This window comes from Ornithodoros turicata, unplaced genomic scaffold (assembly GCF_037126465.1).
Source record: "Ornithodoros turicata isolate Travis unplaced genomic scaffold, ASM3712646v1 Chromosome52, whole genome shotgun sequence".
In the NCBI taxonomy this organism is placed as follows: domain Eukaryota; kingdom Metazoa; phylum Arthropoda; class Arachnida; order Ixodida; family Argasidae; genus Ornithodoros; species Ornithodoros turicata.
The window spans coordinates 413,044-557,222 of NW_026999380.1; the positions used below are offsets into that span (position 1 = coordinate 413,044).

General features: G+C 44.8%; 5 protein-coding genes across 5 annotated transcripts; 2 read left to right on the forward strand and 3 right to left on the reverse strand.

Moving 5' to 3' along the window:
- Window positions 1-3,516: 3,516 nt before the first annotated feature.
- LOC135374273 (ceramide synthase 6-like) lies at window positions 3,517-31,589 on the reverse strand. The gene is made up of 10 exons (XM_064607263.1): window positions 31,367-31,589; window positions 24,477-24,597; window positions 23,507-23,619; window positions 20,470-20,527; window positions 17,987-18,037; window positions 17,681-17,773; window positions 16,667-16,795; window positions 12,784-12,890; window positions 11,326-11,482; window positions 3,517-4,073 (listed from the first exon to the last, which is right to left on the reverse strand). Exons 1-10 carry the CDS (start codon window positions 31,549-31,551, stop codon window positions 3,963-3,965), a joined length of 1,125 nt encoding a protein of 374 aa, XP_064463333.1. The 5' UTR covers window positions 31,552-31,589; the 3' UTR covers window positions 3,517-3,962.
- Window positions 31,574-37,255, forward strand: LOC135374275 (large ribosomal subunit protein eL27-like). Its single transcript, XM_064607264.1, has 4 exons — window positions 31,574-31,655; window positions 31,998-32,081; window positions 32,188-32,357; window positions 37,061-37,255. Exons 2-4 carry the CDS (start codon window positions 32,001-32,003, stop codon window positions 37,218-37,220), a joined length of 411 nt encoding a protein of 136 aa, XP_064463334.1. The 5' UTR covers window positions 31,574-31,655; window positions 31,998-32,000; the 3' UTR covers window positions 37,221-37,255.
- Window positions 37,256-41,705: 4,450 nt separating this feature from the next.
- LOC135374285 (dynactin subunit 2-like) lies at window positions 41,706-91,178 on the reverse strand. Its single transcript, XM_064607270.1, has 13 exons — window positions 90,950-91,178; window positions 90,796-90,870; window positions 83,153-83,243; window positions 77,890-77,957; window positions 76,420-76,512; window positions 70,894-71,057; window positions 67,781-67,943; window positions 65,442-65,507; window positions 62,675-62,713; window positions 62,048-62,197; window positions 52,256-52,358; window positions 46,290-46,381; window positions 41,706-41,873 (listed from the first exon to the last, which is right to left on the reverse strand). Exons 1-13 carry the CDS (start codon window positions 90,983-90,985, stop codon window positions 41,787-41,789), a joined length of 1,227 nt encoding a protein of 408 aa, XP_064463340.1. The 5' UTR covers window positions 90,986-91,178; the 3' UTR covers window positions 41,706-41,786.
- Window positions 91,179-116,369: 25,191 nt separating this feature from the next.
- LOC135374267 (uncharacterized) lies at window positions 116,370-124,379 on the reverse strand. The gene is made up of 20 exons (XM_064607260.1): window positions 124,262-124,379; window positions 123,884-123,954; window positions 123,658-123,764; window positions 123,080-123,187; window positions 122,748-122,833; window positions 122,622-122,673; window positions 119,657-119,728; window positions 119,510-119,581; window positions 119,363-119,434; window positions 119,218-119,289; window positions 119,071-119,142; window positions 118,924-118,995; window positions 118,777-118,848; window positions 118,630-118,701; window positions 118,483-118,554; window positions 118,336-118,407; window positions 118,189-118,260; window positions 118,042-118,113; window positions 116,572-117,966; window positions 116,370-116,496 (listed from the first exon to the last, which is right to left on the reverse strand). The coding sequence occupies exons 1-20, from the start codon at window positions 124,377-124,379 to the stop codon at window positions 116,370-116,372; spliced, it is 2,928 nt and encodes a 975-aa protein (XP_064463330.1).
- Window positions 124,380-125,632: 1,253 nt separating this feature from the next.
- LOC135374263 (uncharacterized) lies at window positions 125,633-134,348 on the forward strand. The gene is made up of 9 exons (XM_064607256.1): window positions 125,633-125,749; window positions 126,274-126,332; window positions 128,749-128,942; window positions 129,358-129,528; window positions 129,616-129,690; window positions 130,200-130,316; window positions 130,443-130,559; window positions 133,202-133,291; window positions 134,270-134,348. Exons 2-9 carry the CDS (start codon window positions 126,277-126,279, stop codon window positions 134,305-134,307), a joined length of 858 nt encoding a protein of 285 aa, XP_064463326.1. The 5' UTR covers window positions 125,633-125,749; window positions 126,274-126,276; the 3' UTR covers window positions 134,308-134,348.
- Window positions 134,349-144,179: the final 9,831 nt, after the last annotated feature.

Sequence of the window (144,179 nt, forward strand, 5' to 3'; positions counted from 1 at the left end):
TCGAATCGAATATCGAATCGAATGGGGGAAAAAGTTCCGAATACCGAATCGAATATCGAATATTCGTGCAAAATTTACAATGTGTGACTTTCGCAATAAAAGTTTCCACTTTGTGGCCCATGGCTTTAGTGTAATTTTTCTGGCATTAACTGTCACAAGAAAGACATGCAATTCTTCTGTTAAAAGCAGGGTGTCGAACCGCAAAAAATACGGGTTCGGTTCGGGTTCACGTTGTTTTGATTTCGTTCCGGTTCGGTTCCGGAAGAATCGAACCGGTTCGCAGCCCCGAACCGGTTCGCGAACCGGTTCAACGCTTCCGTTTTATATGTTCCATAAAACAGCTTTTATCAGGAAATGCGTGGCTAATAGCTTACTGCTGTTGTCTGCATTGACGTCTCTAGCGGTGAGGTAGCCCTTTAGCGAGAGAAATGAGGAATGGATGAACACTTATTGCAAATAGAGTCCACGCTGTTGAAGCGGTGTAGTCCTGCTACTTTCTGTTCCCAAAATCTCTTTTTTTCACACGCACAGTGCCAGCAAGATACACTTAAAGGAAGCCTAATAAGATGGACAGCGTAACATAGACGACAGTACTAGCCGGCACACTGCCTTCGCAACGTGAATCGATCTGAAACCGTACTGAAGCATTTCGAAAATAAGCCTGCCAGCATTACTCTGTCCGAGCTCACAGCAGTGTACTAGTTAATCCACAACACAAAAGCAATGTGTCACGACACAACTGCACTACCAATAAGCAGAACCACATTTACTTTTCAAGCCACGACCAATCAAACAGGCACCGTTCTGCGTACGCTCCTTCTCCACTTCTCATGTTTCTGACTTGTTTAATTTGTACTGCTCACGTGTAACGGGAAATCTTGGGCGCTTATTTGATCGCATATTCGGCTTGTAGAGCTACATAACTGGCCTACTCCATTCCTGTTTCATTCGTCCGCGTGGCACCTCGTCTCTGAAGAGTAGATGCCGCACCGCGTGCGTGGGGCGCTAGCAGCGGCGCTCACAAGGACAACTGCGCTTCAACATGTTAAAAAGACGCTGAAAGTATACTTACTATACGTCGTCGTCTCACTGCTAGGTGAAAATTTCTGAAATCCATGATATAGGCGCGTGATGATGATACCAATGTGTCTTCGTTCGGGGATAGAGAGGAACTCTTATGCTGACTTCTTTTATGTCCGAACCGTTTTGTTGCGAACCGGTTACCGCTATTATTTTTTACGGTTCTGCTCCGGTTCGGGTTCAACCGTGTCATGAAAATTTCGGTTCGGGTTCGGTTCCGGCAAAAATAACGGTTCGGGTACGGTTTTCGGTTCGGGTTCGGTTCGACACCCTGGTTTAAAGCCCCCTACTCTTTAATTTTACGTCAGAGTGCTTCCTGCTGTTCAGGTGAGCCTACACTTACTGGAGTACTGGAGTGGTTACCTTCATTTCAAAATTTTATGTCAGGCAGTAGCACATTATATGGATGAGGCTGTAATTGTTTCGGACAACCACAGGCCATTTGTGAAACAAACGAATTGGCATCCTGCCTCAGCTTTGCCATGAACACCCTTTAGTTTCTTTGCTCTCACCCTAGGAAATTGCACTGCTGAAATTTTAGACATAAAGGACATCTTTAAAATGCCCTTCTTGTTTGTGGGCTGTAGTCATTACTCAAGAGTGTTAACTTTTTAAAGGCAACCTCACAAACATCAAATTAAAGTCCCTCGTTGGCACCACTAAACTGTATGTGGGAGGGGCGCCACCCCTTCCACGGACGATGTCTACAAAACTAAGTTTGGATAACGTTATCTTAACGTTATACACCGTCCGGCCTGTGTTGATCCTGCAGCAAGGGCAGTTTTGTAAAGCAGGCTTCACCTCATGCACGGAAGCGTCAGGTGAAGCCCACTTTCGGGTTGTCGTTCATATTCGTGGAATAGTCGAATATCCGAAAAATCGAATATTGGATATTCGATTCGCGAATCGAATAGTTCGAGCGTTTGATATTCGATTCGAATTCGAGAACTCGAATATTTGCACACCCCTACATAATACTGAATGTAATTCTAGAAGTAATCACAGGTCTGGATCTGGAACAAACCTAGATTTCATTCTTTCACATTATTTTCTGTTAGGGCGTGAAGAGGCAGCTATTCCCTGTGCTTGCTGAAACCTCTACCACAGTGTTTCAGGGTGCAACAAACAAACAAATTTACCTGCATTCAACTGATAGTTGAGCTTTGGAACTAAGATGGTTTCTTTATTCCAAAAGAGGTAGACAAAAGTATGGGGGGCAGCTACTGCTCTGAAAGCAGAGCATTTACAAAATAATCAGAGGTCTCAACCTAACCAATTGCCTCTGGAATGCTTGGACATCAAAAGCAACGTTTTCCCCCTCAAGAGTCAAGGCAGTTTTCCCCCACCTCTGCCTGCAACAGCTGTCCGTACAGGCCACCCCTCACACAAGTTTTTCTTCCGTTGGCACGCAGAAAAAAAAAAAAAAAAAGGTACACTGCCCCTTTAACGTTACATTCTCTCCTCGTCGCCTACCAGCGAATTCCACTCCGACATTACTGGTCTGCGAAGAGCACTAAAGAGGCCTGGAACCCTTACAATCCAAAACATGTAAGAGATGCAACTGCGCATGAAACATCTCGTGTCCCGGACAGAAAGAGTAGAACCACGTTCCGTAACCCACCCACCCCCACATGAGAAGACAGCAATGTGCAATCCAGACACTCCAGTCTTGTGCTCTGTGTACTGGAGGGTTCTTGTTTGTGCTTACGTAAGACTCTTTGGTTGGCAGCTCGTAATGCTTTAGTAGAGCTAGAAATTATGCACATCAAAACTCACTCACTCACTCTCTCTTGCTAAACTCCCGCATCACAACGGTTTGCTCCTCCAATGTCAAGTACCTCCCGTGACATAAGAGCAGTGCCAATAAAATGTGAAGAAAATGACGCTTTGGTCCACAGATATATCAGCACAATGAATGAATGAAAAAAAAGAAAAATTGTTGATGCTAGCTGCAGGGAGTGCACAGCCAATAAGTAGGCTAACACGCAATAAACGGTGCTTGGTGGACAGACTGCCCCCCTGAGTACACCTTTAAAAAAAAATCTTGCATTCAACAAAAATGTGCTACATCACGTCTCTGTTGCTTTCACAGCACACGCTCTCGCAGTTTCACGAAGTATTCCACACGTTCGCTTTCGCATCACACGGCAATATTTGCGGACTGCGCAGCAGGTTCTTTACAAACAGTTTCAATGACAAGCCCTTGGGCATCAATTGCGAACAGTTTGAAAATGCGGCCGTAGGTACTGTGCAGAACGCAATGTGCTCTCCAAGACGTGTCGCAACCACACATGCCTCACCACCCTGCCTTGACCCTATTATGAACCTTAGGTACTTCTCAGTTTTCATTTAATCTCTCCCACCCGCAGTAAAAAAACACGACCGCTGCAAATACCCACGAGACCAACATAGCCTAGAAAGTTCACAGAAGCAACATACATCAAACTCAAATCATGCAGTACAAAAATAAATTATACAACACCTGCACAGACTCCATATGCACAGAAAAAAAAAAAAAAAAGAAAAGAAAAGAAAAATTGTGCACAGTTTGCAGCTAAGAGTCCAAACAAACACCAAATGACGCGGTGACCAGTAAATTTCTCAGAATTCGCACCAAAAATTGATTTCCTGTGCGGAACCTCAAGTGACACCCAACTCGAGAAAAACGTACTTGGTACATGCATATAAGAGACGCCGTTGCCAGATGAACCTCAGAAATACACGCGATATACACTGTCACAGTTACGTCATTCCTGGACATATCTGCAGAGTTGCTCGTCCTCCTTTTTAAGTGTCCCAGTTGTCCGTATTAGAAAAAGAAAGCTGCAAAAACCATCCTGTTCCACCAGAGTGTTGCTGAACGATTGCGGGGGGAGCGACTTTTAGTCTGCTTTACGGCTTTTGCTTTTCCTGAAATCTCCCGATGCTTGGTTGTTGGCGGACGACACTTCCACTTCGCTACTAGAGTCATCATCACTACGAAGGTCTTTCACCTGCAACAATCAGGAATGCTCAGACTAAGTAAACATCTAATGCCGGCTGAGAAAAAAGAACACTCAAGATAAAGGAGGTGAGCCAAGTGAAGTCGCTGCACCTGCTTTACAGGAATAGAATGATACCGGCATTTGTAACGATATAACAAATGTTTTTCCTGTATATTTCTGCTTTAAAAATGCCGGTACCTCGTGAAATACATAGATATTATTACTTGGCTGTTGGATATTGCACCACATATGCATTCATATACAGGGTGTTTCACCTAAAGGGGCAATAAATTCTGATTGGTGACATACTCCCGGGAGGATTGTGGGACTTTCGGCAATTACCTTCTCGAAACTTTTGCCACCATTGAGGAAGGCTTCGGGCAATTTTTAATTGTGAGAAATTAATTTTTGTCAATTGAACTTTGAAAATTGACAAGCGAACCTCACTTTTGTTTTACAGGAATATGAAGTCCTTCACGGATAACCGCAGACCCAACAAAAACTATGCACAGCATCGCAACAGATAATGTCGAAAAAAAATTTGCAAAAATTACACTTTAGCCCTGCCTGCCTGATTTTCGCAAAGAAGCGCGCGCGAAATACGAGTCTAGAGGAGGAAGTGTCCCAGTCTTCATTTGTTTTGCCTTCTTTGTGATAAGACGGTTGTTTTGTTTCCTTTGTGACAAGACTGTTGTCACCAGCACCAAAATTAAAGGGACTATGAAACGATTTTTTTTCTTCGTTTCGTTCGAAAGAAGACATTTTTCTGAGTCTAGAACCGAAATTTTACTTTCGTCACGCGAGCGGATTTCTCGGGAGCGAATTTAAACGGAGCGGCGAAGGGAGGACAGCTGGCGCCGCGCCGTGACGAGCTGCCGAGCGGAGACACAACGGGTAACTTGACGCGACCACGGCCGGCTCAGCAACACGTCATCGTGACGTGTTGCCGAGCCGAGGAATCCCGCCAGGAGCATGCGCCGTAGGATCCCGCGTATGCGTTCATCGGAAGTGGAAATCTCCATGACAGCAGCTTTCGCGCGATCGGCAGATTTCGGCAGTGGCGGCAGCCACAGTGCGAGCTCGCGGCATTACTTGCCATTGTGCAACACCGGTGACGTAACGGGGAACCGAAGAGCGGTCCGTACAGTTACACCATCGGCAGGGAAATATGCGCGGGAGAGGAGGAACGCGGAAGAGACATTTCCAGCGCGCGCTCCTCACAGAGTGGAGCGATTTCGTCCGGAAAAATTTGTGGCATATTAGTTTCTCTAAGGGAAGAACAGTTTCCATCGAAAAAAAGTATGGGGGTTCGGGAAATTTCATAGTCCCTTTAAAGTGGGGGGAAAGAAAGGTGAAACAAGAGGCAGCAAAGTTTTCCTCAATTAAAAACTGTCCAAAGCCTCCCTAAATGGGGGCAAAAGTTTCCAGAAGGTAATTGCCGAAAGTTCCACAATCCCCCCGGCTAGTACGTCGGCAGTTATAATTTTTTATAACTCTAGGTGAAACACCCCGTATACAGGGTGTTCCACCTAAAGTGATACAATATTATAAAAATTTATCCTTCGGAGATTTTTCATAAAAATACAGAGCCACAGCGATGTCGTTTTTGCAGTTGAGCTATACGGTCGGGCGGACATCCTCTCGAAACGAGTATGCAACTACAAGATGGCTAATTACCTAAAATTCATGAAGTAACTCTTTACAGTCGAGCCCACTTATGAAGGTCACACCTACAACGAATGCTCGCTTATTACGAACTACCATGACGCGACCGTCAAAATATGCATTAAGCCTATGGTATTTTTTCTCAGATACGGCGAACAATCGCGCGCCCGCAGCTCGCTTACAGCGAACTGACACGTGCAATAAACTTTTATGAAAAGCCGCGGAAAGTGCTCCCTGTTGCCCTTTCCCCCTCTTCTCTGCGCCCTTTCCTCCTCCAGAACGCACTTCTCCACCTCTTCCTGAGGCGCGCCTCCAATCCTGCGCGTCAGGCGCCGCACGGGCTTTTGGTCACGTGCTGGCCTCTTTCGCCCTTCAGGCCGCCGGGCCAAGGGGATGAAACTCGCGAGTTCACTTGCGGACTAAAGTGAGGCGCTGAGAGCTTTTCACGTCATGAAACGTCAGAATTTTTACGTCAAAGCGCGAATTCTCAACCGTCACGAGCCCATTGGCTCCTGGGAGAGGGAAGCCCTGGATGAGGGAAAGGGGAAAGGCACCACCGCCGTGTCTCCAAGTTTCAGTTTCTTTCAGTTCAGTTCAGTGTCCTTCCTCCGGAGCTTCCTCAGTCCCACAACTGTGCAGCACGACGGTGAAAGAGTAGGAGGTTGGAGACACACCATGGCGTCAACATGCGGTGCCAAACACAAAGCCGTGGACATTGCAACAAAGGTTGCAATCGTTACTGACCTGGCGAGGGGCGAGAAGAACTCGGATTTGGCTAGGAAGTATGGCTTGTCCAGGTCCACGATCTCGACAATCGCAAAGGACAAAGAGAAGTTTTTGCACGCCACCATCAACGCCGACCCGACGACACGGAAGCGGATTCGCAAGGCGACCTACGCAGACGTCGAAGATGCCCTCTTGAAATGGTTCGTGGACGCCCGGTCTCGGAACATACCGATCAGTGGGCCGTTGATGCTATCAAAGGCAAAAGACTTGGCATTCCTTTTGGACTTTCCTGATTTTAGCCCAGGGAATGGATGGCTCCATCGGTTTAAGGTTCGCCACGGGATAGTCTTCAAGGGTGTCGCCGGAGAAGCCGCTTCTGTCAATATGGAGGATGTCAAGACGTGGCTCGACGAAAACATTGCTACGATCGTAAGCTACAGTGCGCAGGATGTGTACAATGCCGACGAAACTGCATTATTTTATCAAATGCTTCCTGCAAAAACGCATGCACTGAAGGAGGACAAGTGTAGTGGTGGCAAGAACAGCACGCTTCGCATAACTGTGCGCTTGTGTACGAACATGGACGGCAGCGACCGGCGCCTGCCGTTCGTAATCGGGAAGTACCAGAAGCCGCGATGCTTCGGCCACTACGTGCCAGTGCGCTGTCGCCTCAACAAAAAAGCTTGGATGACCCGCGACTTGTTTGCAGAGTGGCTTGCAGAGTTCGACCGCAACATGGCACGTCCAAAGAGGAAGGTCCTGCTTGTGCTGGACAACTGTGCTGCGCACCACGTGAAGCCTTCTCTGGCGGCGGTCACAGTGTTGTTTTTGCCGCCGAACGCCACGTCGAAGATTCAGCCGCTGGACTTAGGCATCATCCGTGCGTTTAAAGTGTGCTATAGGCGGCGTTTGGTGCAGCGGCTCCTGATTGCCATCGATCGTCCAACTGTTGACATCCCGCTCCGCATCTCCTTGTTTGCTGCCGTGGAAATGATCGAGGCGTCTTGGATGGAAATCAGCAGATAGGGCATTCTCCATTGCTTTCGCAAGGCGGGATTCGTGGATGCTGTCAACGAAGACGATGCGGTTGTGGGTGCTTGTCAACAAGATGGGCTCCACGAAGAGTTGTGGAAGCGCGTCGTAGATGCGGATCTGGCTGATCCCAGCATTGGTTGGGACGACTTTGTTGGCGCAGACGACGGCGCTGACGTCGCAGAGCCGTTCACCGATGAAGGCATCGTGAGTGAGGTCAGGGCAGAATGTGACCCACAGGATTCTGACAAGAATGACGAAAACGCAGAGCCTCCCCCGGCGACAGTAAGTTCGTCGGCAGCGATTGAGTACATTGCTTCCCTGAAGCAGCTTGTGTGCAGCAAAGCTCTGGGCAATGATCATTTGGCCGCACTGAATAAGCTCGAGAGCGCCGTGATAAGCTCAGCTTTCGGCGCGCAGGCCTGTATCACTGACTTTTTCTCAAAATAAACTCGCATAGTTGTGAATTCTGACGTTTCCTTGCTTCACTATGGATGGTTCACTTAGTACCAGGGTGTCGAACCGCAAAAAATACGGGTTCGGTTCGGGTTCGCGTTTTGATTTCGTTCCGGTTCAGTTCCGGTTCAGCCAGGCCAGAAGTCGAACCGGTTCGCAGCCCCGAACCTGTTCGCGAACCGGTTCAATGCTTCCGTTATATATGTTCCATAAAACTGCTTTTATCAGGAAATGCGTGGCTAATAGCTTACTGCTGTTGTCTGCATTGACGTCTCTAGCGGTGAGGTAGCCCTTTAGTGAGAGAAATGAGAAATGGATGAACACTTATTGCAACTAGAGTTCACGCTGTTGAAGCCGTGTAGTCCTGCTACTTTCTGTTCCCAAAATATCCTTTTTCACACGCACAGTGCCAGCAAGATACACTTAAAGGAAGCCTAATAAGATGGACAGCGTAACATAGACGACAGTACTTGCCGGCACACTGCCTTCGCAGCGTGAATCGATCTGAAACCGTGCTGAAGCATGTCGAAAATAAGCCTGCAAGCCTTACTCTGTCCGAGCTCACAGCAGTGTACTTGTTAATCCACAACACAACGGCAATGTGTCACGACGACACAACTGCGCTACCAATAAGCAGAACCACATTTACTTTTCAAAGCACGACCAATCAAACAGGCACCGTTCTGCGTACGTTCCTTCTCCGCTTCTCATGTTTCTGACTTGTTTAATTTGTACTGCTCACGTGTAACGGGAAATCTTGGGCGCTTATTTGATCACATATTCGTCCTGTAGAGCTATATAACTGGCCTACTCCATTCGTGTTTCATTCGTCCGCGTGGCACCTGGTCTCTGAAGAGTAGACGCCGCACCGCGTGCGTGGGGCGCTAGCCGCGGCGCTCACAAGGACAACTGCGCTTCAACATGTTAAAAAGACGCTGAAAGTATACTTACTATACGTCGTCGTCTGACTGCTAGGTGAACATTTCTGAAATTTATGATATAGGCGCGTGATGATGATACCAATGTGTCTTCGTTCGGGGATGGAGAGGAACTCTTATGCTGACTTCTTTTTATGTCCGAACCGTTTTGTTGCGAACCGGTATCGCTATTATTTTTTACGATTCTGCTCCGGTTCGGGTTCAACAGTGTCATGAAAATTTCGGTTCGGGTTCGGTTCCGGCAAAAATAACGGTTCGGATACGGTTTTCGGTTCGGGTTCGGTTTGACACCCTGCTTAGTACGAATGCTCGGATATAACGAATAAACACCGCGCGACAGTGAAGCTCGTTATAAGTGGGCTCGACTGTAATTAGGAGTTTTCGGGGAAAAATGAGCCAGCAGAATGGGAGACAGTCCTCGCTGAAAGCCATTCCATTTCTAAAGAATCCTCAAATGTACAACGTGGCGCCGAATTCTGCTATGCAAATGAGCTGAAACCAAAACTGCGGTGAATGGGAATGCAGGGAGCACTAGAGCACTGCACGGGCCTAATTTTCAGGCCCGGGTCCAGCCCATACCCAACTGTTTCCATGCTCAGGCCCGGTCCCAGCCCGCCTATGCTCTACGTGTTCTCGAGGCCCGGAGGCGTGTTTAGATTTACTAAAGAGCACAGCGCAGCGAGGGAAAGGACGAAGGTAATTGGTGGAGAGTGAGGAAGTACACTCGAACGGAGCGGCTGTGTTTCTTTGCCGGCAAGCCGCTGTGTTCTTGGTGCTTGCTTGCTTGTGAAGGCAGCGAACAGAGGCGCGTGGGCCATATGTGTGTACCTTGCGGTTCAAGAGAGACTCATGTCTAGTCTATCGCGCATTCACCGGTGTTAGTTCTCCTTTCTCAAACTCTTACGCGAACTAAATATGTCCGAACACCTAACCTAACTGACCCTCATGCCGGACTCTCAGCGCTGCAATCTCTCACACCAATCGCTCCCAGATGTGTGTGAGTGCACGTGTGAAATCCAGACCCATTGGAGCAATGGGTCCAGGGTGGAGCTTCGGAGTGGGTGCTGACCTGCTGATCCAGGTCCACCGCTTCGCGACCCAGATATGCCTTTGCCAAAATTCAGCATTGAATATTTCGGACTTTTTAAAGGCGTTAAATAATGAATTCTTGGTAATTAGACACCTTGTAGTTACATACTCTCTTCGAGGGGATGTATGCCTTGCCGTTGTAACTGCGAAAACAACAACTTTGCTGCTCCCATAGTTTTTTTTATAAAAAGATCCATGAAGGATGGGTAAAGGTGAAGTTTTCGGGAAATCTTTTTTTCTAAATTTGGAGGGTAAAAATCGGGTAAATTAACACGTAGTCTTAACTCATGCGAATTCGGGTGGGAAAAACTTACAGTATGCTGTATTCTGGGAGGAGTCGGGCTCAGTTACTCAAACTGAAAGTACCGATTTGGTACAAGTGGTGATGTAACTGCATTTTCTGCCAAACAAGTTAGTGTGCATTCCTACAGACGTCCCAGTGAGGGCAATTTGCCGGGTAAAAATCGGGTTTCACCCTAAAGAGGCAACCAACTTCAATTCGGGGTGCAAATTCGGGGGAGAATCCGGTTAAACCCTAAAACTTCGGGCTCTAAGGATGGGCAATAATGGCACAAGTTGTACTGGGATTGCATTGAACTTATACCACTATCGCCTGTAAGTCTTCGATTCAAGACTGGCTTACTTAAGACCCATTGAACTTCTTCAAGACCGTATAATTCGTACAATATTGAATGCACATCCTAGGCAATCATGTCTACCTTTGTATGAGATTCATTCTGCCATTAACACATTGTGTTTTGAAAGGACTGTACTGATAAGAAAATGTATTATTACTGAAGGGCTAGTTCTAGGTCTTCATTTTTCCTCGGTAACTTGCACCAGCCGCTCCGTGTTAGGGCATCATCTCTTGGTACAACATCAATCGAATGAGCGTGGGACGCGCACTTTACAATACCAAGGCGTAATTAAGTGGAATTCCTTACCACTATCTGTAATTTCATCTAGGAACTTTAAATTGGCATTACATAGGCACTTACTTCAGAGTACTGGTCATGAATCAACATAGATAACGTTGTTTAGGCTTTTTGTGACTTGCATATTTTTAGTGTAGTAGTTTTGTGGTTCAGTGTATACTGATGCCATATATTTGTTTGACATGTTTCTACGGATCGCACTAGCTTCGGCTATGATCCGGATGACCTTTCAGCCTTAATGTATCACTTTTATGTTGTTACTGAAAAAAAAAAAAAAAAAAAAAGCCGTCATATGCTCATGCTGTATCCCAGCGGTGCTCGTGTCAGCACATCATCTAAACACTGTCGCTATCTCTATTCCTCGACCCCATCCCTAAGTGGGCCAAGTTATCAGAGGTTACACAGATCAAGCATACTCACCCCATTGGTGGATATTGCTTGCAGTGCTATCCGCGCTATCATCCACGTCCAGACAATGTGCAGCACTTGCAGTGCAGTTAGGAGAGAGTTGAAGATGTAGTAGGCTGCAAACATTTCTATCACCTTCACCGCTTCAAACAATGTGCTGTAGATGACCCTACGAGAAGCAGTTCGCCCATCAGCCATCACAGTAAACCGCCTCTCAGAATGCAGAAAAAAAAAAAAAAAGAAAGAAAGGAAAAAAAAAAAGACAAAACCAAATCACAGTGATACATGAAGCAATACCACCAAAAATATAACAGCCAAATGCAAGAAAACCTAGGTATAAGCTACCTGGAACAAACACCGATGATGATTCAATATTTTATGGCCCATGGGTGATCGAATATCGGACACTAAAGATTGAATCAGCGAAGGTTTGTGTTTTGAATTGGCGAAACCAATTAAACCAACGGATAAATTCAAATTTACAGCATTCTTATCTACATTTTAAAGGAACTGCAAGAAGATCTTCTGAAACCACTTTATGAGCTTGAAGTTTTAGGGTTAAACCCGTTTCTTCCCCAAATTTGCACCCCGAATTGTAGGTGGCCTCTTTAAGGTGAAATCCAATTTTTACCCAGCAAATCGCCCTCACCGAAACATCTGTAGGAATGCGCACGAGATTGTTTGGCAGCAAACGCAATTACAACGCTGGTTGGTATGGTATGGTTGGTATGGTATGGTTGGTATATATGGTTTGGTACAACGCTGGTTGTACCAAACCTGTACAGTTCGTTTGAGTAATAGAGCCAGATTTCTCCACGATTTTAGCATACTGGAAGTTTTCCCACCAGAATTTGCATTAATTTAGAATACATGTTGATTTTTACCCCCCCCCCCCCCCCCCCGAAACGTGAAAGAAAATTTCCCGAAAACTTCAGGCTCTAGTTACGAGACAGGAGGCCTTTGTCTCCGAAATATGCTTATGAAGGCCCAATGCAAAGACAATGACACTGCGAGAGATTTCTGCGACTGTACTATCTCCTAACAGAAATATTATGCAGGGAAAGGTAACAGAAACAAACAGATGTATCACACTCAGAACGCTCGAAACAGAAACGGAATCGAAAATGAACTAATAATTTGGGTACTGCAGGACCCAACATATTATAATTCTTTATAGTATCATTTAGATAAATTAATGAAATAAACCCGAACGAAGCAAACTAAACTTAGCTGAGGAACAAGCAGCATATAAGTAAATGACATCGACACTGCCTGAGACAAAATCTGAAAGTCTGAAAACATCAGACAATGACACAGACATTCGGGTGCAGGGTTCAACGCAATAAACATTTCTGTCTACTTGACTCCGCGGACTACTGGCATACTTGCGGGAGAGGCATTTCGGATGGGAACGCCATTCAACTGGAACTAAGTTGCAGGAAAAAGGAGTGATTCTGAACTCTCATTTACCTATAGGGGTAAAGCCCCAGCCTAGAGATGATCCAGCATATGGTGAAAATTGCAAAAGTAACATCGGCCAAGCGCTGTCTCTTCACATACTTTGCCATCTTGGCTGCCTGGAATACAGAACAGAAATCATTACCCGACACTCCGTAGCGTGGATCTTTCAGGGCTTGCCCTAAAAGTCCCACTTGCAATATTGCGTTTAAAAAGGAAACTTGCACAAAAATTCCTTCCTTCCTCGCACAAATTATGAATGCACTAAAATCAACAAATGAACGCAATATCCTTGCAGCTAGTTTCAGGAACTAAGCTACGAGGATACCCTTGCGTATCCTTGCTTTTGGAATGTGCTGCGCATTCCTCTAGGCAGACACGTCAGCCTTTATTCACTGCTACGACAGACTAATGTCTGGAACAGCCTCCTCATAGCCAGAACGATTAATCAGTGCGGAACAGAGGAACAGCGGGTAAACATAATCAGCGAGCTTCAAAGCAGTCAGAAAGACTGCACAGAACAAATTTGTGCAGTCACAAAGAAACAACTCAACAAAAAGTTTATGACGTCTCACCTTGTATTCTGGAGTGCTTAATGAATGACAACCTTGTTTAACAGTATTTTTCCTTTAAATAGAGCTACTTAGCAGAAATTTTAGCGAACTAAAAATAACAACAACAAAAAGGATTCCTAATAGATGCCTCTGAGAAGAGTAATTATACCTTAATTAGACCTTTATTTTTTCTCGTGTTCACCAACAGCATAGGACACAGCAGGTCTATTGTGTGGCAGTGACACTCAGCGGACAAGAATGTGAGCCCGAAAAGATAGTGGACTCTCATTAATTCGAACTCGAGGTGGCTGGGGTATTTGTTCGAATAACCTGGAGTTCGCACTAACAGGAGACGCTCTACTGGAAGGGGGCTTGGGCGCAGGGAGCGCATGCAGATGCGTCGCGACGCAGTTAGAGTCGTGTTTTACGTTCGCGGTACCGGTGTCACTTCAAGACGCATTTATATTGGCATAATTCGAAACGTTACTGCTGCCGAAATCCGCCGCTACCGTTGTTACATTCCCGATGCCTATGCTACAGCGCAGAAAACTCCCAGAGCGTCGCGGCCGTTACGACTTTGAAGGAAATACAGGACTTATATGTTCACAAGAATTCAGTTACAGAAACTATGAAGAAAGTTAGGGTTGAAAGCAGTCGGTATTTTGCTCTTGCAACTAAATTCCTTTAGCGGGACTGTTACCAGCATCGCTTTTGATCCGGACACAAGTTCAAGCGTGGCATCCGCATTTTTCTCGGAAGAAAAATGGCGCACTGTCATATCCAGCGCCGATGCTACATCAGATGCACTTGGCAAAGGCACTGGTTCGCGAGACAGGTTCGCAGCTTGGGTCGTCTGAATCTTTGTCGCTACACTCCGCAACGGTCCTCTGGTCTAGTTTGGCTGGCGCACGCGGCGTTGACGATGTCCGCGTCAGTTAAGAGCCCAGTCTCCACGCTGTCGTCTCTGCTGACATGTTGCAAGTTATACCCCTGTCACACGGGCATTTTCGAACCTGCTTGAACCCAATGCAGATCGGATGGTGCTACACAGCCGCTTCCAAGCAGGATCGAACTTTGATGCTGCTTGACTCAAGACAGTTCCCATAACAGGATTGAGAATTTCAAGACGGCTCGACGGCCGCCATTTGCATCCTCGACCCCGGTGAACTGTCATAACTTAAGACGGACATGCGCGCGAAGCTACAAATGATGCTTACATCGGTATACGATAAATTACCACTAATATCGCTGTTATATAGGAAACGCGAAATTAATGAGTTCAGTTTATTCATTTGCACAGGTCAACCATTCAATGCGCATTGAAAGTGGCCGTGTAGCAGCGTCAAAACTCGAGCGTGCTCGGGAAGTTCAATGCAGATCGGATTCGAGAAGGATCGAAATGCCCGTGTGACAGGGGTATTAGGGAAATAAACGATGGCAGTGAACGGGTTGTAGAACGATATGGAGAGTCGCGAAGTCATAAAAATGAGTGACGGTGCGCGAACATACCTCCTCCACCCTTGACGGCCTCAAGAGGAAGAGAGAGAAAGAGGAGAGGGACAAAAGGAGAAGAGGAGAGAGCGTCCTTGAACAGCGCAAAATGCAGAAAGAAGGCGGGAAGCGTACGGAAGGTCAATAATCAGGGAGATGTGGGGCGCTGTGACCCGTACCTGTCTGACGCGCGAGCGCTGTTGGTTCGAATTATGCGGTGTATACGCTCGCCTGTTTGAATTACCGGGAGTGTCTCCCCATTGAAATACATGTGGTTTGGATGGGACCCGGACGAGAGTTCGAACTATCCGGACGTTCGGTACTAAGCGATTTCGAATTAACGAGATTCTACTGTACCAGAAATATTTTTTGGATCTCCATAGATAACTGTACTTGCTCATGAATTTCTCCTGAATTATATACGAGGGTGGTTTCGTAAGTTTCTGGCCCGACCAACTTTTAATAGTCATAGAGACGAAACAAGTGTATCACTTTTCGACATAGTCACCCTTAACTTCGATGCACTTTTGACACCTTTCAACCAGCATTCTTATACCCTTGAAAAAATAGTCTGATGTTTTGTCCGCAAAATGCTGGAAAACTGCCTCTTGCACCTCACTATCGTTTTTAAATCTCCGTCCTCCGAGATCCCTCTTCAAGTTTGAGAACAGGAAGTAGTCACTCCGTGCCAAGTCTGGACTGTAGGGTGGGTGGTGGATTTCTTCGAAGCCGCACTCCTTCAGTGCAGCCTTGGCAACAGAAGCCGTGTGGACAGGGGCATTGTCCTGGAGCAACCGCCGCGCCTCTTTTCCTTGATGACGTCTCTCAGTCTGTGCAGGAGTGAAGCATAATAAGTCGCATTCACTGTGCTGTTCCTCTCTTTGAAGTCAATGAGGAGGATCCCGTGGCAATCCCAAAATATTGTTGCCATGATCTTCTTTGTGGATTGCGTGACCTTGGCTTTTCTTGGGGGTGCTTCTCCTGGTTTGCGCCATTCCATCGACCCCTTTTTCGAAAGGGGATCATAGTAGAGCACCATAGTCTCATCCCCTGTGGCAACTGATTATTTCTTCTTCTTTCTCTTGAGAGAGCTCCAAAAACTCTTTGGCACAGACGACGCGCTGTTGCTTCTGAACTGACGAGAGAAGTCGTGGAACCCATCTCGCACTGACCTTTTTCATGTGAAGGCCCTCGCCGATGATGCGAAAAATGGTTGTTTTGGAAAGCCCCAGCCTTTCTGAGATTTCCTTCACCTTCAGACGCCTGTCGCTCAGCACTTCCTCCTCGACAAGAGACATTTTCTTGTGTCACCACTTCCACTGGGGGATCATCGCGTGGATCATCTTCAATGGACTCTCGCCCCAGTCGAAACTGCTTAGCCCAGTCTTTTACCGTTGTGTAGAACGGAGAGGATTCCCTGTACACGTTGTCCAGTCGTGCTTTGATTTCTTTAGGCAAAAGTTCCTCTTTTGTCAAGAATTTTATCACAGCACAGTACTTGATTTTTTCCATTTTAACTGAAGAGTGCACCCTGGCTGTTTGAAATGCCGCTCTCCAACCGACAAAAGCGCGGAGAGGGTTGAGGGTGCTCCGGCCCTCCAACAGATGGCGCCATGCGTCCTTAATCGCACTTTCAAATTCGCGCGCATTTTCTACCTCGGGCCGGAAACTTATGGAACTACCCTCGTATATTTTGTGCTTGACGTGTGCTAAGTTAACCACAATTTCAAAAAAGGCTGCCCTTAAAAAATGGCCACTCCCAGATTCTGGACCATTTTTGTTTTCGTTCAAAGACTGGTCATTCGTAGCAAACACATGTGAGTTATAAGATCAGTGTTTACTGTACTTACCTCCAGGGGTACGTCTGCAAAGTCATGAACGATGAGTACTAAGGAGCCAATACGATGCAAGTTGCACGCCCAAGAGAAGGAAAGGAGTAAAATTGTCAAAATGTGGTGTACAAACATTTGCCAGAAGTCCTGCAAGAGACAAACCATTTACTCACTGCTCACAACGGCACAGCTTTACGCATCAAGCCCCAGCTATCCGTAGAATTGCTATCCACGCTATCCGCGGCCATGTCTCTTGTGGAACGTGCATCGCGTGGAAGAGCATGACTGGCGCGTTACGGGGGAATGACATCCGTCGCCTCGTTCGTATAATCCAGTAACACTGCATACGTGGAAAGAATAGGCATTCCGGCTGGGACCGTAACAGAATTTGTACGACCGCGAATTTCGTATCATCCACGATCGTTCCATAGAAATTCTACTGCATCACAGAATTATATAAGGATTTCAATCAATCTGCAACTTTTTCGTGGGTTAAACCCAATCAGTCGCGACTGCAATGCACGACGGGACTAATACTGTTGGCACTCGCACGGCTGAATGTCCGGCGACAAAAGAAAGTTTATTTAAATTACAAATTTCGGTGATTTATTGTGTACATGTTATATTATCTTTTTTCACATGTATATTTATTTGCGGGACTGTGTTGCGCGCTTCCCCCTTAAAAAACAAAACAAAAAACTTATCATGAATTAAATCTATCTTGAATGTTACCTTGAATCTTATTGCCAGGAACACCCAGAGAGAAATTGTCAGGCGGCTCTAATTTTTTTTGCGCACTGAAAAGTTACGAAAGGCCGGGAAAGGGCGCGGGATGACTCTGCGAGCGATCTTGGGAGAATGCCTCAGTTTTTTTTTTCTTTTTCGCTCGTTTTGTTTTAACCACAGAATTCCACCGATTTGTAAATCCCACTTTGCGGAGACGTTAAAATCTTTCACCGCAGAGAGCTGAGGCTTTACACACACAATAGGTGCCTTTAAAAAAAGAAAAAGAAAAAAAAAACTTGCACTCACCTTTCGTTTTGTGTCCAGAAACTGTGAGAAGGTCAGCGACCAGTAAAAGCCAAGCTCAATCATGTAATACCACCAAATGTCGTTAGTAACGCTCTGGAACAAGGAGATTCAAAAGTCAAAACGATACTGTACAGGCATGTGCAAGCAACATTACACACAAGTCAGAAGAATCTGGCAAATAATACGGTGCTGTTATCTGCAACCTGCAAACAAGCCAATTGGCTTAAGCAGGCATTACTGCCTCGTAAACTTGTGTTGGAAAAAAATTATTATTAAAAATACATTATTATTATTATACACACTTACATGGTGGGGGTAGTCGTACCAGCAGTGCATGGTATCCCACAACCAGGGTTTCTGAAAGAAGATGTTTCAAACCGATGCTGCATAAACGGGTGGCACAAGCTATACCCAACACAGCAGTCCACACTGCCACAGTTGATACCAGTTTTATAAAGCCATGAGAGCCACGATTAAAATTACCTCGCACATCTACATGTTTCCAACGAGTCACGCGGAACAATAACTCGGCGGAAACAACTTCAACAACTTAGGCATCAAGGCTTCAGGTCTTGCACCTAAAGGGGTGTCAAGACTGGATGGAAACCTTCAATTTGAACATGTGGTGATAACCATTTATAGTATTGCTCCTAAATGTGCACCATTAAAGTGGAAGTGTCTCCGTTAAAGGAACTGTAAAGTGAATGGCAAACCTGTAGAAACTGAAGGATAGAGAGGTAGCAAGCAAGCTGGTGGTACAGATAAACAACTTAACCCCCCCGAGACTGGGGGACAAAAAACGACAACACAGACAAGGTCCTTGTCCGTGTTGTCGTTTTTTGTCTCCCAGTCTCAGGGTTCTTAAGTTATGGATCTGTAGAAACTGTACGCTTTTCTGAAGGCTTGTAACTTGGACGCTTCAGATATGTAGGGCCTGACTTTTTGGGGTTATACCAGAGATATTTACCTCCCCGACTGAAATCAGAAAAAAAAAGAATTTAACGAGATATTTCCCAGAAAACTGCTGGACCAGGGGAATCCAAACTCATGACACCTTGCTCAGAACTTTGGAAACTGTGCTTTAAATGCATGAATATGCTCATACAAACTGCCAAAACAGAGACCCTGCTGCATCTTAGATGCATGGACTAAATATTGATGCTCTGTGTCTACTCGTGTTCCATGTAGTATGCAGAGAACACCAAAGAAGATCAAATCCGATTCAACCAGAATTTGGGTGAATCGGTCTCAGTTCAACCCGATTAAACCCTGAATTATTGAAGCAAAATAAAACCCAATATTTACCCCCCCCCTCCCCCCCGGAAAATATAACCCCAAAAAGTCAGGGCCTACAGATATGCAATAGCTCTACCGTATATTGAGCATTGTTTTCAGCAATCGAATTTCGAAGATTGCTGCGCAAAGCAAAGCAACAGAAACCAAAGCAAGGCATGCACACTCCAGAAGGGTGCCAACCGTGATGTGAGATTGTGAGTTTCTCACAAGAGGCAGTACACATTTCGTTGTCGAAGGTGCAAGGTTTGTGTATCCCGCAACAAAACAACGCCAGCCACACATTCGCGCAAGTCGCCTGGATGCGAGGGTTTGCAAGCAACAGCGATACAGCAAGCAGAAGACACAGAAGCCCGGAGAGAGAGAAAGCACAACAGATGGCTCAGATCGTAGAGATATTTCTCCACGGGCACGGAACACACACGTTTCAACCGTTAACAGTATATATCGAACTTTTGAAGAGTTTTTGTTTTAAAGCAAAATTGTAATTAGCAATGTCCCTTGTTTCATTAGTGATTAGTAAGCTGTCACAAGTAAGCTACGTTGTTTTTCAATATCATGCGATGTCTGTCTGCCAATCCGACAGCCAAGTTCTACATGGTGGTCCCCTGAAACATTGCGGTTTTACATATTTCACTTTACAGTTCCTTTAAGCCTAGCGCGACACTAATTTAATTTCTAAAACCAGCAATTACATGAAGCAGCGAAATTTGGTAAGGGATATGCAACGAATGGATAGCTTTGACTAAACTCCCCTTCATCTACGAGTCAGACCAATTCAGAAGAACTGATGTACACCACATTAAATATTCACCCAGAAGAAAGAAATACGAAACAGGAACAGCAATCTCCACAGGTATTGTTTTGTTGTAAAAGGCATATTGGTTAAATATCCTGAGAGAGTGACCCAAGCACCCCTGCTCAAATCTGTGGAAATAGGCTAAATTGCTCCAGTGCCGTAGTTATATATTGGGCATCCTGGTCTAATCTCAATTCGCTATCAAGAATTAGAATCTTAATACAGAAGTACCGAACAACAATGCAAATTTTTCTTGAAACACACAAACTTGTAAAAATTGGATTATACTCTAAGCGCAAAAGTATGCCTGGTTGACATTTTCATGACCCAAAAACCTTGCTTTCAAAATGCCAACTGAACATACTTTTGCATTGAGAATATAATTGATTTTTTTAACCAGTTTTTTAACCAAATTTTTACGAGTTTGTGCGTTTCAAGAGAATTTTCGTCGTTGATCTGTACTTCCGTATTAAGATTTGTGACGTCTGAAGCAAAACTGGCCCCAGGAGTCCCGCAGCAGCAGAATTCTGAGAACACGAAATGAACACTGTGGCCTTGTGACCCCGATACATTAGCATGGCTCATCAAAATGGCGTCTTAGCAGCTCGATTTGACAACAAATCAACGTTTCAGATGATTGTCTTAAGCACGGTGACAAATACAAAGTATGGGAATCAAAGCAGCAAGAAAGACCTACATCCGAGAGGGCGTACAAGCCATAGCAGAAGACACAGAAGTAGAAAGTGAACCTCCACCTGAAAATACAGAGGGCCAGGTTAGACACAGGATCAAATAACCAGAGAAGAAGAATTGAACTTGCAGAAACTTGCAGTTAGTAAAAATTAGTAGTCTGTCACACAAAGACAATTTTTGTTTAGGCAGCAGTTTGCATTAGCCAGAGGAAAAGCACTTGTGACTCCACACTGGGTGACATTTTGGAATCGGGCCATTAGGAAGAACCTAAAAAAGAGGCTCGACCTGTCAATCAAACTCTAGCACATCTCATTGGTTGCCGTTTCTCCATGAAGGCTGCCATGACAAAAAATTCTCCAAAATGGGAGGATGATGCTTGTAAAAGCGAAACGAAGGCTTTGTGACAAAAAAAAGTAATAAGAAATTCACAGACTACTTTAATATCATACTAGGAGTATATATCATCATATATGCATCTGCAAAATCAGCTTTAACCTTTGCTCTACCATCATTATTTACGCAAAAATGAGATGTTTCGTCGCTAACGTTAGGCCTAGTTAAGATCGTGATACCAAGAATATAGCAAGAAACATGCCCTGATACGCAAGATTTTGCAACATATCATCGAATTTCATTTATATATACATCTTCGCTGATTTTTTATTCCATCTACTTGCGTTACGCGATTTAAAATCTCATACAGGTAGCAGACTGCTACGAGGAAGCGGTTGTACCGCTCTCCTGGCCAATCACTTCTGCCAGCAACCATTTCTGCAATTCTGAGCCTTCCCAACATGCCTCTCTCCAAGCAAACAGTGTTGATAAAAGTGGGTGCGAAATCCATCGTTTTGGTCTGTCACCAGTGATATCCGTTCCAATCCAAATCCGCCCAGTTTCTCCAAAATTGTGGCACCGAGTAAATAAGGGTGAAGTGTAAGTACTGGGCGGATGTAATAATAGAGAACTGTATTTCGACCAGTGATTGGCCAGAGAGCTCCACAAGTGGGTGGAGCTCCAGGTATAGGCACGTCCCATTAATGGCCAGACTAACTTTTAACACACGGCACTGGCTTCGACTGACAGTCAGCTCCTCACCAGTGGATTGCAAATAAATATCCAGGTTCAAAGAGCAGTGGCACACTGCTGAACATAATGAGGGGTTTCGAATCGTTATGTAATTTGCCACTCTTAATTTCGTGTCACCTATACCCTAACTGTACCGTGCATCAACTCTTGCAAAGAGTTACAGTACCACTTCGGGGTCAAAATGCGCAGCATCACGCAATAACATATTTTTGTAGAAAATGCCCTTGTACTGGAACGAAGAGCTTAAAATGCGACAGCAAATACGAACCAACTAAAGGGGATGGCTCAAAACAAACACTGTAAAAACATTTTTATTCGCGATATAATCCTTTTCTAAAACGTATCGAAAAAATGTTCATCGCGAACACAGCCTCACATTTATCCTGCGAAAGGAAACAGCCCTGGGATCATGAAATTGAATGCTCGCGAATAATTTCTGAAATGACTGAGTGAGAGATTCGAAAAAATTAATACACTGCAAATAACAATATGTTTACAGTATATGCTTTATGTCTATACACAGAAGGAAAAAAAAAAAAAGTAATAATAATAATACAAGTTACGGTTAGGCAATTCTAAATTCATCTTTTTAGCTTCAGCTGTGTGTGTGTCGTCAATGCCTAATGGTTCTTGTAATATAATGGTCTAAATTATTCATCATCAACATCCGATGTTTAAGGGGCAATGCGGTCAGTGTTGCCACATCAGCGATTTTGTAGCAAAATTTAGCGACTCGTTCCAGCGGATCGTGAGATTTTTAGTGACAGCGAAAATGTGAAGACATCGGTAAAAAATTGGTTCGCAGTATATAGAAGGCTCCATGGCATCAGTCTGAGAGAATGTGGAAACAAGCAACGACTGAAATTGAAGGCTTCTGCTTGGTATGCTGCTTGAAGCCGCTAAAGCCAGCAAAATTGCTGCACTCCTCCTCCAAGAAGCAAGGTACCCGTGAGGTCTACCAATGAGTACACTATACAACGAGTAACGGCGTGTCTGCCATTGATAGACAGGACAGTGCCATCAGCGCACCCTCTGCCTGTCGGCACACATGGTGGCGACTGTAGAGGCGTGACATAACAACTAATAGTCAGCCAAATAGGATCAGGAGTACGGAACAAATCGCCGTTGAAGCAAATCTTGCGGCTTCAAGGGCATCGCGACTTCCTGTTGACTACGTAGCCAAGAAAGAGGCGGCAACCTGATATTACCTCTATGGTTAGCACTACGGCGGCAAATTCAAAAAAGCCACTTTGGATTGGTAATTTGAATCCCAGGCAAGACAGCTCTAAAAAGTTCAAAACCGTGCCACCAGGTGACGCCACAATGGCGGTGAAAGCGAGCGGGCACCGAACACTCAAGAGTTTGGACGCTACTCGAGTTTCCGTTTGGGCGCGCTGTCACTGTTCACCAGCCTCGACGCTTTGTCCCTATCGTCAAATGTGTACGACAAACATGTGACACTTGCAGCATCACATGTGACAGGGCACAATTACGGACTTCTTTAGTACAGTTGAGGAAAAATAAAGCGCGATTTAGTGATAGTCGGACTTCCCGGACTGCCGCATTATTTGAACTTTTTCCCCGTCGCCACAGACTCCAGGAAAGCTGAAGCCGGCAGAAACCCACTTATGTCACTTTTTTTCGAAGCGAGTTTCTCGCCATTTTCCTCTCAGTTAGTCGAGGGGAGTCCACTGTCTGACAAAAGATGCCCAACCAACCGGATAAAAAGCTCTTTGCGACCACAGGGGTCCATCTCAAAGCTTTCACCAAAACTTATTGTCGCTTTAAAACGTCGTACCCATCCCCTTGTCATTCTGTCAGTCGATTGCAGTGTTGAAGAAACAAACAAAAGGCCCGCATGCCAATAACAACTTGTTTGGAAAACAATGCTTTAGAAGAGGGTCCATACAGGAATACAATGAAACAAAGACACTGAAGCAACCAAGGTTACCTACGTGCTTTCTGTAAATTTTGTCAGCGTCGAAGGCCGTTCCTGCAGTACCCGCTGCCGGATCCAGCGCTGCACCTTCCGTTCCGTCCACTCCAACTGTTTAGCCAAGCCCTGAACCTAAAGGAGGGACGCAAAGACACGGAAGAGTTAAGAGCACCCCTTTCAGTGTTCCCAAAAACTCGGTCATGGTCAAGGAGGTCACTTTTGACAGAGGCAACAGGATTAAATAGGTCAGAATTATAACAATAAGCGTCCTCAGTATGTATAGTCCACTTTCCCTACTTTCCCACTTTTTTCCCCTTTTTGGGTACACTAGCCCCGGTGGTTTTTTACACTTGTGGATTAAATATGTTCCAGCCTGGCTGGAGAGAAATAATCTCTTGGTTGGGAGGTGCAAATATTTTTCATGGGGAGCTGTCTCTGTTGAAATTACCCACCAACCAAGCTTTGCAATCCACCTGCTGTCACCATTCAGCTGGATTTCCCCTACCAATCCAAGGAACCGTCCTCACTGCGAGGACAACAACTTTATTGCGAGATGATAAATTGGGAGTTTCGTCGCCAGGGGGCGATACTCTACCCGATTGCAGGTGGTGATGTGAGTAATGAAATAATGATCTCCTTCACAATAAGGATCCAAGTCCTATGGTATCCAGAAAGGACCTTCCACGTATCCTTTGAGGAGACTCGTTATTCCGTCACCGCAGCAATCATCATCATCAAATAACATTGTTGCTGTCCCATTCTAATTAACAGGAACTGAGAAGGAACAATTATTTTCATACTAATGCAGACTAAGAGTGATATTAAACGGTAGGAGCAACTTATTTACGCATGGTAACGAGACTGCACTTCTTCAGGTTACCTGAAAAAGTGGGGGGGGGGATAACCGGGCAGAATAGGGTTTAACCCGAAAAAGTCCCTCCCTATGTATAATCAATGGATATTACTACGGGCGAGCTTGGTCGTCGTACCTGTTTGTATCCCATCTTTCCATTGGACAGGAAGGCTTTCTCGAGCACATGGTTGTCGGGGGCCCTCTTTGCGCCACGGACCCTTAAGCCAAGGTATGCACCCAGGGGGCAGAACAACAACCTGAAAGACAAGAACAATCTATAAAGCAGGTGTGGATAGCGCTGTATATTAAGTAGAGATGGGATGAATACAGGATTTCTCGAATCCAAGTAAGGTTCTGAGATTCCACGAATCTTTCTAATCCACTATTCGAAAAGAGTTTAAAATGGCAGGGAAAAAAACTTCTACTGAAAAGTGTTTTGGAGAAGAATTTGATATATTTGTTTAATAAAAAAAACAAATTTTGGGAGAAGACATACCCATCATATTCTTCTTCCTAAGTGTAACTTATGTAATATGTTGTTCATGGCTACAGAAGATACATAGACTCAGGAGTCTAAATTCCCTCCATAAAACTTAGAAAGAATCAAAGCAAAACAGTGTTACTTTTAAACTTCTATTATGGGAGTTTTATGTTCTGGTTTCGGCGTGCCCCGGCCAAGCAGGCCTGGAGGCGCAGATTTTAAAAAGAGACGAACAAACGTGGCTGGTAGATCTGATTCACTCTTTTGGGCAATGGGATTCGGATTCGCTAATCCCTGCCCAGGATTAGAGGACTCGCGGATTTGGTTGGCACATCCCTAACATAAAGCAAAGAATAAATGTGAGGTACGTTAGCCTGCATTTTATAATACACCATCAGGCACATACTACCAGATGTGGACAAAGAGACAGTGTGTTGTCAAACAGGTAGACAATTCATTATAACCGGAATGGTCTGTGTAACACTTATACAGAACGACACGATGGGTCGCTTCCGGTTGCTATTCCACAAATGCCGCGTCTCTATTGAAATCTTTTTTTGAAATGTCGACACGGTATTCAGGGACCACCCTTTTCCCAACGCTGCAAGATAATGGAGTTCTTCATACCAACACCCTAACAGAGCTTTGAGCAATAAAATGCCAACTGAAAATTATGCAGTAATGCATTGGCATCCATTAGAAGCGGAACACCAAAGAGGTGGTCTGAATGAGTAACAGGTGGATGAAAAAGATGATACACCCGCAAAAGCTCCGCCCACGAACGGTCTCCTGAGTAACTGCAAGCTACCACAAGTACAGAAGAAAAGAAAAATGAATTAAAACGTTTGAAAACTTGCGAAGCAAAACAAAAGGGCCACAAACCAGACTTGAAAAGCAAGCAGATCTCAAACACACACATACAAAAAAGAAGAGAGATACTTCAATTAAGCGGGAATATTTGAAAGCTTGTTAAGGAAACAAGGGCTAGTAATTTGGAATTGAAAAGCAAAGAAGCGACAAACTATTTGAAGATCCAAATATGTACACACACGTTACGCAATATAAGTAGGGATGTGCCAACCAAACCCGCGTACCCTCGAATCCGAGGCAGGGATTCGAGATCCTGGAATCCGAATCCCAGTTTCCAAAATGGCGAATCGAGTCTTTCGAATCCACCAACCACGTTTGTTTGTTTCTTCTTAAAACTGGCGCCTCCAGAGCTTGCTGAAAGCCTCATTGGTTGACGTGTATTTTCTTGTTTGATTGTTGTTTACATTGTTCTCATATGAGGAGGCTCCCCATTCATCATCATCAACTTATCCGTTGTTGTTCTGCACAGGAAGAGTTCAGACAGGAACTCTTTCGTTAAAATTTTTAAAAGTAACATGGTTTTGCCCTTTTGATTTGTGAAAACAATTATCGCTCGAGGATTATGTACTTCCAGTAGTTGGTGAACAACATGTTAAATAAATTACACTTAACAAGAAGTATACGGTATATTTTGTCCTAAAAATGAACTATTATTGAATATGATTTTTATTAATCAAATACAGCATATTTTGCTCTTTTTAAAGAAGGATTTGAAAGATTCGTGGATTTGCAGAACCTTCCTTAGATTCGGAAAATTATGGATTCGTCCCATCTCCAAATACAAGCAAACAGCAAAGATACCACGTGGCGTAGATAGCACGGACATAGCACAGCGTGGCAGAAAACGAAAATCCACGTCCATCTTCAGATAGTCATTGCTTGAAGCACAATGCAAACACGCGCGGTCACTTTTTCCTCGTAACCACTGTTAGATCTAATCTGCATTGGCAAACTGATGAGGAGAGCACTACTTGAAAAAACAATGAAAAAGAAAAAGTAACAAGACAAGAGAGAGTCCATTTAGGTGCTCTCTGCTTCAGTGAGCATCTTTACTCGCTTCGAGTGAGCACTCACGAAAGGCCACATGTGCCTGGGAAGAGATTGGGGGCATTCCAGACTCACACTTTTCTGTTGCAGCTGGGATTTTTAATGCGTTAGCATTAGGAGTGTCAACATGGAAAAAGGTGTTGTTTTTTTTTAAATGCCGTGTTAGCGCTGCGAAGCCGACTGTGGCTATGAGCAGAGTACAGATGTTGACAGATGGAGAGAGGACAGCAGGAAGGAGTGGGGGACAGGGGTGTTAGTATGCGTCCTGGGTCGACTTCAGGGGGAACTGTGCAGACATTCGTCGGGAAACTCTTCGGAAAACCCAGGGGAAACCTCAGACAGCACAGCCGGTGACAGGATTCAGACCAGTGTCACCTCCCAGTCTCGGCGCGGAAGGAAAAAGATGTATGTGTGTGTGTGTGTTCGTGATGGTGAAGCCTCATCAAGACAGCGGTATAAGTGGACATGCAAAGGGGATATAAGAGGGTAAATGTAAATGGAGGGAAATGATCTGAGATTGAAGTAGTCGAAGGTAGTTAAGAGTAAGAGGTAAGCGTAACTGAAGGAAATTGGAGGTAATTAAAGGCAGTTAAAACGAGAACGTTTAGTTTAAAGGTAATGAATGTAAGATATATGTAATTAAGAGAATGATTAAATTAAATTAAAGAATACTGAAGGTAACCACAGGCAATTAGATGCTATTAAAGGTAATTGATGTCAATTAAAGGGGAGTTGACAGTTATTAAGGCAAGTAAACGTAATTAAAGGTGATTAAGGGAATTCGGGATTACCTCATGTAATCAGCAGTTACCTAAGGTAATTGAAGGGCAATTGAAATTAATTGAGACTAATTACAGGTTAATTAAATGGACTTCCACATCATAGTAACTGAAAGTGTCAAACTGGAAGCAGACAACCAAAAGTTGGGTTTAAACTGGAAGTGGATACCCGTAAGTCAAGCATGGACCAGAAAAGGCGGTTAATGGTAACACATGTAATGGTTAATGGTAACACATTTCTCTCCCATTTACCACTAAATCGCCAGTGAATCAGTGTTTAAGGATCAACAAAACCTGACAACGTACAGAAAGACAATACCCTGGAATATTGATCCTTCTCCCGCGTGACTTTCTTTGGCTTCAAATATGTACGGTCACTCGGACGACAGCGGTCCATCATTTACTGAGCTTTAAAGAAGCCCTAAAGTTTCGTCAAAGGCACACAGAAATGCTCCGTGATGTCAAAGGGTGAGTTCTGAAGCCCCGAGAGAGCCTGTGCCCTACAAGGACACACCACCCCAGCAAAGACTGCCTTTTTTTCAGGGTGTGGGACACAAAAACTCGGGCAAAAAAAGGAACCAACAACTTTGGAGCAGAACAGATCAGCTGGGAGGTTTCCATGTTACTGCTAACGCCATGAAACGATTTGCGTAAAATATGTGGGCACTTGTTTCTCGGAAAGTCACTCGGCAAACGTTTCCCCAATTTAGTTCCCCCAAATCCCAAATTCCCAGTCAGTTCCCGAAACCCCCTTGCGATCGATCGATCAATTGCAACTGTGTCGGGATATGTTACAAAGCGCGCGAGATTAAAATATGGGAGGGTCCTGATCATAGATTTTAGAGATGGGACGAATCCAGAATTTGCCGAATCCAAGGAAGGCTCTGCGAATCCACAAATCTTACGAAATCCTTCCTAAAAAAAAAAAAAACTTAAAAAGCAAGGGCAAAAACACTACTACTGAAAATTGTTTTATGGCAGAATTTGATATCTTTTTTTAAACAAAAAACAAATTAAATAATAGTTTACTTTCTTGAGGAAGCACACACATATAAACTTCTTAAATGTAACTTATATAACATGTTGTCCATCGACTGCAGGAATTAACTAAACTCTCGAGTCTGAATTATTTCCATACCATGTCGGAGCTTTATGCTGAGATTTTGGTGCAGATTTCGGAGGTGCCAATTTTAAAAAACAAACAAACAAACGTGGTTGGTGGATTTGAAAGATTCGATTCCCTGTTTTAGGCACTAGGAATCGACGATTCGGTTGGCCCATCCCTAATAAATTTCAACAGGACCATGGGGGGGTCAAACTCGCAAATCCCCAACATCTAAGCGCAATACTAGGGTACAACTAAAAGCGATAAAACCCCGGTGCAGGGGACACCAAACAGCCCGGTTTTTATCGCTTTTTAGGGTACAACGTTGTGTCAAAACGATAAAGAGGACTGCAGGGTACACAAAACACGAGAGTAAAAGCTGGGACTAGTGTACTTAAAAGGGGGAAATGAGTAGAAGGACGATAATAATCATTATGGTCCTCCCACTTATTTCCCCCGTTTAGGTACACTAGTCCCGGTTTTTACTCCAGGGTACAACATTTATTGTTTGTATTAATACTTTCAAGCAACAGCTAAGAAAAAAGAAAGGTACTCCAAAAAATGGACCTCATGGTTTGCACAGTTCCAATAAATATATTCGTATATTTAGTCGTACGCTTTTCCTAGCAAACACAGACTTTCCCCAATACTAGATTGACACGTCTGAAAGAGGACTTAGCCAGTCCATGGTTGCATAGGGAAAACTCTTGGATTACCTACGGCAGGCTAACAGCTGTGAGGCATGTTGCAACTTTCTTCACTGAACTACCTCTAGCATCATAGTAGTAGACGATGCAATTAGACGTGGAAGGAACACAACAAGCAGTGTACATATTCACTGAAATAAAGTGATGCTGTTGACAAGGTTGTACTGGTGTAAGTATGCGGGGCTTTCATAGACAAAGTACAAGGTTCAAACTGTAACAAAAATGAATTAACATTATGGGTGCCAGGCGAAGAACGCTTAATGTACACTAACTCATAAAAAGTAGCTCCCGTGCCTCTTGTATGTGCAGGTTGCGTAGTCTCAACGAATAAAGCTCCGTTGCTGTATTTATTGTGCCACATTTTAAAAATTTGGAGCACAATGTGCACTTCCGTTGTTTTACTTCTAGTATGCCTGTCCAATACGCCTGGACAGAAGCTATCCTATGAAGGTAAAATTTTCAGTTGCTTGCTTCAGTGTCTTTGCTTCCACATCAAAATTATGAAGGCCTATAGAACGGTTCGGGGTACATTGTTTCAGGTTTTGTCATCCAACTTTCGTAACTTCGCAAGTAAATTTTCGTAATTTTTCAACAGAAAACTAACAGAACACGTCACTGCTCACTTCACTAGGTTTAAATGCCTTTCACAAATTTGTGGGCATATCACGGTTCGGGGTAATCTCCTCCGGTACTTTTGCGTTTGAACGCTATCAGATAAGAGTTCGCAACGTGTCAGACCACTTATAACTTATACATGCCCACATTTACAACTTCACATCTGGAACTTGTACCGTGTATTGCAACAGTAATTGGTTTGCAATAGAAAAGGCATATTTGTATGATTTTATGTGGGGTTGACCCAATCAGCCATGCCTGAAACAACCACACCCTGGATATAAACCACTCGCAAATGTTGTCCTTCCTCATGAATGTTGTTCACAAAAAATGAGATGTGAATGGGTTGCAGGGAAAGCTCATTTACCATCATAAAAATTGCGTAATTAGTGCTCATGACGTGTACCTCTTTGTATGGCGCTTCATTTTGCACAAGTTAGCCTTTCGCACCAGTTGGATTAGTGCCCGTTATTCCTCTAACACAACCAGCCAGCTTGGAAACTAGCCCCTCGAGGATGCATATAACCGACTGGACAAAACCAAAATGAAATAAACTGCTATCAATCTTATTGAACTATTCTTGCCATTTCGGTTTTTCTGAGCTACAAAATCGGCTGGGAATGCCCAGTCACACTAACTTAAAATGAGATTGTCTGTCTCTGGTTACAGATGGGTTGTGACACACTTGTCTACGCCCACCGGAAAATTGAGCAAAATAAAAAAATGAAATAAAATAAAATATGGCCTTCCAAACGGCAATGCTGCGCTCGAATCGGGCAGCTCGGAATGTCGCGAAGGAATGGACTTCGTTTGTATTTATCTTTCGATAACGCCCGCGGAATGTTCCGAGAGACAGCACCAACAGCACGATGAAAAGGGTGGTGACCTCACCCACGAGGAGCTGTTGCGGAAGTGAACGCACCATCCGTCGGACGAAGCAGACGCTTTTCACTAATCACTGTTACTATCACAAAAATTAAACATCTCACGCAAACAGGCAAATCGATGGTAGTTTACAGAAGCAGGTGTGTGTGTGTGTGTTGGGGAAGTGATCATGTCATGATGAGCAATCCTCGCGGGAGGGTCGACGGAGTAGCTGGTACCGATTCTTTCTAAAATTTGGGGCTAGTAAATACCCGCTTCGGAGATTACGTGCAATGGGCTCACGTGTAGTGAAAGCATCACATGAGATTCGCGCAGAAACTTATCCATCACACTCAGCCGGCCGGTACTTCGATACTTTTTCTCTCTGCGGCTGGTAACACGCTGTAACACTTTCCCGTCAGGACAAAAACGATTATGAGGAAAGCCAGATTAGGCCAATCGTATGTGAGGAAATGTAAAGCAACTGATCTCACAGAGATGATGCAGGACTAGAAACATGCACATTTGGCGACACGGCTTGCCCGCCTTAGGCCTTACCTTTCAAGTGTATACCGGATGACGAGAAGCACCAATGCCACAACGAAGCCATAATATAGGTCGTCAAATTGAGCATACTTCACTTTATCTGTCTTCTTAATATCGGCCCAAGTTGTGTTTGGAGGTAACCAAACATCTTCGTTCCAGAACCACTTCCCAAAGCTGTGCATTACGCCCCCCGCCATTTTTAAGCAAAGAGGCAACTCACGCGCAGTCTCGTTCGCAGGACGTGATCGGCGCGGTGTCTTTTCGTCCACTGATCTCCGACAGGGGAGGCAGCCAAATATAAGTACGCTGAGTTTTATCTAAAATAATCGTTCGATTTTTTTACGTGCATGTCGAAAATTTCGTTGGAAACGAGGCCGCTTTTGTCATTTGCATTGCGTATCACATATATTTTGTCCAGAGATTCTTGATGCGTATTTATTGACGTCGTCAGAAAGTGTATGTCAGCTATAAGCCTTGTGTTCATACAGTATTTGCACGTTTCTTACACGCAAATGTTTCATATATGAGCAGACAACTGTATCGTCGTTTTATTTAACTGACGTCAGGCGTTGCGTGCAAGTGTGAAACGTTAGTATCTTGCTGCTTTTGCGCGTGTAGTAACAATTTCATTGCCTCGTTACAGAAAATGGGGAAGATTATGAAACCGCAGAAGGTGGTGCTTATCCTAAGCGGAAAGTACGCGGGCAGAAAAGCAGTGATCATCAAGGTGAGACATGTTTCATGTTACTGGGTTGGCAAAAGACCACCTCAGAGTGCAAAGCGCAGCGAATGAAAATCCATGTGCTAACCGATAACGGTGTCTGTGTTGTCAGAATAACGACGATGGCACGCCCGACAAGCAGTACGGACACGCTTTGGTCGCCGGCATCGAGCGCTACCCGAGGAAGGTTACGAGGAGTATGAGTAAGAAGCGGATCGCAAAGTACAACAAAATCAAGCCATTCCTCAAAGTTTACAACTACAATCACCTGATGCCCACAAGGTGCGTGCATCACATGCCATTAGTAATCATCTCAGGTAAAACTTCAGAGTACACAACACGATACAGGGGCAAGTGGTCAAACCCAACTTGTTGCAAGTTATCTTTGCACATTTTTACTCTAGTGCCATTGCACCTCGGACTGCCGGCGAGGTCCCGACAAAAGTTCACAGCACTTTCTGTGTTTTGTGGACACGCGTAGGTCAGGGCCTGGGCTATGGCACTACAAAATACGAAGGAGATCGAAGATGGGGCTTTTGAGAAACGAGAGTCCGAAAAACCCAATTTTTGAGAGCATAGCTGTACTCTAAACTGCCCTGCCAAAAGGGGGCAAGGCATAGACATGCAAATTTGACGCATATTTAAAGAGCACGCTTTTACCTACACGGCTGTACCTCATATATCTTGATGGTGCGTATAGGAGGAGCATAGCGCAAAGACAAGTATGGGCAAAATCTGAATTTTGTTGCAACTTTGGCGATTTTTAATTGAAGATCGAAATCACACTGACCTGTGCTGTTTACGCACGTTGAATGCCATTGTACCCGATGTATTGCACAAAAAAATCTGTAGTTCGGGACCGCTCGCTGGCGAGGAATAACATGTCAAGGTCGCTCCGTCAGAAAGCTCCGCTGCCAAGTCAATTTCATTAAGATTTTTCTTTTTCCTTACAGACAACAACAATCATCGAGCTGAAATATTTATTGCTCTTGTGTGCATACATGCTGCGGCACAACATATATTTTTTCAAAGGAAATTGGTGATGGTGTCCTGTCCAGCCACTTGTGACATCATATTTGACACTGAGTTTCTTGTTCCTTTCGTCCTTTCGGTACATCACTGCACACGTAGCTTCATCACTGAAATCGACATAGACAAATAAACACGCGTGGTCATAACATATTGTTTAACATATATATTGTTTGAAATTGCGCTGCAATTTTTCCAATATCTTCAGAAACACTAATGCTAAAGAGACCCTCACTGATAAAACTGAGTGTTACCTCAGCTTCTGCTGTGGGCTTGCGGCACGACTGTTGTAAAATGGTCGCTGCATAAACACTAAACTCTTTGGACAACGTAGAACTTCCCGTTCTCACTGTGAAACTCGTCTGCCAGATTACCGGGAGCAATACGGGCTCTGGCGATGAAACACCCCAATCATTATCTGTCCAAATAAAGTTGCCATTTGCTAGGTACATTGGACGGTGATACGGTATCTCCTGTGGCATTTCAGCGTCACGAAAGTGGCAACTGTAAATCATTGATCGTTTTGCAAGTCCGCGTTCAGTTTCATCGAAACTAGAACGAAAGAAATTAGTCCACCAGTTTGTCGCGCAGTCCCTGTCCCATAAGAACTACAGGGTTGGCCAAGATAAACTTCGCGGTTTGTAACAAAGATGAAGCAAACAAACAGTTTTGTGAAGCTAAAGTCGATGTGAGAGGACGTATTATGCCCCAAACTTTTATGTCGATATTGCCGCTTGGTCCGTTTCTCTGCGGATAAATCGTGAAAATACAAAATGCTGGTGCTTAACATTTCCATTCGGCTATACCTGTGTTTCAGCTCCTTCCGTCAGATGGCGAAACGGTCGAACGCGGCGTTGCAGACGACGTTGAAACCAAGTGGAACTGAATGCAGGGTTGTACTCTGCAACGCTGCGTTCGACCGTGTCGCCATCTGACGAAGAGGAGGTGAAACATGGGGTATAGTCGATTGGAAATGTTAGGCACAAGCGTTTTTATCTTCATGATTTACAGTCACCCTCCGATTTTCCGGACTCTGCGGGGATTGCGCAAAAGTCCGAAAAAACGAATTTGACTTCAAAATAAACTTCACTAAGCACTAGTAGGCTGGAAGAATTTGTCGATGCTTTCATTACGCGCTTCCAGCCCTGCCTGATAACATCAAGCGACATTTCGTTACTGTACACCGACAGAGGCACTGCAGGCATCAAGTCCGCAAGTCGGCTTCACCTAACGCATGCGTGCTTTAGATGAAGCTCGCCTTACAGCGCTGGTGACAGTGAATCTAGCTGTTGTCTAAAAATGGAAGACTCAAAAGCGTTATGACATACCTCTTCCACTCAGAAGAATGGAAAATGACCAATCATTGCCTTTTTTTTTTTTTTTCCTCGATATTTTAGTTGGTTGATGTCTTTTGATACAAATTTACAAATTGGAACAGACCAAGTGGCAATATCGACATAAAATTTTGGGGCATAATACGTCCTCTAACATCTACTTTAGCTTCCCGACACTGTTCCTATTTGTTTTATCTTCGTTACAAACCCCGAAGTTTATCTTTGCGAACACTGTGGTTCCTAAGCACCTCCTTCTGGAAGGCTCTACTACAGGAAAGGGTTCACTTTTGGATATAGATAGGATTGTTTCGTAAAAAAAAAAAGCTTTAGTTTAGGTTCAGTACGTGTCTTGTGTCCGTTGTCTTGTTTTACTGCTTCTACCGGGGTGTAGAGGCCCAGTGTTCTTTTAACGTGTACCAACCAGCCCAAGTTTTCACCTTGTTTGAAATCAGCAGATGATGTAACTAGCTGGCGGAGGTTTTCAAAGGACCCTTAAAATAGCTCCCCAAAAAGCAGCACAATGAACGAAATTGCTCAAAAACCCACATGACAGTGTCATTAGTTTGACTGAATGATGTACCTGCAGCACAATGACGATTTTCTCTGACTGGCTTTTTGATGGAGGCTCGTCGGGCATTCGTGCAGGTCGGTTTCTTGGCGGTACAAATATTTCGTTTCAGGAAACAACATTTCAGATCTGAACGGGAAACCAACAGTAGCATGTTCTTGCACCTTTCTGTCCGCCAAGTCCTAACAAGTCCAAGTCCTTACAAGAGATACTGTATCAGGAAGCTCTTGATTTCAAACAGGGAATTTAAGCTGAAGAAGCGGCAACATCATTACTAAACTGTATCCAAAAGCCATAAAATACGTGTGCCATGTCTCCCGTATGGAAGCCTAACCCCCGGATGAAAATCTTGCACAAGTCCAGGGTTGTAATAATGCAAAGATTGATGCACTTGAATCGACCTATGAAGTGACGAGAGCTTAAAACAAAGTAAAAATTTTTAAAAACTTCCTGCAAATTAAGTTTAGGTTCGGTTGTACCCAGAGACGCTGTATAGTGACTTTTCTTCACACGTGGTGGGTCTACGTGAACTAATTTATTTGTGCATGGTCTGCCAATGCTTCAATTATCAGTTCATATTCCTGATACAACAACCTACCTCTGCTATGTATGCTGTAATATCCATCCATAATGTGTTTATCTGACGTAAAGTGGTTGTCACTTCCTTTCACTTAAAATTCTTTGCCAGAGGAGAACACAAGATATCATGTATGTAATGCTGGGCCGCAACAGTGCTGCAAATCTGCAATTTTATAAAATATTTTTTGTTCCCATATTATTCAAGAAAATAAAGTGTCTCCCATTTCAAGCAGCCATGACTGCTTGCCGCGGAAAGTCACAGAATTTACCACTCTGTGGGTGCGCAGAATTTATGAATTTGCCGCAGCAGAAAACAAGGGGCCTTAACTGTAGTTGACATTGTGTCGTCATCGTGGCCTGCATACCTACTGAAGCAGCATTGCTCTCTGCATTTTAATGCGAGTGGCACAAAGTCTGATGATTATGATGCATAACTGGGTGTGTTTAACATGAGAGAACTGATGTTCTGAGGCTGGAACAACATAGAAGGGACAATCACATACAAGGCCTCAAGTTGCCTAAGAAATTAACGATGAAGGATGAAAGTCACTGAAAAGGTTAGCCAGCTGTAGGAGTCGAACCCACATCTTCTGGATTACAGGTCCAGGGCTCTACCAATTGAGCTAAGCTAACACGCCTTCTCAGCGACTTCCAGGGTGCATCATCTGAAGGGACAAACCAGTCACTCTATCTCACTCATCCTCCTTTCAATCTTAGAGTGGCTGGTTTGTCCCTTCAGATGACGCACCCTGGAATTCGCTGAGAAGGCGTGTTAGCTCAGCTCAATTGGTAGAGCCCTGGACCGGTAATCCAGAAGATGTGGGTTAGAGTCCTACAGCTGGTTAACCTTTTCAGTGACTTTCATCGTTAATTTCTTAGGCAATTTGAGGCCTTGTATGTATTTGTCCCTTCTATATTGTTCCAGCCTCAGAACATCAGTTCTCTCATGTTCAACATTTGCCGCTTGCGTCGATCCCTGTCGTATGAATGTGTTCATGGGTGTGTTTGTTTTAAAAGCGATAAAGACCCAGTGCAGGGGACACAAAAGGACGACACCCCCATGAAGCACTGACAGGCAGAAAAACCTTTAATGGAACAGACACACGCTTATGTACACTACTGCTCTCACCGACCCCTAGTGGAAGCCAAGGCCAATATAATCACAAACCCTTATCACACAACAAGAGCAACCAAGCAAACCCCCCCCGAGAACCCGTCCCTCTTGTTAGTTTTCAATGAGTTGCTCAATTTTATCAGTCAACAACGCAGAAGGCACGCTAATACAACCATCGCCTGCCTGTTTTATCAGTAAACCTTCCTTCTAAAGAAGAACCCCCGACTTGCAACTTTTAAACAACAAAACGAAAGCTGTTTTTTCTTTCTAAACCCCCTACACTGGGGTTTTATCGCTTTTAAAATGTACGACCAAGCTGCCCGGTTTTATCGCTTTTTAACCTACTGTTTTTGTTTTTCAGGTACACCGTGGACATTGTAATTGACAAGCAGGTGGTAAACAAGGAGACCTGGAAGGACCCTGCCAAGCGACGAAAGTCTAGGAGGGAAGTGAAGGCAAAGTTTGAGGAGAGGTACAAGAGTGGAAAGAACAAGTGGTTCTTCACCAAGCTGCGCTTCTAAACAGGGGCTTTAAATAAATATCTGTGTTTCCCTTATAGTTGTGTACAGGCATTGGTACCAGCTCACGGCACTAGTCCAACTTACGCATTAAAAAATTCCCTGGCGATTTAACGGTAAATGCGTGAGATATGCGTTAGCATTAAGGGTCTTTTCAGGTCCATACTTGACTTCTGGGTATTCACATCCGGTCTATACCCAACTTCTGGTTGTCTAATTCTGGTCTATACTTGACTTCTGGTTTGATGCTTTCAGTTACTATATGTAAGTCCATTTAATTAACCTTTAATTGGCCTCAGTTGCTTTCAATTACCTGTAATTGCACTTTAATTACCAAAGGCAACTGCTGGGTACCTGAGGTAATTCTGAATTTAATTTAATTCACTTTAATTACATTTGCATGCTTTAATTACTTCAATTATTTACTTGCTTCACTTGATGTTAAGTACTTTGGGTAATCTTTAATCACCTTTGACTACTTCAATTTCAAATCATTTACTGTATAAGTAGTAATTTTTGCAAGTACTTATTTTTCGCGAAATTTGCGAACGCCTTTTTTTCCCCCGTGAAATATTCGAAGCAATGACAGAAGAATACGAGAAAGAAATAAGGCCCTGGACAGCTGGTACATCTAATGTACGCGGTTTATTACTTCCTTATACTGCACTTTCAGTTATGCACCTGACTTCAGGACTGTAGTAGTTGTAGTTGCTATGTTTACGCTTCTGGTTGTGCCAATCAGCGACTTCGCAAGAGACGTGTTCATTGGCAGCGGAAAAAGTTTGTTTGTCGCCTGCCGTATGGAGGACAGCACTGTCTGGCAGTCCATGCACGTGGTGGCTGCTTGAAGGAGGAGGACGCGGCGACATTGGCTTCAAGTACCGGAGCAAGGACATGGCGGTAATGAGTCGAAAAATACGAAGCTGTCACGACGTTCACTGTGTCGATGCGGACACAAGAATGACGGGAGACACGGAAATTCGGCAATGACCCCACACTGTACGGGTTGATTCAGAAGGGCTTAAAAGGGATGAAATGGGTTGTTGTCCTTTTGTTAGTTCAAGGTGAAAAGTCCCGAAGACGCCTCGTACGGGGGTGACGCATTGTGGTACCGCGAATAATTGCCTGGTCTGGGCTCCTGGCAAATTATTGAGCCCGCGAATTTAACCACTTATACAGTACCTCCATTTACGTTTGCCCTCTTACGTAATCTTTGCATGTCCACTTATACCTCCATCTCTGTGAGGCTTCACCATCTTGCAAACAGACACACACACACAGTTTGTTTATTTTTTTTTTTTTCTATTTTGACACTCCTAATGCTAGCGCATTAATATTGTGTAACAAAGTGGTGCAACACTTCTTTCGGTTGTGCATGGGAATGTGAGGAGAGAAAATCCTAAAGGATTGCTTCTGATACAGCAAAATAACATTACCAGGGGTATTATAAGACATGGGGACTCTCAGTAACACCGTTTCATGCAGAGCTAGGGCACGGTGTCTGCCATGCAATCCTACAAAGCACATTTTGAGGTGGTTGTCACAAGTCCTTTATGCTTACCCACTTCTAGTGAGTGATACCCTGACCAGGCTATAGGCTATAGTTGCTCAAGTGGTACACCCAGTAATGCATAGATTGATTGTGTCGAAATCTTGGTCTCTCAAAATCTTAGAAATCTCGAAATCTTTACCTCAAATATAGTGAAACCCATGTGGAACACGATTTCCTTCGTGGTAATGGGCCTGAAGCGATGTGGCAGCCAATTGTGGTAGAGAACAGCAATCATTTTGCTGTACCGCAAATTTTGTAATTTTGTACTTGGTTATATTTAGGGCCTGACTTTTTAGGGTTAAACCCATATCCGCCCGATATTTACCCCCCCGGACGAAATCTGTAAAACATCCGGGTCGCGTGGTACACTCATAAGCGTGCATTAAAATAAAGTTTGATAACATTGCTAAAAACAGTTCCATGTTAAGACAAATTTTTATGAAACAAAAAAAAATCTCCCGAATACACCCGAATTCCTGACGACAGAATATATGCCGTAACGGGATTTAACCCGAATACAACCGAATTTTCAAATGAAAATTATCACCCGATATTTACCCCCCGAATTTGGCCAAAAATAAAACCCGAAAAAGTCAGGGCCTAGTTATATTGAGGTTTGACTGTAATCACAATACACGATGTGATGGGGCGCCACTATTCAAAACCCTCTCGTCTTGGTTTGGGTATCTGTACTGTCCAAACTGTTTTGAAATTTAGAACTAGAACAACACATGGGGGGGGGAGGGTCATATTGATTAACATCTGTTAATCAATATGCATGGAGACTCTTCTGGAAGGTGTATGAAGTCGTCTTTGAGGGTAGAGGCATACCTGCATACTCTGGAGGATACTTTTGGACATGAACCTTTTGTTGCATTGTCTGGCACATACGTTTCAGTTCCTACTGTTTCATCAGGAGAATGGGAGATAATGTGTGGAGCACTTTGAGGCTGCTAAAAATGCACAAAGTCGCGTACTTGTAACGGACATAGACATTCTGCCATATGAGGAGTCAACAAAGTGCCACACTTGACTGTTTGGGGCTTTCACAGCTACGTAATTACATAAATACATAAACATACACAGCTGTGGAGCTGACGAGCATGCATATTGAACATCTGACTGAGATGGGACAAATATTACTGCGGTGCTTGCTGAACTCGGGCTTACGGCACACAATGATAATTAGAGCCTGAAGTTTTTGGGAAATATATTTTCTAAATTCGGGTAAATAAACATGTGCTCTAAATTCATGAAAATTTGGGTGAAAAAGCTTTCAGTATGCTAAATTTAGGGGGAAATCTGGTGATGTAACTGCATTTGCTGCCAAACAAGTAAGGTAGTTCATTCCTACAGACGTCGAAGCGAGGGCAATTTGCCGGGTAAAAATCTGGTTTCACCCTAAAGAGGCAACCTTCAATACGGGGAAGAATCGGGTAAAACCCTGAAACTTCAGGCTCTAATGATGATGCAGGAACCTCTAATTTCTTGTAGTTTCGCTTTCTTCTCAGTTGTGCCTATCGCTCAAATGGCAGTTGAGTGTTGCCGACAGACATTCCCCAGATGTATACCTCTTTTTCTTTAAACCATATGTGAAGACTACTTTGCTGAAAATCAGGTGGACATCGCACACTATTTCTATGCTCCCCCAAAGGGTCTCTCAAATAACATGCACTAAAGAGGCCAGTTACAACATTTATTTTCATCAATTTCAAGTTTTACTGCCAAGGTAGTAATGGAAAATCGACACACTGAATAACTACAGGCGTGGGAATGGCTGTATCTCTGTACCTCTCTATCTGTATTTGCATTATGCATCATCAGTTAGTTTGGGAAGGCAGACTTTCACAAGGGGCCTGGACTTTGGCTGAGGGGGATTTACAATGTGGGCCCAGGAAATGGTTATGGGTAAACCTGGTGCAAAAATAGTGAGGATATTGAGGCAGAGGGCTTTCTTCTGATAATCCCACTTTCAAGACGAGGACCCTTGTTGGGATAACACAACCTTCCTTTGGGTTGGTTGTGCTTGTGAGCACTGTCTTGATAGTAGATGCCAGTTTTGTAATGTTTGTCCTGTGCCTGAACAAAAGGTTCATACGATAAGAACAGTGGCATCACCAGGGAGGCTAAGTTCGATCAGTGTAGAGATAACTTGGTGCGTCTACTGGACAGCGGGCAGCACCATGCGCAGTGCTGTCCAATAGGCGTGCTGGGATTACTTATCTCGAGCTATCCAAGCTATCTCTACACTGAAGAAACTTAGCCTCCCAAGACAGTGGAATCTAAGCCCAAGGAGGTTGAAGAGGATTCCTTGCAGATGACCTTCCCAAGGCAAAACAATATTTGTCCTCAAGATAAGATAAGAATTTTCCAGACAGGCACATGTTGGACAGAGTGATAATAGCCACATAACAGAGTCATATATAACACCCAAAAGTAATTTGCTGCAGTTGAAACTGGAAATCTATTATTTGCATGTCTAGCTGGACAAGTCAACCTTTTATCCCAGCACCAAATGAAGGTTGCCAAAAATTAATTCTCTTTCGCTTGTTTTTAAATAATATGCACTATAATATTCCAGAAATAATTGAGGTTGCCTACAGCTAGCAGTTTCAGATCCCTGGAAATACAAGCATGTAGAAAATCATGAGAATCTTACTTACAATCTTACTTACTTCAAAATATATGTGTATATATACACATTTTCTTGCACTTAACACTGTAGAACAAAGCATGGGGTTTCAAGTCTACTTTTGGCAAACAAGCAGAAAAATTGTGAATGCAGCACACTACATTGCTTGAAATCATCACTGCTAGTGTGGCCACTGACCAGGTATTTGCTTAGCGTGACTACGATCGACAGCAGAGGCAATCAAATGCGAGAATACTATTCCAACTCGGGAAAAAATTGTAGTAAATTTGTCCGAGACGTCCAGTATGGATGTAAACATTTTAATTCCATAAATAGCTGGGTTGCACATCACAGTAAGAAACACGTCAGTAGGAGCAGAAACATGTCACTTTTTCAGCTGAGATAGTTTGCTCTCAAGCAGACTGATGTTCTTGTTGATGGTCTCAATGTTTTGAACAAAGTTCTTCTGAACCTGCATCATTAAGAGAAAGAAATGAGTCATTCAACAATCACAGGACCAATTTCTGCAGCTCATAAGCAGGGTTTCTAGTTTTCGGCAATGGTGCTTCGCGAGCCATCGCGAAACGTGGCAACAATTACGCAACGCCGAACTACCGTAATTTCACACGTATAAGCCGCACCGCAGATAAGCTGCAGGACGCGTTTTTAGGAGTGTTTTGAAAATTTTCTGGCAGATAAGCCGCGGGCAATACGCGACGACTACTTTGTGCGACAAAGGAGACCATAGAGAAGGCCGTAAACCCTGTGGTCCATAGTGTACAACAAAGGAGGTCAGCTCTAGAGTTCTACCAAGATCGGATTGTGCCCTTGTTGGGCGTTTTTCGTGGATTGATGGGGCAGCGGTCTTCCAGAAGACGTGAATCACTGTCACCACTTTGGTTAAAGCGGCTTTGGGGAACGCACTAGGAAGATCAATCTACTCGTATGCGGACCCGTTCCTGTTACACACAGTTTGTGCATCAGAAGGGCCGTGCTGTTCCAGAGACACTGTCGGCCCTTTCGTTAGAACCGACGTGTGAGGCAAATACCAGGAAAAAATAGTCATCAGATAAGCTGCACCGGTGGATAAGCCCCAGAGCATCCGCGAGGAAAAAAAATCTCGTATAAGCCGCGGCTAATACGCGTGAAATTACGGTACATTGTTACTACGCCGTGTTTGTCTGTTATCGTCCCCACCTAGTCTCGGGTTTTCAAGTCATGGATCGTCACCACCAGCTCGCTTGCTATATAATGACATCGAAAAATATAATGACAGGAAACGAGAAACCCTACTGACAAGCACTTTGTCCACTGTTCCAGTACGAATGGTAGTCTGGACCAAATGCTGCCTTACTAGAGCCTGAAGTTTTCTGTAAATATTTGTTTCTAAATTTGGGGGGTAAATAAATGTGAACATGTGAATTCGGGTGGAAAAACATTCAGTACGCTAAATTTGGGAGGAAATCTAACTACTGGCTCTACTGGCTTGGTACAAACGGCGATGAAACTGCTTTTGCGGCCAAACGAGTTTGTACAGACGTCTCGGCGAGGGCAATTTGCCGGGTAAAAATCGGGGTTTCACCCTAAAGAGGCAACCTTCAATTCGGGGAAGAATCTGGTTTATCCCTAAAACTTCAGGCTCTATGCATTATCGGTGCTACAAGACAGGCAGGTGCAGAAGTCAACTTTGTTAGTTACTGCTTATGAAAAATGTGCCAATAAATTTAAAGCAATTCAGATTTATAAAAAAAGAAACACTGCTTTTGCGGGTTCTAGCTACCGCTACTGGGCAAAAAGTGTCGCGCCCTCACAACCCCTGCCTTGTACGGTTCATTTCTTTTGACTCTCTCGATCACTGTGCAGCAGTCTTTTACGTAAAGAAGCAACAACATTTAATGTGGCTCAGACACTGTGTTTCATTTGTCATCAGGGGTCCGCTTGCAAAATATTTTTGCTCTGCGGTACATTGTCACTACACAATGAAGTTTACAAAAACGTTAGGTGAAAGACGCCTGTGCATAGCCGACACAATCCTCGTTCAGTGTTCTATTCCTTCTTGGCTCGTGCCCGCTTTGAGCTGCACCAGACTATCACAAGTCACGTGTCGGGGGAATCTAGGCTACATCACGGCGTTCCCTCAATCTAGGATACGTTCTCTCCAAGAGTCTCAAGGCTGCGCAGGAAACAGAGGCATCCTGTGCACGTATTGCAGGTTTCCTGCAACCTTGAAAATCGCGACCGCGCACAACGGTGGTAACGCCCGCAACTACAGGTTTTCCCGCTCATTCTAATCCATTGGTCACTCAATTTGATCCAAGCGCTACCCAATTTAATCCAGTGCTGAACCAAATTAATCCAGACACCAACCAATTTAATCCAAGTGCTACCAAACTTAATCCAAGCAACACATGCAAATGCATTCCGTATGTATTCAGTCATGTCATGACTGGATACACAGTAAACAATTGGATTAAATTGGGTAGCTCTTGGATTAAATTGGTTGGTGTCTGGATTAATTTGGTTCACCACTGGATTAAATTGGGTAGCGCTTGGATTAAATTAAGTGACCAATGGATTAAAATTAGCGGGAAAACCTGTAGTCGCCAAGAGTCGCTTCGACGTCATCGAGGTGCAACCCGCTAACTGGTTTGCTTGTTTGGAGAAGCGTCGTCTGCTACACACAGAGATAACAGGGAGCAGAAACGAAAAAGAAAAAAAGTGCGAAAGGGTGCCGACCCTGATTGGAGCACGGTCTCTCTCGTAACCGCGATGACATCACAATCCTCCTCCTCCTCGTTTCGGTTTTCAGAGCGAGTCGAGGGGGAACGTGTGCGTCTATGTTTCGGGGCGTTCTATGTATTACAAGAATACTGCTTACAGAGAATTTTTTGTGTTAGTTGTCACGTCAAGTTACATCCTTTCGTACTTCACCAGAAACAGACAATCTTTTGGGTGGCTTTCTGGGCTCCTTTAAAGTGACAGTCCGGTCGAAAGCATAGGTCTGGGAAACACCGCCTTATGATTTCTAATACTCCTCACAACAACTGTGCAAAATATTTAAGAAGAAATCGTATCGCACGATTTATAGTCGACATTTTTCTATGCCGCAGTTGGTCCCGAGTAAAGGCCGCAGCGAGCTTATAAGAGCAATGCCGCACGTGACTTGCGCATGCCTGTTTGCGCGATAGTTGATTGTTGCGTGCTAGCATTTGTCCATTATGATGTTTTTAAGTAGCAATCACGCGTTATGTAGACTAAAATGCAGAGTAGCGTCAATGTAAACACAGGTATCACGACGTAGCCTTCTGTTCAGTACACTCATAGACAAAAACACCTCTCTGCATTCCCAGCAACGGCGCAGTCCTCCACTCCACTTTGTCCATTGGGGACGTCATGCTCACGTGACGGCTGACGTACATAGAGGATCCTTGGGGCAAGGAGTATGCGAGGGAGAAAAACGAAACCGGATGTCTTCAGAGGAGTATTTTTTATTCGATATCTCGAAAACCACGCCGTTTTGTGAGCTGAAACTTTCCACCCAACATGTACGCTTCCGTGACAGTTGGAAAAAATCAACTTCCGGTTTTCCCGGACTGTCCCTTTAAGGCAGGATCCCATAATACGCGACAAGCAGCACGCTACAGATTCTGTCACTGTAGCTAGCATCATGGGTGCAGCCACCTGATCCATCTGCGAGGCGGCAGCAACTCCATTTGCGAAAGAAACGTGCATACTTTCTATTTGATTACGTGTAGGGCCTGAATTTTTAGGGATTAACACGATGCTTCCCCAAATTTGCACCCCGAATTGAAGGTTGCCTCTTTAGGGTGAAACGAGATTGTTACCCCGCAAATTGCCCTCACTGAGACGTCTGTAAGAATGCACACAGATTTATTTGGCAGCAAACGCAGTTACGTCACCATTTGTACTGAACCAGTTCAGTTAGTCTGAGCAACTGAGCCAAATTTCTCCCCGAATTTAACGTACTGGAGGTCTCTCCACCCGAATTTGCACGAATTTAGAGCACACATTTATTTACCCGATTTTTACTCTCCGAATTTAGAAAAAAACAATTTCCCAAATACTTCAGGCTCTAATTATGTGGGATACACGCCTGAAATATCGCAAAATTTCGACTGAACCACCCCCTGGTAAATAAAAGCAGTGAGAAATTCTATTCGTTAACACGCAATGTGCAAGACATCCTTATCACACGCAATAATAATTGATTCAAGTGGCTCCTTCCCACCAAAAAGTTCACAATTTCATTCCAAAGAAGATTTTTTCTTCTTTATGTTCTACGTAAAATATTTAGACTTGAATGTGTTCTCTCTAGCCTGACTTCATACGTGGTACCACGAAGGAAAGGAAACTGTCACCCCAAACTCTTTGCTCAACTTGCATTTCATTTCGGTTTAGCGTCAGTGCTACGATGATTGGTAATCAAACCGAGACGATGCTCTATCTGAAACAGTTCCGTAAGCAAAGCACGCGAGATAAGGTTCCGGGATTTTGGATTTATATGGATTAGTCTGAAAAACATACACCAGTAAAATTTGGGGGTAAAGGAGAGGGGGGGTCATCATTACAGTTATGTCATAACAGCTCAACATGCACACGAGTCTATAGCGGAAATAGCACGGGCCCCTGTCCCTGTAAGGGTGCACAGGTAAAAAAGTTTGGGGTGCGTCGCCATACATTTGGGTTGTTGGGGGATATGTATAAATCATTGCATGGCGTTTGCATTTCTTCTACTCCCTTTGGTACACAGTGTTGGGACAAGTTTGCTGTGTTTCTGGGCCTTTTTGGACATTTTGACCCCCCTGCACACTGGGCACCCTTCCCCTGTTGATGCTCATATGGAACAAATGCAGAAATGGTGTCTTACATCGCTGAGACTCTTGTCATTATTCTTCAATCCCAAGGACAAATGTTGCTGCACAAGGTCCAGCTGGTTCAGGGCCTTGCTAAAGTGAAGAGCTGAAAGCAGAATGAAAAGTTGCCGCTTAATGCAAGTTCTAAAAATAGAACAAATGAGTTTTCCAAGTTCCTGAGGAAATACTGGAAGCTTATTAGAAGTAATTGCTAGACAGTGGAGAACCACAATCATGACAAACACCACACAAGTTGCGCTGAAATCTCCACGTGCAGCACACAGTATGGAACATTCCCTGCGAGGGATGATACATTTCAACCAGGTCCGAACCCACAGCCCTGAGATGTGACACATTACTGGCTGGTCCACCAGGTCTTGTCATCAAGAGACAACACAACAAAAACTTTCTAGAGATGCAGCAGCTTTACGCAAATGCATCACGTAACAAGGCTACTGCGGCTGACTGTTTTTCATGTCAGAAACTGTTATCATTGATAGAGCCTGAAGTTTTAGGGTTTTACCCGATTCTTCCTCGAATTTGCACCCCGAATCGAAGGTTGCCTCTTTAGGGTGAAACCCGATTTTTACCCGGCAAATTGCCCTCACTGGGATGTCTGTTCGAATGCACTAACTTACTTGTTTGGCAGAAAAATGCAGTTACATCACCGTTGGTACCAAACCGTTACAGTTAGTTTGAATAGCTGAGCCCGATTTCTCCCCGAATTTAGTGTACTGGAAGTTTTTTCACCCGAATTTGCATGAATTTAGTGCACGTGTTCATTTACCCGATTTTTACCCCAAAATGTAGGAAAAAATATTTCCCGAAAACTTCAGGCTCTAGTTATCAACTAGCGTTGTAATGGATGAGGCAATTAAACATAGGATAGACACAACAGAAGCCTCACAATGCCCAGCTGCACCATCTCAGTGGTAGCATCTCTTGACTGGCAATCAGAGGGTGAGGGTGAGTTTGAATCCCACTGGTGGTGCATTTTCTTCAGCTGCTATCATTCAATTGTTGCCACCCATTAGAGGTGTGACACATGCCTCCCACTGAGTTAGGAACAGACATTCGAGGGTCTTTCCAGGACCTTCCAAGGGGGTACCACTTCTTCAGAAATCTATGGGCGATTTTCGTTTGCACAAGACACGTGATTGCCCTAAACTACCATCTCAAGATTGGTACCGGCGTGTTCTCTTAGCTTTTCTCCAGTCAATGAGTTATTTTTTAGGGGACAAGGTTCAGCCGTTGATTTTTAATAAATTAAAGTTTGGTGCGTCCCGATCGTGTGCTGCCATCTCGATAGAGTGTCGCGCACACCAAAATATTTGCGAATTCGGGCTCGATACAAATCGACGGATAGTCCTGGAATTCTACGAAATGTGTCGTCGACAAGGGCAAAGCAAGGAGAACACGCCGGTACTTCTGTTTTTACGATATTTTGCGCCGTTTCTGAGCGGTGTGCGAACAAACTTTCTCTATTGTCTTGCGCAGATGTGATTCCCCCTTAAGGCTCAGCCGTCATTTTGCCTCGGACATAAAGCACAGTTTATCACCGGTGCTTCGATGTTTCACAAAAATATTTGCAAGCTACAGATTTCACACGGGAGAATGTGTGGGGACTGCAGATCCATTCGGAAAGATGACTGAGGAATCCTGAGTGTTAAAGTAGTACAGAAGTCATTTTTAACACCCAGTTTTCTTCCTATAAAACTGTTAAGTAGGCCAGTAAGATGCACCATGCGAAGTAATTTACACCACAGAGCCATAATTATCGCAGAAATTGAATTTAAAATACGCCGCAAAAAGGGACCGTGCACAACGGTGGTGAAGAGCAGTACCAGCCTGTGATTTGCCTGGACCCTCGCGCTGATGCTATAAGGAGAACGCTCGCTGATTGGCCAAGAGAAAGCTCGCTGATTGGCCTTGGTCTGCTACTCCGCTGTCGTCTGCTACTTGGCTGTTCGGGGTTCTGATAAAGCCTTTCTCCTTGCTTGGTATTGATTCCGCCGCTCCTTCTATCCCCAATTCTCCGGGAGAACTGGCAAAACAGGTTTACGGCGGCAAAGGGACAAGGCGCTGACCCCCACTGACCGGCGAACCAGAACGAGTTCTCGTTATACCGTCATCGGTGACGTGGCATCATACCTCCTCATCCTCGTTATAGCTGGAGTGGCGAGTTAAGGGTGAATGTGTGGAGCTATGTTTATGTGAATTTTTTTCTGGGAAACAAATTGCACACACCAAAACCTTTCGCGCTAGTCGGTAAAATGACACACACATTTTCATCAGATGTCTTAATCTGGAATTTTTTTGGATGGCCCTCTGTACTCCTTTAAAGATCATAGGATAAAAAGAATGGTTGATGAATACAACAAAGGCTGCAGTTCACTTCTCATACTTCTGGTTTCCCCTGTGGAGCCCTATTATAATGAGTACTAACTCCAATGGCTAAGGCATTTCAATGGCTTTCAAAGGCAATGGCTAAGGCCTTTTCTTCCATTCCGCGATTCTGCAAAAATTCGAGGAATTGTGGGTCTGCCGCGGAATATGAGGTTTTGCGCAGAACTTCGCAGAAACCGCGTGCTTAACTCAGTTTATGCGCGAGATGAGCGGACTTTGCTCGCACCGGGTTGGCTTGCGCCAACTGGATAAGGCCACCAGGCCATGATATGGCCCCATCTGTGTGCTGGAACAACCCTCTAACTCCTCCCTCTAACCCTCAACTCTCTGGGGTCCTGGAGTGGAATGCAAATGCTGACCCCTGCTTTAGTGTCCATAGCTGTCAAGTACCTCTGTGTGACAGTAAACTCTGTACATGCAGAGACGTCACTTAGCAAGTACTATTTGATAGTCAGAGACAAACGTCACTCCCTCTCAGAAGAAACTACAATGTACCTTGTTATGTTAAGTCACAAAAGAATTTGGAGTTGTAACCGTGTTCCTCCACACTACAAGCTAACAGAGTATTTTCTGTCTGAACTAGGGCAATTTGCCTTTTACCGCCGGAAAATGTGGAATTCATAGTTCCCTGCTGCGGAATTCAGGATTTTCCGTAGCAGAAAAAGAAGGGCCTTACCTATGGCTTCAATAGTTCTGACCATAGAAAAGCGCAATTTACGTGGCAGTTCCACAATAATAAGGAAAATAATCAAGATCAGGGATTTTCAAGGATTGTAGAAAATCCCATGGCATCCAAGGGTCTCAAGGACCAGTGAGAACCATGGTGGTGTCAAAAGAGATGTTGCTGCGAAGCACTCCAATGCTCCAGTTACAGATGGACTGTCACTTTAGAGTACCATTGATGCTGCTCAAATTTACTTCCAAAATGAGACTTTCTGACAAAAGGAAAGTCAATTCGGTAAGATCAACTTTGGCCAACACATACCTAAACGACAACAGGCCACTAACCATTTTAGTGTATCTGTAAAGGCTTAGTTTCCTTAACTGTACACATTGGGGATAAAGAGGAAGAGAGCATGTCTTCAAATCACAATTCATTAATGTTTCACGTCGAATTAATGCCACGCACTAATAGCAACGTAGCTGGCTTGAAAGCATCACTATGAAAAACAATTTGTATACAGTGCAATCACTCTCTAAATTGCAAGATCTCTAAATTCAAACTGATGCTTGGGTCCTGGCAAAGCCATATATGGTATTTCAGTGGTGGAAAACGCCTGGTAAGTTGAACATATGAACGTGCGCATTGGTTTATTCGAACAACATTGCCTGGCTGCGCCAGACTACGAATCAACTTGGAAGCACAGGCTGCGTGCCAGCTGGCCCACTGCAGATTGTCGGGGACACTTCAAGTCTATTTCTTATAAAAGCAATGCTTCTGCAAGAGGAAAGAGAAGCAAGTTATCGCAAAAGTGGGGGGGTTCCTGTTTTATATATATATTTTTTTTTTCGCCTTTGGGGGTGGGGGGGGCTCTGTTTATGGAAGTAGCCAAATTTGTCGTGTGCCGAATTCAACCTCTCCCTAGTATTTTTCTTCATCAACATCAACATCAAGAGGAGCAAGGAATGAATCACCGTTAACGGTGTGCGCAAGCGTGACTGGCATGGAACAAGGCCATTTACTTGTCGTCTGCAAAGCGAGCCTCATTGCTTCAAGAGGATCGAGACCTCCCTGCTGACTATGCAGTCAAGAAAAAGGCAGCAATTTGATATATTCTTGGTAGAGCCGCGCGAATATTCGAAATTTTGAATACCAATCTAATGTCTCATGCTATCCGAATGCTATTCGCAACCTATTTTCAGTATTGGAAATTTTCATATATTTTTCCAACAGTACAGGGGCGAAGTATTGCTATCGGCATTCTGCAATGTGGGCTTCGCCTCATCGCAGCCAAGAGTTAGGTGAAGCCCACTTCACGTTACCGCCATTGTTTTTTTTTTTTCCTCCATTCTGCAAGTCGGCTTCACATCATTACACTCGAGTGTTATGTGAAGCCAGCTTTACACTGCTTACAATATTCTGTCACTAACGTCTAGAACATCTGTGACCTCATGGTCAACACTGTACTCTGGGCACTGCATGTTCCAGTAAATGTACTCACAACTTTCAGAGTTATGTTCAGTAATAGATGGAAATATGCGCAGTTTCTAAAAAAAGTACAGGAAATTCACGGCATGAACGTAGAAGTGAGGAGACGCACACAAAGCAGGTTGTATGGAACACGTTGATTAAATCTCAACGAAGTTCTTCCCACTAATGCAGTCTACCATACACAACACAGGGGGCCCTTCTCTCACGATATGTTATGCTGCATGAAAAGGCTCACGAGCATGGAGCAGAACATTGTCGAATGAGCACAACACACAAAATATTTCACCACGAGGTATGCAAAATTATTCAAAATGGGCCCCTTCTGATTATTCAAATTCGATTCAGCTTTTGAATAAATTATTCAGATTTGATTCGCCTTCTGAAGAAATTATTTGAATTCGCTTCGTAATGGAAATTTTGCTATTCGCACAGCTCTAATTCTTGGGTTTCATGTCACAAATGGTGTTTGTAAAGCCGAAGCTGAAGAAACTAACGCAAGTGCATTTTAGATTGTCTTCTGCCCTCTGAGCTATTTGATGCTTGCCTCTAAGTAAATATTCTGATCGCCAACATGCCGCAAGGCCTAGCGAGCCATGACTAGGGCCTGACTTTTTAGGGTTAAACCCGTATCCGCCTGATATTTACCCCCCGAACGAAATCTGTAAGATTCGGGTTTAACCCGAATCTACCTGAAAACATCTGGGTCGCGTGGCACACTCATAAGCGTGCATTCAAATAAAGTTTGATAACATTGCTAAACATTAGTTCCATGTTAAGACAAATTTTTATTAAACAAAAAAAATCACCCGAATGCATCCGAATTCCTGACGACAGAATATGCCGTAACAGGATTTAACCCGAATACACCCGAATTTTCGAATGAAAAATATCACCCGATATTTACCCCCCGAATTTGGCCAAAAATAAGACCCGAAAAAGTAAGGCCCTAGCCATGACTCGTCTCAGACGCAGCTAGTACAGCTCCGTTCAGTCTCAACGATAACACTGGAAAAAATTTGGTCTCATTTCCTAGCGCCGGGTACCCTTGGGGTACCGTTAAGGAATAAACTCGTTGTGTTAAACTAACAGAATAATTTTGTTCAATTGAGATTTCCTCATGGAGCCAAGGGTTGCCGTAATCGGGTTCGGGAACGAGACCGTATCTTATCCGTTATTATTAAGGTTGACCGGAGCTGTACATGCTGCCGGCACATCGAGCCCTCATTAAGAATGGCTCCCCTCAGTTCAAACTCCACTTTATTTTAACAAATCTTCGGTCCCCTTAGAGTTCGGATTGACGGGACTGCACTGTACAGGTAGAGAGTACACAAGTGTGCTGTGAGGCTTGTCTGTATTTTAGATACCAACTACGTATCTCGAAGCATTCACAAATGTAGCCAGAGTGTAGAAAAATACACTTGCCTTGTTCATGGATGTCTTGCAAGCAAACAAGCCGTTCCACGACACGGGGTAGGGAATCGCTCAGAGTGTCTGCTTTGCGGAGGAGCTCATACAGCTCGTTCACCTGACAAGAGGAACACTTTGGACTCAGCTGAGCAGCTACACGTGATCACCAATATACCAATACCAATCTGTCATAGTACGTTGTCAATCATCTGTACATATAGTGAACAGGAAAAAAAAGAAAAAAGAAATGTGAAGTGAAGCTATTGTTGGTGGAAAACGTTTTTCTACTAATGCAAGCCGTAATATTGGGACAGCCTCGGAGAACGTAACGTTATTCTCTTCCGTTGACAGTGCAAACGCCTCAGCTGAATAGGACCTATCAAATAAAGGGACAAGGGACAGGGACCTCGGGGCTACATTGCGGTTCTCCGTCGCCTTTGCAGACTGCTGGAGGCTGATATACAGGGCGTCCCAGAAAACGTGTCGTTGAATTGCAATAAAAAAACTACGCCACCTAGAATCAAGTGGTAAGTGGCATTTGTTCTTCAAGGTTTTTGCCACCTCCTCATGTGAATGTCATGTAAGGTAAGTTTAATTTTGTAAATATCTGCGAACTGAACTCGAATTTACAGAGTAAAGGTCACGTTTTTACAGCACCAACGTGAAGAGCGTGCCAAATTTACTCAAATTCATGATAATTTTTACAGTGCCATTCAGGATCTATCCTACCTGGAAAAATAGCCGAACATCATGCTTTTCGGAGCACTTGAGCGCTGAGACTTCGAGATTTGTAACGCGTGGAGACTTCGAATGAAATTGCTGTCAGTACGACGAAAGGTGGTTAGAAACCCAGCCCACAGAGAGTAGTAGAAAAAGTGACAGTTCCTGAAACTGGGAGAGGGAAGCTATGCTCCCAGCCGAAGCTGGACGTGATAAGCCGTGTGTGTGTTATCTCTTTCTACGATGCCGGTGTGGGCTGGGTTTCTAACCTCCTTTCATAAGAGAATGATTGCGTTGAAAAATTCGGCACACGCTATCATCCGGGAGCTCCGTCAAGCATGATTTTCGGCTATTTTTTCTGATACAATAGCTCCTCAATATCCCTGTAAATTATCATTAATTTGAGTACATTGGGCACGCTCTTCACATTGGTGGGGTAAAAAAGTGACTTTTCCTTGGCAAATTTCAGACTTCAGCTTGCAAAAATTAAAATAATTAAACTTACATTACATGACATGCACATTAGGAGGTGGCAAAAACTTAGAAGAACAAATGCCGTTGACCGCATGATTCTAGGTGGTGCAGTTTTTCTGTTAAAATTCAAGTACAACATTTTCTGGGACACCCTGTATAAGTAGAAACCGAAGTTTTCGGGAAATATTTTTTTCGGAATTCGGTCAGTAAAAATCGGGTAAATAAACATGCGCTCTAAATTCGTGCAAATTCGGGTGGGCAAACTTACAGTACACGAAATCTGGGGAGAAATCGGGCTCAGTTACTCAAACTGAACTAAGCTGGTTCGGTACAAATGGTGATGTAACTGCATTTTCTGCCAAACAAGTTAGTGTGCATCCCTACAGACGTCTCAGTGAGGGCAATTTGCAGTGTAACACCATAGGGTCTCACCATAAAGAGGCAACCTTCAATTCGGGAAGCAAAATCGGGAAAGAATCGGGTTAAATACACAGGGCACTTTTTTTTAGATCCTTCACAGATTTTTGATAAAAATGATACGGGAGCAGATACGGCAGCATACGGGTTTTGACTTTTGATACCGGAGCAGCATAGTTGTCGTTTTTGCACTGAGATATATGGCCAGGAGGACATCCTCTCAAGTTGCGTACGCTGCGTAACTGAAAGATGACTAATACCTAAACTTCATTAAACAGCTCTTTAATTAGAGATTTCAGGCAAAAGCAAGGAACCAGAATGGGAGACAACCCTTTTTGACAGCGCATGTGCATTGAAATATTCATTGCCAAATTTTGTTGCGCAAATGAGGCGAAAAACCGCGCCAATCGGGAGTGCAGGAAGGAGGACCGCACCCGTTTCATGTCAGAAGGTCACATGCTTTGTAACGATGAACATGATTAGAGTAGGTGGTCTGCTGGCCAGATCAACCACTTGTGGGGTCCAAATAAGCCTCCATTGGTGAAGGTGATGCACTCCTGAAGTGTGCGGTTTTGGTTTCGGTACATTGGCATAGTCGAATTCGGCTATCAATATTTCACAGCACAATCTCTTTTCAGAGTCTTGAAAACGTCAAATGGATTTCAACGAGGATTGTAAACCATTCTGCAGCCTCACTTTTGCCTGAAATTCCCTTATTAAATAGTTAATGAATTGTCAGTAATTAGTCCCCTTGTGGTCAAGTACTGTCTTCAAGATGATCTGCCTCGCCGTATAACTCGGCTTCAAAAACGACATGTATGCTGCTCCTCACAGCTTTTTTATTAAAAAAACTGTCTTCTGCCCATTGCTCAAGCACCTTCGGTATGGTGTTCATCAACTAGCTCCCCTACATCTACGCCATTTTGTCATGTATATTGTGCATGTACAGTGAAACCCGCGTATAACGATATTGACGGTAATCGCAAATTCCATCGTTATGCAGTGTACTTCGTTAAACGAGGGTTGACCTAAATAGCGCGTCCCCGAAAAGTCGCGCGCCACCCCGTGTGTAGCAAAAGAAAAAGAAAGAGATCCTAAAAAAAAAAAAAAAACTCGGAAGCTGTGTGACATCGCAGTGGCTTGGGAAAACAGCGATCAGAACTCGTGGAGGGAACCAGACAACATAGCAGGACAACTTCTGGCAACACTACAGGTTTTCCCGCTCATTTTAATCCATTGGTCACTCAATTTAATCCAAGCGCTACCCAATTTAATCCAGTGGTGAACCAAATTAATCCAGACACCAACCAATTTAATCCAAGCGCTACCCAATTTAATCCAAGCAACACTTGTAAATGTATTCCGTATGTATTCAGTCATGTCATGACTGAGACTTTCATGATTTCGCCAATGTGTCATGAGTTTATGAGTACTGATTCAACAACCCAGGGGATTTTGCAGTGTCATGGGGTGTTTTATGACTTCTTTTTGTCATTATGATATTCCATGACTATTTTCATGTTGTGTGCCATGAATATTTTTATGGGACTGCCACTGCTTCAAACAGTGTCATACAGTGTTTCATGACTACCGATGGTCATCATGACATGCCATGACTATTTTCATGATATGTGCCATGAATCGATTTTATGGGACTACTGCTGCTTCAAACAGTGTCATGCAGCGTTTTATGACCACCTACGGTCATTATGACATTCCATGACTATTTTCAAGGCATGTGCCATGAATCGATTTTATGGGACTACTGCTGCTTCAAACAGCATCATACAACGTTTTATAACTACCGATGGTCATTATGACATTCCATGACTATTTTCATGATATGTGACATGAATGAATTTTCTGGGACTACCGCTGCTTCAAACAGTGTCATTCATTGTTTTATGACCACCTACGGTCATTATGACATACCATGACTATTTTCATGACATGTAACATGAAGCAATTTTATTGGACTACCGCTAGTTCATACAGTGTCATACAATATTTTATGACTACCGATCGTCACGTATGACATTTCATGATTATTTTCATAGTATGTGTCATGAATTGATTTTGTGGGGCTATCACTGTTTCAAACGGTGTCTAGCGGTGATTCATGACTACTGCTTGTCATTATGGCATTTCATGACTATTTTTGGTATAGGGGTCATAACTAGACTTTGCCCGACTGCACCTGGTTCAAACTATGTCATGCAGCGATTTATAAGTATAGCTCCCCTTCCTACCTCTCTTTATTCATGTCATGAAGTTTCAGTAGCCCTATGCTTTGATCGATCAACCGTACATTCCATTATGTGTTTCATGTATATGTGTTATACTGTAATGAACTTGATAAGAAACTGAGTCGAAGTGGAACCACGTCCTTGTCAACTTTATTACATCAGATACAGCGGAAACTACAGAAAATATGACAATGTCGCGAAACATTGTTGGGAAATGAGAACAACAAGCGCGGCCGGCGTTACACTTTTGCTCAATTCCTACATGTCAGCGCCTTGGAGAGCTTGCTCAATATAGCGGAAGTAATTTCTATCATATGACGAGCAATCCACGCGGTGGATTCTCTCCATGGCGTGCTGCGCTGCGTCAAGCAAAATAGCACGGCGGTGCTCCCGGATCGTTACGCCATTTGGGTGTCCTTATATTTCGTCTCCCTTTTCCCTCAGGAAAGCACGAACTTCAAGCTTAAATTTCGAGAACATCTCCTCGATAGGATTGAAAAAAGGGCTATACGGCGGCAGAAATTTAATAGTGTGTCCCTCACAGAGCGTTGCTTGATGGGCTCGCTTGTGTGCAGGGGCGTTATCCATTATCAATACGGCCTCTTGGTCCGGCTCTGAGACCGCAATGGAGCACGACACCTCCTCCAGAAATTCATTAAAGGTGAGGTGTGTCACCCTTTCCAATGTACTCCAGAGCTGGAGGCCGTTTCCCGACATGCACGCCACTACGTTGATGTTGGGGCCTTTGCTGCTTGTAGTCTTCCTAACGGCTGCAGTGCCCTTTTTTGCTCTGCCATATCTACGGCTGCACCAGATATTGAAATTGGTTTCGTCTATGTAATACCGCAATATTTGTGGTCCTTCAGACTGCAGCCACAATGCATAATTCCTTCGCACTGACTTGACGTCTTCCCTGTTGCGGTCGGCAGGCTGTAAAGTCAGCTGTTTCAAGCTGTAGCAGTGCCCATCCAGCAAGCGGTCAATCGACGACAAGCTAATTTGTATATTTGGCACACGCTCGGTGAGCACGCACTTCAGTTGAGTTAAGGTATAGTCGGGATGAGCGTCAACCAGCGAGGTCAATATTTGGACGACGTCCGTGCCAAATCTTTTTGATGACCCTCCTCTTCGCTTAGGCACGTCTCTGTCGGTACGTACTATAGAACGTGCAGTTTTAATGTTGATCCCCAAGGTGGCAGAGAGCGAAACGAGATCGCCACCGCGCCTGTGACAACCCAGCAAGCGATCTCTATCTTGTTGCGACAATCTTGCGTACCGCCGCAGAGGTTCGCCGGGTTCTTTTCGTGGACGCCCTGGTCGCCGCCGCTCGCATTCCACTTGATTTTCTCTTCTTGCGCCGGGTGAGCTCTCCACGAGTTCCATTTTAGCAGAGCGTCAAAACACCACCGAACAACTTAGCAGACGACAGCCTAGCAGACGACACGGCGTGCGACGCCGTGTCGTCTGCTAAGTTGTTCGGTGGTGTTTTGAAGCTCCGCCCAAAGCCGACAAAAGAGCAGCAGACGACACTGCGTGAAAGACACACGGCTAGAACCGACGCGGCGTTTTCTTCACAAATGCGCTAAAATGGAGGACTCACCTAGTGCAATACCTAGTATATGGTCTCGTGGCCGTATTTTTTTTTTTTATTTCGTGTTGGCGCCGCGAAGCAACTGTGGCTATGAGCGACGTACAGACGTGGACAGATGGAGAGAGGACAGCAGGAAGAAGTGGGGGACAGGCGAGGTTAGTGTGCGTCCTGGGCCGACTTCAGGGGAACTCTGCCGACATTCGTCTGGAAAGTCTTCGAAAAACCCAGGGAAAACCTCAGACAGCACAGCCGGTGACAGGATTCGAACCCGTGTCACCTCCTATCCCGGCGTAGAAGGCACCACTATGCCACGGGAGCTGGTCGTGGCAGTATTGGCAACGAATAATGCCCCTCTGCACAAGCAAGCACATCAAGCAACACACTGTGATGGACATTGCGTGAAATTTCCGCCACCGTATATGCACCTTTTTCAATCAGATTGAGGAAATCTTATCCGAATTTAAGCTTGAAATTCGTGTTTTCCTGAGCACCGCCGTGCTATTTTGCTCGATGCGGCGCAGCACGCCATGCAGTGCTAACACCGCATGGATTGTGCATCGCATAACAGAAATCACTTCAGCTATATTGAGCAAACTCTCCAAGGCGCTGACATGTAGGAATTAAGAAAAAGTGCAAGGATTCCGCTTTTGTTCTCTTCGTTCATAGAACACCGCTTCAAGAAAACTTGGCGGTATTGTCATACTTCCTGTAGATTCAGCTGCTGGTATCTCATGTTATAAAGTTGACAATGACGTGGCTGTGCCTGCAGACTGAACGTTTTATGAACTCGAGTACGTACATCAAAGACATAACTGAACCTATATGATCTATGATCGTTGGTCTATGGAAACATAAGCGTACTGGAATTTAGTGTGATGGATAAAGACGTTGAAATGGGAAGTCATACATATAACTTATCGCGAGATATTGTTTGAGCCAGCTGTGATCCCGCAAATTCAACTTAAGACCTGTATATGCAAAATTTAAATGAAATGTCATACCTAGAAGCAGTAGTCATGAATCATCACCTGACACCGTTTGGACCAGCTGCAGTAGCCGAAAGTTTGACTCGTATATGCAAAGTAGTCATGAAATGTCACAATGACAAGCAGTAGCCACGAATACTGTGTAGAAAATTGCACTAGCAATAGCAGATGGAATGCCATAATGTTATAAAATACCAATGATGAAAATACCAATGAGGAAAATACCATATGATGAATACCAAACGTTGCCTGCCTGCGTACTGTTGATGAGGCCCAACAAGGCCGAAACAGCTGTCCAGTACTGGCATGGCGACGTTTGAGTTACAAACATATGCTATACGTGCAGCCAAAGAGCTGCGGCTATTTTTCATTTTATACTTCACTGGCTTTGCACTGGGCTTTCAGTGAGTGAGTTATCTCACCCTGGCGGGAGGAATCACGTGTTACGTGACCTTCTGACGCCATCCACTCAAACGTTGCCTGCCTGCGTACTGTTGATGAGGCCCAACAAGGCCGAAACAGCTGTCCAGTACTGGCATGGCGACGCTTGAGTTACAAACATATGATGCTGTTTGAAGCAACCTTAGTCAGATAACATCGATTCATAGCACATATCATGAAAATAGTCATGGAATATCGTAACGGCCCTCGGTAGTTATGAGGCATTATATGGCACCCTTTCTAGCAGCATTAATAATGATCATAATAATAATAATAACTGGGGGTTTACGTCGCGTGACAGCTGAGATCATGAGCGACACCACAGCGGTCGGTCTGTGGATTAGTCGTCTAAAATCGGTTCATGGCACGTAATATAAAAACAGTCGTGGAATGTCATAATGACCGGCGGTCGTCGTAATACATTGTAGGGCACTGTTTCAAGCAGCAGTAGCCCCATAAAATCGGTTCATGTCACATATCATGAGAATACTCATGAAAGGTCATAATGACCATTGGTGGTTATAAAACATTGCATGACAATGTTTGAAGCAGCAGTAGTTCCATAAAATAGACTAATGGCACATATCATAAAAATAGTCATGGAATGTCATAATGACCGCCGGTAGTCATAAAAGACTGCGTGACACTGTTTGAAGCAGCGGTAGTTCCTTGAAGCTGATTCATGGCACATATCATGAATATAGTCATGGAATGTCGTTCTGACCGTCTGTAGTCATGAAACACTGCATGACACTGTTTGAAGCAGCAGTAGTCCCATAAAACTGATTTATGGCACATGTCATGAAAATAGTCATGGAATGTCATAATGACCGTAGGTGGTCATAAAACACTGCATGACACTGTTTGAAGCAGCGGTAGTCCCAGAAAATTCATTCATGTCACATATCATGAAAATAGTCATGGCATGTCATAATGACCATCGGTAGTCATAAAACGTTGTATGATACTGTTTGGAGCAGCAGTAGTCCCATAAAATCGATTCATGGCACATGTCATGAAAATAGTCATGGAATGTCATAATGACCGTAGGTGGTCATAAGACACTGCATGACACTGTTTGAAGCAGCGGTAGTCCCAGAAAATTCATTCATGTCACATATCATGAAAATAGTCATGGCATTTCATAATGACCATCGGTAGTCATAAAACGTTGTATGATACTGTTTGGAGCAGCAGTAGTCCCATAAAATCGATTCATGGCACATGTCATGAAAATAGTCATGCAATGTCATAATGACCGTAGGTGGTCATAAGACACTGCATGACACTGTTTGAAGCAGCGGTAGTCCCAGAAAATTCATTCATGTCACATATCATGAAAATAGTCATGGCATGTCATAATGACCATCGGTAGTCATAAAACGTTGTATGATGCTGTTTGAAGCAGCAGTAGTCCCATAAAATCGATTCATGGCACATATCATGAAAACAGTCATGAAATGTCGTACTGACCGTCGGTAGTCATAAAACACTGCATGACACTGCTTCAAGCAGCAGTAGTCCCATAAAACTTATTCATGGCACAAGTCATGAAAATAGTCATTGAATGCCGTAATGACCGTTCCGTAGTCATAAAACACTGTATGACACTGTCTGAAGCAGTCGTAGTCCCATAAAAATATTCATGGCACACAACATGAAAATAGTCATGAAATATCATAATGACAAAGAGAAGTCATAAAACACCCAATGACACTGCAAAATCCCCTGGGTTGTTGAATCAGTACTCATAAACTCATGACACATTGGCGAAATCATGAAAGTCTCAGTCATGACATGACTGAATACATACGGAATACATTTACAAGTGTTGCTTGGATTAAATTGGGTAGCGCTTGGATTAAATTGGTTGGTGTCTGGATTAATTTGGTTCACCACTGGATTAAATTGGGTAGCGCTTGGATTAAATTGAGTGACCAATGGATTAAAATGAGCGGGAAAACCTGTAGACGTCACCATTCCGCAAGTCGGCTTCACCTAACGCCTGCGTGCTCTAGGAGAAGCTCGCTTTAGAACACTGTCGCGCGACTCGCGGGTAGAAAGCACGTGCTAGGCCTTTTGAATCATCTCGCGAATTTAAGCAGCATTGGCCAAAGCGTTACTACCTACCTCTTTCACTGACAGTATTGGAAAATGAACAGTCGCTGTCTATTTCCTTGCCTCAATTTTTATTTTGGTATAATTCTTTTGATGTGAATTTCGGATTATACGAATTTTTTCCGCTACCCCGTGAGATTCGTAGCATCGAGACTCTACTGTATCTTATCGCGGCGAAAATCGCCGCGTGGTGGGACAGCGTCCAACATCGTTATACAAATACTCAGAACCGCGGTCTCCATCGCTATACGCGGGTCGTTCCCCCATAGAACAAATGTATATTTTGACGGTAAAATCATGAACCATCGTTTTACGAGGGATATCGTTATACGCGATATCGCTATCCGCGGGTTTTACTGTAATACTAGTTCAATTACTTGCTGAAATGCACAAAGGCACAGACTATTTAGCGAAGAGCACCATCCCTCAACTCTACGATGAAAATTTACACGTGAAAATGAGAAACAACTTAAATGATTTTGTGTGAGATAGCACTCTTATGCAGGGTTGGTTACCGAAATTAATATTGTTTCCGGTTCCATTTCCAGTAACTGAAAAACTCTGCTTTTCGTTTCCGTTTCTGGACGATTTCAGGCAGCGGTTTCTGTTTCAGTTTCCTTTTAAGAATTTGGTTTCCGTTAACGTTACCACTCTTGAATTTATTTGTTTCTGGTAACAGAAACTAAAACAATTTTGTTTCTGTTTCCATTTTTGGTTCCTGATGAATTTTGGTAATTACTGTTTCTCGCCTCCGTTAGCCAACCCTGCTCTTATGTGTTCTACGGTAACATGCAAACCATGCAAAGCGGGGTACCTTGCTCTGTCTGTCCGCATCTTCTTGCAAAACGCGTTTCTCAGACAGCTGCTGCAGACGCTGCTGAAGAACAAGCAGACGCGCTTCTACTTGCTCAATGTTTGGAGCCTCCAACAGGAACAGCTTGGAAGACAAGTGGTTGGCTACTTCCTGCACAGGAGAGATAAAGCAGGTGTGACGCAATATACTACTGGTTATTCTACTGGGGAAATTGTTGCAATCAATCATTTACGACAAATTTATTTCTGAGTTTTCCTTTGTTTACATTTTACAACTGAGTTAATATTAGAGATGGGATGAATCCAGAATTATCCAAATCCGAATGCTAATCTAAGGAAGGTTCTGTGAATCCATGATCTTATGATTCTCATATCTTTCGAATCCTTTCTTAGAAAGAGTGTGTGAAAAGCCCACACGTCTACTGAAAAGTGTTTTGATGCAGTATTTGATATTTTGTTTAATGAAAAACAAAGTAAATAATAGTTCACTTTCAGGAGAAAACATACCTATATACTTCTTCACAAATACTAGAAACAATGTCGCTATACCTTGCTCACTGTATAATGCATGTATATTATTAATTCCACGTAATGCTAGAAATAATCGGCGTAAGAAAATGGTACTTACAATGAGTGACTTCCCATTGGTTGGTCCTGTCAACATAGCCTGAGTGAACAAAAAAGTAAATGACATGGCAGCACAGAAAATGTCTACCTAATTATGCAATCACTTGTGAAGAGACTTTGTGAACCCAGAGTGAAATATGCATTACAACATTATTACACTCAGGGACTTTTGTAACACAAGGGGACAAGGGCAGCAGGAGTCCAACAAGGCTAGGTGGGAAAACTTTTCTTCGCTGGTTTTCTTAACCTGTTTGTGGTGTCTCTAATCTGTATCATTCATTCCTCAAGCTCAAGGATGTTGCACTGCTTGAACTTGCATGAACTAGCCAACCTCCTTCTCGTGTTAACCTAGGACTATAAGAGTTCACAATATGACGTTCGTCCACAGTCAACGATTGCTCTTTTTCTTCTTGATCTGGTGACTTTGCCGGCCTTACACTTTCCCCTCATTCATTACAGGCGTCGCACACTTTAAACATGCGTTCGGTAGAATCGCAGGTACCGCGTCCCGAGTTAGCGTGGGCTGTCCCCATGGTAGTCACCTCTGTCGATGAGATACATATAGCACGTGCAACAAAGTGCGGTTCGAAATGGAGTTCACAAGCTTCACGGTCTTTGGTAAGCGGTTTGTCCGCTCTGCGTAGATTTTGCTCCCAGGCGCTCCATCGCACAGGGTTCGCGGAAGCCCTGAACAGCGACGGCTTTTTAACCTTTATTTCGACCATACCCAATACTACACCCTGGAGTGTTGCAATGGTATCATAGTTGCTTACCAATTTCTCGTATAAAGCATCATCCAGCTCGATAACGTACGTGCACAAAATAAACTGAGATGCAGACGACACACTTTGCAGAGCATGCCCGCAACAAGGCCACATGCTGTTTGCACTGCACATCCACAAGAATAAGAAAAAGATGCAAACTGAGGGACCTTCAGAGCAGCATTTTCGAATTCGAGGCTATTCAAATGTTTCAAGCACAAGTGGGACCCCTGACTACGCTTTCCAACGAAAACATACAATCTGCACAAGCAAACTATGCCTTTAAGTGATACTCATCACTTAGTGTCACTTACTTTCACAAGTGATACAGTAGACTTGCATTAATACGACTTCCAACAATTTGTTTTTCCGCTTAATTCGATCGAATTCGAAGGTCCTGTCAAATGCCCATATGTTTCTATTGATTAAAAAGTTTGTTATTTTGAACATGAAATCAGTGCACATCGTATAATTCGATCGATGCGTCCGTGAACCAGGCACCCGTGTCGTCCGCACCGCACATTGCAACGGAAAGTTTGCTCTAAAGCTCAGGTGGCAGATTTGCGGATGGCGACTGAACAGTACCAATTCTTTCTGATAACCGCGAGTTTTTGTGCACCGTACACTATTGTATTTGCGTTCTTAGGCGATAGTGTTTGTGGTTCTGCACACGCGCAAAACAGAGCTTCGCGCACTGTGCAGAACCATCATGCATCCCTTGCATACCTGCCAACTTGGGAACATCCAAATTAGGGAGATTTCAAAAGGGGGGGGGGGGTAGGAGAAAGCCGATGTTGAGTGGCTTTTATTTGCATATGTAACAGGAGCACACTTCACCCCAACAGGCTTGTCCGGCACAAGTTTTGCAGCAACAGACTTTGCCCTGTCCAAGAAACTATCTGAGTGTCAAGGTATGACAAGGCTATGACACTTTCTTGAAAGAACGTGAGGACACAAAACTATGTCTCTGTTCTCTTTGCGAGGTACGCAAGGTCGAAACATCTAGTGCAAAGGCACCTTTGTCGCCCAAAAACATGGAGGAAATGCCCGGAAACTAGAAGTGCTAGAACTAGAACCATGACCAGAACCCCTGAACTCCGTAACACAGAGGCTCCGGGGAGCGGCAGCAATGCCGATGGCAATTGGGCTGGTATTGGATTGACGTTTTTGTCCGCGTGTCCAGAGAAAAAGCAGGCGTTTGAGATATAGAGTGGCAAACTGAATTTTCCGGGAGATTTGCTTCTCGGCCGTACAATCGTACAAACCGGCCCGAATCCGGGAGTCTCCCGGATGAATCGGGAGTGTTGGCAGGTATGCCCTTGCGTATGCAAAGCCGATGTTATACGATGCACTAAAACTCAATCCATTTGGTGGTGCTTCGCGGTTCTGACGAGTGCTGGGCAAGGAGGAAATGTCTCCTCTCTCATTCTTTCTCTACATTTTTTGTTTCACGTTTCACCAGGCTTTCATTCGCAAACTGATGGTGTAACAAGAGTCCGGTAGACAACGTGCGCTTGGCGAGTTTCTATGACTTCGTTGAAGTGGACAACACTGCTGTCGGCAAGATGGAGGAAGCGAAACTGAAGACTATTTCGCCTAGAGCATTCAGTGTGTGTGCACGCACGCACACTGCGAGCTCTCCAAGAAATCGTCTTCAGTTTCGCTTCTGCATCTTGCACGGGCAGGATACGTCCGACAACGATGTTGTAGCGCGTGCGCGAGAGCTCTATGTGCAATGTTTCCAGATGCGCGTCTCAAGCACGAGCGACAGCAGAGGAATGCACAAAGGAGACATTGACCTCTATAATTTTTTCGCCTATTTTTAATTCGCCGATCGTATAATTCGATCAAATTTCGCGTTCCCGTCAGGGTCGAATTAACGGAAGTTTACTGTACTCGTTCCCTGAGCTTAGCTGAGGGCACAACCATGTCTCCTAAGACTCATCAGCGGAAGAAGCTACTTCAGCATGAACGAGGAAACAATCTGTTATTCCACACAGCACTCACCAGCTTTTGGCTGTCGAAGCCCACTATATTTTCCAACTTCTTAATCCGATCTTCCAGCATAGCAAGCTGAAACAAAGCAGAACTTGAAAAAATTAACAAAGAAAAAGGTGAACAACCACGCACTGGTGCGACATATCTCTAAAGGATGGAATGCAAAACACTACACGATATTTACTTCAAAGCATCCTGATAAAATCCTGAGAGAGAATTAAAATTTACGGCTCCCTTACAACACAACAGAGCAGTTGCGTCCGTTTTCTCAGCATACACTACACTGCGGTTGAGATTACTGTCGATAGCATTATGAGCAGATTTCTCATACACTGTCCACTGAGTAATTAATGATGTAATTACAAATTCCAGCAGTCAAGATTGTGAAAACAGGAAAAAACGTGCAGTTTAATGCACAAAAGTCTCGTCATTAATAATACATAGCTGCTCTTAACCAATATTCTATGCAGACTTTAGATGGGAGAGGATGATTTCCTCTCATTCCCTCTCCCAAATGCACTACCAAAGGAACAATCTCGGGGGTTGAACCCCAAACAACCCCCTGTCTATACAACTGGTCTAAGTGGCCAAATGAAATACCCTCATGAGGGAACTGATGTTGTTCCAGCCTCAGAACATCACTTGTCTCATGTTCAACAGTTGCTGCTTGCGTCGATCCCGTCGTATGAATGTGTGTGTGAGTGAGCAAAAATGTAAGAGTGAAAGGGAGATGAGTGAGAGAGACTGACTGTTTTGGCCCTTCAGACTGGTTTGACGCACCCTTGGAAGTCGCTGGGGAGGTGTGCCGTTAGCTTAGCTCAAATTGGTAGAGCCCTGGACCGGTAATTTACGAAGATGTGGGTAGGAGGTCTTACAGCTGGCTAACCTTTTCAGTGACTTTCATCCTTCATCGAAATAACCTCACTGGTTACTTCAGGACAAACAAGTTACAGTAATGGTATTGGATTAACTTTTGATGTGTCTCACTTACATACTGGCATGCTGGGCTTTTGGAAAGCAAGTAACTCTGACCTCAGTCGTTAAAGGAGTACAGTGATATTTTCAGAAGATATCCGATTAAAGTACATGCGTCCATTTGCCAAACAGCACAAAAGGTTTTGATGTATGCAGTTTTCTTCCCGGCAAAAAAAATGTACACAAACCAGCTGCGCACTTTCACTCTCGCCCCACACACCGGGGTGTAACCTGGACGAGAGGTATGACCGATGACAGCATGATGTCTTCTCAGTCAGACGAAGTCACCACCTGTCTCTTCCTTTTTTTGTGCGAGTGATTTGTTTGCAGGCTGTAAACCTGTTTCCTCAGGCGAGATTAGGGATTGAAAGGGAAATGCTTCAAATGGGATACACTTTATTTTCTTGGCTAATGTGGGGACAAAAATATCTCATAAAATTAGATTGAAAGCACTGTTGTGGCTTAGCTTTGCATTCATGACGTCTGTCATGAGGTCTGTCACCTGCAATCATTTTATACCTGCTGAAAGATCTTTTAGCATCTAAAGAGTTTATAGGAACTTTATAGGAAGATTATAGGAAGGAGCTTACGATATATGTCCTGTGGAAGTTACATCTTTAGGACACCGTTTTTGTTTCTGGGCTGTAGGCATTATTTAAGAGTCTTTAAAGGCAAACTCCCAAACATCAAATCGAAATCCCCCACTGCCACCGCTGAACTGCACACAGGAGGGATGCCACCCCTTCCTCAGGCAGAGTATGCACAATAAACTTCGGCTAACGTTGTCTTAAGCTAAACTATGTCCCATTTTTGCTATCTGTCTGTGCTGGTCCTGCAGCATGGGCAGTTTTGTAAAGCAGGCTTCACCTCATGCAGGGAAGCTTCAGGTGAAGCAAACTTTTGGGATGTGTTGTTTGTATTCGGCGAATAGCCGTTTATTCAGAAATCCCAATACTGGGCATTCCATTCGTGAATGAAATACTTCGAGTGACTGATATTTGATTTGAATTCGATAACTCGAATATCCGCACACCCACAAAAATAACGGATTCCGTGATATTTCCGTGCCAAACGAAGGATTCCGCAACGAATTCCGAATTCTGTGATATTTCGCAGAATCGCGGAAAACCCGAGGAAAAACCATGTGTGTCAATCAAGACTGATAATCCACAGCAAAACATGGAATGGTTGCTGCTTTCTGGTGCAACAGAAAGAAGGGAACCACATGACGAAGTAGAACCTACACTACACAAAACATGTTTTTTTTTCCTTCTCTCCACTTTACACTGTGAAATCAAAGCTCGAGAACCTTGGAACATGCTCCGAGATCAAGAAGTACCATAAGAGAGCGTTTGGAGACTGAAGTTCCATACCTTGGCAGTCTCTTGCAGTTTAGAGTATTCAGGTCGATAGTAGAGCTCGTAGGCAAAGCCCCCAGCAGGAACAGTGGGATGACCTCTGGTAGGTGGCACTGCAGGTGAATCTCCCTTGGAGCTGGAGCCAGCCTTTAGCATTTCCAGTTGGGCAAACATTTTCCTGAGAGAGCAACCAAAGTTTTTTCATTCTAAGAGCGGGAGCAAAATTATGCTGCCACATGCTCGAGATCAGCGTATTATGGTGTGTCCATTTTGTAGAAACTAGGGGTGTGCGAATCCGAATATTTAAAGTCGAATCGAATATCGAATTGAATGGGGGAAAAAATTTCGAATACCGAATCGAATATCGAATATTCTTGCAAAATTTCCAGTATGTGACTTTCGCACTAAAAGTTTCTATTTTGAAGCACGTGGCTTTGGGGTAATTTTTCTGGCATTAACTGTCACAAGGGAGACATGCAATTCTTCTGTTTAAAGCCCCTACTTTTTAATTTTACATAAGAGTGCTTCCTGCTTTCCAGGTGAGCCTACAATTATTGGAGTAGCACTTCTGCAGTAGCATGTTACACGGATGAGGCTGTAATTGTTTCGGACAACCACAGGCCATTTGGTGAAACAAATGAATTGGCATCCTGCCTCAGCTTTGGCATGAACACCCTTTAGTTTCTTTGCACTCGCCCTAGGAAGTTGCACTACTGAAATTTTAGACATAAAGGACATCTGTAAGACACCCTTCTTGTTCGTGGGCTGTAGTCATTATTCGAGAGTTCTAACTTTTTAAAGGCAACCTCACAGACATCAAATCAAAGTCCCACTGTCGGCACCGCTAAACTGCATGTGGGAGGGGCGCCACCTCTTCCACAGACGATGTCTACAAAAGTAACTTTGGACAACGTTATCTCAAACAAAACACCGTCCCGCCTGTGTTGGTCCTGCAACAAGGGCAATTTTGTAAAGCGGGCTTCACCTCATGCACGGAAGCATCAGGTGAAGCCCATCTTCGGGTTGTGTCGTTCATATTCGTGGAATAGTCGAATAGTATTCGAAAATTCGAACATTGGATATTCGATTCGCGAATCGAATAGTTCGAGTGTTTGATATTCGACAGGAATTCGGGAACTCGAATATTCGCACACCCCTAGTAGAAACACATTTTTCTGTTATAGATATGAAGCATATTGGAAGAAAAAAACAAGCAGCACAGGGTATTTCTGTGGGTACTGCAAGAGCAGGGCAGATGGTGCACACACACACACAAAACAAACAAGCAAACAAACAAACACAGGCTAGCAATTTGTTCAGTGACACATGTCAACCCCCCTTTTACATGCAGTTAAGCAGTGGTTCTCAAACTGGGTTCCACGGAACACAGGGGTTCCGCGAGCTGCCTTCCTGGGTTCCGCGAGAAGGCTGCTGCCTCGGCCCCTATCCATTCACAGAACTTGAATTCCCCCACCCAAGCTCACTTGACAGGCCAGAAGCGCGTGCACCACAGCTGTGGCGTTCGTTCACGTCCCCTTTTCCATTGTTTATGGGCGCTTTGACCCGTTAACAGACCCCTTGCTAGGCAAAGAAGTAGGCCTGGAATGTGCCAGCGAGAAGCTCCGTGACCTCTTCGTGGAGGCCTGATGTACGTGATATCTGATGTACTGCAATGTTTAGGAACAGGGGTTCCTTCGTCCTTCTGGCTAGGTCCAAAGGGTTCCCCGGGCCAAAAAAGTTTGAGAACCACTGCAGTTAAGTAATAATGATAATAAATAATATTAGATTAGATATAATGATAATAACCCCATTAATAATACTACATAATAATAATATAGATAATAATAATAATATAATAACCCCCGTTAATAATATAATAACTTATATCTATGTCTGTATGTTGTATCTATATGTATTATCTTGTCTATTAAGTCATTTCCTAACCTCTGTTTTTTGTTTTTCTGCGGGATCGTGACCTTCCAGCGGTAATCCCCGAAGGCATAGACAGTGTTGACACACATGGGTGTATTGCTGGGAACGTAAGTGACCCATTCTTACATGTGTTACACGTAGGGCCTGACTTTTTAGGGTTAAACCCGTATCCGCCCGATATTTACCCCCCGAACAAAATCTGTAAAATTCGGGTTTAACCCGAATCTACCCGAAAACGTCCCGGTCGCGTGGCACACTCATAAGCGTGCATTAAAATAAAGTTTGATAACATTGCTAAACATTAGTTCCATGTTAAGACAAATTTTTATTAAACAAAAAAAAAAATCACCCGAATACACCCGAATTCCTGACGACAGAATATGCCGTAACGGGATTTAACCCGAATACACCCGAATTTTCGAATGAAAAATATCACCCGATATTTACCCCCCGAATTTGGCCAAAAATAAAACCCGAAAAAGTCAGGCCCTAGTTACACGTGGCGACCTTTGTTCGTCTTCAGTGGAAACGTCACTCGAGGATCTCACAGTGACTAGAATTCGGGTTGAAATCGGGTTTAACCCGAATTGGTCGGAGGTCAGTTCGGGGGGGGAATAACCGGGCGGAATCAGGTTTAACCCGAAAAAGTCACTCCCTAGTCATAAGTCACCAACGAGCATCGTGAAAACCGCTGGTGCCGACATCCTGCCAGATCTGTCTGAAGCGATGTGTTGTTCCATCGTGAAATTTACCTGACGCGAGCGAGCAATGCAAACGGCAAAGAATGAGCACCTGCACTACAACCCGAGCTGCTGCACCTGACTCCACCTGATCTTAGTGGAAGAAGCATTTTTCGGAAGAAACTGCGAGAAACGTACGCAGCAAACGACGCCCCGACCTCCGTCATGTCGATGACAGGTTCCGGCTGACTTCACCTCGTAATTTTGACGTCTGCCGTCACATACAAAATTACTTTTAAGGTGAAGACTCAGTAAAAGGCCGCTCTAAAAGCGCGATTACATCGAAGTAATGGACAAACAAACAGATCTAATTATTGCTCCCCTAGAACTTCATCGCTGTCTCCCGTTAAAAATTTTGGCAAGTGCAAAGGAGCAGTATGCCCAAGCTGGAAAGTTATACGTACAATGTAATGTCTCGATGCAATTGCATAGATTGCAGCTCTATCACACACTCACTTCCTGAGGGCAGCCTGAGGATCGGAGAGACAGAAAAGGGCATCTGGTCCAAGTGTATGTTCAAGGTTCAAATCCAAAAGCATCTTCTGCATCTGTGCCACGCTCTGCAGCAGTTGTCCTGGTGCAATACCACTGCCTTGCTTGTCACCTTCTTGAATGGATTCCTGGACAGACACATGCAATCTTTAACAACAAAGGAGCACTAGCATTGCTTTCTAACAGAGAGTGACGACATTACAAAGCGGCATGCACCAATGACCTGCAGTGCTGGGAAAGATCATACGACGATGCGTTCTAAAACCCACAACTACATCCAGGATCGAGCACGCTGTAGTATAACCAGCAGATCTCTGCATCTACAGTTGAACTAGGAATGGTTGAAGTAATGACGGTGACACACCTAATGGCATAAGTGAAAACTGCTACACAACGATGATAGTAGAAGCCAAACCAGGGTTAGGAGAAGCTAAAACATTCTTCAGAATGAAGGCTTCGCAGAGGAGGATGACATACTCACAACTAAACGTAAACGCTTGAAATAAGAGGAACGAACGTCACACAACAAACCAGGTTGGAAGCGGAAGACACAAGTCTGCCAGGGCTAAGCAGGCAGTCAAAACCACCGCTATCACAGTGGAGGGTTTAATCACGCATGCTGCAAGACTCAGAATAATGGCCTCGCCTTGGTGACTACAGAGTTGTTCGTACACACGCGGATAATTCGAAAGTATTGCGGAGATACTGGTCCGGGTTACCTCCGGTGTTGCAGCTCTGTCGGATGGTGCCCCCCCTGACCTGCCCTCTGTCTCCTTTCCTTCACTTCTCCCAAAGATTTTGCACAGAAACTCGGAAGTCTAAGCAAAACAATCGAACACCATGTAGGAAAAGTTGCGGATATAGTCGCCGTCCGATTTTTCGGACTCGGCGGGGATCGTGCAAGAGTCCGAATAATCGAGCAGTCCGAAAAAACGAATTTCGCTTCAAAATAACATTTATTAAACCCTAGTAGGCTGGAAAAATTTTGTCGATGCTTTCCTAACCCGCTTCCAGCTCTGCCTGATAACATCAGCTTCTATTTCCCGAAGCGACATTTCGTCACTGTAAGTACACTGACAGAGGCACCGCCGTCATCGAGTCCGCAAGTCGGCTTCACCTAACGCATGCGTGCTTTAGGTGAAGCTCGCTTTACAACGCTGTCGCGCGACTCGCGGGCGGACAGCACGTGCTGGGCCGTTGGCCAAAAACGAAGACGCAAAAGCGCTACAACAGACCGCTTCTACTCAGAGGAATGGAAAATCAACAATCATCACTGCCTAATTTTTTTCCCCAATATTTTAGTTGGTTGATTTCTTTTGATACGAATTTCGGACGATACCAAGGTTTTCCGTCACCCCATGAGAGAAATTCGCGGGTTGGGCAAACAGAGTCCGAAATATCGAGCGACGGAGCTGCACGGCGTCCGAAATTTTGGACGTTCTTATACATCACCTCTATGGGACCTGCGGCCGTTCCGCGAACGAGTCCCAAATTCAAGCATGTCCGAAAAATCGGGGTCCGAAAAATCGGTCGGCGACTAGCTCATACCCCTGAAAGAATCATATTCCCGCTACAGGGGGCATGACAAGACGAACAGCCTGCTGGAAGGATATAAGTAATCCATGGCAAAGGTTCAAGAAACGCTGCAAAGTGTTATGAAACAGACAGTGGAAGACAAACAGGAACGAGCGCCACTAACAACTTAAGAGATTAAGAGAACACTGTTATGCTTGTTCAAAGACACCTAGCTGCTGCCACCTTGCTGCCCATTTTCGACAGGGGGAAAGATGGGTTAAAGAGGGAAGTGATAGAAGCTTATCATATCTGGCGGCTTGGTAGCGAGCGGTGTGTGAGTCAGCCTTCGGTTGCGCTGCGCGGGAGGGAGCTTGATGTGCTGCACGTGTTTGTCTCGCTGAGAGATAGTGGTTGTAGGCGTGTCTTCCAGGGTTAGCTGTGGTTGCTCCGTCTTCACTCTGTTTCCTTACTTCATTGTATTAAAGTTGTTAGTGGCACTCGTTCCTGGTTGTCTTCCATTGTCCGTTTCGCAACACTTTGCAGCGTTTCTTGCACCTGTGCCATGGAATACCAACTAGCCCAACGGTCTGCATTATTTGAAAATTAATCACCTACATAATAACACCCGAATGTATCAGTAGCAGATGATTTCACCTCGAATTTGAAACAGCACCCGATTCTCCCTCAACCCCCGAAATCCAGGAAAGGCACTGAGCCTGCATAAGTCACACCCTGCATATCCGCCAACCGGCTGAAAACAGACAAGACAATCCGGAAGGCCATTCATCATAAGAGAGAGACTGTTCTGGAAACAACAAAGCATGGTCTGAAACTCACTGACTAGCGCAAGTGCGCTCAACTGAACTTCACAAACACAAGGTCTCTTCTCATAGGTGCGCCTTTCTCAAGTTTCACACTTCAGGCAATTTCCAGCATGACAATGCTGTACACGTGAGCCAGTTCACCTGAGTATGACTGGAAGATAACCGAGTCACTATAACGCCTTGGTCGCCTCATAGCCCTGACATAAACCCAGTGGAAAAACCACCGTGGAATCATGTGTGGGATTCACGCGAATGAATGAATGTCAGTAATGGTACCTGCCAGCAATAAGGGATGCGTAGGGGTCCAATGAGTTTGCTCCTGTGTACGAAACAGAGCATGGCACTTAAATGCGAATGCGTGGAAAGATACCGTGCAAACACGAAGCAAGCATTAGAACTGCGTCCGAAAATCTGTTCCTCGCAATGCTCTTGGGTATGCTATGTAGCAGAAGCAGCACCATCTATTCATTTCTTCTCTGGAGAGTTCCCTCCCGTGGGTCAGACTATCTAGCCGCCACAGTTTGCCATGGTAGTACTGGATCTTTATTGTATTGGATTAGATTTTTATTGTATTGTATCTTATTGTATTGGAACCAAATTCTGCAAAATTTAGCCCACAGAAACAGGAACTGCCAGATGCCCATGCCGTAACAGGTAGGTCCACATCTGTGTCAGTCCTGTGTGCATGTCTTCCAGGGCTGGGGAAATGCTCCCATCAACGAGCCTGCACCGGATTCCTTGCAATTATACATTAGTACTTTCCCCTACAACTCTAATAAATATTCCGAGGTATTTGGGAAAACACTGTATAGGTAGTAATTTTTGTGAATCTCGCGAGTGCTGTTTTCCCGCGAAATTGAATGAAGTCCCGTGAAGTAGGTAAGTGACACCTCCAGGAACTCCATGGCGAAGGATCAACATAGCAATGAAAAATATTCAATATTCCCCAAACATGACTCCATGCAAAGTCATGAATTATTAAGACTGCAAAATTAACCACTTAGACAGTACTCTCCAAATCGAATACTATCAAATGCATGATCCCGATATTCAGCCCAAATACCTAACACCACGAATATTCGCACAGCCCTAGTTTATTCCCATGTAGCAACTGTTGTGAAAAGGAACATCAGAAGCAGTGAGTTGTCGGACACCCTCGATTATTCGGGCTCATTCGCGGAATGGCCATGGGTCCAATGGAGTTAATGTATAAGAACATCCAAAATTTCGAAGGTTGTGCAGCCCCGTCGCTCGATATTTCGGACTCCGTTTGCCCAACCAGCGAATTTCTCTCTTGGGGTGACGGAAAATATTCGTATCATCCGAAATTCGTATCAAATGGAATCAAATAACTAAAATATTGAGGTAAAAAAAAAAGGCAATGATAGTTCATTTTCCACTCCTCTGAGTAGAAAAGGTCTGTTGTGACGCTTTTGCGTCTTCGTTTTTAGCCAACATCTAGATTCAAAAGGCCCTGCGCATGTTGCCCGCCTGCCCGCGAGTTCCGCGACAGCGCTGTAAAGGGAGCTTCACCTAGAGCACGCATGCGTTAGGTGAAGCAGACTTGCAGGCTTCATGATGGCGGTGCAGTCAGGTACAGTGACAAAATGTCGCACCGGGAAATAGAAGCTGACGTTATCAGGCAGAGCTGGAAGCGGGTTGGAAAAGCATCAACACATTTTTCCAGCCTACTAGTGCTTAGCAAAATTTATTTTGAAGCGAATTATTTTTTTTTTTTTTCGGACTGCTCCATTTTTCGGACCTTTGCGCGATCCCCGCCGAGTCCGAAAAATCGGACAGCGACTGTATTACTATACGGCAAGTTTATAAGCACATTTCTTCACATTCCTGCAGAGCTTTCCCTCGTTGTAGTCTTCCTTTTCAGGAGGTTTTTTCTTTGCAAGAAAAAGCAAGGGCAGCCTTCGATGAGGTTAACACATAGCAGCAAGGCTGCACGATGACGCGGTCGACTATTTGTTCACGACATTTGAGAATCACTCTTATTGTCCACGCGTTCTTTGTTTAGCGACCAATGACAGCTTACAGAGAAACTAATCAGGTGGATTACTTCTGACAAGAACAGGGCACTCTGAAGACAATTTCAAAGGTTTTGTCTCACTAAAAATGTTGTGCATGTGCACTAAACATAGTGGAACTGTCTCAATTACAGTCGGGTATGGTAAAAGCATAAAAAAAAAACTGAAAAAAAAAACATGAAAAAATGAATAAATAATAAATAAAAAACCAGTATGTGTGAATATGGTATGGTGGTGCGAGGAAACTAATCAGAAGATGGTTGTTTCCGAAATGTTGATGAGTACTGGCATGCCACTAATAACTAGGGCCTGACTTTTTCGGGTTTTATTTTTGGCCAAATTCGGGGGGTAAATATCGGGTGATATTTTTCATTTGAAAATTCGGGTGTATTCGGGTTAAATCCCGTTACGGCATATTCTGTCTTCAGGAATTCGGGTGTATTCGGGTGATTTTTTTTTTGTTTAATAAAAATTTGTCTTAACATGGAACTAATGTTTAGCAATGTTATCAAAGTTTATTTTAATGCACGCTTATGAGTGTGCCACGCGACCCGGATGTTTTCGGGTAGATTCGGGTTAAACCCGAATTTTATAGATTTCGTTCGGGGGGTAAATATCGGGCAGATACGGGTTTAACCCTAAAAAGTCAGGCCCTACTAATAACACATGCATGTTACATTTTCCATCTTGTATTGAATTATTCTGACTGTGTATTCGCAATAATTGTATCGTTCTTTGCTACACGTATTACTTTAGAGGGTTCTTTTTTATTCCTTACTTGTTCTGTTTCTTTATTTTTCTTTCTTCAAGGCTATTGTAAGTGCATACATTCTGGTATTAGTGACTGACTGCAATCTAGCAAGGATGGCCCACATGGCAAGAGGCATGGGCGATCGTGTTTTCTTTTCAACGTGTAAAACCAGTACAGTAAAGTTATTATTATTATTATATTCCACATGGTACTTTACATGCGTACCAGCTATGAGCTTCTACGCTGCAAAGTAACGTCGCCATTACTCAACGCAGCTATATTGGAATAACAGTTAATAACGAGCCTGTATTAAGGTGCTGGCTCTAGCTGTGTGATACAGCACAACATCTCTGCAGCAAATTACCTTGATGGCATCAACGTCAGTGATAAGCTCCTTCACTTCACACTGCAGTCTTCTCCACTTCTGTTCTGGGGATTCTTTCTCCTTATCGCCAGCCTACAAACAAAGAACGTTTAAGTCATTATAAGTCTGACTAAGTAAAGGCATGGTCAGGAAAATACAAAATGTCACATCATGTAGAAATAATGTTTATTGTTTTGTTGTCTACTTCCTCAAAAACATGGCTGGCACCAGGGCAATGTAGAAACATTCACATGCACATGTTGCCCGCCCGCCCGCGAGTTCCGCGACAACGCTGTAAAGAGAGCTTCACCTAGAGCACGCATGTGTTAGGTGAAGCAGACTTGCGGACTTCATGATGCGGACTTCACGATGCACCACATGCACATGGTGTGGTTGCGGTAATTATGCAAGCGCACAGATTATGGGAGTTGATGTTGACATTGATGAAAAAAATTAGGGAGATTATGAGGATAAATAAATATGTCCATTGCCACTGCCCGAGTGAGAGATCACATTCGTGTATATTGTGAAGCTAACCACAAAAATGGACAGGGTTAAGGTTTTGCCAACTAAATGCTGAAACGAGAACCTCCACCGAAATATGGAACATTGTGGAACACAGAGAAGACAGGAGGCCCTCTAAAGGGATCCTTTTAGAACAGTATTTGTCCCGCCTCTATTTTGCCGTCTGTTTCTAGCTGCTTTACAGTTACTTTACCCATAACATGAAGCTGCTTTCTGGTTTCCTCTGTTGCATATTGCTCCCAGATCTGTTGTGTGTTCCCCCCCACAAGGCTCAGCTAGACGTCTTTGCAGGTGTCCGACATCTGCGTCGTAGCATCAATCGAGGTCGTATTCAAGAAGTACAGTAACAGGAAGCAACAACATGTTCGGCCAGATTGCGGAATCGGTTGCACCTTTCTTATACTTCTCTGCTAGCTTTGCTCATTATTGCACGCTACGTTGAGAAGATGACAAAAAAAAAGTACACATAAAAGCAGAGCTAGCTAATGTGGCTTGATTAACATTGAGTTGTATCAGATGTGTGAGTGTATCCTACAGCTCTCAAAAATGCCCTGCAATACGTGCATACTGTATGGCATAGGGCAACAGACGATGGCATGCCAGATTAATGCAAGGCGTTCCGAACAGGATTGAAAGTAACTGTCAACAGACAGACACAGCACATGCCTCAAGGTGCCTAGGAACATGAACTGGCTTTCTTCTTTTTTTTGTGAATGTTCGGTCAATTTGGAGCCATTATTTACGTTTTTGCGACAATTTTTTTACTAAACGTCATTGTAGGAAACGATGATGATGATGATGATATTAATGATTAGATTTTTTTGGTGCATCGACAACCAAGGTCGTAACACTATAGGAAACGAATTGCACTGCATTAGTAAAAAGAGCACCTAGGTTTGTACGCCTGTTTACTGCCCCTTCGAGTGGCAACGCCAAGGCTCTTACCATCTCCCACTCTCCCGAGATGACGTCGTAGCCTCTCGCATGGGTCCGCGAAATCCCTTCAGTGAAATCTAGAGGGAAAAAAAAGAAGACGAGAATGTACAGATCGTGTAATTAAAACATATTACATAGTTAAAAACAGAAAAGGTGATGAGGAAGAGGGGAAAAAAAATGAAAAGCAGACCTGCAGTAGTACAAGTTTACAAGCGCCATGTGCACCCCTGCAGCATGTCTGACGCAGTCAATGTTGGATCTCCTAGCTTGCACATGTAACCTACTACACCTGTTATAGGTGCACTGAAACAGGAAGTGTTTGCTGGATATATAATCCTTTAAGGGAATCCTGAGGGAACCTTTAGGGCCAGACTCGCTTGGGCTATACCCGATTCAAATAAGGGAAAACAGGGTTTAACCCGGTATTTCCCCGAAAACTGCTGGACCAGGGGAATCCGAAGTCATCACAACTAACACGCAACTTCGAAAACTGTGTTGTAACTGCATATAAATATGCTGATACAAACTGTCAAAAGGGAGACCCTGCTGACTAAATACTGATGCGCTGTGTCCACCGGCGTGTTACGTGTATTATGCCCGATGCAACCCGATTCAACTGGAATTAGGTTGAATCACGTTCAGTTCAACCCAATTACACCCAAATTACTGAAGCAAGATATAACTAGGATTTGTGGTTTTCGGCATTTATTTTCAACCCAATACAGGGGGTGCTTATCGGCATTTATATTGGGGACTATAAATCGGATTTTTTCGGTATCTATATTCCGCCCAAAAAATAAATGCCCAAATACGGGCATCTATTTATTTCGCATGAAGGAGAGCCTATTTTGCGGGCGAAGTAACAACGAACCGAAAAGAAGTGAATTGATTCATGGTTTCATTAACAATGTCTTTTATTGCCTGTGCCAAACCAGCAAACAATGAGACTACCTCTTGTTGTAATAGATGCAAGCGTACATCATCATGCTCGCACCTGTCATAGCGGCTCGCTCCTTGCGATTAATAACACGCAGTTTAGAGAACGCGCGCTCAACATTAGCGCTAGAAACAGAAATAGCCAGTATGCTTAAGGCGCACTGTGATAACAAAGGCCATGTGCTGGAACGGGTCGTCCAAAACTGAATAGGAGATATATCCACCTGGGGGGCAGGGCATGCAGCATATTCGAAAAACTCGCGCTTTATATCATCCATACGAGATTCGTCAACAGAGCTGAGGTCATCCTGCTATAAGCGCTTACGCACAACGAAACAAGGGCACAGCCCGAATACAATGCCACGCTCGAGAAATAGTCGACAAAGGGAGATTCCAAGGGGATTTCCTTTTGCGGTTCCAGGAATTGCAGCTGTCAGGATACGAGAAATTCGGGTTTTTTCGGAATATTCCGAATCTGAAAAAAAATCATTCGGGGGGTGTTTTCCGGCATTTTTCGGAAAATGCCGAAAACCACGAACCCTAGATATAACCCAATATTTACCCCTGATTTTGCTGGAAACATAACCCGAAAAAGTCCGGCCCTGATTATGCATTACAACCGTGAAGGGAACCTCCAATCGTTCCAGAATCAAGGACTGAAGTGCTTGTGATGCTTACGAGACAAGAATAATTGACAAATTTACGATTTTTTTTTTTCCCATCAGAAATGTTCCTGGCCAAATAATACTCCGCTATTCTTCTGTGCACCTATGTGACAAAGGTGGCCCCAGGAACATGATCTGGACATGCACGCAACAACAATCAGGAATCCTAGCTTTACACGCTAACAGAGTGGAAATTCACGTCTTTGCCGGACAAACGATGGACAACGACGGTCACACACTGGCAAAGTAGTCCCGCCCCGACGCAACTCTCCGCGTGAAAGGCAACACTGAAACCTGGCATGTTCGTTTTTTTTCCCAGAATAAAATCTGGCCTCATCTGCCAAGATTACGCATCTTCGGGCTTCGTATATCCAGCTGCTTCAGGACTTTGCGATTTTGCATTTCAAAATGCAAGACACACGTTTCTCGCGACAAAAATCAAAAGCCGTATCCTTCCGCGACAAACAGAATCGCAGGATTTCTATCTGCGTTTACATGAATGCAACAGAAGCGCATTGACCAAGTGGAAACTGGAATGAAGGCTACATTTTACTCTCTCCCATCCAAAAGGAAAATAAATTGAAATTGGAAATTGAAATTGAATTCCACCGTTTACGCTGATGTGCATCGAGTGTGGCTCAAAACTAGCACCCCACGACGTCGCACTGAAAGCTCTCGTTTCCGTCGACGTTTCTCAAAATCACGGTCTCCTTCCTCATGCCTAGACTGTCCTCGAGTGGTTTCACGCAACAGTGGCAGTTTCGGAAAAAATGGTCCAGTGTCCGGAGTTTTTCTTGCTTGCGACATAAGCAGTGGAAAGAGAGGCTCGCATTGGTCACTCAGCCGTCAAAACAACAACCAAAATAGCTAAATGGTACTTAAGTATTTTTGCTTGAACTGATTAGTTTAATCGAGGAATCACCTCTGCGCAAGATAATAGAGAAAGTTTGTTCGCTCACCGCTCAGAAACGGCATAAAGTATTAAACACAGAAGTACTGGCGTGTTCTCCTTGCTTTACCCTTGTCAATGACACATTTTTGTAGAATTCCAGGACTATCCGATGATTTGTATTGAGCCCGAATTCGCAAATATTTTAGTGCGCGTGGCACTATCGAGATGGCAGCACATGTTTGAGACCAAACTTTAATTTATTAAAAATCAGCAGCTGAACCTGCATGAACCTTGTTCCCTAAAATATACGTCACTGACTACAGAAAAGCTGAGAGAACACGCCAGTTCCAATCTTAAGATGACAGTTTTAGAGCGGTCACGTGTCTCGTGCGAACGAAAATCGCCCATAGATTTCTGAAGAAGTGATACCCCTTAAGCACTGTATGGAGAAAACAGGATGGAGTCCTTTAACTTAGACAACAGTCAGTGCCGCAGGCTACACTGCGAGGGAATCCGGAAAAAATGTCCCGAGGTTGCATAGGCTCAGACAATGGTTCGGCGGGGTGCCGTGCTACCAAAAATACAGCAGTGGCATTGTGGATAGCCGACGAAACGGATCACGCAAACGACGTGACGAGACCAAATTTGTGACGGTGTGCGACAGAGGGTTAAGAAGCAATTCTCCAAGGTCCTGATACCTTCTGTATATTTCCGGCAGACAGGTTGGAAAAATGCGAGTCTCACATTAGCCTGGGCGTAGGAAAAAATGGTCCCAGGTTCCGGAGCATTTTGCCAAATGAACGATTGACATGTTGAACATGGGAGGACACTGATGTTCTGAGGCTGGAACAACATAGAAGGGACAATCACATACAAGGCCTCATGTTGCCAACAGCTGGCTAACCTTTTCAGTGACTTTCATCTTTCTTTCATCATTGACATGTATTTTGGAGGCAGAGCCTCCCCGGCTCTTGGTCAGCAAACTCAGGGACAGTCCATAAAACCCATCCCACAGCCACCTGAGCTACCACTTCGTCCAGCAATAAACACTTTCCCATAATCGTCATTTTGTTTTCAATGTGTATCGTCTGCACGCTTTCAATACACATCTACTATTTCCATCCATGTCTGCCTGCCTGTTTATACGAGCATGTTCATTGCGATAAGTTTTCGCACTTCGGTCGCATTCATGCAAACACTGCTTCTGGTGATAATGATCTTTACCGACAATGATCCGCAACTTCTTCAGAGATTCTGCTATGGTCGCGTATCAGAAGGCAGTTTCCTAGGGCTGTGCAAATGTGGTAATTATTTTAAGTAGGGGTGTGCCAACCGAATCCGGGAATCCATGAATCCTACGCAGGGTTTCGAGATTCGCGAATCCAAATCCCTGTGCCCAAAATGGCGAATCGAATCTTTTGAATCCACCAACCACGTCTGTCTGTTTCTTTTTCAAACTGGCGCCTTTGGAGTCCGCCGAAAGCCTCATTGGCCGACAGGTGTTTTCTTGTTTGTTTGTTTACATTGCTCTGAACTGACAGAGTTCAGGCAGGAACTGTTACATTACAAGTTCAAAAGTGACCTGGTTTTGCTTTTGATCGTTGCTTAGTTTTATGGAAATAATTCACACTCGAGAATTTACGCATTTCTTGTAGTCGACGAACAACAGGTTAAATAACTTGTGTTCAAGAAGAACCATATGGATATATTTTCCCCTGAAACTGGAGCATTATTTAATATGCTATTCATTAAAAAAAAGGTGTAATTTTCCGCTTCAAAACATTTTTCATTAGAAGCGTTTTCGTTCCCTCCCTATCTCTTTAAAGAAAGGATTTGAAAGATTTGAGATTCGTGGATTTGTAGAACCTTCCTTGGATTTGGATTCGAAAAATTTTGGGTCCGTCCCATCTCTAATTTTAAGAGAACAGTAATAGCACATATTTGGATATCTCAGTTTGCGCCCTTTTTGCCCTCTCATCTGGAGGTTTTTGGAACTATTCGACTGGGCTTCAAGTTCTGTCTTAGACATCGCTTCGATTAGAAATTCAGATGTACAACTACATATTCACACACACAAATGCCGATAATTTCCACACAATTCTGAAGTGTCCACAGATGCAGTTGCCATTCTGCGGCCATCTAGCTGAACTCTCGCGATGCTTTTTGTTTGTTTTATTTATTGATTTATAAATACTGTTGGCCCTTGACGAGCCATAACAGGAGGGGTACAATTCACACAGCAAATATTAAGTGCAGCAACTACAGTGTAAACTCAAGTAAAGTCAAAACTAAACCTGCAGTTCCTGCATGTGCCAAAAAAACACTCACTCACCCATGCAATATGGAAAGGAAGAAACAACAACGGAACAGCAGACAAAAGAGCGCGAAAAAAAAAGAAAAGAAACAAAACGTCAAGCTCGTCGATGGACAGTTACATAAAGCCCACTAATGCCCCAATAAAAGCTGGTAAATCATGTAGATGTGCTACTGCATGTCCCAGAAGCACATTCTAATCTTCTAGAGTACGAACAAAATATGAGTGCTTAAAAATATTTATTCCGCTTTGGAAAGGTTTCGAAGAACGGTGGTGACGTGATCGCGGTGCCATTCCCTGTTCCTCAGGAACAGGGTGAACGGGAACAGGAACCCAGAAGTGATTTGCCTCAATCCCAAATTGACTGTTGATTATCCTATTTTTGTTTCCAAACTAGTACCTGCCTTTACAGTTGGTGCGGTACTGCACCCCAAAGGTTTGTTTGTTCTGGCAATAAAAACGTACCCGATGCAGAGTTGTCCACAATGCAGCCCTTAAACCGATTGTAGGCGTCCGTTGCGGAAAGTGACAATTTCTCCACGCTGTCCGACTGGTCCTGGAACAGAGGGCAAAGGCATGCATGCGTCACTCAGTCAGTTCCCCATTTTCAGCTGGTCAGGGTGGTCACATGTCCATTCTAGAAGTGCCTCCAACAGGAAAGTGCATACCATTTCTTACGTCAATAAACCAGGGTTGGTTACCGAAAATATTATTGTTTCCGGTTCAGATTCCGGCAACTGAAAAAACTCGGCTTTTCGTTTCAGTTTCCGTTTCTGGACGATTTTCGGTAGCAGTTCCTGTTTCCTTTTTAAGAATTTCGTTTCAGTTTCTGAGGTAATTTCGGTACCGGTTTTGTCTTTTTCATGCCAGATATTCTAGCTATATAATGGATGCAAAAGGACAGTCACACCAAACACAAACACTAGAGACTTTAATGCAAAGTTCGTCACGAATCTTATTCACCACAAGTAGATGCCTCTCTGGGTTGCAGAAATACGTGCCTTTAATATTCAAAAGTCTCCGCTCGTTTGCAAAGATAACACGTAATCCAAAACTTGGACGTCCATCTTGCTGCGCAGTGGGCTCAACACGAAAGAAAGAAAGTCCCGAAAATAAACGAACGAATGAATGATGACTGGAAGAATAGTGTGGATATATATACAGTCGACCCCCGTTTATCCGGACGGTGCCGTTCCCGGCGAAATCGTCTGGATACCGGGGCATCCGGATAAATGGAACGACCGAATAGAAACGTCCTACAGAGCAAGGTTTAATTAAAACACAGAAATGTCGTCAATATCAGCTGTTACATAGTAGAGTAGGCACTCGATTCCTGCAAACTTTAGCTAACTGCATAGAGTTAAGCCACGCTGTTGCACTGCTTGAAGGATGTCAGTGCGGACGCAAAGTGTCAATGTCGGAGCTTTGTTTCTCACTGGCGTCATCGGCACCGTCTTGCTGCACATCATCGGAGGCAACAGCAGCAATCACACCGTCATCAGTCATAGCTGCACACGCGTCATCATCCTTATCAACGTCAACGTAGTCAGAAACCGCAGCATCATCTACGGCAGTCGCAGTGAGCCTCTGCATCAGGGATCGCAGGTCAGCTAGGGGAATGTCTTCACCGGCCAACGGGCCGTAAGCAGCAGGCCCTCGGGTTGGAGTTTTCCCCTGTAGAACCGGACAGTTGCTCGAGATATTTCTAAATGACTCGACTGGTCAACGTGACCCAACGCACACAAATAGAAAAGGGGGTCATCGTGCACGGTTGTCTCCCCTACGGAGGAATATAGGGACCGTGCGACACCTAAAGGGGGCGCGCTGCTCCGTCGCGACAGCGCCGCAAGTGGCCGTCTTGGACGTATCCGACGTGATACCACGCCGCCCGTTCTATGCATTCTCAAGTGGAACCGTAGCTTGCGTGGCGACCGCCGTAATTAGAAGGGCTAATTTTCGAAGTGCAAATAACGTGGAACCTTTCTGGGGCGCGAACGAAGTGAATGGAGACAAACTGCACAGAAGCAACCACCCTATTTATAATGCATCTAACAGTGCGGAAGGAGAGCAGCCACTCGCGTCTGTCCGGTCAAAACACCTGTAAGTGATACGTCGAGAGGGCAGTTATTTGACTCCTCACAAAATCCTGGCTTGCTAGCGAAGGCTATATACGTGTATTCCTCTGACTCCAGCCATTTGTAATATCATGTTTTTGACTGAGTCTTGTTCTTGTATTCCTTTCGTCGTCTTTGCACACACATAGCTTCGTCACTGAAATTTAGATCGTGCGTCCGGTTTATCCATACGAAAAAACACGTGGGTTCACAACTTATTGCCTGAACTTGTACTGCAGTTTTTCCAGTATCTTCAGATACAATAACTCTAAAGAGATCCTCAAAGAAGAAAGTATATGAGGTTTTACCTCGGCTACCGCCGTAAGCTTGCGGGACGACAGCTGTGAAATGGTCGGTGAGTAAATACTAAACCTTTTGGACAACGTAGAGCTTCTGTTCTCACTGTGAGACTCGTCATACCGGGAGCAATATGGGCTCTGGGCACTGGCGATGAAACACCTCAATCATTATCTCGAAATAGGTTGCCGTTTGGTCGGTGCATTTGACGGTGATATCCAGCGGCGTTTCACCGTCACGAAAGTGGCAACTGTAAATCATTGATCATTTTGCAGGTCCTCATTCAGTTTCATTGAAACTAGAACAAAAGAAATAGAATATATTCGCTCATGTTGTGCACACCCCATGCAATGGCCGAACGCGCGTCACATACGCTATTCGCTGCGAGTCCTCGCTGGTATTGGAAGCGTAGAAATCACGAGAAATTAAGCATCTGGTCCCTAATGAAGAGTTCTTTTAGGTGCAGGCACAGTTAGCGATGCTGTGGCAAAAAAGATGCCCGCACTTCACATGTAAACAAAGCTGGCTACCCGGCGGCTATCACGCAAGGTACTTTCTCCGGAGGCCGCATCGCGGCGCCACCAGTTTGTCGCACAGTCCCTATAGGTCCCTGACGTGTGACGGGAATAACCCCAACACAGCGAAAAGGGGTGACGAAGCGGGGTCAGCGTCTCCTCTTACTCACGGTAGTCCGGATAACTGAAGCTGGATTACAAGAATTTTCAACTTTCGTTCCTTGGAATTCTTGTCCGAGTCTGGAAGCTGAAGTCCAGATAAACGAGAACAAAATACATGGAGGAAAATCCGTTCCCGTGCCTTTTGTCCGGATACCGCGGGATCCGGATAAATGAAGTCCGGATAAACGGGGGTCGACTGTAATTTTCATATTAACGCGAAAAGACTGAAGGAAATGTCCTGCAAATTTGGTTTCCGATAACGTTACCACTCTTGTATTTCATATCCGTTTCTGGTAGTGGAAACTAAAATAATTTTGTTTCCGTTTCCATTTTCGTTTCTTGCAGAATTTTGGTAATTACTGTTTCTAGTTTCCAGTAGCCAACCCTGCAATAAACCAACGGGGCCCTTATCGTTCGATATGCACATAACCAGAGGAAGGTGATGGAAACAGTATAGCAGGTGAGGGTAACGTAAGTGGAAACGGATATTGCACACTAAGACTGCCTGAAACAGATACATAAACGAAAATAATCACGATAATAATTCTGGTACTGCAGGACCGGAATCATAACAACCCTTTACCGCATCATGTGGATAAATTTATGAAATAACGCCGAATGAAGCAAACTCAAATGAACTACGCATTTGAATAGAGCTTATCGGTTTATGGAGACTTGCAAGTGTGAGCAACATCCATGAAATCCATGTTCATATAGTATTCTATTATGCTACTCAAAGAAAACCACGTATCACATTTTTGAACAAACGTTGGCTCGAAAAATTTTGGATCAACTGCCTCAGGAAAATAAACAGAGAAAAATTTATACTGCAATTTATTAATTTTATTTCTATTTTCTGGTGCCGGTAACTGCCTAATAATTTTGTTGTGACCCAGGTGCACTGGTGGATCAGCATGTCAAGGGAGATTGACGATGAAAGATGAAAGTCAGTGAAAAGGTTAGCCAGCTGTAGGACTCGAACCCACATCTTCTGGATTGCCGGTCCAGGGCTCTACCAATTGAGCCAAGCTAACACGCCTTCTCAGCGACTTCCAAGCGTGCGTCATCTGAAGGGACAAACCAGCCACTCTCCCTCACTCATCCTCCTTTCACTCTTACATTTTTGCTCACTCACACACACGTTCATACGACGGGATTGATCATGTTGAATTATAACACCTAGGTAATATCTTCTTTGAGGTGCCCAGCTTCCCTGAGGGGATTAACTAACCGCATCCCTTTGAGGAGAGAGCTACTGTGACGCTGCTCACACAACAACGACAACAACAACAAAAGGGGATGCTTCCTTTCAATTTAGTTTCGATGATGCACAACTACATGGGTACCCCGGAAACGGTTGAAACACGTGCACTTTGCCCAGTGATCGGTCAGTAACGCAACTGTAAAATCATTCGGTAAATGATCTGCACGCAACAACAAGCTCAAAATCCCGTTCTAATGAAACAGACTCAGCCACAGTGCTACTCTGTTCCCATAATCACCTCCGTTACATACTGCCGAGGCATCTACAAAACAGTGGCCCTCAAATTCCCAGACTTTTCCAGGTTTCTGCCAACTACCGTATTTGCACGCGTATAAGCCGCACCGCAGATAAGCCGCAGGGCTCGTTTTTAGATACATTTTGAAAATTTTCCGGCAGATAAGCCGCACTCGCAGATAAGCTGCAGGCAATACGAGACGACTCCTATGTGCGACAAAGGAGACCATAGAGTAATGCCATAAACCCTGTGGTCCATACTCCGGGATCAGCATAGTGTACAACAGAGGAGGTCAGTTCTACAGTTCTACCAAGACCGGATTGTGCCCTTGTTGGGCGCTTTTCATGCATTGAAGGGTCAGTGGTCTCCCAGAAGGCATGAATCACTGTCATCACTTTCGTTAAAGCTGCATGGCGGCAATCTACTCGAATGTGGACCCATCCCTGTTAGGCACTATTCGTGCATCAGCAGGGCAGTTCTATTCCAGCGACACTGTCGACGCTTGTGTGTGTGTAAAATCAGTGTATGGGGAAAATACCTGAAAAAAAAAAAGTCATCAGATAAGCCGCACCGGTGGATAAGCCGCACAGCGCCCATGAGAAAAAAAAATTGCGCATAAGCTGCGGCTAATACGCGTGAAATTACGGTATTTTGAGTACATTCCCTGACCAAAACAACGCCCTGTGAACGAATTTTCTTTCCTGCAGCAGGGAGAGCTTGCACAGTGCCTCTATGACCCTGAGGCTGCCCTACTTTTCACACACACTGGGCTTGCTGTATTGATGAACCCTTACTTGCGGGCAACATTTTTGCAGCCGATCGCTCAACCACGCTGATTGGCACTCACAATTTGCTGCAGACTTTCCCAGACTTGACTGCTCTTTTGCCAATGTTGACTATGCAAGCTTTTACAGTTGCATCAAAGTTCCCTGACTCTACCCATGTTTTCCCAAGTAGGTTTACGTCCTTAGTCTACATTTAGCTCGCCACTGGGGTGAAACTCTGATCCACTGCACGGACCTTTTACGTGGGGGTATCTTCCTTTTGCCCGAATTCGTTCAAACATCAAGGATGTTTGAATGAACGAGGAACCGCAGTTCAAATGATGAGGAACCGAAGTTCCAATGATCAGGAACCGCAGTTGAAATGATCAAGAACCGAAGTTGAAATGATCAGGAACCGCAGTTCAAATGGTGAGGAACCGCAGTTCAAATGATCAGGAACTGCAGTTCAAATGGTGAGGAACTGCAGTTGAAATGATCAAGAACCAAAGTTCAAATGATCAGGAACCACAGTTGAAATGGTGAGGAACCACAGTTGAAATGGTGAGGAACCACAGTTCAAATGGTGAGGAACCACAGTTCAAATGGTGAGGAACCACAGTTCAAATGATGAGGAACCACATTTCAAATGATGAGGAACCACATTTCAAATGATGGGGAACCGCAGTTCAAATGATGAGGAACCGCAGTGAGAGGTTCCTCATTTCGTAGTGATGTATGCTTCGAGAAAAAGAGCTAACAGCATCAGCAACACGATCACACTCTCCTGCAATTAAACAGGTGCACTGGCATTGCTACATTTCTAACGTGATTACATTAAGTATATTATGGAAGATAGATGCTGCGAAAATTCCCCCTTCCCAATTTTTGAAATAACGAATTTAATGCGCCCAATAACGGCCGCAGGAGCCTTGATGTTGGCGCACTACCAGATTACAGCAAAGTACAAGTAATATACGGGGTGTTTGTTCTAACGTGTCCAGAAACTACATTTAAAGCGAGCGATAAAAGAAAAGCGAGTGGTAGTTTTCTGCTACTTGAGTAAGAAAAACAGGTACTGCTTCACTGGTAGCACCTGTTTCTTAGTCAAGTAGCTGAGAAGTAGTGCTTGTTTCCCTTTTATCGCTCGCCTTAAATAAAATTTCTGGACACGTTAGAGCAAACACCCGGTATGCATATAGTATGCAGCAACATGTTAAAGTGATAAAAAAGATTAAAGGCAAGAATGCAATAATCGAACGAGCAATGAAGGTGGGAAAGAATGATCACGCACATACATGGGGGACATAATAGAACGAAACGACAATTGGGGGGGGGAAGGGGCACCAAAATTGCAATATCAGCAAGCAAAAAGATAAAGCCCACGCATTTTTCTTATGTTGTCGAAAACATTGATATCGAGCGTGTGCCCTCTGTTCGTGACCTTGGCGTCATAGTGGACAGCGCCCTTTCCTTCGGCCCACATGTGAACACCATTGTGAACAATGCTGTCAGGTCTCTGGGTGCTATAACGCGATTTACTCGTGGCTTCACTGACCCTCGGTGCTTGTTAGTGCTGTATATGAGCCATGTCAGGAGCAGACTCGAACATTGCAGTATTGTTTGGAACCGTTTGACTAAAACGCAGTCAGACCAAATTGAACGTGTACAACGTAAGTTGGTTACTACTGTTTATGACAGATATATTGGTAGGAGGTTATACTATGACTATGAACGCATTCTTGATTATATAGGACTTCCGTTATTGTCGTGTCGAAGACGATGTATTGATTTGCGATTTTTGGAAAAAGTAATCAACGGTGAAATCGACTGTCCCATGTTGTTATCATCCGTTAATTTTCTGTGTACAACAAGGACAAGGGCACGAAATTTGTTCTACATTAGTCATTCAGACGTTGCTTCTCCTTTGTCTCGGTTACTGAAAGTGTATAATGACTATGGTTCTGATCGTGCGACATTTCGATAGTATATCTTTCTCTTAATTTAGTTATCCCAGAATCTTTAATTAGCCAGCATTATGCATGTGTAGTTCCCTGTTGTATATAAAGTATGTATTGTGTTTCGTGCACCACACTAAAGGCCACGGCTGTTTGTGGGCACTTTAAATAAAATCAATCAATCAATCAATCACATGGCTGGAGCCTGCACAATGGTGAAATGGTGCACCTAACAAATTGCAACTTGCGCATTAGCTCGAAGACACAGTTGGGAAAACTGAATCCGCTCTCGTGCAGTACCCAAACAGAAACGTCGCAGCTTTGCTTATGAGTAATCATTCCTTTTAACGGTGAGGCAAGGAGAGCGTGTAGGACAGACAACCACACAGGCAACGATGTCTGCATGGTTACCTGTCCTCGTCGTGTTCTTCCATAATGCATTGCCAGAGTCTTGTTTTCTCTTCTTTTTTTTTTAACTTTAAGCAAAGTCATCTACAGTACTGCCTGCCCAATTTCACATGCTGCAGATACGTTTTTGAGGAACTGTGTCACACTTATCCAAATTACTTTCTTGTTCTAACTTGCAAAGTGGCTTCATTTCTGGAACGAGGATGCGCGAACCATCAGTACATGTTTTTCCTAGTATTTTGTTTCTCCGTTGAATTAGGGGCAGACAGTTCTCTGGTTACGTCTCTTTTTCCAATGACAAATCTCCAAACCAATTACATGACACTACAATCGGTCCGAATGTGGTTGAGAAATGGGGTACGAGGTATACTCAAACATACTAAAGGGTACTCACCACATAAGCGTCCGAAATAACTTGTTCCGCTTCAGGCAATTCGTCGGTTTCGTATACATCTGGCTGATCATGCGCCTGGTGACAAACACAGCAATCAACACCTGTTCAGATAGTACTGGGAATATACAGTCCGCTTCATGTAAGTAATACTCACAATTCCGGGTAGTCCAGCATATTTTGAGTCCGCCATTCTGGTTCAAGCACAGTTATTTGGTTCACACGTTCTGTATGCCACCAACTACCCAGACGACGGACAACTCTTAATGAGCTGATCAACGCTGCTTCGATTCCGCACGAGCGTAAACTTGTCAACTCAACTTTACGGCTTCGTGCTTGGTTGGTCTTGGTCCGCTGCTTGGCGACTTGGCTGCAAATTGTGCTTAACTTGGCTATGAATGAATGGATTGTAAATGTGTGCGCCGCGCCGCCACGATGCTGCCGCCAGGCAATTTTTGCTCGCCGCCGATGTGCGCCGATGCTGTTTTTGTCGCCGGCAGCATTGGGTCCATTTTTGGTCGGCGGCGTCGTCAATCGGCGCAATTCGGCGTGCTGCTGTGCTGCTGGTATCGGCGGCGTGATCACAACTCCCGCGCTTTTCGAAAATTTCATTTTCTGCGAAACGCCCGAAAAATCGGTGGGCCTAGTAACGGCCCAGGGAACACATGGTAGTCTACTAGACGTCCAGACCTGTTCTAACCCTAGACTTTAGGGATAGTGCCCAAACTAGACGTTGACTAGACGTCGAAAAGTCTTACCATTATTTAGACGTCTAAAATTAGTGATTTACTAGACATCTGGTAGACATTTAGTAATTGACGTCTAATTGTAGACGTCTTGTAGCTGGCCTTGTATATACCACATATTAGAAATAATCAAGATTTTGTCTTATTAGGTTTTTAAGATGTGTGAGCACACACACATCAAATAGAGTCACTAAATTATAAGAGGTGGTTCTAAGCTTAGCTTTCAGGCTTGCAAAACTGAAGTTCAACTGTTACAAAACATATGCAGGAAACTGAATTACTTGATGGCAGAGTTAACATAATTGTGTTGTTCAAGTTGTCCGTGAACCGGCCTTCTGATCCCGAGATCGCCAGTTCGAACCCGGCCAAAAACACCAGCAACATAGTGCCAGGATACAAGTTGCTTAGACATGCCATCTTCCACAAGGGACATTAGATACGGTGTGTTTTGTGGTGAGCTTTCATTGCACATTTAAGGACACTCAGGTGGGCAATCCACAGACCGACTGCTGTGGCGTCGCTCATGATCTCAGTTGTCTCGCAATGTAAACCCCAATTATTATTAAGTCTTCCATGCTGGCATCTGTCCACAAGAGTCGTGACAATAAATCTAAAAAATGTAGCCAAATGCAGAAAGAGAACTGGAATTAGGAGGGTCATCCAAAAATAAGTTTCCCGATATTTGTTATTCAAAGGAAACACCACTAGGACAAACCGAATGGTGTAGTAGTTGGGTGTGACATCCCGGCACTGCAGACGTTGGTTAATGGAGTGCCGTTCACCTATGTGTCAGGTAATATTTCCGAGTACGTCTGACTATCCTAGTAAGTAAGAGCTATCCTACTTTTCGTTAAAGAAAGAAAGAGTGCTTTAGCGAATATCCACTGACAGTTAACACCTGTTTATACAAAACACTTTACAGGCATTGAAATGGTGTGTCCTCTATACAGGGTGGTGAAAATCTGCACAATGAACAGTACAGTGGGAGATCAGCTATAACACCACGAAACAACGTTTCTTTACTGAAATTCCGAGAATTGTTAACGGAGACTGGCGGGTCACTGGTACTGCACTCTGATACTAATGGGAACAAATTTCCTTCAGCTTGGTCAACGAAAGTTATGCGAGATGGGGGCCACATTTGCTCGGTAACGTTAGTAAAGAGCAATGAATGAATGCAGCTTGAATTTTCCTTCAATGGTATCAAGACGGTCAAAACGAATTTCTTGGAACCATTATTATTAATGAAACGTGAGTGCATTATGCAAGTGCTGAGACAAAATACCACAGGAAGTCATGGTGGGTGCCCGGTGAAAGCATTCTGAAGGAGGTCAAACTCGCGTTTTCGTCTGGAAAGGCTATGCCGACAATGTTTTAGGACTATCGTTGTGTGCAACTTGTAGATTACCTCACACGCACAATCACAGTAAATGCAGATGTACTGCGAGATCCTGGCATGACCAGAATTCAGGGACACCTCCTTTGATGCAGGTTCTGCCTGATAGCAGAAGAACATGTAGGAAAGCCAACTTGAAAGAAAAGTATGAGGTGAGGAAGAAAGAAGATGGAAAGAGGCGTGGGCAGACGAGAAAGGGAACATCAGATGTCGCGCGCGGAGCCTGGCTACAGCCTGGCTATCAGCAGCAATTGCCTAACGCAGAATGAAAACGTGATAATCAGTTCTGATAACTTTTGCCAATCCTTTCTTTGCTGTACTGGTGCTCATAATTCTGGGCTGCTACTCGTAGCATGTGGAACGTGATGACCGGCACTCGTAAGGCTTGTCAATATACACTGTGAGAAATGGGGATGCCGTCGACGATGAGAAATGTGCGTCCTGGGGCGACTTCTAAGGGGACTGTGCCTGTGTATGTGTGACGGAGTAGGAAGAAAACCTCAGAAATTACCCTACATTATGATGAAAAAAAAAAATACTCCATAGGCTACTAAGACGAATTCAGTAACTGCACTTCACTTTGTTACTTGTACCTTGCTACTCCGTTATCACTGTATCATACACTTCAGTTTGTTCTCGGGCTTATCATGAGGACCTTTCAATGCTTAATTCCAAATTTTGCGTGTTATAGTCTCTTCCTGACACCATCAATAAGGCTTGTCGGCTACGAACGCCCTCCCCTAAAAAAATGAAAAGAAACAAGCGGAAGAGTGCTTATTTTCAGAACATCTATATAGGTGGCAGCAGAGTCACGTTCGACAGAAAAAGTGATTGGTAAACCAACAGCTCCTAGATAGCGTCGGGCTGCACGCTTACGTCACCTATGGAGGCCTTTCCTATACTTTGCGATCTCCTTCGAGCTTTCTTCTCGTTTGCTCTTTCATTTACTTCATAGCAGCATCCACAATAGTAACAGCTGGCCTTCCTGCCTTTCGCCGCACCAAGAGTAGAGTCGCGCAAACGTCCGTGATGTTTCCCGCAGATAATCCATATTCTTCTGGAATTTTTGTGGGCGTCCTACTCGCTTTATTGTGGACTGGGGTGAACATGGTAGAAAATTTTAGCAAACCGTTCATAACGTGGCTTGCCAGTGGATAAGATTCTGAGTCCTACATAACTGCAAATTGGCACCGACAAGCATGATAACCTTGCAAATGGTCAGCTAAAACTGCTTTTATGCGCTTGCTATTGATAACCTGAATAACCTGAAATAAGAGACTTCAACTAGCAAGCAACGACAGTTATCGCAGTCCCATATGAAGACACTTTATAATATGCGAGAAGCTATAAGGAAAAACGCGGATTCAAGTACAAGTTTTCTCAGCCGTCGGAAGCACTGTAATGCTTAATCCGCATTGTCCGTGGGACGTGCAGGACTTGACATGACAGTTTGATTAAAATGCATGGGAAGCCTTGTGAGCGCGCAGGAGAGCACATTGTTAAGGGTGAACAAATGCAATTTAAAAAGAGAAACGAGAATTTCAACCCCACGCGTCTTGCTATTGTAACGATGGCGGTTAAAGGTGCTCTGTCTGCTGCTGTTCTGAAATGTTAACACCTTGGCATTCTGCAGAGGGGGTGAGGGTGGATATACGTTTATTTCGGAAAGGTCAGCCTGACCGAAGGTCGGCTTGCTATTCCTAAAACAAAAATATAGCACAAAGATGGAGCAAAATCGAATATAAGATAACGAAGGTGGGTGAAGTGTGACGACATGAAAGGTCAACTCATAATTTCTTCGTGAGGGGACTTCCTATAACGATGTACAGTCGACCCGCGTTTATCCGGACGTCGTTTATCCGGATCCTGGGATATCTGGACAAAAAAAGCATGGAACAGATGTATTTCGCCCTCGTATTTCGCCTTGTATTTCGCCCCATGTATTTCGCCCTCGTTTATTCGGACTTCAGCTTCCGGACTCAGGGTAGAATTCCAGGGAACAGAAGTAACTACTACCCAACAATCGGATTCAGTTTTCCGGTCATTGTCCAGGAAGGACACTTGGCCCGCACCTAGTCAAGGGAGGTCGAGGACCCTGGTCGTGGCCTCCTTTTTACTGACACAAAGAGGGTGTTGCTATGAAGAATTTTCCCCCTGTGCGACTTCGTACGTTACACTGGGGATCCGGACAAAATGTCCCCGGACAAAACGGCCTTGCGCAATGCTGAGAAATAACGTTTGGGCGAGTTGGGGAATAAAGCAAGTTTAAGCCAAAAGTTCGAAATTCATGTTAGAGGATTGACAATCACCTACATTATAACAAAAACTCGCGGCACTGTGCAAAACGGAGATTCCTGTAACGGTGAAGCAAGTCAAAACGAATAGCATGCAGTATGACATAGAGCCAGTACGGCATTATTAAGCCAAAACTCTGGCGCTCTCGCCCTGCCGTTACTCTCATAAATCCCAAAAAAAAAAAAAAAAAAAAAAAAACATAGAAAATACATGAATATAATAATAATAAAAAAAAAACACTAAGAGCGCCGCGAATCGAACCACGGCCCTCGAAAGCTATAACCAAATTCGTTACCAGTAGGCCAAAACCGCCCGTTGCTGTCACCTTCAGTAATGAAGATATGGGCACCGTGCACTAGCTGGAGGGCGCTGCGCTCGCTTAAAGTCCCTCGATCGCTCTTTGAGAAGTAGCGACAACCCTTGCGGCGCCGACAGGGAGCGTTCGTTGGTCGAAGGCGCTCACGTGGTAGTTTTGCGCCACTTCCGCCGTGTCGCTTTGCTTCCGTCCGCCATGATCTTCCCAAGTTCGCTCCTCGCTCAGTTCGCGCGTTCGTGCTCTTTGCGCGTAGTTTTTGAAGGCCGAACTATCGCGTTGAATCGCCTGTCACATCCGACTGAAAATGACTGGCTGCTGTGCCTTCGGGTGCAATAGTCGTCCTGAAACAGGACAGGCAATGTTTGCCGTTCCAATGGGGAAAAGCAGTAAAGAAGTAGCAAGGGGAAGGCGTGGCTGCACAAGATTGGACGAAAAAACTTCAAGCCAATGAAAAAGCACCAGTGTCATTGTCTTCATCCTTGTGGTCCAAGCCGCCGTCTCTACTTCCCTACTGACGTTCCCCACCTGTTAAAGAATTTGAGAAACAATTTATCACGCGGCCAACAGATATATATATACTGAGTGATGTGGTCATCAAGAACAGCCTTCCCACAAACAAAGTTTCCCTTTCATGCGTTGACGAAATTGACGAAGAAAGTGAACTAAAGCTTGCTCCACGCCTGACGAAGGAGTGCATAAATCCAGCGCACTACTCAAAAATGAAAGTTGGCCCTTTTCAGGGCCGTTCCAATTAGCATGAGGCTTGCAGCTGTGTTATCAGGAAACCCAAATAAGTGTGTTTTTTTCCTCATACTTGAGGGTGGGAAAATTATAGTAGCCAGGCATAGGGACATTAGTGGGAAAAATCACGGTAAACCGGGGCATTACTTGGAACAGCTACCTCCTTACAAGACGCTGTGCAGAAAATGAAATAAGTTTGGCGTAGTTGAGGTTGAAGTCTGTTTGATTCTGGAAAAAACGAACGAAAAGGCTATAGGTTCCCTATAATTCCCTAGCAGACGCATTACAGAGAGTCACTATCGGTCATGCTTGTGCAGATGTTTTGTCTTTCTATCTTCCTAACAAGCAAACAGAGTCGTGCAGGACTGGCAAACAGCACTTTCGAGAAATAGATAAGAAGCCTTCCTTCTAAGACGTTTTCGTTTGGTTTTCATTCAAGCGTTTCACTGCACAGCCAAATGGTTCTTCATCATGCTGTAACACTAAGCGGCATGCTCCTACTTCTGATTTGGGAGTTCAAAAGCAAGCCAAGGACGTTTAGCATTCAAAACGCATGCACATACACAAAATTTTGGTCTGCTGAAGTGAAATTAGCAGGCGGCTAGCAATACGATGTATCAGCGAACCGAACCGGCTTCGATACCTGGGAAGAACATGGCGGGCGGAGGAGTGAAAGAGAGAAAAATAAAGAGGGCGAGGGAAGGGTTGTCGCTACTTCCCAAAGAGCGATCCAGGGACTTTACGCTCGCTTGATCGACAGCGACACTCGTGGCGATTTCGTGCGTAATGGTCTGGTGCTAACGCCGTATCGGCGCCTTCGCGTGTGTAGCTTTGGTGCGTACGGGTGGTTTCCCGAATTTTATATGTCGGCTTTGGGGCTTTGGCCTCATTAACCCGTGAGACTACTTCTGCGGAAGTGGTTTGTCGAAAGGGCATCTGCTCTGCAATACGAAACACGTACAGTGTATGCGAGGGGGAAGCTTTTTGCACGTGGAACATTATGTGTCTGTGTACAAAGTGTGACACAGTGTGTAGCGCAGACAAGCGTGTACTATTTACGTGAAGTTAAGTGCATATTTATCCGGAACGGACTACCAATTATTGACTACAAATCGGAGGCCAGCTACGTCCAGCACCTGCGCTATGAGGATGGAAATCTCGCACTGAAGAATTCACACGAATAATACAGTCAACAACAAATTGGAATATATATTATGAACAATGCGGAAAAAAAACTTTTTTTCGTTTCTTTGTCATGCATAATCCGTTAACGTGATGATGCACTGTGGTGCTAAGTTCTTACCTAAGGTTCCCAATCTTGCATCATTCTCCACATATCTCACACAGATGTTGCTCAAGGCAGGGGATGCCCTTTTAGCCATTTGTGCCTGCATTTGACACACGGTCATAATAATAAAAATCAATCGGTCAATCAAGATTGTTTCAGGATATAAGTAAGGCCTGTTTTTGTTTGTTTGTTTGAAAACGGATATGTAATGGTAATAACGTTTCATTAGTGCTAATGAACGGCCACAGCGGCCTTCGTATAGGCGTGCATAGCATCAGACACATTGTCGCAAACTGCAACATAGAAGCAGCCAGCAATATCATGCAAAAGAAAAACACGACATAAACTATGCTAAAAAATAAAACAGAAATCGACAAAGTAAAGAAGAAACAGATATTTGCTGTTCGACAAACGCATGATTACTTTTTATTCTTTTTTTTTCTCTCTCTCCTTTTTGACGAATAGGAAGGAGCAAAGAACCACTTGTAAGCCGAGATCGCAAGATTTGGCAACGATAATAACATCATAGGGACAGAATGCACCTACATAAAATGATGACGAAACCCAGCTCGGGGAGGACAAATACTTCCCATAATATTATAATTCCCATAAATATTCCCCTGTGTTCGCATGCACTCTGTATGGAAGACCAGGCTTCCAAAAGCCGGTCTCTGCCGACACGCCGCAAAATTAGGGTCCGAGTAAAAGGGATAAATACTGTCTGACACATAGCAGACCTTATTTTAAGCCAAGCTCCACTATATTCATTGGTCATTGTATTTCACAATTGTTTCACGCAAGCCGCTGTGCTATAAGTCCGCATCGTGACGCTCAACTGGTCACTGACAAATATACTAAATGCACGAAATGAGTTCGAAACAACGGATTTTTTTCGTTATAAACAAGCATAAACAAACGGATCGAGCAGGAAGTTCCGTGAAAGCGCTCTCTCAAATACGTGACCGGCGGGACGATACAGCGAGAAGGACGAAAACTTTACGGCAAGTTGCCTCTTTTTCACACTAACTTGGTCGTCGTGGCAGATTACAACATAGAATTATTTTCCATTTTATCTTATCCTTCCACTTTCTATGCAGGTAGCTTCAAATTAATCGCTCTTTTCCAACGGCGAAACTAGCACACTAAAGCATAGGACCGCTAGACGCTGCTGGCTGGTACCAGGGCATTACGCCGCGTTTCCTCTCGAGGGGCCGCTGCCGTCGACAGAAAACTCTAGCGCACGGTGCCCATAGACGCTTCGCAGGCCATACTGAGCTTGTCAACACTTCTTTTGTCGTGGGAACAACATTGGAGTGGCCCACAGTTGCGCACACAGTTGCAAAGCGTAACAGACAACTTGACCTTTCATGTCCGACATGAACATTTTCTGCAGAACTCATTGTTTTGGCCAAGTACGAGAAAAATAGCACACCAATGCATTCTGCCACGAAGCCAACACGGCGAAAATAAGTCCTTCAGGAACAAAACTGTGACGTTCTTGCGCTTCCATTCCACTTGTACACCATCGAAGGGCCTCTGACAACAACACCCATGTGTGGGCATTTCTTTCTAAAGCTCAGGGTCAACAGATGTTCTAACAAAACCAGATGGGATACATTGCTTCAATGGAGGGCAGAGAGTACGCCGGTCAAGCCAACTTTAAGAAGCTGTGTCCCGCACTTCTGGGAATGCTTTGGGAAGTTATTATCAGTGTGTGCAATATAACATGCACTGCTGTGTTGTCAGATGTTCTTAAAAGCGAACGGCAATTGGTGACAAACAAAAAGTACACTGCTAAAATTTTCTCAAATACGTTAACACAAACGAATTCATCGAACAGCGACATCTTAATAATTAATATGACAAGAGATAACGTTTCAAAATTCGTGTTACACCCGCGGGCTCATAATGTACCAACCATGCTCTCAAAATTATATCTAACTCAAGAAATTAGGTCAAAGGCAGAAGCAGAGAAAAGTTCAACTGACGCGTAAAGCTAACTTCCCTGCTACACACCGCTGCAACGCGGAGAAGCCACTTTGACTGTTTCTGAATTTTGGCATTTGGGTTAAGTTTGCCATGCAGGGGAACCGCAGACGATTGAGTGACTCTGAAACTTCTTCTAAATGTTGAATCTAGAGGTACCCTACAACGCGTACCCACGGGAATATTACAGTGCATCATACATTACCAGAGATATTAAGCGATGAAATCGTTTCCTGCGTGAAAATCCCCATACCTCCCATGTATTCACGGTCCGAAAAGCGGGATGTCTGGGGAACCAAATGTATTTCATGTATAGCGATATTTTTCGTTTGTATAAGCTTAGAATAGATGTCTGAACGTATATCCTCGGGAATATTACGATACCTTGGATAGAACAGCTGCTACAGCACTTTTTTATTGTCTTGGCGGCAAGTTTCACTCAATGGTCGCGAGAGGGCGCAAGACGTCGCTGTCCACGAAAGCTAGGAATGGAAAGCTTTAAACTACAATGAAACAAAAACGCACAGGACTTGGAAGGGTGTAACGTACCACGTCAGCGCGGTCTGCACTCGTCTTGAAAGACTCGGGATTTGTTCCAGAAATTCACCTGGAAATTTGCCAAAGAGAGAAAAACTACACAAGCGAGCTGGTACAACGTTGAAGTAGGAAGCATCACCTTCCAGCATGAGGAGAATGAAGTATACAGGAGACACACAAACGTGAGTTTCCTTTTCGTGAACTTCCTGTATACTTCGTTCTCCTCATGCTGAAGGTGATGATTCCTACTTCAACGAAAATTTGCCCAATTTGCTGTTTCATCTTCCTCTCAAAGCGCCCCTCGGCAGTCACCAATTCGCAAGTGATCATGAAACAAAAATTGACCAGGTGAAATGCAAAGTGAATGCCTCACTTTGTAAACAGGACATAGCATGGCACAGACAACGTATTGAATACTTGGTATCACGGTATCAAAAATGTTCAGCTAAATAAGGTGACTATATTAGGGAGTAACGTTGAGCTCTAATCTGTACATAAATTTTTTCAATGTTATGCAATAGATTTATTATTTTGTTCACAGCAGAGGAACTTTTGTTGGATGATCCTCATACATGAAGGAAATTCCTTATTCTCTTACTTTCCATCACACGTGTGTGAAGCAGCAAGTACAATCTGTTTGCAAATGATCATACTGATGTAATAAAACTGGACTCTGCAACAACCTTTAGAAACTATGCACGAATGGACCACATCAACTTTGTCCAATTATATTATGACCAAATGGATAGTATGTAGTCTTTCATGCTATGTGAGTTGCATGCCCATATATTGTAACGAAAGATCAGTCAGATGAAGGCAGTCTGACTGAGGTACGTAGATAATTTAAACAATGTCCATACATATGATGATCCGAGTTTGTTTGTTTTTTTTGGCTCACTGACATGCATATATATTGCATGCACAACTAGAAGACATTACCAGAATCTAAGTGCTATGAAGTAATATTTTATTTTACTGAATATATATCTTTTTTCTTAACGGAAGCCCGCATTTGTTCGGGGCAATGTTTTTTGAACTAGCGTTCCTGATGGCGTTACCGTTGCTGGTAAATGTAAATTTTGTACGTCAGTAACTCCCCTGCAGAATACTACGCTACACCAACTTAAAGAAATCAGCAACTAAATTATTGAATCACTGAAACGTCAATAAAAAAGTCGACGACGCCGACGAATCGTGCAGCGCAGCACTATAAACCATAGCTCCACAAACACAGAAGCACTTTGCACGTACTGTGGGCAGCAGATAGCAGATGTTTGTTTACTGCACATAACATTTTCCCACAAGCTACACAGCTGCAGCAGTAAAATGGAATCTGACGTGACTCAGGGATTTCAGGACCCTACAAAAAATCTTGAAACTGCCCATGGTATCTCTTTGAAACCGCTGAACAGGCAATACGCTACATATTAGGCACACCTGTAGCTCAGTAGCAAAGGCACTGATAAAATGTTTGCAAAAAGAACAGCGATTTTCAACACACACAGCACAAAATACGACACTCGTCGCTGCAACAACGATGATGATGACGGCGATGGCATAATGATGATGGACTATTCTCTAGAGAGCTGGCCTGAGATTTTCCCTTAGGCACCTTTCGGCACGCAATTTCGTCACGGGACGGCCTCCCGGCATTGTCGTGACGCCATTTTGGAGATGCCGTCAGCTGGAAGGGACGCATTCATGTAGCAGCCTGTAACAGCCCGTGTTACCGGCTCGACATGGGGGGTTGTGCCGGACCAAGCTGTAAAAACACGACAGAGAAAGGTTTTCGTCTGTTCCGCTTTCCCTGGGAGCCGCAAAGACGGCGAACATGGATCGAGAATGCACGGCGTGGTGGACCATGTAACATCACGCACTGCACACGTACTGAAACACGTACTGCAACGTAAATATTATGAAGGGAAGTTTTGAGACGCGAATGTCATTGTAAGACTGTGAAGACGGACTAAAAAGCCCTGTCGCACACCGCGACCCGGCGTTGCTGGGCAAAGTCTAAATGTGGACAGAAGAAGAAGAAGAAAAAAAAAAAAAACATGCACACACGTTTCCTGCCTTAAACCGAGTACAGCTTCCATGCAAAGATCGAGATATAAGTTGTGACCCACGAGTTAGATCCTCTCCTCGAAAGAACTTTAGTGGTGTTGTTTTTCTTCAGTCGTAATCTGGCAGACGCAAAGTCGAGTAACGGCAAGAACAAAGACCAGCAATGAGCGGAAACATTTTCTTCTTTACTCTCCTTCCTGGAACCCTAGGGCGTTTATGTTTAATCGCCCGGAGGCGCTCGGAGCGGATATGTCGTCACAGATCTGGCTCGAGAGCGTATGAGAATTGGCTCAGATCCGCCCGCTGTGTGTTTGGATATTCGCTCAGAGTCACCTCCGAGGCAGCTCGCTTCGCTCGGAGGTTGGAGGGCGAGCTCGCAGATCCTTCCCACAATTCCTGAGCTAGAAGATGGCGGCTATTTTGAAATTTTGAGATGGCTTTCATCCAGACAATCTAGACCGCCGTACCACACGAACCAGTTGTGGAATTAGTGCTTGAAAATGCAAAACTCTCTGACAGATGTCGCGAAACTTATGTAACACAGGCTTTGATGCAGAGTTTGCAGCCAGCGTCGTGATGGACGAACGCGCGAGTGGCCCCGCGTGAACGGCAAGCAAATTGGTCGTCGTCGTCGTCTTTCGCACACTACGTGCAACATGGAATGAAACATGAAATGATGTACAGAAAGAAAAAAGAAGGAACACAAAATCAGAAAAACTGACAGAAGCGAAACCTTCAAGCCACTAAGGCATAAACGGTGCCCTACGACGAACACCAACGGAAGCAGACGACACAGCAATAGATACTGCGCAAGCGCAAAGCCGTTGTCGCTCGGTCGCGTATGGAATTTAATTTTCTCCTTGCTTTACACCCGACCGATCGATTTCCGGTTCGGTGACGCACTTCCGCTCAGCTCGGGCTCTGCTCCGAGCGAATAAACATAAACGCCCCTAGTAGCCGTGTTTTGCCGCGACGTTGAAGCAACATATTGCGAATGTTGTCCGATGTGGAGCAACATTCGTTAACGTTATTATAATATTGCCAAAAGTGGGCAACGTTACTATCCATCTTACGAAGTTCCTAAAATGTGGTAGTGCAATGTTGCTAGGAGACAGCGTCTGATCGTTCCTCAGTCACCTTGAGGCAACGTTACTCATCTACCATATGTTACGTTTTACAATGTTGGAGGAACGTTACATAACTGTTGCCGAAATGCGGTGTTGTGTTAAATAAATATGACTGTAACACTGTCATAATTTAGCAGAAATATTACCCAAATGTTACCTCTTGCTTGCATTAAAACATATTGCTGTAATATAGTATCACAATATTGTGGACACAACAGAAATGACGCCTTAGTATTGTATTTGTGTCAGGGAAACATGGTTCTAGTGCTGTCACAATGTTGCAGAAACGTTTTCCAGCAACGTTGCTGCAACACATTTTCAAGAGGACATTAGCCACGTTTTAGTAACGTTTAAGTAAAACATTACCACAACGTTCCGGAAACAAATTGTGCTACTAGGGAATATAGTGTTTTAAAAGCAGAAGCCATGTCCCAGTATAACCTGACGGCACTGACGTGTTTGCATATACATGAACTCAGCGGCTAGCTAGCAGCGTCAGGATACGTTAGCTATTTCTGTTTGTGCACAGTGTGTCCATACCCCCTTTTTTCTTAGTCACATTTTGGAAAGGACCAGTTTGAGCAAAATCGAGCTGACAAGTGGAATACGCTCAAGCCAACAGCAGTGCCAACCATTTTTGGTCCAACTAGAGCAAAGACACAGCGAGGTCCCTTCACAGTTAGGCATTGTTTCTCCCTTCTCATACGTATGCATGTACTTTGGCAAACAGCTTGACGTTTAGTGCTGTGTTCCATGCTTCTTTGTTTTTCTGTCCGTTTGATATGTATATTTATGTCTCACTTTTCTACTGCAGCCACTACATCAAAACTGTCAGACTCCTGACAGCCATGAGCAGGTGTCAGCGTACACCGAACAACAGTCCCCAAAGCCTGTAAGTGTTAAGTGGCCGAAAATGCCCATTCCTTTCCATAAGTATGCTTCTTGTGGTGACACCTAAACAGCTGAATCGATATTGAAGCAAGGCCGCCATTTGAAAAGCGGTGACTTGAGATCACACATGCAATTAATTATACCCATCAGTTTGATTGGATACCTCGATGGTGCTTGGTTTAAAATATACTCTCTTCTAGCCAGCGGAAAGCAGAGACGAGAACAGTCCACCATCAAGCGCATCCATGGCCCACACCTCAGCACAAAACATGGTGGGCACAGTTTTTGTTCATAGTGAAATTTCTGCGGTGCAGGGTCTGCTGTCTATCTCTTCCTGTCTTTTGCAGAGCAGCAAGCCGCACGTGTGTCCCAGTGGTGACCAGACATGCACAGCTGAAGGCAGAACACACTGGATGTTGGAACGGTATGTAGGGTGCATGTATAACGCCTCTTGCAGCAACTTGTATCAAATTAAAGAGTGAAGGTCTTCCTATGAGATACAGTGTGTGAGTTTCCTTCGGGGTCTGGAGCCAATGATGACGAGGAAGTTTGAAGTAGAGGTTGGAATTGCAGCAGCAGAGGTGAAACTTTTTGTTGTTGAATTAAACCAGAGTGTATATTGCAGATGTAAAGAGGTACAAAGCATATATTTTTGTGGACATAATTACGTGGTTTTCCTTCAGACACCTGTAACAAAGGTGCCAGAGCACAACCAAGGGCAAGCTAAAAGCTCTGCTGCTTACAGCCTCGTAAGTAGCATTAGCAATAGGCAGAGACCAACCTATGTTTTTGTCCTTCTCACAAGAATGTGAGGAAGAGATATTTCCATACTTTTTATGCTTGAGGAGTGATGACGAATTTATGTGCAGGAACCTGTCCCAAGTGATGTAAACCGTGGCACAGCTGCAGAGGAGTGTGACCCCTCAGTAACTTGCGAGGACACGGTAATGCCCTCCGCATTTCTTTCTTACTTCTTTTGACTTACATGTGCAATGCAGAACTGAAGGTCACTCACCTCACAATGTCATTACACAGGACGTGGAACTCCTGGGGACTGCATGCGACGATGACGTTCGTAGCACCCCTTCAGTTGAGGTATTACATCATGGCTTTCCAGCACCATCATTATCTCAGCACACCGGCATACTGAGATGCACAAATGTGACCTGATTTCATACCTGAGGTCACAGGTGTTCATTTCAGTGCCTATGTGTGAAGAATAAGTGTGATGCTGCACCGGATGAGGCGACATATGTGAAGGCTGCTGGTAATGTGTGATATTTCTGTAATGCAGGTGCCGTCCCCACTTGACCTCAGTGCATGCAGCACATCACAGAGATGCGACATTTCCGTAAGCTGCAGTGAAACGGTAAGGCTCTCCAGGATTCCTCCCTCCTACACACACGCATAGAAGGGAGCCTCAGTTGAAACGAAAACCATTTCTAGACCCTTTCAGGCGCTGAAAAAGAACAGCTTTTGGAGCGTATAAAGTGGCTGGAACGTGCTCACCGAAGAGACGAAAAAAAGATCAGGGCCTTGGAAGAGCAGAAAGAAATCTTCCATGAGCATCTCTCAGAAATGTTCAATTCGAACCAGCTGTCTGCCATCTCCAGGCACAGCAACCGTGGAAGCAAGTGGTCTGAGAGTACCATTCAGAAGGCATTGCAGCTACACTTCTCCAGCGGAAGCTGCGGGTATGACGACATCCTGGAACAGAAACTCCCATACCCTTCTGCAAGAACGCTGAGACGAAGAGTTGAAGGTTTGTTTTCGTTTCTGTGTGTGCAGTTCCAGAGCTTACTGGAGGAGTGTAGGGTCTCTGCTATGACCATGTTTAGTAACAACAGCTATGAACTACTTAAAGCTTGCCCCTCCCCATGTCTGTCACCCACCTTCAAAATATGAATGGGTAACACCCGTCCCAGTTATGTAAGTTTTGTCCACATGGAATGAGTCTTTTAATGATAAATAAATTGCAAGGAAGTACTTAACAGATAAGAAATCTAGTTACTCAGTGAAAGCTGAACACCTTTTCTTTCAGGCATCAAGTTCCAGCCTGGTGTACTGCACGAGGTGTTTGAGCTGCTGCAGGCTAAAGTCCCTGCCCTTGGACCCCAGGAACGATGCTGTCTTTTGATGATAGATGAGATGGCTATTCAGCAGAAGCTCGATCCGTGGATACAGCACACTTCCGGTGCCAGGCAAGCAAGAAAAAACACTGGCGACCCACAGACTTGTTTTTATGTTGTGCGGAATATCCACACGATGGAAGCAAGTTGTTGGTTATCACTACACGGGTGAGCTTAGGTGCTGTGCTTGCATATCGTGTCTGTCAACTGTGACTATGGACATGAACAAGAAACTGTTTCTTGTCTGAGTTTCTTGTCCTTGACCGTGTGTTCGTAGTCGCAGTTGTCAGCTACGTACCAACCAACACCACACATTTTGCTTTTGCATATCATGTCTTTGGTGTGACTACTTCGTCGTATTTCATTGTTGTGAAAAATTATTCCAGGAGACTCGTTCAGTGGAGTGGACGCATGAAACATGACGGTTGACATAATAAAAAAATGCCATGCCATCGAGCTTAATGTTCTGGCCATAACCACAGATATGGGACCAGGGAATAGATCTATGTGGCAGTTGTTCAAGGTAAGTGCCCTTCTTCTTCCATTCAGATTTCCACAAGAACTTTGCTTAATTGATTGTCTGAATTTTAGGTTAGCGCTGGTAAACACAGTCATGTTGCCAATATAATACGACACCCCTCCTTGGCAGACAAAGAAATGCGTGTTCTGGCGGATGTTCCACACATAGTGAAAAACATGTGTGGTCACCTTGTCAACAACCAGAGGATAGTGTTGCATCCTGACGACGTGCACGAGAGCAACCTGCAGGGCTGCATTATCTCTCTCGGCCCCCTAAAGAAACTTGTGGACTTTCAAGACGGCAGTGTCTTTATACTCGCACCAAATCTCAGAAAGGAGGTTATTGAACCAAATCATTTTGACAAAATGAAAGTTCCAAATGCTATGAAGATATTCAGTCATGCAACAGCAGTGGCTCTCCGCTACGCATGGTAGACAAGCACGGATGGCCACAACACATCTTGACAACAGCATGGTTCATTGAACAAGTGAACCATTGGTTTGTTGTTTGGTTTGATACCTCGATACCTCGATACAGAGAGCCTCGTCTTTCCCTTGAGGCGGCAGTAGCCCGCCTCGACAATCGCCCTTTCTCCGTTGGGAAGGTTCTAGGCTGCTGGCCCGCCCAACACCAGGTGCCGGCATTGCGCGCTCTTGTGGACTTTCTTATCGCTTCGGACTTGCTGGACACTCTGTGAAAACTTCGGTGACATTGTGTTCGCACTATATCTGACATTGTGCAGTGAGTGATTCTCGGCGTCGAACGTCTCCCCCTTTCCTTTCCCCCGTCTTCCTTTATGCTTTATCCTGCTTGGTTGTTTGTTTGTTTGTCCTATTTTTCGTAGCTGACCTTTTTCTTTCTTTTTGTTTCTTCGTTTCTTTTGTTTACCAACAAACGCGTTTTGGAGTAGCCAGTTCTGACTGGGTCGGGACTAACCTCTCCATATTTTTCTTTCTTTTCCAATCCAATCCAATCCAATGTTTGGTTTGAACCTCATGTGTAGTCGCCATCCCGTTATGGCTCTGAGCAACCACAACATCGACAAGCACAGGGAGGCAGTAGCCTCCCTTGAGAAATTCATGAAATTTTTTTCACGTGCAAAGATCGGAAATGGGCACTTCAAACCATGTCAGTGCGGGGTGCTCCTTTCTACCACGTCCATTCTCCAGCTACAAAAGCACCTCCTTGAAGATTTGAAGTTTGATTACGTCCTCACTTCAAGGTTCACGCAGGACAGCCTGGAAAACTTTTTCTCAACCATTCGTCTCAGAAACCCCATCCCGACTCCACTTGAATTTAAAATGGCACTGAGGATCATCAGCATATCACAATACCTCAAAGTGTCCACCACCGGATCCTACGAAGTGGATGACGGAGCGTTCTTTCTTGCTGATTTTGACACCATGTAAGCAGAATGCACAAATCTTACCTGACATTGACACCGACAACCTGACCTACGGAATGCCTCACCTCACCCAATCGGAACAGAGTGCCTTCTTCTACCATAGTGGGTACATCGTATCACGTGTCCTCAAGAATAATGTTACATGTGAACAGTGCCGAAGTGTTCTAACTACAACAAATGTGACTTCAGCTGCAAGTGTTTTTACTACAAGCAAGTGTTACACACCTGGAGCTCTAGTGTATCTTTCTGACAGGGTGTACAACATCTTACTGACATGTGAAGACTGTTTTGTGAAGATGATTGTACAGTGCATGGACAAAGAAAATATTGTTATGACCCTTCAAGGCATAATGATGGATGCCACAGCAGAAGTGAACATACCTAGCTGCCATCATGTGAAAGAGAAACTGATCAAGAGGTTCTGCCATGCTCGCTTGCAACTGCATTTGTTAGACCTCAGCAAGAAAAGTAACACAAAATCGAAAGACATGGGAACTAAGAGCATGTGTGCTCCAAGACGCCATAAGTGAAGTGAGTACAGTAGCTTCCAAACTGTGTGTGTATAGTGTGTATATTTGCTTTTTAGCCTGTATTGACAGAACTGTCTTCAGTCCCTGTGGCTGCAGAACAAAAATGTGATGCGGTAAGTCTTTATATGTGCTATATTTGTGTCAGAAATGGACTCACTTGTAAGTATACATTTTTCATTATTTATATACCGAGCAAGAGTGTGAATTTTGTAGTGTTATATATGTGTCTTCCTTGCGTACCCTCACCTTGAAGTGGTAAGGGAGCTTGTGTGCTTCTGTGAATCTGTGGGCTCAGCCAACTAAGGGCCACCCATGTTGGAAAGGTCACAGCTGAGGAGCCAGACCAAGAAGGGTACAAAATATATGCAGAAAAATAAAAGTTGTAGGCAGTGCAGCAGTGTATACCTGTGTGACCAGCGAACGTTTGAAACGTTTTGCTGGTACTGGCGTTACCATTACGTTGGTGGTCTTCTCTGTTGGGCAAGATTCTTACATAAACTCGTGGAGCTCGCGTGCACGTGGAGTAAACACAATTGAAGCGTGCAGTAGGGTAAAATCGCGCGAGCCTTTGTTTTCCCGCGGGCATTGCGGCCGACGATAATCTGTTATCGGCCCGTCGTTTCAGTGATCGAGTTTTAGTACATCGGAAGGTAGCAAGCCGAAAAATTCGGCGGCTGACCACTCTCATCCCACACGAAGGTATTTACGAAATCGATATGACAAATAAGGTTATCAAATCTAAGCTCTCTTAGGCCCGGTTTCACCAACGCCAATTAACACTTGAACCGATATCAACGGTTCCTCAACTTGAATTTAACGCTTAACTGTGCTTCACAAAAGGGAGTTATTATCACTGAAACATTCCTCACGTCGCCAACTAACGTGTACAAAAAATAATTGAGCGTTAACTTTTAACAACGCTTGATCACTGTTCAAAGTTAACCAGTGTTGGTGAAACGGTGCCTTACTCGCTCCAAAGAAAGAAGGCAATGCGACTGGCTTATGTTTTCGGAACCGTTGTCATGAACACCTTGCCGATTAATACTTGCCGGTTTATTTGACTTGTGCCTTGCACTTTGCACCGTGCCCTAGCATACAGATAGTAACAGTATGAGCGCTGTACTGTAGTGAGCAAAACAACGAGGCTCGATATGCGGCGAAGCCGACGATGCAGAGCCTCGCCTCACGGCTATGAGCCTGCGCGGGCAGGCATCACTTCGGCGCGCATGCGCACTGGCGACTGATCCAGAATGGCGTCGGCGCCAGTGCTGGGACTTTGCTCCGCCCGCCGAGTGACGTAAAACGACACGCTTCAAAATAGGCTCCTCCCAATGGCCAAACTCTCCCTATAAACGGCTCTGGGTTCACACAGAGCCGTTATTAAAAGGGAGTCTGGCCATTGGCAGGAGTCACAAAAAGAGGCTCGACCTGTCAATCACAGTTTCGTTCCTCTGATTGGTTTGCTTTTTACCAAGGGGGTCGCCATGACACCATACTGCCACCCAAAATAGCGACGAAAACAAACACAGTGAAGCGGGGATTTCGTGACAAAAATTTTTCACAGACTAACCTGATTTTACGCTGCAAATGTACATCCTAATATAAATTTCTCGGAAATCAGTTTCAACTTATGCTCATCCATCGATATCCAACTGAAAATAATACGTTTTGTCGCCGGTGTTAGGCCTAGTGAACACGGCGATCACAACGAAATCATAACAAAAACGGCGCTGTGCTGTACAATCTTATATTTAACAGGTGGATTTCATGGATATAAACATTCTTGCCTCTTATATTCCAACTATTCATATAGATTTGTTTAAAAATCATACCGACAACAGAACGTGTCCCAGCAGGTGGTTCTGCGGGCAGCGGTACAACGACGGAAGCAGACGACAATTCCCGACGTGCCTTACGCTCCCTAGGTGGCGCTTATCAAATCTGCACCAACAATTCACTACTTTTGCAGATTGCGAGTGGTATCCATTTCAATCCCATCCAATCCACTTGCCACCCAAAATGGCGCTCCCATGTTGGATAGGGGGGAAAATAGTGAGGATAGGCTGATTGATAGCGCCCCATATTTCAAGACTACATTGGTCGGAAAGCTGAAAAAGTGGGTGGAGCTTCAGGTATAGGCATGACCCATTAATGGCCAGACTCCCTTTTGATATACGGCTCTGGGTTCACACAGAGCCGTATATTAAAAGGGAGTCTGGCCATTGGGAGGAGTCACAAAAAGAGCCTCGACTTGTCAATCACAGTTTCGCTCCACTGATTGGTTTGCTCTTTATCAAGGGGGTCGCCATGACACCTCACTGCCACCCAAAATGGCGACGAAAACAAACACAGTGAAGCGGGGATTTCGTGACAAAAAATTTTCACAGACTACTCTGATTTTACGCTGCAAATGTACATCCTCATATACGTTTCTCGGAAATCAGTTTCAACTGATGCTCATCCATCGATATCTAACCGAAAATAATACGTTTTGTCGCCGGTGTCAGGCCTAGTGAACACGGCAATCACAACGAAAACATAACAAAAACGGCGCTGTGCTGTACAATCTTATATTTAATTGCTGGATTTCATGGATATAAATATTCTTGCCTCTTATATTCCAACTATTCATGTAGATTTGATTAAAAATCCTACCGACAACAGAGTGTGTCCCAGCAGGTGGTTCTGCCGGCAACGGTACAACGACGGAAGCAGACGACAATTCCCGACGTGCCTTACGCTCCCTAGGTGGCGCTCATCAAAATTGGCACCAAAAATCCACCAATTTTGCAGATTGCGAGAGCTATCCATTTCAATCCCATCCAATCCACTTGCCACCCAAAATGGCGCTGCCCATGTTGGATAAGGGGGCAAATAGTGAGGATAGGCTGATTGATAGCGCCCCATATTTCAAGACTTCATTGGTCGGAAAGCTGAAAAAGTAGGCGGAGCTTCAGGTATAGGCATGACCCATTAATGGCCAGACTCCCTTTTAATATACGGCTCTGGGTTCACAGATCGAGCAGCGCCATCTCACGGGCCAACGCAGGGCCGTGGTGGATGAAAGTCACTGAAAAGGTTAGCCAGCTGTAGGAGTCAAACCCACATCTTCTGGATTGCCGGTCCAGGGCTCTGCCAATTGAGCTAAGCGACTTTCAGGGTGAAGGGACATCTGAAGGGACAAACCAGTGCCGTGTATGCCAAAGGGAGTCTGGCCATTAATGGGACCTGCCTATACCTGGAGCTCCACCCACTTTTTGAGCTCTCTGGCCAATCACGAGGCAAAATCACAGTTTGCTATTAATCCCAGGCTATCCAAGCTATAATGTATTGACTGGGTGCCGACATTTTCGGAAAACTGGATTGGATTGGATTGAATAGGATATTCCCTGACGACCACGCAACATAATGGATTTTGCGTCCACTTTAACGGCGCCATCTGGATGGAGAGGGGCATGTTGGGAAGACGCAGGATAGCAGAAGGGAGAAGTAGGAGAAGCAGAAGTGTATGCTAGCAGAACTGATAGGCCGGTAGAACCGCTAGTTGGAACAGACTGCCTGTATTATACGTACTTTAACTATAAAACATAATACGATTGACTCGAGAATGGGCAAACGTGCGTACATGAATAAAATTATGTCATAAAATGCAAGTTTTTGGCAATCCGTAGCGTTTTTTCTCGCTATTTGCCTGTGATTGCTGTCGTACTAGGCCTAACAAGGTCGACGAAACATGTTATTTTCAGGCAAACATTGACACTGGAGCGTAATTTAAAGGTGATTTGCAAGATAATTGCAACATAATCTACACTTAGGGAATAAAATTGACGTAATTTGTGAAAAAAATTGGTCATGAAATCCTCGCTTCGCCGTTCCAAGCTACGCCGCCATTTTCGGGAAAATTTTGGTGTCATGGCGGCCCGCATAGAAAACAGCAGCCAATGAAAAACGCTCAATTTGATTGACAGGTCGAGCCTCTTTTTTAGGCTCCTCCTAATGGCCAGACTCCCTTTGGCATACACGGCACTGGGACAAACCAGCCACTCTCTCTCACTCATCCTCCTTTCACTCTTACATTTTTGACAAACCAGCCACTCTCACTTCAGTTCGAACCTGCTCAGTTTCAACCGTTGAAACTTCAAACTTTCCGGACGCGCAACGGGTAGCAGTTGGGTCGGTTGGGTCTTGGCGGCTGCATTCCACTGGTTGTTATACGAAAATCTTTCGAAGTTCTAATCTCCCGAGCTTTTTGTCTTGCAATTTTTGAGCATAGCGAGAACGTACGCCGTGCTGTCCAGTGATAAAAACTGTTGAGCGCAGCAGAGCTCCCAGAGTACTGTGGTGGACAGCGTTTCTTTGTTCTCTGGCTTTCAAGTTTAAGGGGTGAGTTCACTCTTCACTAAAGTATGTGCCTGCTTCTGTGCACCAAATCGCATGTAGTAGAGATGCGTGGCATATCGGAATATCTTTTCCTTTATTTATTCGCAGTGGCTAGCGTTACAACAACGGTAACACTAACTGGCTGTTAAAGTTACAACAACAGTAACGGCAACCCCCTGTTGCAGTTAAACAACGGTAACACTAACTGGCTGTTAAGTTTCCAACAACGATAACCGTTTGTTCCGACAACAGTAGCGCCGGCATCCGCAACAACCGACGCAAACGATGCGTCTCGAATAATCGTCAGTGCATCTTTTCTAAAAATAGGCGAGAGGGGCGGATGACATCGATACCATTTCTGTTTCGTGAATGAGAAGTAAATTATCATCGTTGTAAAGTTGCTACAAGAAGCCACGGCGTTCCTCCCCCCCCCCCCCCCCCCGTGGGCGTTGCCATTCTGGAAGTCGGCTTCACCTAACTCCGGGGTGCATGTGGGTGAAGCCAACTTTACGAAACGTCTATTTCCGTTGCCTGGTTTTTCTTACATTGTCTTTTTAAGTGCAATATATTATAGAAACATTCATGGTTAGGCTGGGTGTTTGTGAGGTTAGATTGGATTAGGTTTGTCGTCTGCCTTTGCTAGTGCGAATATTTCATTTAACCCAACCCAAACTTACCTTAGACGTTCCTTATATTTAAAAAGAAAAGGAAGAAAAGAAACACAACAACAACAACAACAACATAGATGAATGGATGATGATGATGTGGGATGTTTCCCTGCGTTGAGTGCAGGCCCTACCCCATTCCAAAAAGGTTCACATGAAAGGATGACGAGGGAAGGAAATCCCTACAGTTCGTGAAGGAGGCCGGTGGCCCTCAGAAAGGAAAGAAGAGCGCCAAGTGCACGGCACTGGTGTCCAGGGTTACTCCATGGGCCGAGAACTTTGCAGATGTTGAATGGCCTCTGATCCAGCATTTCAAGAAACACGCAACGACAACAAGTCTCGTAAAGTTGAGCACTACGGTGGTCACCACTGAGCTATGTAAAAAAAAGAAAAAAAAGCTATTTTTTCACTGTGAACAGGGGCATCATGATTGCAGTCTGCTGACAGTATATCAGCAAGATAAGCCTTGCAAGCCTCCTGTCACGTGTTGCTCACGGTTTGTTGCCCAAATACTTATACACACCCATGAGCCAAAAAAAAAAAAATCATAATAATAATTTTACTGCATGCATGCAGAATATGTACTACATCAGTTTGAACTGAAATGAATGAACAGCACAACTTTTATGTACAGGACACAAATATGTACATGAGCTATATACAGCATACAGGACATATATGGCATATTGAATATGCATCCATGCAGAATATGCAATGCAGCTATATAGATATATACAAAATGCAGCTATATACATATATACACAATGCAGCTATATACATATATACAGAATGCAGTTATATACATATATACACAATGCAGCTATATACATATATACACAATGCAGCTATATACATATATACACAATGAAGCTATATACATATATACACAATGCAGCTATATACATATATACACAATGCAGCTATATACATATACAGTCAACGCTCAATTTATGAACCTTTCATTTATGAATTCCCTCGTTTTATGAACACGAGCACCGGGAACCAAACTTTTTACATTCATTTTTCCCTCGTTTTATGAACCTCGATATTCGAATAATGAACGAAATTTCTGGGAACCAACTAGGAGTTGCCCAGCGTTTTTGCCCTCAATTTATGAACGGATCGTTCCGAGGCCAACAGAAACCTTCAAAGGGATAATTCCGTGGTCTTATGAACGACGCCTGAACGGACAAAACGTTTTCCAGGTATTGCACCTTCGGTTCTTAACCCCTCGAAATCCGAACAACAAACGGCTGTTCCTGACCTCAGTTGATGAATAGGGTGGTCACTGTCACCCGAAGATTAATAAACGGAGGTTAAAAATCCCGGAGGAAATCCGAGACCAGTCCAGTGCGAATGTGGTGACATCTCTTATTTCCAAGATTGACACAGCGGAAGGCATGGTCCAAAGCAAAATTAAACAATTTAGCATTGCATAGTAAACAGAGTGTGTATGCGCTAACGTCTGTTCTTTGTGAGATTGATACAGCAGAAGGCATGGTCAAAAGCAAAATTACACAATATATGACATTATAAACACAATCCCTATTCGGAAATCCTGTTGCATTTGCTCGATAGTACTCAGTTAACTGAATTTTCGATTTATGAATCCCTCGATTTATGAACGATTTTTCGGGGAACCGAGAGTGTTCATAAATCGAGGGTTGACTGTATACACAATGCAGCTATATACATATATACACAATGCAGCTATAAACATATATACACAATGCAGCTATATACATATATACAATGGATCAAGCATTCTATATGCTACTGGATATTTTCATTTCCTGTGGCACTTCTGACAAAACCATGGTGCCGAACTTCCTAGACTTCGTTTGGGTATACGCACACAAGCGACGTTGTACCACAGCAAGCAACCATCACACGAGACACACTCCTCATCTAAAACATCCCTACATACATTACACTTCCATATTATATTTGACCTTTTGGTGTCGACAACATTACAGACTGCATCCCAACCGTCAGCTGTGAAATATTTCGATATATCACTAAGGTGAATTCTGTCGTCAAGAACAACTTCCGACACTCTGCTTGGAAACACTTCCACATCCTCCTCCCCTGTAAAAATTAAAGGTGCACATGTCAAAATGTAAATCTCATTTGGCAGCTGAATGCAGGTTAGAAAGAACATACTTCCGACAGGTACTCACCCAATAAGGTTCCTCTAGACAGTGCCCCTTCCGCTTTGCATTTGGACACGAAGCACTCCAAGACTTTAAGCTGTTGTGTCTGTAGTGGAAGATCAAAAAAATCCGACAGGGCCACACTTTTTAGCCTTTCTCTGAAGAGCACTCTTGGTTTGGCAATGCTCTGTGACACCGTTGGTACACTTTGATGATCCCTGTGGCACATCATCAGTGGAAACAGCTGCACATGGTGTGCTACCAGTAGCTTTTCTTTTTCTTGGCAAGCCAATGACTGTTTTCGAGGAACCTTTTGGGCGGCCACGGACTTTCATCTGTACAGGCATTCTGATTCTGTCCAGTGTGTCAGCAGGGGTAGCATTGCAAACCATTAAAAGAACGGGTGCACTATGAGATTATTCTCAGATGAGTGGAAAGTGCGTTTGGGCAAACATGTGCGTACCTTGAAGGACCGGCAGCCACGAGCTCGGTCAGAGTGGCATCAGAGGAGGCAGCAACAGGGAGCTCACAGGGCCTATAGAGAATAGATGCACTATGAGACGCTATTCTTAGATGAGTGGAATGTGCGTTTGGGCAAACATGTGCGTACCTTGAAGGACCGGCAGCCACGAGCTCGGTCAGAGTGGCATCAGAGGAGGCAGCAACAGGGAGCTCACAGGGCCTATAGAGAATAGATGCACTATGAGACGCTATTCTTAGATGAGTGGAAAGTGCGTTTGGGCAAACATGTGCGTACCTTGAAGGACCGGCAGCCACGAGCTCGGTCAGAGTGGCATCAGAGGAGGCAGCAACAGGGAGCTCACAGGGCCTATAGAGAATAGATGCACTATGAGACGCTATTCTTAGATGAGTGGAAAGTGCGTTTGGGCAAACATGTGCGTACCTTGAAGGACCGGCAGCCACGAGCTCGGTCAGAGTGGCATCAGAGGAGGCAGCAACAGGGAGCTCACAGGGCCTATAGAGAATAGATGCACTATGAGACGCTATTCTTAGATGAGTGGAAAGTGCGTTTGGGCAAACATGTGCGTACCTTGAAGGACCGGCAGCCACGAGCTCGGTCAGAGTGGCATCAGAGGAGGCAGCAACAGGGAGCTCACAGGGCCTATAGAGAATAGATGCACTATGAGACGCTATTCTTAGATGAGTGGAAAGTGCGTTTGGGCAAACATGTGCGTACCTTGAAGGACCGGCAGCCACGAGCTCGGTCAGAGTGGCATCAGAGGAGGCAGCAACAGGGAGCTCACAGGGCCTATAGAGAATAGATGCACTATGAGACGCTATTCTTAGATGAGTGGAAAGTGCGTTTGGGCAAACATGTGCGTACCTTGAAGGACCGGCAGCCACGAGCTCGGTCAGAGTGGCATCAGAGGAGGCAGCAACAGGGAGCTCACAGGGCCTATAGAGAATAGATGCACTATGAGACGCTATTCTTAGATGAGTGGAAAGTGCGTTTGGGCAAACATGTGCGTACCTTGAAGGACCGGCAGCCACGAGCTCGGTCAGAGTGGCATCAGAGGAGGCAGCAACAGGGAGCTCACAGGGCCTATAGAGAATAGATGCACTATGAGACGCTATTCTTAGATGAGTGGAAAGTGCGTTTGGGCAAACATGTGCGTACCTTGAAGGACCGGCAGCCACGAGCTCGGTCAGAGTGGCATCAGAGGAGGCAGCAACAGGGAGCTCACAGGGCCTATAGAGAATAGATGCACTATGAGACGCTATTCTTAGATGAGTGGAAAGTGCGTTTGGGCAAACATGTGCGTACCTTGAAGGACCGGCAGCCACGAGCTCGGTCAGAGTGGCATCAGAGGAGGCAGCAACAGGGAGCTCACAGGGCCTATAGAGAATAGATGCACTATGAGACGCTATTCTTAGATGAGTGGAAAGTGCGTTTGGGCAAACATGTGCGTACCTTGAAGGACCGGCAGCCACGAGCTCGGTCAGAGTGGCATCAGAGGAGGCAGCAACAGGGAGCTCACAGGGCCTATAGAGAATAGATGCACTATGAGACGCTATTCTTAGATGAGTGGAATGTGCGTTTGGGCAAACATGTGCGTACCTTGAAGGACCGGCAGCCACGAGCTCGGTCAGAGTGGCATCAGAGGAGGCAGCAACAGGGAGCTCACAGGGCCTATAGAGAATAGATGCACTATGAGACGCTATTCTTAGATGAGTGGAAAGTGCGTTTGGGCAAACATGTGCGTACCTTGAAGGACCGGCAGCCACGAGCTCGGTCAGAGTGGCATCAGAGGAGGCAGCAACAGGGAGCTCACAGGGCCTATAGAGAATAGATGCACTATGAGACGCTATTCTTAGATGAGTGGAAAGTGCGTTTGGGCAAACATGTGCGTACCTTGAAGGACCGGCAGCCACGAGCTCGGTCAGAGTGGCATCAGAGGAGGCAGCAACAGGGAGCTCACAGGGCCTATAGAGAATAGATGCACTATGAGACGCTATTCTTAGATGAGTGGAAAGTGCGTTTGGGCAAACATGTGCGTACCTTGAAGGACCGGCAGCCACGAGCTCGGTCAGAGTGGCATCAGAGGAGGCAGCAACAGGGAGCTCACAGGGCCTATAGAGAATAGATGCACTATGAGACGCTATTCTTAGATGAGTGGAAAGTGCGTTTGGGCAAACATGTGCGTACCTTGAAGGACCGGCAGCCACGAGCTCGGTCAGAGTGGCATCAGAGGAGGCAGCAACAGGGAGCTCACAGGGCCTATAGAGAATAGATGCACTATGAGACGCTATTCTTAGATGAGTGGAAAGTGCGTTTGGGCAAACATGTGCGTACCTTGAAGGACCGGCAGCCACGAGCTCGGTCAGAGTGGCATCAGAGGAGGCAGCAACAGGGAGCTCACAGGGCCTATAGAGAATAGATGCACTATGAGACGCTATTCTTAGATGAGTGGAATGTGCGTTTGGGCAAACATGTGCGTACCTTGAAGGACCGGCAGCCACGAGCTCGGTCAGAGTGGCATCAGAGGAGGCAGCAACAGGGAGCTCACAGGGCCTATAGAGAATAGATGCACTATGAGACGCTATTCTTAGATGAGTGGAAAGTGCGTTTGGGCAAACATGTGCGTACCTTGAAGGACCGGCAGCCACGAGCTCGGTCAGAGCGGCATCAGAGGAGGCAGCAACAGGGAGCTCACAGGGCCTATAGAGAATAGATGCAATATGAGACGCTATTCTTAGATGAGTGGAATGTGCGTTTGGGCAAACATGTGCGTACCTTGAAGGACCGGCAGCCACGAGCTCGGTCAGAGTGGCATCAGAGGAGGCAGCAACAGGGAGCTCACAGGGCCTATAGAGAATAGATGCACTATGAGACGCTATTCTTAGACGAGTGGAAAGTGCGTTTGGGCAAACATGTGTACCTTGAAGGACCGGCAGCCACGAGCTCGGTCAGAGTGGCATCAGAGGAGGCAGCAACAGGGAGCTCACAGGGCCTATAGAGAATAGATGCACTATGAGACGCTATTCTTAGACGAGTGGAAAGTGCGTTTGGGCAAACATGTGCGTACCTTGAAGGACCGGCAGCCACGAGCTCGGTCAGAGTGGCATCAGAGGAGGCAGCAACAGGGAGCTCACAGGGCCTATAGAGAATAGATGCACTATGAGACGCTATTCTTAGATGAGTGGAAAGTGCGTTTGGGCAAACATGTGCGTACCTTGAAGGACCGGCAGCCACGAGCTCGGTCAGAGTGGCATCAGAGGAGGCAGCAACAGGGAGCTCACAGGGCCTATAGAGAATAGATGCACTATGAGACGCTATTCTTAGATGAGTGGAAAGTGCGTTTGGGCAAACATGTGCGTACCTTGAAGGACACGAAACACGCTCTTTCTGTAAATAGGAAACAGAGGCGTCGGTTCGTTACCGAAAACACTATCGAAATGGTAGCCAATTTCCTCCGATCTTTGCCACTACACGGTAACTGTGCAACTGCAGTAAAAGGGCTAACGTGGACGAGAAATAATGAAGCACTTGTGCCAAAGTCGTATTGCAGTCACAATCTCACACTGAGCCTCACTGAGATCACTGGTTCCAGCCTCAGAACATCAGTTGCCAGCAAATGCAAATCAGCAAATGCGGGGAAAAGGCCTAAACGCCACTCCTAAACAGCGTAGGGAAAACGCTACATATCGGGGAAAAGGCTTAGGGCGACTGGTTAGGCCTAAATCACAGTCTCACCGCACAACCTTTCGTGTGGTACGTAACCGTTACTGGGCGTAGGGTGTAAGCTGGAAACTGAAGTGGACTCACAAGCAAGTGGTTCTGCAAGTGGAACCATTTGCAAATAGGTCCCAAAGTGAAAAAGCATAGGTAAGTGGTTTCCAAAGTGGAACGGCTTCCAAGTAGATTTTAAAGTGGACAATTTTTAAGTGGTTTCTCAAAGGGGTATTTGTTTCATAACCGACTTGTAAGTGGTTCCACTTGCAGATATTTTCCACCTGAGTTAGAGCTAATTAGGATCCCCCACGTTAATCAGCACACTCCAGTGAGTCATTACACTAATTAGGGAGCATCTAACTCATGTCCAGACCAAGCTGTGAGTTGTGGGCAATGAGTCCATACAAAAATAGATAAAAACAGAGTGGAGAGAAACAATTTATTCGAAAATCAACGACGCCGTGGCGAAGAAACCCCTCCGGAACGTCCGAGTGACCGTGCCTGCCATGTTGCTTGTCGGGCTTGTTGGCACCCGGTAGTTGCAGAGATCGAAGACAGGTGGCCATTTAGTTGCAAGGCATCACACCGGATGGGGCCACCATCATAGCTCTATGCGAGAAAGACAGAACAACAAGATACTAGCAGCAGGTAAAATTGCAACACTGCTCAACAAGTCTAGCCATGCCCGAGCGTGGGGAAAAGGCCTAACCGTCACTCCTAAACAGCACGGGGAAAACGCTACATATCGGGGAAAAAGCTTAGGGCGACTGGTTAGGCCTAATTACAGTCTCACCGCACAACCATTCGTGTGGTACGTGACCGTTACTGGGCGTAGGGTGTAAGCTGGAAACTGAAGTGGACTCACAAGCAAGTGGAACCATTTGCAAATAGGTCCCAAAGTGGAAAAGCATATGTAAGTGGCTTCTGAAGTGGAACCACTTCCAAGTGGTTTCCAAAGTGGAACGGCTTCCAAGTGGATTTTAAAGTGGACAATTTTTAAGTGGTTTCTCAAAAGGGTATTCAAAAGGGTATATAAAGGGTTCTTTGCGCATGGTTATTTGTATAAAGGCAGCGCGCACTGCGCTCGCGTCATCAATACGTAAAAATGTTCAGCTACTACGCGTTACAAAATTGTCCCCGTATCCACGCTTTTTGGGAAGAAGTGGAGAATGAATGTTTGAACAAGGAGAGTCCCCGTAACGAGCTCGTAATCACTGCGTTTTGCTACGTGATAGACGTGGTAGGCTTTGGCAGTATAGGAGAGGTCTCGCCAAGGCCGCTGCAGGAGATGGCCGCTGCAAGAATGTCTGTATGACGTTTCCGGACGGACCCCTGGGACTGATGAGCAAATTTTGAGCTCGATCAACACCGAATTCAACTACGTCTCGGCAGACATCGTAGATCTTCTCGCTTCTGCCATTCCTCATATTAAAGGGGTTGTGAATCCAAATCCAAATATTACACAATATCATGTTTGCAATGTAGATTTATGGGTGCCAAACATCTCCGTCGAAACGCTTTCACGCTGCGCTCCCGCGCCACAGAGTCCTCTACGGCGCTTTGAATATGAGAAGATCCTTTCACTCTTGGCTCGTCTCCTCCTCGCCCGATCTCGGTATGTCGCAGTAGCGAGCGCGCCACGGAAATGGGGAGTTCCTGCCCTCATGACGCCGCCTGTAAACAGGGACGCGGCGAGCGCTGGGACGCGACGCGGCGAAGTGAAATGAGCTGAAGGGCTATGATGTAGAGCCATAGAGCTGCTGGTCAAGGCGTCACACCGACTTCCCCCACTGTCTTCCCGCCGACTTCGTGGAGCTGCCCGGCACCGTTTGGCGCCACGGTCGGCAGGGGTCTAAAAAATTGGGGATTTTTAAAACTCTGTAGCACAAAAAATAGGAGGTTGGACCTTGTGTACGAAGTGCATGGAGTGAGGCGTACAGACTCTGCCAGAGACAAAGTTCTATCCGTGTAGTTTCTCAACCCCTTTAAGTACGCCCTGCAGAAGCAGCAACATTCGCAAGCGGTCTACATCGTGAACTTTGTCACTGATTTATTGCAATACCGTTTGGTTATCGAAATGCAACGCATTAAACAGTCCGAATAACTTTGATGAGACTCTGTGTTTTTTTCACTGAACCATCTTCATTGAATACATACAAAGACGTCTCTTGGGTTGGTCGATAGATGCCTGCACCCTCCCTGACTTGCCTCAACAGAAAAGGCCAGAAAAGGTATAGGGAATCTTCATCGCAGCGTCGTCATTATGCGGGTCACGGTACCAGAACGATGACGGAACGGTAATTCTTTTCATATACCCATTCCGCTACCACACTGCCATGATGACCCGTGCTTCTCCAGTCTGCGAGAGAGAGAGAGAGAAAGAGAGAGAAGTATATCTCTACTAGAACTTTTATTCTCGATTATATGCCCGTGCACGAAGGACTTGCTCTTTGTTTCATGGTCACTCGATCCCTGACGACGACGACGCTCTGGGGCTCTCTTCCAGGTTTTCCGATGCTGCACAAAGAGAGAGAGAGAGAGAGAGAGTACTATCGTAAACCTATACACGTCAAAGCACCATCACAGCGTACCGTATTCGCTGCTTTCATAAGGGAAGGAGTCCACGGCATCCACAAGATAGTGCTTGTCGTCGTAGGGGACCAAGCTCTTCTTGACTCTAGAAATGGTGTACATTGTTTGCTTTATACTCTAGATGGTGCACTGCTTCTGAGAGACTGTCCTTCCGTTGAATAGAGAATCTCGGTACGCTTCGTGCAATAAATGTTTCCTCACCACGTGTTTCTTGACTCCTTTCGCTCTCGCGATCTGTTTGTGTGTCCCAGCCAAGAGAATGCTGTACATTTTGGCTCAGATGGCTACGACTTCTTGAATAACACCACCTCCCGTCTCATCTTTGAAGTACCCCATCTGATTCGCGTGCTCGTCGTTGAAAAGTGGGTGGTCCGCGGGGTAGGAGGACAGATCCAAGTCGTCCTCAATTTTCATCAGCTGCTCTTCCAGGCTTTCACACCTGAGAGAAAAAAAAATTATGCTGTCCGTATCGCTATAGATCAATTGCACTGGACACGTCAGGCGAGAAAAGAGCGACTCGTAGATGAAGCTGTACATTCGGACTTTGGATATCTCTAGAATGGCAAAGCCCACATATAGGGGTGCATCCATTCGATGCGACGCTGTTTCATTTCGTACAAGAGGCACTTGTCACTCAGAATGAGAAAATGGTGACTGTCGACGGAGCTAGCTTTTTGGGGTGCGCTTTCTTTGTCGTAGACTATAGCATACCTTTTCATTCGGCTCACATTTTGTAGCGTCTTACTGAACGTACTGTTCGACATGGTTTTGTACAGAAGTCGCTCAAATTTTGTGGTCGCCGCATTCCTCAACGCGACGTTTCTCTGCACGAAGGTTCTCAAAAAATTGTCTCGGCGGAACGAGATGATGCTGTGAACATGTTTTATTTTCTTGCCCAACCTCACGTACAGAGCGAGCAATGCATAATGAACGACGATGCATTCTTTGTCATTGCACGTCAGCAAGAGTTTCTTTGTGAGAGGGGTGTTCAGCTCCAACACGTGTTTTAAGTCTCGCTGGTAGGGGGAGAATTCATTCTCGTCCACGCACCTGTGTTTGGGTGCCAGGGGAAAATCCCTGGTGAGCGCGTGCAGTTCTTCGGGATACGACAAGTCTGCCACGTACACTAACCCACTTCCGAATCGTGAGGAATGTTGACAGAATCGATCCCGCTCCACCTCGAAGGATCAACGCACTCAAAACCACCTGTTGGGAAATGGAAACTCATCGCGTACTGGTACAAACTGTTCACGTCGAGGTACTGGATAAAAGTCTTTTCTTGCTGGGGGTCGTAACCGTCGCTCACCTCGTGATTAGCCCGACAGTATCTGTGGAAGCTGTTACAAATGCCTCCCCTGATTCCCTCTCGATCGTTTCCTACATCTCGCGATCGCTCATAAGCTCGAGTTTGACTCTGGTGAGCCTCAGAGGGCTGCCCCACGCGTAACTGGCGAGGGACACGGTACGTAGGATATCCATCCCATCCGTCTCTAGCGCAATTTTTCTGAAATACAGCACGACGTCGCAGAGGTGAAGGCGTCGAGCGTGATGTAGAGGTGCGTGTAACCGCCGAAGTTCTTACAGTCGAACAATTCGAAAATGTCTAGGGCGTACTGATAGTCCTCGTCCATGATCTCTTGGTCGTTCAGGTCACTTTTGAAAGCTTCCTTTGACAGTAGTCCGGGGAAATTGTACGCTTCTAAACTCTCGACGAAGGTGTACGGTTAAATGCCCTTCCTGAGGAGGCGCCAGAAACGGTCACCATACATTTGACGGGTACAATGAAACGCACGCTCGCCACCGCTGGCGAGGAGGGTTTCCACAAGGTTCTACAAGGACAGGTTGAAAAACTGCGTGGTACCGCGGAAATGAAGATCGCCAATTTTCAACCCTGTTATCTTTTCCGTATTCGAAGCTAAGGTCCACGACTCACCCAGATTTAGAACGTGCAAGTGGCAGAGAAGGGAGCTTAAATCGTATTGCAGGTTGTGCACGCACACGACGAGTTCTTAGGTGTTATGACACGTAAGGTTACACGTATCACACAGCGTCGCGACAAAATTCGAAGAACCGGGCTCTACGAAGCGACCCAAGCAAGCAATGGCCGATGGCCAATGCTTGGCAAAGCATCGGCTATTGCTCGGCCAGCCATTCATTGGCCAACCAACATCGAAACAATGTTGGCCCCATCACGACACAACAATGATTGGTATCAAATCGGCCAACCAAGGTTGGCACAACGTTGGCCACGCCATGGCAAGACATCGCTTGGTAAGAAGTTGGCCAACCACGATTGGTACAGCGTTGGCCACGTCATGGCAAAACGATGATTGGTAATAAATCGGCCTACCACGGTTGATTAATTAACTTATATTGATCACGTCATGGCACAAGAATTCTTGGCACGCAGTCGGCTTGAGTGTTTGAAATATTATTTTATTGGTCGTGCAATGTATGACGGCGGTGAGTTATACAAAAGGTCTGCCATGTTTTCAACAAGAACAACGGACCAACTCTGCGAGCTAACAATGCTGGTACTGCGAGTTGCACGGAGAATGTCACTCCTGTTGCACAACTCCAATTCGATCACAACTCGCGCTGATCACAACGACAAAACGACAACAACACACTTCGGCGCCATTTGTATTTGCCGCCATGTTAGCAGGTTACAGCACAGCAGTTCCGCCGTTTTGATATTTGACATCAACACCAAAGGCCGCAGAAAAATTTGGTATTAACTCCGCTGCCGATTCCATTCTTTATCGGTAATGTTATGTATTTTACAAAAAGCAGTAACTATGCTCTTGAGATACAGTTGACGAACCTGAAAATTCGGTCCAATCCAATCCAATCCTGCTTTTGTTCGGTGGTGGTTGTGGCGGTTCATTCTGATGCTTCTAATCGTCTGTTACTCGCCGTCCTGTGTCTATTTCTCCTCGTTTTAATATCTGCCCGTGTTCCGACCAGGTTCCCATTGCTTCATGCGACGGTACGACGCTGCGTAAGTACGTTTTGTTTTGTTACAGGTTGCACAGATCTGTGTGCTACGCGAACCTAAAGTGCAGAGGTCGACGCGCTGGTTCTTCCTAGTTCTTCTGTTTCCCTTTTAATATACGTATGCGTACTTCGTTGGTGTTTCCATTATTATACTTCGTAAACCTTGACCACTGGTCTGCATGTCGATGCTGATATCGTCGGAAAATGGTGAACAGATATTTTTGTTTTGCTGGTTGCCGCCTTATGGTTTTTGGTGGTTGCGGATTCCAAATGGGCATTCAAGCTGCTGTGGTATATTGGCCTGTGCAGAAGGTGCTGTGCTGCGACCTTTTATGACAAGTCGAAATAGTTAACCGCATGCGTTTCGCCTCGGAGCGTCTTAAGTTGACTGCGTCGACAAAAATCGAAACATTACGCACGTTTCGGTGCACTTGCACGTTAGACATTTGTTGTCATGCGAAATCTGACCATACATCATGTCATATCATGTTTGGTAACTGATATCGCTTGAATTCCTGCACACTGTAGGTCATGGAAGACGAACTGGTGACTGACGGCGGGCCGGTTGCTGTGGACGCCAGAAGACGGTAATGTCCCATAGTTACCTACATTCTTTCAACCAACTACTTTCGCAAGACATGGATAGTGACGAAAAGAAAGAAGGCAAACGAATTCGTCGAAAACAACTGCAGCGCATAGCAAAAGAAACAAAGGCTTGTGTGGCCTTTGTTGAGTCTTTTTTAAATGTGCAGTCAGATTCACCCCTTCCTGCAGCACAGGATACAACCACTTTGTTGCCTGTTGCACAGTGCAGTCCCCCAGATGTCTGTGACAACCCTATTGTTGAAAGCTTTTGTGCTACGGCAGTGTCAGAGTCCCCTCATGCACTATTCCACAGTCCCGCGAGCCCTGGTCCTTCAACATCAGGATACCAAGGAGGTTTGGAACAGTTTTCTCCGGTAGGCTTCACACGCAGTGATATTTCATCCTGTAGTTGCACTGGGGATGAGCCTTCTTACACTAGTTCCTCAGATAACAGTGAGTTTGAGACAGAGCTGCCACAAGAGACAAATTGTGTGTCTCGTCTAAAGTGTTGGGTTGTAAGAAACAACATCCCGAGGGGTGCTGTGGATGAACTGCTACATATATTCAGCGAGAGAGTTCCAGAGCTGCCAAAAACATGCCGGACACTGCTCAGCACCCCCACAAGCACACCTGCTCTTGCCATGGGTGACGGCGAGTATCTCCACTTTGGGGTGGAGACCCAACTGAGAAGCAAGCTTGAGGCGTGCCACCTAGTGCAGCAGGGTACCATAGAAATCTCCATCAATGTTGATGGGTTGCCACTCTTTAAGAGTAGCAGCACCGGGTTCTGGTGTATCCTAGGTCTGCTTCACAGTTCCACCTGCGATGCGTGCAGCACAGTGTTCCCGATTGGAGTGTTCTGTGGTAGCGGAAAGCCTCCACTTAATGACTTTTTAAAACCGTTTGTAGAGGAGATGGACACTTTGACAGCTAGTGGCTTAGAGTTCAACGATGTCACATACACTGTGACACTGAAAGCAGTGATATGTGATGCTCCTGCACGAGCATTCGTAAAAGCTGTAAAGGGTCCGAATGGTGCCTATGGATGCGAAAAATGCACTACTGAGGGTGAGCACCAAGGAAAGAGGGTGTTCCCACACTTGAAGAGTCCCTTAAGGACAGATGAATCATTTGCACAGCAAACACAAGAAGAGCATCACACAGGAGTATCCCCTTTCACCCAGATTGGAATACCTATGGTGTCTGCATTTCCATTAGACTATATGCACTTAGTATGTCTTGGTGTTACGAAAAAAATGTTGGACTGTTGGGTGGGAGGGGGCCTCCATGTGAGATTGGGTCACAGTGCTGTGAGCACTCTCTCCTCCATGCTAGAATCCATCAAGGGCTATGTTCCGGCAGACTTCCCACGAAAGTGTCGAGGCCTGAAGGAGCTCAGACGCTGGAAGGCCACGGAATTTAGATTTTTTCTCTTGTACGCTGGCCCAGCTGTCTTACGTAACATTTTGAGGAGTGAACTATATCAGCACTTTTTGTGCCTGCATGTTGCAATTGCCATCTTGGTGAGCCCTCACCTCAGCAACCTTACTGACTATGCTGAGAATCTGTTGCAGTATTTTGTAGAGACCTCTATATCCTTGTATGGCATAGAGTTTGTTGTGTACAACGTACACTCGCTTATACATCTGGCTAATGATAGGCGCCTGCATGGCCCTCTCGATGGGTGCAGTAGCTTTCCCTTCGAGAGCTTCATGCAGGTTCTTAAGCGCCACATTCGTTCTGGCAACAAACCACTACAACAGCTGCACAGGCGAGTGTCAGAATTCATGGGGATAAATGCACACTCCTGTCACAACAAAAGCGTGAAAAGCTGTAGTGTTGTGCATACTTCAATCCACAATAGAGGGCCGGTACCTTCACCTTCAGGTACTGTGAACCAGTACAAGAAATGCTACCTGTACGGCTCTGTGGTGTCAAAAAATGCAAGGAGTAAGCACCTCCTGTTGAACAGTGGAAAAATTCTTTCAGTATGCAATATAGTACTTCTAGAAGGTGCTGTTAGCTTTGTGGGACGGGTATACCAAAGGCAAGAGGACCTTTACAAGTCTCCATGTCAATCATCTGTTTTGTCCATTTATATAGTTTCTGACTTAGGCACAGATCTCACTTCAGTCAAGTACACTGATGTAATCTGTAAAGGAATGTGCTATCCCTGTGACGATAAAATGGCATTTTTCCCACTGTTCCATGGCTTTGTGCGGAAGGGGTAGTGTTGCTGATGTTTCATATTTGCTGCCACTTCTATGTTCCTGTATTTTGCATATTCTCTTGTAACTCCTGATGATATTTGTGAATAAACTTCAACATGATCACCTTCATGGATCACTGTAGATAATCTCATGTACATCATGCCCACAGACTTCTTTTGCACGAAATAACATTTTCATACAATTCCAGCTTCCACGTCGTGGAATTTCGCGACAAGAGCACATACGTTATCTCGTCCTCTTGGGTCAGTCATACAGTCGCTGGGACATACGCCCACTGGCCAGAAGGGGTATCCAAACTAAAGATCAACAAGCTCATCAGAACTCATGAAGGCCCAAAAGACACGTGGACTCTCCACCATATTCGCATTCTCCACACCACAGGTGAGGGTGTGTCCTACGTGCTGCTACTGTATACTTCTACTCTCCTTTCTGTAAGTGGCTGGCGATCAGCATTCATTTGTGCATATTATTGTTGGTCGCAAACTCTCTCAACTGCAGCTTGTGTATTAATTATTGTGTGACAAAAGTGCATCGCATATGATTATTATTGGGAACATACCATGTGGGCTAAATGTGTCTTTGTGGATCATTTTGTCACAATTAACAAAAACTGCAGTTTGAAACATGTGTGAGAATTATTATCAGTATAATACGTGAGACACGTCTTTTTCTTTATAGGTAATAACTAGCTTTAAAATGTCAGTGCGACCGAAGCAGTAAAATTAGAATTTCGTTTCCATCACCATCTATCCTATTTTGCGTGCACTAACGAGCAGAAAATTAAATCCACTTTTAGATGATGCAGATGAGGCTTTCGATCTTCTCCCTGCTGCTGAGGACACCTCGAACTTAGAGCATGATGAAGAATACCGAAAAAAAACTCGGAAAACACGCAAGCGAGTTATAATATATAGTGACGAAGATGATGACGAGGAAGAGAAACAGCCAGCACGGAAAAAAAAGAAAGGTTTATACCCTTTTTCTAGTATAACAGTTCCTGTTTGTTCTGTTCTGTTTCTTACACTGTTCTGTTTAACATGTCCATAATCTGTAGGATCTCGCCACCACACACAAATAGCCCCACCTCCATCATTGCCACCCCATTTATGTAGCAGCCTCTTGAACACAGGTTAGTCGTTTGGTGATTGCCGTTGTTTATTCAACTTAGTTGCAGACATGACAAACTTATGCTAAGGTAGTGCAAATATTGGAAACATCACAGCAAAACCTCATTAATTCATATCTCAAGGGTCCATAAATAACTGAGTATCCGTCGGACAGAGTATCGAAAACGGAGTCATTTGGTTATATGTCTGAGTTATCCGAGTTTCGGAACTAACAAATTAACACTCAAAAGAGTAGAAAGAATCACAGATCATGCTACACTCACGCTTCCCGACTAGATCTGTGGTGTGGTAGCACATATCTGTGCACCCTTAATAGTAACCTGACCTCTGCACGAATGGTATCTCTGCGCTAAAGTTCCTCTGGCTTCGCGGCAAAGCGAGTAGTCAACATGGTCAGGTTCTCACCCTCATGTTTGCAACTCAAATTGTAGCGAATCCGGGCGCACTTTTGAGTAGAGCTGCAGTTTCTACGGAGGCGTGGTTGACTTAAATTTACAATTTCTATTAACAGAAGTGTCACATGTCCACACAAGCACTGGAAATGGTACCCGTGCTCAACAGCAACACCAAAGACCTTCAGAGAATTCAGCAAGGCCTGTCTTTTCAGGGATGAATTTGTGCAGCAGCGGTATGATACCGGGCTACGTTTTCATCACTATGACTTGTGTTGCACATTTCCCCCTCCATTGAAAGCAGCTAACTTTGAGTGTATAACAGTGCCAAGTGAGCCCTTCCCCTTTTGTGTCCACTGCAGCATCACAAGAGCACAGTGGCAGTGTACCATGCATACCAGGAGTGTTGTCAGCATTCGAGAGCATTGTTCCTTCCCCCCAGTGTGTGCCTACCCTACCATTATGTGAGCAACATGAATGTGAGTATTCATCAACGAAATTCAACGATATGCAGTGTGTTGTTTAATGGAGACAGGTGGCTTCACAAAGACAGCAATGGAAAGAAAACATAATTTTTCTGTCTACTATTTGAGTTACAATCAGGTGCTACTTGTTATGTAGCACGTGTTTGGAACTCAAATAGTTTCAAAAGGAGCACCAGTTTTACTTTTATCGCTCTTTGTGATGCTATCTGTTTCCACAAAAAAATTGCCCTGTATATTGAATGTCACTTTATGGGTGTAGAATGATAAATAGGGTGTTACTTTTTTTTGCTTGTACTAGGTTCCTGTTGATATTTGTTCCCCAATAAAATCAGCAAAATTCTGGTTAAACATGAATCTATCCCAAAAACTGCTTCAATTTACTGAATCCACGTTCTTCCTAAATGACGCCAATCACTTAGATGTTTGAAATTACGCGATCAAAATCAACGAAGAAAGAGAAGAGAAAGAAGGGATCAAGAAAGTGTTACTGTGTACACTGCTGTGTATGAGTTTCGGCATTATCAATGGACGTCAGTATTCTGCAATTTTGCTTCACTGCTGTACTCCTGAGCATTGAGTGAAGCACACTTTGAGGCAATGTGAGGAATGCTGCCCTGTGTGATTCCACATGACATCAGGCAGGTTGGTCCCGAGACCTCCCGGATTTTTTTATACCCAATATATGTTGAAGCCTAGCTTACGGAAAGCAATCCAGGGCAGAAATAAACTGGAAAATAATTAGGGAGTTTGCGTAAAAAATAATTGCGTGAAACGGCAATTTTGCACAGTGGTATTTTCGTCAACTTTTGAACGTTTTATCGATGGGGCCATGAGGCGCAGGGGGAAAATATTTTTGTCACGGAATATATTGGTTGTTGTTACTTTGCCGCATACTTTCTACGGTCGCAGCTGTGACAGATAATGTCCTGAAAATTCTCAAAGTCACTCCACCTGCAGATTGTCCTGCTTTTTAGACGCCTCAGCGCTCGTCTCTATGTTACTGATACATAGTGAATGTGGCATCATAATGTTCGTCATTACAACCTCTTTCTACTTGTATCATTATTGTAACAGGTTGTTAGACGACAAAGGTCTCAGGGGCGAATTGCTTAACCATGGTTCAGCAAAACTGTCAACTTTGGACGTCCATTTCAGGTATCCGCCCACTCAGTATGTTGTTCATACTGCTTACAGACATTGTTCCACGTGTCTCCCCCAAAAAAAACATCAATTTTTCTTGTGTATCAGAGAAGGGCAAAGCACAGCCAGCAACCCTGGAATCACCACTACCTCGCCAGTTTTGCCCATAGGAACAGCGCGTGCAGATGCGGCTTATCACTGTGTAGCATGGGGCAATCTTTCGAATTCACCACATGGTCTGTTTATGTGGCCAAGTAAAAAGGTATACTTTAAAGTATACTTTAAATACAGTAAAGTACAAGTACATAGAAGTGTACTTGAAGTGGTACTTAAGTACTTGGTACTTCAAGTACTGCCCATCACTGCCTGAAACGGACGTCCAAAGTTGACAGTTTTGCTGAACCATAGTTAAGCAATTCGCCTCTGAGAGCTTCCATGTTAGATTCTTGACACACATGTGAAAGATGTTAGATTCTTGATGCGAGTAGAAAGAGGTTCAAACGACGAACATAATGATACCACATTCACTATGTATGGGTAACATGGAGAGGAGCACTGAGGTGGCTAAAGAGCAGGAAAATATGCAGACAGAGTGATTTTGAGAATTTTTAGGACATTATCTGCCACAGCTGCGACCGTAGAAAGTACGCGGCCAACGAACGACACCCTGTATATTTCGTGACAAAAATATTTTCGCCCTTCGCCTCATGGCCCCAGAGATACAACATCCAAAAGTTGAAGAAAATACCACTGCGCAAAACTGCCGTTTCACGCAATTATTTTTTACGCAAATTCCTTCATAATTTTCAATTTATTTTTGTCCTGGAATGCTTTCCATAAGCTAGGCTCAACATATATTGCGTACAAAAGAATCTGGGAGGTCATCGGGGCCAACCTGCCTGATCTCAAGTGGAATCATCTCCCTGTTGTTGTTTTTTGCAATTTATGTGCACATGATGGCCTTTCATTGTCTTGTACATTGTAGCATGTGTGATTCCCCTTTTTAGTTCTTCTAATGTCACATCACTTAGCCTAGTGAGACAATAGTTTTTTGCAAACTTAGGAAGCTTAAATTGTACAATATTAACCGAAACCATATTCGATGGTGATGCCTATTGGCCTAAAGGAGACACGGACTGTACTGTGTATTTTGCGCTGACTGTGGTGACAATGGCTCAGTGAGAAGAATTTGATTACATTGTGTTAGAGAACGTAAATGTGCCAATGCTTGTTTTGGGTCATCCTTATGATATATTTTTAAAGTTGCTGCTGACTGCAATGTTTGTCACAACATAGTTTACCTATGCACGTTTCAGGACTAAAAATTTTCTCGAATTAGGCCCAAATTTTGAAAGGAAAAGTCACATGATCTTTACCCCTCAGCTAAGGGACAAAATAAAAGCAGAGCAAGTCACATCCTAAGCATAAAGGAAAGCTAGATGCAAATAATGTGGCCTCTGTTGCTGTGTCAATGCTACCTGTGCATCTAATTGCAGTATCACAAGCACGCAGCAGGAATCCATCGCATACAGCAGGCATCTTGTCAGCATTTGAGAACATGTCTTCCTCACCATGTGAATCCTCAGGTGAGTAATATGAAATGCGATACTATGTAGTGATGAAAATTAACAAATCACGATGTGTATACAGGGTGTCCTGCCTAAATGTAAAAAAATTGTAACGAAAAATTATTTTCCCAAAAATGACATGGTTAGCGGTGTTTGGCTTTGGACAACTTTTGCTGTCGTTTCATGCAACTTGGGTGAATTTTCAATTGCAGAAAATTTAATTTCTTGAATTGAACTGGAAATTGTCAAGTGAACCTAACTTTCTTTTGACAGAAGCAGACATTTGCCAAAATCCTCCACAAAGTACACTCAGTAGGATGCTCTAAGTCACTGAAATCAATTAGCAAAAGTAGGCAAAAATTGCTGCTTGGCCACGCCCACTCTCCGCAGAAAAGAAGTGATGACGGAAGAAAGATAAGGCGACAAGTTCTTCACCTCCTTACAGTTTTGGCAAGGAAACAAATCCATTAACTATCAGAAGATGAATTGAGAACCGGAGTGTAGCGTGATGTTGTCACAGTCATGTCGTCGCCTCGTTGTCGGCTAATTTTTTTTGTGCTGGAGAGTGGGAGTGGCCAAATGTCAATTTTTGCTAATTTCAGCGATTTCGAGCATCCTATGGAGTGTACTTTGTGGTGGATACACTCGAGAAGCGTTTTCGGCTTTTGTGAGGAGAAAGTGTGGTCCACTTGGCAATTTCCTGGGATCAACTCAAGAAACAAAAATTTCCCACAATTGAAGATTTACCCAAGTGGCAACAAACCACTGCAAAACTTGCCCAAAGTCAAACACCGCTGATCGTGTAAATTTCGCACAAATAGACATTTTTTATTTACACATTAGGCGGGACACCCTGTGTTTTCGATATATGTGAAGGAGGAGAATGTATCATTTATGATTGCTTATAGGGTAAACGAGAAACAGTTCTTGAGCGTATAATAGGCTGTGCTGGCACATTAGAGGTGCATTGAATCACCTTGGATGCACACTTTGCAGGGGACCAGCACCCTAGCTTGTCCCTGCAGACCCAATAACAAAGCTACACATGCGGAACATCCCCAGAGGCCTCCCCTTCTGACTCCCGCCTCGAATCCTTGGGTTAGAAAAGTTATTTTTTCTGTGAGGCTTAAAGCACCGTCATGAGTCGTATGCAGCCATACAGCATGAGTGTGCACTTACATATATGTTTGTATAAGATGCACATGTTACGGATTGCACATGTCACTGCCGCAGTATATAACAAGGTGTCTACCAACCTGGAAATCAGGGAATTGTTGGGATCTTAACATGACTTGGGAAGTGAGGGGATTGCCAGGGAAAATGTCAAAAAGCCCCTGAGTCAGGTAAAATTATTAGTGGTCACATGGGGGGGGGGGGGGGGCTGTTGAGGCCACGTTCATGGGCCACGATGTCGGATGCACTTCATCCGTTAGTGTTTTCCTACAGACAAGTGGAATGTTATTTTCAAGATAGGTCACAAGTCAGCAAGGACAAACAATAGAAAAATTGTGCTTTGCCTTGTTTCAGTAAATCGTTTAGTTTTGCGAGTGGTCTTGGATGTTAAATGGTGTGCAGCGGTGGTCTAAGAATTTTGTTGAAATTGTCAGTGAAAACCAGGAAAAGGAAGGGAATTTACACAGCACAGTTTGGTAGACACCCTGTATAACAGCTTTGGTCCTAAAATTTCACTTAAAATTTCAGGTTCTTCGTGTAGACAAGCACTTCACAAGCTACACCAAGCGATGCTAAATTTGGAGACCAGATTTGTTGGTATGGGTTGTGTGTTCAATTATTCATTTCTTTCAGCCTCTCAGCCATTTCTAACTGCTCCTATGGTCCATGTTTCGACGATACCATTATGTTGCAGTTATCCTCGGACTTCCTAAATATTTTTTCTCTCAATATTAAAGCATTTCAGATGAAGGCATTCGAACACGACAAGGAGATAATCCTTATGCTCAAAGAGTTACGGAAGCATCACATTCTCAAGCTGGCAGCAGTGCATTTGCCTGAAGGCTGCCCAGACTTGCCAGCCACCACATTTGAGCATCTTCAACAGCTTGAGGCCTTCTTGGGGGACAAGGATAACATGTTGAAAACTGTAAGTGCTGTGGGCAACTTTTATCTGTTAACCTTCATTTTCTGTGCTTATCTCTTCAATGCTGTGCTTGTGCATATATGTATACATATATATTTTTAAAGTGATCGTGCTCTCCGTGTTGACAGAATTGTGAAAATGCACTCGTGTTTTATGGTTCTCAGTTCCTTGAACTGCCATGTTGGGGCTTTACTTTTCTCAGGTGCAGTTTTTTGCCGTCAAAGGGGGTTCCGAGCCTAAAGATGCTGTACGTCAAATCCTAAAGAATCTCTTAAAGGACAGTCTGGCCATCCGATGCAGTTGGAATGGTTCTAAAGGCGAAAAGCATCCATTCTCAAAACTGGAGAACATCAGGAACCTGATCTTGTGTAAGTCATATTCCTGACTTAGAACACATGCAATTCTCCCATACCTGATAGTTAGGCTTCCGACTTTTCATATTTATCCGATAGACTCCGATAAACTCCCTCCGATGTTTTTTGCAAGACATCGGATTTATCTGATAAACTCCCGACTTTTCCAATGGCCACAGGGCGGACTTAACGTTCTTCCCGTTTCCTTCTTCCTTTGTCCCCCTTCTCCCACACCTATTTTTCGACTTTTTTTCCTGTTTCTTTTTCTTAAATGCTGAAGTGTTATAATACCTGCCTATTCAGCAGATATTTGCTTTATTTGTACACAGTACATGTGAAATTACGGATATTACACATCTGACATTTCTCCTACTTCAGCGTCTGCTAGGGATCAGTTCAGCACCATTACAGATCAACTTGTCAAGCACACCATAAAGAACTGGCTAATGTGGGCAGGTGACCGCGGTGGGGGCCGCACTGAAAGACGAAGACGGAAGGAGGCGGCACAGCCTGAAGAGGCACAGCTGTAGAGCAGCTGAAAAGGCAAGGGCACCACAGAACACAGATACGAGTCTGACACATCAGGCCACGACGTCGTCTTTTCTGCTGCTGCATTTTGTGCTGTGCTGTGACTGTTGTTTCAGACAAGGGACTGTCCATTAGGTCTTCGAACTGCATCATGGTCTAGCACCCCATGTTGTTTTACCCTTTATTTTTTATTCCTTTTTGCTTTTCTTGATTGGTTATCGTGCACTGAGAGTGCTGCACTCAGAGCTTCATACTCCTGGCAATTTGTGCCATGTTGTCATATTTTTAACATATTTTGTATAGATGATGTCATGCTGTTCTAAGTTGCCCATTGTCATACCTACACTCCCACACCAATATACAGGGTGTGTGCAGAAGAACGTGACCTACATTTTTACATGTAACTCGTTGTCTACTTAGCTGACGAACTTCCGGTGGCGCACGACGGCGTATTTATGTGGGCGAAAGCTACAAAAAAATCCTGGAAGCCATACTCAGTGTAAAAAAATAAACAGCGCGAAAACATGGGCTTCCATGCATTAGAATAGGGCGGTCATGACAGTGCATGGTAGTGCATTTCGGTCTCAGGAGAGTTATGTGCAGGCACCGCTAGGGGTACTGCCGATGAGCATCCATATGGGATATCGTTTCGATTTATGCACCGATAGCTCCCCTGGCGGTACTTGAACACAACTCTCCTACGTTCACCATGTTGCCCTTTCACATACACCCTGTTGTCCACCATGTTGCCCTATTCTGATGCACGGAAGCCGACATTTTGGTTGTTCCGTTTATTTTTTAAGCTGAGTATGGCTTCCACAATTTTTCTGCAGATTTCGCACGCATAAATGCGCCATCGTTCGTTAAGTAGGTAGGCAACAAGTAATGTGCCTAAATGTGGGTCACGTTTTTCTGCACACACTCTGTACACTGGTCTGATTTTTTACGCCCCTTCCGTTGTGCTTTCTCCTGCTTTTGAGAGTTGTAATTGCGTACAGACTAGTTTGATGATACCTTTCCCTTTTGCATTTGAGAGCTCTAATTGTGGAGGGCTCCATAGACTCTAGTCAGTTTGTCACTGTGTTTATGCCTTTTAGTAAACAAAAAATACCCTTCCCATTTTCCCTAGCTGTATGTGAAAAAGCTTAGCTTTCTTTTGCCTTTGAGAACTATAATTCTAGTCATATTATCAGTCAACTACAATCAGTTTTACTACATTTACCTGTCCTAACACTGCACAGTGTTTCCAAGCATTATAACTTAATTTGTTTTATGATTCATTTCTTGAAATCTTATAACACCAGATGTTCTGAGCATGGAGACTAGAGCATTAGTGAACAAGCAAGGTTGCCGTTTCTTATTGCATACACAATTGGTGAAAAGTGCTTTAACCTCTCCTGTTGAGACGAGTAATAAACAGTTTGAAGATGCCACGACTTGTGTTCATCACTATAAAGTTCAGGGGATTTAAAATTTCCTGTCTTTTGGAAGACAGATTGGAAGAGGGTTGGCTGGCCAGTGATTGGCAATGGGGTGGCCAGTTGAAGGGCCCTAGCAAGAAACAAGCTGGTTGGCCAACTACTGACCATGCTTTGAACAAGGTTGGCACAACACTGGCTGGCCAAGCACCGGCCAGGGAACAGATCCGTACCAAGGGCCAAGCTTGTTGGCCAAGTACTAGCCAAGCCTGGCCAGCCTGGCCAGCCAAGCTTGGTCCAAGCTTGTACCAAGCTTTTTTTGTTGCTTGGGGAGTGTGATCGTGATGTGACACCTTTTGCGTATGTTGGTTAAATTCGATTCCACAAAATTCGCAGTGCGTCGCGCTCTTCTGCACAGTGCGTTTGTCTGCACTGTCGTGTTCATCTAAAGGTTCGTCAGCGTCGTCCGTTTCAGGTATTACGAAAGGTGGACTACTAGCTCTGTTGTCGTCGTCATCTGAACGAACGACTGAACTGTTACCGAGATTCTTTATTCTAGCTTCGTGCTCTCTTTCTACGGCCACGAGCATGGCATCGATGGGGTCGTAGTGACATACGAGACAGCATGGCACTGCGGTCACACAAAATCAGTACGAGATTCCCCCTCACAAAAACAATGCTCGCTTTTCCTTGCGGTTGAGGAATGCTTGAGGCTGATGATGAGAGGGTGGGAGGAGTCCCCGTGTGTGTGTTTAGTGACAGCGGCTTGGCTTCCCGGCTACGAAACCAAAGCTGGAGGCTAATTCATGTATAACCTCTCACAATAAATAAAAAAAGGTTGTGTGTACTCTCATTCCGTCTCGGTCATGACTCCCGAGCAGAAGTTTGCCAAGGAACACGTTCGTTTCAAATCGGTCGTAGCTGTACTTGAAACGTTTTTCACCCAGTTCTTGCAAGAAGTTAAAGTGGGGAATTTTGACGAGGTCGTTCTTAAAGCTCGGCTCGCTCGCTCGGCTCGCTCGGCGCAAGCTCGGCTCGCACTTGCTGGCCGTCCCCGGAGAGCATCGAATGAGACAGATCCTAATGGCGGAATTTGTAACCCGTTAGTTCGATTGGATGTTGCCGAGAAAGTCAGACGTGGCGAGCAGGGTGACGCACAATTTGGAAGGCACCCTTTCGGGGTAAACGTTTTCAAAGTGAACGTCCAAGCTCCCGGCACTCAAACTCCGCCCTTTGGTTTCCAATCCACGTAACACGTAGATGGCTGGCGTGGTCTGAAGCCACCGCGCGTATTCCAAAAACAGGGAAGGTGCCAGCTCGTTCATCTTTTTCAAGTGTAATGTCATTTCTTTAATGTCCACCTCATAATTGTACGTTTTCTTGTCGTTGGGGGCCGACATGAGTTTAAATTCGTCGTTGTTTAACAGGAACACGATGCGAATTTCGACGGCAGGTACCATCAGGCGCGGCTGTTGGAACTGGTCGGTATTGATCTGTCCGACCAGGTTAAGAGGGGATATGAGTGAAGCGGCATCTCCGATTCACGATTTTTTCGCGTGTAGATGGCGCCACACGAACGTAGGCTCTCAGCCTGGAGGAAGCTGTAACCATTACCCTTGGTACAAATAACTCACTCCTCCGCAGGTTGTGTAGTCCCATAAACACGTGTGACCTCCTTGACTATTGAGATGCAGGGATCTCACGTCATGTTTGGGTTGCCAAGGTCAACTCAGCTACAGAAAAAGAAGGAAAGAAAGAAGGAGGTCCCAACGAACGCCAATCCTTCCCTCTTGTCCCTTTGTGGACTGCATCTGGTGACTTCTTGGTTGTGTTCTGTCTGTTCAGCTGAGACTGTTCTGTTCAGCTGTGTTGTTCGTAAACGACAAAGGTCTGAAAACAACCAGTGCCCTCCTCTCTTCGGCAGAACAAAACAAACAAATAAATAAAAAAGCAGAGGACACTGATTGCCTGCACCGTATGCGTACGACGCACTCCACGGAGCTTTGAACTCCTTTCCAACAAACGGCGTCGATCAAACGACGTTCGATGAAATGGGCAGACACCCAGTTTTAGTTTATTTACTTTGCGCCTATGTGCAAGTGAACCTAAATTTGGTCCTTTCAACATACATGTCTCCTTATAAACCTAGACAGGATATCAGAAGGCCAAAACTTAAAAGGCCGAAAAATTAAAACATCGAACAATCAGAAGGCCGAAAATTCAGAAAACAGAACTATCAGCAAGCCGGAAAGCCAGAAAACCGAATTATCGTAAGGTCGAAAAGTAAGGAAGCCAAGATACGGAAACTGTTATTCCAACTGCGATAAAAAATGAGGTCTACAAATGAAGTAGGATAGACTTCTTGAGAATTAATACAGGGAATAAATCATTTCACCCAACTTCCCTTTAGATAACGTACTTTAGATCACTTAGGCGGAAAACAAAAAGTAAAAGTAGAGATGGCTTTGTTATTGCATGTGTTTATTGTACACGACAACAATCACGTTTGAGTTGCCAAATGTATAGGCGACACCATCTCCTCTAAAATTCATTCAGTGGGTGGTACAAGTCATTCACTGGCAATCACCCACCAGGCACTTTCTTTTTGTAAACATGTCCCTAAGAGTCTATAGGCAGCTAAGACGCTAAGACTTGCAAATGCAGGTTGCAGTACATCAGTGGAACTAGTGTTCCGTGAATTTTGGGAGCAAGCCTTTTTTTTTCAGAACCTGCCATTTTTGGGGTCAATACACCCAATAAGCACCCTTCTTTTGGGTGTAATATGTGACAACCCTGTTACACCCATCATCGTTACACTCATAAGGGTGTGAGTTATCATACACTCATTTTACACTCATAGGGATGTAAAGAAATTTACTGTGCAGGTGACTTTTTTTTCAGGGCATATTTCTTCAGAGAACATTTTTACCGGGCACATATCTTGCGGACACAGTTTTTGGGGAACATTTTTTTCCTGGACCCGCCCGAGCCTGGGGCACTTACGAGCACTTATGAGATATTGATCTAAGACATTAATCTAACGACATGTTTGTGTGTGAGACTACATACTCCACTCTGTAGGCTGAAAACTAAAGAGGCCGAGAACTCGGAAGACCGAACTATCGAAAGCCAGAAGCCACAAAGAAATGAAAAATATATATTCGAAAAGTTACATCTGCTACATAAGGTAGTTCCACAACGCTGTGCTCAGGACAGGTATTGGGAATTAATGTGCTAAATGCTTTTTATGCATTTAGAATAACTTTGTATGACCTTCCAGCGCATGCAACTTTTTGGCACAATCCCTCGTGTACTGGGGTTCATCTTACAGCTGTGGATAGAGAAAGAGGTTCTTTTGAAAAAGTTATTTTAAAACGTGAATTTCTACCTGGATCCTTTTTCAACGTTTTATTCTTAAATTATTTCTTTCGCAGACATCCTCTTGGAATTCCTTATTTTTCGGCCTTTCCATTATCCAGTCTTCGACTGTTTGATATTACCTCATTTTAAAAAAAAGAAAGAAAGAAAACTGTCTCTCAATTTCAACAGATCGGGAGAGCGAATGACAACACCACTCGGTCTCACTCTGCATCACCCTCCAAATCCCTACCGTGTAGCGGCGACGACAACGACGACAACGATGGCCACGCGCGTGGAGCACCGGCTTCAGTTCCACCGGCGCGGCCATGGAGATAGGCCACCGTCATCGCCTCTCCGTGGCATACCATCATCGCCGGTCGGGGCTCATGTAGAGGAAGACCACCGTCCTCTACATTTGGTGACCCGGACAAAGAACATCACGTCCGCAGCAATTCGGCCCTTCACCATCCCAAATTTCTGACCACGCCATCGAGCAGCACTACCTCCGGCATACACGGCCCACCTTCACTCCTACCGCACTCTTCGCTCTCTCTCACCTACGCTTCTCTCTTCGCTCAAGTCTTCTCACGCTTCTCACTGCCGGCCGCGACACTCGAGCCTTGCGCTCACCTGCCGGTTGCGGCAGTCGCGGCAGCCGACGCCTCGGCACACTTAAGCCCGTCTCGGCACCTCTCTCACTCCACCTGGGGCTATCGAGCTTCGGCTCCCGTGCCGGTCGCGGCACCCCAGGACCACGACACCGAGCGCCTCACTCTCTCTGCGACGGATCGCTGTTCCCGTCCACACCTACCACAAGGATGACTACCTACACACGGATGCTGTTCCCGTCTTCATCCCCTCCGAAACGCCGCCAACGTGTGCCGTGCCCCTATTCCCGCTGTTCCCTGTTCTTGCGATGCGTCCGCAACGCATCTGACGGCCGGGGGACCCCTGTAGCGGCGACGACAACGACAACAACGATGGCCACGCGCCGTGGAGCACCGGCTTCAGTTCCACCGGCGCGGCCATGGAGATAGGCCACCGTCATCGCCTCTCCGTGGCATACCATCATCGCCGGTCGGGGCTCATGTAGAGGAAGACCACCGTCCTCTACAACCGTTCTTTTTACGTACTTGCGATGAGAGATGAATATTGTGTAAGTCCATTGGCAGGCTCTGTAGCAAAGTTTCCCTGGTCTATGTCGCCTGTTCTAGAGCACTGCACGGTCCCGGGCTTACCCGAAAGCCCGGGCCGGGCTTTGCATTTTTTTTATGCGGGCATGGGCCGGGCTCGGGCTTGGGCTTCAGCCACCGGGCCCGGGCCGGGTACGGGCTTGACAACGCCGGCCATGGTCGGGCATGTACGCGAACATATTACACGAGACTGGACAGCCGAATTTTCATGTCACTTTTTTTCCATTGGGTATGGGATATCATGGCATTCTCATGGCATCTATAGAAGACGTCGGGCCCGGGCCGGGTGCGGGCAGTAGCAGCCGGGCCTGGTCGGACACGGGCCTGAATATTAGGCCCGTGCAGTGCTCTAGCCTATTCTCCCTATTCTCAAGGCCTTCCCATTATTTTGCAACGACCTACTCAACGTGGATCTCTCCAGACTGGTTTCACGACCTCAATTTGGCGCTTCCACTGCCGCTTCCGCTGCCGGGTGGCGCTTCCGCTGCCACCCCTTCTGGGATAGGGTGCCAGAACAGTGACTTCAATCCGCGGAACGATATGAAGTTTCCTAATCTTGACCACGTTGCTGCTCGGAACCCAACTGTCATGTTCTTTGTCGTAACCGAACAAGTCATCCAAGGAGAAGCTCTGACCGTTCACTTTCTTCTTTCTCAGCACTTTCTTTACTGGCCAATGCTGATTGGCGTCTCGGGTTACGACGAGCACCTCCTCGGGGTAGAAAGATCCGTCCACTTCCTTACTTCGGTAATCTTCCTGATGCACGACGAGAGGGGAGGTGTCTCTCAGACATGAGATGGTGAAAATCTGAGGTGACCAACTCCCTTCCGAGCTCTTTTGAAAACCTCTTCTGTGTAGTTAAACCCTCACTTTATCCCCCACTTCGAGCTTTTTTTTCACAGAGGGTACAATGGGCTTCCCATTTATCTTATTGAACAGGTCCAATTCGTTTTCGGGCGTGACTTCGGACAGGCCCAACGTCCTGTGTTTGGCGGTGTTGCAGTCGCATACGATCTTGGGAAGCACGGAAACGAAGTGGTATTTTCTGGTTACTCTGAAATAACGGAATATTCTGTTGCAAAAGTGCGCATGACCCATTCTGCTAGTGATGCCTTGATTATGGGAGAGAAGGTGGAATACATGTGGACCTTCTTTTGTGCAGGTACTTCTTTACGGTCTTGTTGTAGAATTCCCCTCCTCTGTTGCAAAAGATGCGTGTAGGTATGCTGCCTCCCCGAAAAAGTCTTATCGTGGCCTTTTCATTTCGGCGGGATGTTTGGTCTTTAGCGGGAGGGTTCGGAGAAATCGGGAGAGGGAATCGATTGCCACGAGATTGTAGAGGTAGCCACCGTTGAACCTCTTGAAAAGTTGGCGAGATCCATTTGCCACACGTCATTGATCTTGAGCGCGATGATGCGTCTCCTATTAAACTTTCTTCTCACCGGATGGTGTAGCGTGTAGGCGTCCCGCTTTATGATAATTGCGAGAGCCTTCTTTTTGCTCATGTGACGCGCTTTTCTATAGCGGTCTACTCCCCCCAAACCCCCCTCTGGTTTCTCATATCCCTCCATAAGTCGTCCACGCAATGGAGGCTTCCTGCATTTGAGGCTTGCAAAATTTGGGCAGAGAAATCGAGCGCAATAGTTTCGAGAGTTTGGGAAATGAGGAAGGTTTCTTTCCCGTATTACGTTGCAACAAATAATTGACGAGTTCATAAACAGAGGAGTGCCTGATGGGCTTGCCCGACACTGAGACACAACCCTTGCGATCCCAGGAAATAAGCTTCTTTAATTCTCGAGACGACCCTTTCCGCTTTCTCTTCATCCGCCCCTGGAGAGAGGAGCGAATAGTCAAAGTAATTTATAGCGTCCGACGCCTTGTTTTTATTGTGGTAGGGTTCGAATCCGTACTGCTTGAGTATGCGATACAGTGCTTGCAGTATGCGTTTCACTTTGA

What these genes read in the sequence shown, in the direction of transcription:
- LOC135374285 (XM_064607270.1), bottom strand. Translation starts at nt 90,985, where the DNA reads ATGGCGGACTCAAAATATGCTGGACTACCCGGAATT. An exon ending in CTGACGTTGATGCCATCAAG is followed by an intron (nt 71,058 to 76,419) that starts GTAATTTGCTGC and finishes GTGTCTGTCCAG; the next exon opens with GAATCCATTCAAGAAGGTGA. An exon ending in CCAATGGGAAGTCACTCATT is followed by an intron (nt 62,198 to 62,674) that starts GTAAGTACCATT and finishes TCTCCTGTGCAG; the next exon opens with GAAGTAGCCAACCACTTGTC.
- LOC135374273 (XM_064607263.1), bottom strand. Translation starts at nt 31,551, where the DNA reads ATGGCGGGGGGCGTAATGCACAGCTTTGGGAAGTGGTTCTGGAACGAA. An exon ending in GCTTGTACGCCCTCTCGGAT is followed by an intron (nt 18,038 to 20,469) that starts GTAGGTCTTTCT and finishes ATCTTCTTTCAG; the next exon opens with AAACCCTGGTTGTGGGATAC. An exon ending in GGTACGACTACCCCCACCAT is followed by an intron (nt 17,774 to 17,986) that starts GTAAGTGTGTAT and finishes TCCTTGTTCCAG; the next exon opens with AGCGTTACTAACGACATTTG.
- LOC135374263 (XM_064607256.1), top strand. Translation starts at nt 126,277, where the DNA reads ATGGAAGACGAACTGGTGACTGACGGCGGGCCGGTTGCTGTGGACGCC. An exon ending in ATTATGTGAGCAACATGAAT is followed by an intron (nt 130,560 to 133,201) that starts GTGAGTATTCAT and finishes ATCTAATTGCAG; the next exon opens with TATCACAAGCACGCAGCAGG. An exon ending in CTCACCATGTGAATCCTCAG is followed by an intron (nt 133,292 to 134,269) that starts GTGAGTAATATG and finishes CACACTTTGCAG; the next exon opens with GGGACCAGCACCCTAGCTTG.
- LOC135374275 (XM_064607264.1), top strand. Translation starts at nt 32,001, where the DNA reads ATGGGGAAGATTATGAAACCGCAGAAGGTGGTGCTTATCCTAAGCGGA. An exon ending in GAAAAGCAGTGATCATCAAG is followed by an intron (nt 32,082 to 32,187) that starts GTGAGACATGTT and finishes CTGTGTTGTCAG; the next exon opens with AATAACGACGATGGCACGCC. An exon ending in AATCACCTGATGCCCACAAG is followed by an intron (nt 32,358 to 37,060) that starts GTGCGTGCATCA and finishes TTTGTTTTTCAG; the next exon opens with GTACACCGTGGACATTGTAA.
- LOC135374267 (XM_064607260.1), bottom strand. Translation starts at nt 124,379, where the DNA reads ATGGACGAGGACTATCAGTACGCCCTAGACATTTTCGAATTGTTCGAC. An exon ending in TCGTCGTCGTCAGGGATCGA is followed by an intron (nt 119,729 to 122,621) that starts GTGACCATGAAA and finishes TATTCTCTATAG; the next exon opens with GCCCTGTGAGCTCCCTGTTG. An exon ending in GTGGCTGCCGGTCCTTCAAG is followed by an intron (nt 119,143 to 119,217) that starts GTACGCACATGT and finishes TATTCTCTATAG; the next exon opens with GCCCTGTGAGCTCCCTGTTG.